A 126,992-nucleotide genomic window follows, 5' to 3' on the forward strand; every position below is an offset into this window, starting at 1 on the left:
GAGGAAACAGACTGAATGATTTGTCTAGATAAGGACCATGTATTGAAATCACTAATAAGTGTCAAAGCTACAGTAAAATTTTAATGTTATGCATTTAAATCCAACATTCCTTCCATAAAATCTTGGTGGATACATTAGTACCCTATAGAATAGCATGTTTCCTCTTCTGATTATTAAAGTAATGTTAAAATACCTAGAGTTGTATTTTTAAATCACCAATTTTATTAACAAAAGATAGAAGGAGGGACAAGTGGCAATAAACTTTTATTTTTTTTCAAGATTTTATTTAAATTCAAATTAGTTCACATATAGTGTAGTATTAATCTCAGGAAAGAATTTAGTGACTTGTCAGTTGCATGGAACACTCAGTGCTCAGTACATTAAGTATCCTTCTTGATGCCTATCACCCAATCACCCTACACCCCTAGCCCCCTCCCCTCCAGCAAGCTTCAGTTTGTTTCCAAGAGTTAAGAATCTCTTATGGTTTGTTTTTCTCTGTTTTCATCTTATTTTCTTTTCCTTCCCGTCCCTATGTTCATCTGTTTTATTTCTTAAATTCCAAGTGACAATAAACTTTTAACAAGCTATATTTCTGTATGGTACAAGTTGGAAATACAGCATGCATTTTTTTTTTTGCACATAAACATTTTTTTTCTTTGTCTAAGGAATTTCATGGCTTACCCTTGGCCCTTTCACACTTGGTCCTCTTCATTTTTACATTCTTGATTTCATTAATTCTTTAATCTTTGGAAAACTTTTCAAATAAGTGTACCAAAAAGCGTATTTAAGAGACGGATGTCAGCAAAATGGTGGACTAGGAACCTCTAGGTCCTTGTTCTACTACAGAACACCAAGCAACAGATTGACCAAAATAGCTTTGTGGAAGTTTTAGAAACTGAGAAACTAAGTCAGGATCTATAGGAAACAGGTAAGTGCCCAACCAAGGAAATGCTACACTCAAAATTGCAGAAATTTTCATGGCATTTTTTCCCTCATTCTTGCCTCACTCTCTCCTTTGTGCAAGGTGGTACACACAGGAGGAATCCACCCAAGTCTTAGTTCCTCTCTTGAGATGTAAAGTAAAAAGTGTTTGTAAGGGCTTCTGACTGGAAAATCCCACCCTTTTGAGGTTGTCCGTCATTCCTGCCTTTTTTTTTTTTTAATTAAGATTGTATTTATTTATTTGAGGAAGAGAGAGAGCGAGCACACAACCAGGGGCAGTAGCAGAGGGGGCAGGAGAAGCAGGCTCCCCACTGAGCAGGGAACCCAATGCAGAGCTGGATCCCAGGACTCTGGAACCATGACCTGAGTGGAAGACATATGCTTAACCTACTGAGCCACCCAGGAGCCCACCCAGTTCTATTTTCTGATCATAGACCTTAGTCTTTATAAAAGTGAAGAGCTTGTGAGAGGGAGGTACTGGAAGTGAAGAATCGAATAAGGAAAGCCAGCCATGGAAGCCAAAGATAAGACACATACTAATCAAATTCAGAGATCAGGACAGAAATACTGGAATTTGGGACACACCCATCCCCTCACCTCTTGGAATGTAGATTATTGGTTGGTTTCCTTACCAATAGGATCTTTGAAAAGGTTCTCTCAGACAGGCACTGCTTTCTGTAGCTGCTTCAGCACTCCTGGCTTCAGCTGCCTGTATTCAGTCATTTGTTGTTCAGAACAGATCTGTAGCTTTGTTTGACGTCTCTGGAGTGGAGTTTTAGAATAAATTAGGTGCTGGGGATGCTCTGGTTTTGTGAGCAACTATATAAGCCCTCACCACTCTATTCTAAGCATTCTCCTGGGTCTAATGCTTTTTTTTTATTTTGAAATGGGAAGAGGGCTCCAGTGCCCTTAGGGGTTAGCTGAGTAATTTCAGCAAGTAGATCCATTCAACACTAATCTCAGAGCAGCCCACCAGATAGACAGCTTTCTATTCCAGACTCCCCAGAGCTTAACTCACTCTTCTCTGACGAATAATGCCCTTCAGATTAAAGGACATTTCTGAAGTATCCCCCCTTCAAATATATCTTTCCTTCATATTCCTTCTAGAGATTGCCCCATCTATTTTCCCCTTCATAAACTTTGTGAGTAACCTCTTTATTTTGTTAACTCTTCCTCATCTCCTTAATACTTATTTCACAGTTTAATTTTTATTTCAACATTGCACAGAAATTACTCTTGCTAATGCTTGCTCTCAAATAGCCAAAAAGAATGGATTTATAATGTCATCTTACCTGAACCCTTTCTAGTATTTGTCTGTGTTGATCGGTTCTTTCTAGGAACCTCTCTTGTCTTTCAAGATATGGTACTTTTAGCGTTAATTAAACTGAAATGAAAGAGTGATAGTGAACACGAAATCAGATCAGATGCTCCTTAATGAGAAAGGTATTTGTTGATAATTATGTCTAAAATGGCAGTCCCATTCTTTCCTTTATCTTTCTGCAAGGTGGTACACACAGGAGGAATCCACCCAACTTCCCTTTATCTCGAGGGCAACTATCACAACATGCCAAAGTATGGAGTTATTTCTTTGTCACTTTGATTTATAAAATTATTACCTTATTCTTTGGGTTGTCTTCTTACTTTTTTGATAATATTCTTTGAAGTACAAACAGTTTTTTAATTTTGATGAAGTCCAATTTGTCTGTTTTTCCCCCTTATCCTTTGCTTTTGGTATCATAGCTAGGAAGTTTTGCCAAAACAAAGGTCATAAAGATTTGCTTGTACATTTTTTCTGAGAGGTTTGTAGTTTTAGTTTTCATATTTAGGTCTGTGACTCATCTTAAGTTAATTTTTGTATGTGGTGCCAGGAAGCATTCAACTTCTTTCTTTCCACATGGATGTTGAGTGCTTCTAGAATAATTTGTTGAAAAGACTATTCTATTATTGAATGATCTTGGCAACCTTGCTGAAAATTGGTGGACCATACATATACAAATTTACTTGTGGACTCTTTTTTTTTTCCCAAAGATTTAATTAATTTATTTATCTAGAGAGAGAGCATGAGCAAGGAGGAAGGGGAGAAGAAGGAGAAGCAGACTTCCTACTGAGCAGGGAGCCTGACATCGAACTTGATCCCAGGACTCTTGGATCATGACCTGAACTGAAGGCAGACACTTAACTGACTGAGCCACCCAGGCACCCTATTTGTGTACTCTTAATTCTCTTGCATTCAACTATTTGTCTATCTTTATGTCAATACCACGTTGTTTTGATTACTTTGCTTTGTAGTCAGTTTTGAAATTGGGACATGTGAGTCCTCCAACTTGATTTTTTCCAAGATTGTTTTGACTCAAGGTTCCTTGAAATTCCACATGAATTTTATGATCAGCTTGTCCATTTCTTCAAGAAAAAAAAAGCAATTAGTATTTTCCTAGGATTGTATTGTATCTGTGGATTAATTTGGGGAGTATTGCCATCTGAACCATATTGAGTCTTCCAATCATGAATACTGATATCTTTACATTCACTTAATTCTAATTTAATTTCATTTTTTAATTTATTTGCTGATTTATTTATTTAAATTCAATTTAGTTAACATATACTGTATTATTAATTTCAACGGTAGAATTTAGTGATTCATCAGTTGCATATAATGCCCAGTGCCCATTATATCAAGTGTCCTCCGTAATGCCCCTCACCCAATTACCTCATCCCCCCCACCTATATCCCCTCCAGCAACCTTTAGTTTGTTTCTTATAGTTAAGCTTCTCCTATGGTTTGCATCCTTCTCTGTTTTCATACTTTAATGTTTTTTAGAAATGTTTTGTAGTTTTAATTGTACAAGTCTTGTAACTTCTAGGTTAAATTCTTAGGTATTATATACTTTTTTTAAAAAAGTATTTTATGTTTTTTGATGGTATTGTAAATGGATTTAATTCCATTTTTGAATTTTTCTTTGCTAATGCATACAAATACATTGATTTTTATGCTAATGTATCCTGCAAAATTTCTGAATTTATTAGTGCTAGTGTTTTGTGTGTGTGTGTGTGTGTGTGTGTGTATTCTTTAGGATTTTCTCTGTATAATATCATATCATCTGTGATTAGAGATAGTGCTACTTCTTCCCTTTTTATTTGGATACTTTTTACTTTTATTTTTTCATTGCCTAATTGTCTTAGTCAGTCTAGCTAAAGGTTTGTCAATTTTGTTGATTGTTTCAAAGAGCTGAATCTTGGTTTGGTTGATTTTCATTATTCTTTTCTATTCTCTATTTCATTTATTGACACTGTAATACTGTAATCTTCAGTTTTTCCATCTTTCTTTTTGCTTTGTGTTTAGTTTGCTGTTCTTTTCCTAGTTACTTAAGTGGAAAAGTTAGGTTTTTGATTTAAGATCTATTTTATTTTTTTAATGTAGGTGTTGTAGGTATAAATTTTGAGCAATGCTTTTGCAATATCCCATAAGTTTTGGAAAAGTATATGTTCATTTTTATTCTTATCAAGTATTTTCTAATTTTCTTTTTGATTTTCTCTTTGACTCAACTTTTTAAAACTATGTGCTGTCTAATTATCACATTCTTTTAAATTTCCAGTTTTCCTTCTATTATTGAATTCTAATTTCATTCCATTATTATTAGAGAAGACACTTTGTATGATTTCAGTCTTTTTATATTTATTAACTCTTGTTTTGTGGCCTAATATATGGCCTATCCTGAAGAATGTTCCATGTGACCTTAAAAAGAATGTGCATTTTGCTCTTGTTGGGTTGAATGTTTTATGCATAACCATTAAGTCTAGTTGGTTTATAATGTTCAAATTTTCTATTTCCTTACCTTATGTGTGATTATTCCATCCATTGTTGAAAGTGGTTGTTGAAATCCTCAAGTATTATTGTTGAATTCTTTACTTTCCCCTTCAATTCTGTCAATTTTTCTTTTTATATTTTGAGGCTTTGTTATTTGGTGGGTATATATGCATTATTGTCACAGTTTCTTGATGGATTTTTACCTTTTGTCATTATATAATGTCTTTCTATATCTCGTGTAGCAATTTTTTACTACTAAAGTCTAATCTAATATTAAGTATACTAATATATATCATGGCTTTCTTTTGGTCACTGTTTTCATGGATTATCTTTTTCTTTTCTTTCACTTTCAATGAATTTCTGTTTTGGTTTTAAAGTGAGTCTCTTTGTAGGCACTATATGGTTAGATCATGTTTTAGTTAACCTATTCTGCCAATTTCTGCCTTATAATTGGAGAGCTAACCCAGTTAAATTTAAAGTCATTATTGGTAAGGGAGAACTTCTGCCATTTTACGAATTGTCTTCTACATGTCTTATATCTTTTGTATTCCTGAATTTCTCAATTCTATGTGTTATACAAATAGTATACTATTTTGATTCCCTTCTTTTTTTCCCTCATATATATATGAGGAAACAATATATACATTTGTTTTTGGAGATTATAATTAACATCTTAATTTATAATAATTTTGTTTGGGGATCCCTGGGTGGCGCAGCGGTTTGGTGCCTGCCTTTGGCCCAGGGCGCGATCCTGGAGATCCGGGATCGAATCCCACGTCGGGCTCCTGGTACATGGAGCCTGCTTCTCCCTCTGCCTGTGTCTCTGCCTCTCTCTCTCTCTCTCTGTGACTATCATAAATAAATAAAAAATGTAAAAAAAATAATTTTGTTTGAATTAATATCAATATAGTTTCAATAATATTCAAAATACTTTGCTTTTTATATAGTTCTATTCCCTTTATCTTGTTGTTGTCACAAATTACATTTTTATATGCCTACAACATAAATTTATAATTGTTTTATAGTTGTACTTTAAATAATAAAAAGTTGTTTACTAGTAAATTTATAATTGTATTTTTAAAAGGCTAAAAAAATTAATTTCACTGTAGTTAATGTGCAAAGTTATATTGATTTCAGGTATTCAATATAGGGATTCAACAATTCTGTGCACTACTCAGTGCTCATAACAATAGGTGTACTCTTAATTTCCTTCACTTATTTTACCCATCCTCCCTTCCACTTTTCCTTTCCTAACATCAGTTTGTTCTCATTGATAAGAGTCTGTTTTTTGGTTTCTTTTTCTTTTGATCATTTGTTTTGTTTCTTAAATTTCACATATGGGGACACTTTGGTGGCTCAGTCGGTCAATTATCATACTCTTGGTTTTGGCTTAGCTCATGATCTCAGGGTCATGGGATCTAGCCTCATGCCAGGCTCCATGCTCAGCAGGCAGTCTGACAGACAGTCTCTCTCTCTCTCTCTCTCTCCCTCTGTCCTTACCCCCATGACTCTCTCTGTCTCTCAAATAAGTAAACAAACAAACAAACAAATAAATCTTTAAAAAAATTCCACATAGGAGTGAAATCATATGGTGTTTGTCTTTCTCTGACTGGATTATTTCACTTAGCATTGTACTCTCTAGATCCATCTCTATTGTTGCAAATGGCAAGACTTCATTCTTTATATTATAAAGGGTGAGTAGAATTCCATTGTATGGATATATACAACATCTTCTTTATCCATTTATTTATACATGAGCACTTGACTGTGTTCATAATTTGGCTATTGTAAATAATACTAGAATAAATATTGGGGCACATATATTTTTTTTGAACTAGAATTTTCATATTCTTTGGGCTAATACCCAGCAGTGGAATTACTGGATCACATGGTAATTCTGTTTTTAAGATTTTTAGAAATATTCATACTGTTTTTCACAGGTGCTGTACCAGTTTGCACTCCCACCAACAGTGAATGAGTGTTCTTTTTTCTCCACATCTTCACCAACACTTATTTCTTGAGTTTTTGATTTTAGTCATTCTGATAGGTATGAGGTGATATCTCACTGTGGTTTGATTTGCATTTCTTTGATGATTAGTGATTAGATGATTAATTATATTTTATATCTACACATGTTGTAAACTACTTATGTACATTCAACTTTCTTTCGAAAAAGGAAAGTTTTATTCAACTAAAACATCCACTGTTAGCATTAACTACTTTCCCTAAATGATAAATTTCTCCAAATATTAAATAATACCATATATCAGCATTGTTAAAATTTATTCAAATTCTCCTATTACTTCTACTCAATTGGAGAATGTTCTCCTTTTTATCTTTTTTTTGCATATTTTTTATTGGAGTTCAATTTGCCAACATATAGCATAACACCCAGTACTCATCCTGCTAAGTGCCCCCCTCAGTGCCCATCACCAAGTCACCCCAACCCACCCACCCGCTTCTCTTTCCACCAACCCTTGTTTGTTTCCCAGAGTTAGGTGTCTCTCATGTTCTGTCACCCTCTCTGATATTTATCACTCATTTTCTCTCCTTTCCCCTTTATTCCCTTTCACTATTTTTTATATTCCCCCAATGAATGAGACCATACAATCTTTGTCCTTCTCCGATTACTTACTTCACTCAGCATAATACCCTCCAGTTCCATCCACGTTGAAGCAAATAGTGGGTATTTGTCTTTTCTAATGGCTGAGTAATATTCCATTGTATACACTGACCACATCTTCTTTATCCATTCATATTTCTTTTTATAAAATTTTTATTTATTTATTCATGATAGTCACAGAGAGAGAGAGAGAGAGAGAGAGAGAGAGAGGCAGAGACACAGGCAGAGGGAGAAGCAAGCTCCATGCAGGGAGCCCGATGTGGGACTCGATCCCGCGTCTCCAGGATCGCGCCCTGGGCCAAAGGCAGGCGCTAAACCGCTGCGCCACCCAGGGATCCCTTCATTCATCTTTCGATGGACACTGAGACTCCTTCCACAGTTTGGCTGTTGTGGACATTGCTGCTATAAACAATGGGGTGTGGGTGTCCTGCTGTTTCACTGCATCTGTATCTTTGGGGTAAATCCCCAGCAGTGCAATTGCTGGGTCTTAGAGCAGTTCTATTTTTAACTCTTTGAGGAACCTCCACACAGTTTTCTAGAGTGGCTGCACCAATTCACATTCCCACCAGCAGTGCAAGAGGGTTCCCCTTTCTCCACATCCTCTCCAACATTTGTTGTTTCCCATCTTGTTAATGTTCACCATTCTCACTGGTGTGAGGTGGCATCTCATTGTGGTTTGGATTTGTATTTCCCTGATGGCAAGTGATGCGGGGTGCGGAGCATTTCCTCATGTGCTTGTTGGCCATGTCTATGTCTTCCTCTGTGAAATTTCTGTTCACGTCATTTTCCCATTTCATGATTGGATTGTTTGTTTCTTGGCTAAGTTCTTATAATCTTGGATACTAGCTCTTTATCTGATATGTCATTTGCAAATATCTTCTCCCATTCTGTAGGTTGTCTTTTAGTTTTGTTGACTGCTTCTTTTGCTGTGCAGAAGCTTTTTATCTTGATGAAGTCCCAATAGTTCCTTTTTGCTTTTCTTTCCCTTGCCTTCATAGATGTATCTTGCAAGAAGTTGCTGTGGCCAAGTTCCAACACCCTGTGTTCTCCTCTAGGATTTTGATGGATTCTTGTCTCACATTTAGATCTTTCATCCATTTTGAGTTTATCTTTGTGTATGGTCTAAGAGAATGGTCTAGTTTCATTCTTCTGCATGTGGATGTCCAATTTTCCCAGCACCATTTATTGAAGAGACTGTCCTTTTTCCAGTGGATAGTCTTTCCTGCTTTGTTGAATATTAGTTGACCATAGAGTTGAGGGGCCATTTCTGGATTCTCTATTCTGTTCCATTGATCTATGTGTCTGTTTTTGTGCCAGTACCACACTGTCTTGATGACCACAGCTTTGTAGTACAACCTGAAATCTGGCATTGTGATGCCCCCAGCTATGGTTTTCTTTTTTAATATTCCCCTGGCTATTTGGGGTCTTTTCTGATTCCACACAAATCTTAAGATGATTTGTTCCAACTCTCTGAAAAAAGTCCATGGTATTTTGATAGGGAGTGGACTGAATGTGTAAATTGCCCTAGGTAGCATGGACATTTTCACAATATTAATTCTTCCAATCCATGAGCATGGAATATTTTTCCATCTCTTTGTGTCTTCCTCAATTTCTTTCAGAAGTGTTCTATAGTTTTTAGGGTATAGATCCTTTACCTCTTTAGTTAAGTTTATTCCTAGGTGTCTTATGCTTTTGGGTGCAATTGTAAATGGGATTGATTCCTTAATTTCTCTTTCTTCAGTCTCATTGTTAGTGTATAAAATGCCACTGATTTCTGGGCATTGATTTTGTATCCTGCCACGCTACCAAATTGCTGTATGAGTTCTAGCAATCTTGGGATGGAGTCTTTTGGGTTTTCTATTTTCTATGTACAGTATCATGTCATCTGCAAAGAGGGAGAGTTTGGCTTCTTCTTTGCCAATTTGAATGCCTTTTATTTCTTTTTGTTGTCTGATTGCTGAGGCTAGGACTTCTAGTACTATGTTGAATAGCAGTGGTGACAGTAGACATCCCTATAATGTTCCTGAGCTTAGGGGAAAGTCTCCCAGTGTTTCCCCATTGAGAATGATATTTGCTGTGGGCTTTTCGTAGATGGCTTTTAAGATCCTGAGGAATGTTCCCTCTATCCCTACACTCTGAGGAGTTTTGATCAGGAATGGATGCCGTATTTTGTCAAATGCTTTCTCTGCATCTATTGAGAGGATCATATGGTTCCTGTTTTGTTCTCTTGTTGATATGATCTAAAATGTTGATTGCTTTATGAGTGTTGAACCAGCCTTGCATCCGGGGATAAATCCCACTTGGTCATGGTGAATAATCTTCTTAATGTACTGTTGTATCCCATTAGCTAGTATCTTGGTGAGAATTTTAGCATCTGTGTTCATCAGGGATATTGGTCTATAATTCCCCTTTTTTGGTCAGACTTTGGTTTTGGAATTAAGGTGATGCAGGCATCATAGAACAAGTTTGGTAGTATTCCACCCCTTTCTATATTTCAGAACAGCTTTAGTAGAATAGGTATGGTTTCTTCTTTAAACGTGTGATAGAATTCCCCTGGGAAGCCATCTGGCCCTGGCCTTTGTGTCTTGGGAGGTATTTGATGACTGCCTCAATTTCCTCCACAGTATTGGCCTGGTCAGGTTTTCCATTTCTTCCTGTTCCAGTTTTGGTAGTTTGTGGTTTTCCAGAAATGCGTCCATTTCTTCTAGATTGCCTAATTTATTGGTGTATAGCTGCTCATAATAAGTTTTTTAAAATCGTTTGTATTTCCTTGGTATTGGTGGTGATCTCTCCTTTTCATTCATGATTTTATTAATTTGAGTCTTTTCTCTTTTGTTTTTAATAAGGGTGGCTAATGGTTTATCTATCTTATTTATTCTTTCAAAGAACATACTCCTGATTTTGTTCATCTGTTCTACAGTTCTTCTGGTCTCTATTTCAATGAGTTCTGCTCGAAACTTTATGAACTCTCTTTTTCTGCTGGGTGTAGGTTTTATTTGCTGTTCTTTCTCCAGCTCCTTTAGGTGCAAGGTTAGCTTGTGTATTTGAGTTTTTCTAATTTTTTGAGGGACGCTTGTATTGCAATGTATTTCTCTCTCAGGACTGCTTTTGCTGTATCCCAAAGATTTTGAATGGTTGTATCTTCATTTTCATTAGTTTCCATGAATCTTTGTATTTCTTCTCTAATTTCCTGGTTGAGTGTTTCATCTTTTAGCAAGATCCTCTTTAATCTCCACATGTTTGAATTTCTTCCAAATGTCTTCTTGTGATTGAGTTCATGTTTCAAAGCAATAAGGTCTGAAAATATGCAGGGGACAATCCCAATCTTTTGGTATTGATTGAGACCTGCTTTGTGACCCAGTATGTGGTCTATTCTGGAGAAAGTTCCATGTGCACTTGACAAGAATGTGTATTCAGTAGCTTTTGGGTGTAAAATTCTGTAAATATCTGTGAAATCTATTTAGTCCAGTATATCATTTAAGCTCTTGTTTCTTTGGAGCTGTTGTGCTTAGAAGAGATGTCATTTGCAGAAAGCATCGTGTTGAAGTCTCCCAGTATTAAAGTATTGTTATCTAAGTATGTCTTTACTTTGGTTATTAATTCATTGATATACTTGGAAGTTCCCACATTAGGGGTATAAATATTCATGATTGTTAGGTCCTCTTGTTGGATACATCCTTTAAATATGATAGAGTGTCCCTCTTCACCTCTTACTACAGTCTTTGGGATAATCTTTAATTTATCTGATATGACGACTGCTACCCCAGTTTTCCTTTAAGGATCATTTGAATGGTAAACGGTTCTCCAACCTTTTATTTTCAGGCTGTAGGTGTCCTTACATCTAAAATGAGTCTCTGGGGGATCCCTGGGTGGCTCAGCGGTTTAGCACCTGCCTATGGCCCAGGGCGTGATCCTGGAGTCCCACTTCAGGCTCCTGGCATGGAGCCTGCTTCTCCCTCCTCCTGTGTCTCTGCCTCTCTCTCTCTCTCTCTCTCTGTCCACCATGAATAAATAAATAAGTCTTTTTAAAAAAATAAAATGAGTCTCTCATAGACAGCAAATAGATGGGTCTTGCCTTTTATCCAGTCTGATACCCTGTGTTTTTGATGGGATAATTTAGCCCATTCACTTACAGAGTTACTATTGAAAGATATGGATTTAGTGTCATCATAATACCTACTCAGTCCCTGTTTTTGTAAATTATTTCTTTGGGCTTCCTCTTTCTTTTATAGGGTCCCCCTTAATATTTCTTCCAGACCTGGTTTGGTGGTCACATAGTTTTTCAGTTTCTGCCTATCTTGGAAACTCTTTATCTCTTCTTCTATTCTGAATGAGAGCCTTGCTGCATTGATTATTCTTGGCTTCATGTTCTTCTCATTTAGGACCCTGAATATAGCCTGCCAGCCCTTCCTCGCCTGCCAGGTCTCTGTGGAGAGGGTTTCTGTTAATCTAATATTTCTCCCCATATAAGTTAGGGATCTCTTGTCTCCTGATGCTTTAAGGATTTTCTCTTTATCTTTGGAATTTGCAAGTTACTATTAAATGTCGAGGTGTTGAGTGGTTTTTATTGATTTTAGGGGGGGATATCTCTATATCCTGGATCTGAATGCCTGTTTCCCTCCCCAAATTAGGGATGTTCTCAGTTATGATTTGTTCAAATACCCTTTCTGTTCCTCTGTCCCTTTCGGCACCCTCTGGGACCCGAATTAGACGTAGATTTTTCCTTCTGAGGCTGTCATTTATTTCCCTTACCTTTTCCTCATGATTGTTTTTCTTTTTTTTCTTCTGCTTCCTTCCTTGCCATCAACTTGTCTTCTATGTCACTCACTCGTTCTTCTATGTCATTAACCCTTGTCATTAGGGCCTCCAGTTTGGATTGCATCTCATTTAATTGATTTTTAATTTCGGTCTGATTAGATCTAAATTCTGCAGTCATGAAGTCTCTTGAAGCCTTTATGCTTTATCCAGAGCCACAAGCAGCTTTATAATTGTGCTTCTGAATTGCCTTTTTGACATCAAATTGTAATCCAAATTCTGTAACTCTGTGGCAGAGAGTACTGTTTCTGATTCTTTCTTTTGTTATGAGTTCTTCTTTCTAGTCATTTTGTTCCATGCGGAGTGGCTAAAAAGGAAATGTACTGGAAAAAGGAAGAAAAAGAAAAAACAGAAAACAAAACAAAACAAAAGAAAACAAGGAGGGGCATCCTCTGGTTCTGTATATTGTAAATCCTATAACTTGTGCTGGAGCTTTCCAGTGCTGCTTGACCAAGAACTTGCTCTTCCCCTGTCCTTCCAGCTGGTCTTCTGGGGGAGGGTCCTGCTGTGCTGATTCTCAGGTGTGTGCATCTGAGGGAGTTGCCCCACCTCCTGTCAGGTACGTGGCTTAGTGGGAGCTGTTTATCTTGTGAGGCCCCTGTTCCCTGGTGGCCCCGCTCTGTCCCTGGCACTGGGTGACACCAGGAGGGTGACCAACACTAGCGGTGGCCAGCTCTCCAGCCCTGGAGTCAGCACCTAAGGTAACTACCATGGTCTCCGAGGTCTGGAGGGGCCTGGATGCTGGGGGAGGTGGGGGGGGTACACTGATCTGCACAGCTCAGGGTGGGAGGAGCGTCCTCACTGTCCTGTGCTCTCCCCGTCTCTGCCTGTCCCAGGGGAGCACTGGATCCTGGGCTGTGTCCCCCAGGCCCTGGGTTTGGGGACCTGAGCTGCTCCCGAGGCCTGGCAGGGCTCGCCCTCCAGCCCTTTACCGAGATCATCCCCCGGCATGTGGCACGCTCTCCCCTGGGGCGCACTTCCTCAGTTAGTGACCCCAGGAACCTAGAGGCTCCACTGCCCCTCCTGCAGTTCTGCCCGAGTTCCCTGTGAGTGCCTTTCCATCTGGGAAGAATGCAGCGTGGATTTTTAAAGTTCCTGCCTCTCCGGGACTGGGCTTTCCTGTCCTGGAGGCTCTTGCTGTCTGGCCTTAGCCTGGCTCCTTGTGGGACCCCTCCCCCACTGGATTAAAAAAAATTTTTTTTTCTGACTTTCTACCTTCTTAGAAGCACAAACCCTTCTCTCTAGCATTTTAGCTGTTCTCTCTTTAAATCTCAGGTTGAATTCATAGGTTTTCAGGATGATTTGAAAGTTATCTAGGTAAGTTGGTGGGGACAGGTGACTTGGGAATCCTACTTCTCCACCATCTTGCCCTGCCTCTGAATGTCTCTTTCTTACAAAGAGATTCAAATGACAAAAAAATGTGATAATCTTTTGAAAGAAATTCAGGTGAGTATAATGAATGTAGCAGAATTTCTTAGCCCAATTCACTTAATTTTATTATGGTATTTTGTGATGTCTATAGTCAAATATTGTCATAGAAAAATGTAGGTGCATGTTTACTAACCAAAGCAGAGGGCTTATAAAACAATTTTTGGTATGTAATTTCAATTTCTTGACAATAAGAAGTTAGTTTAAGCTTGTTTAAAAAGCAGTAATGAAATGCCTTTTTTGCAGGCCACCATACATTTACTGGAAGTTTTTTTCATTCCAATGATGGCTTTAACACATATTTGGGAACTTTGTCAACATCCAACTATTGTCCAGATCACTTTCAATTTTATTTTTTTGTCAAAACTCATGATCCTCTCCAAAACAGTTCTCTCCTCTTTCAATTCTAAGAGATGAGCACATTTCTAATCATCTGTCTGTGATCATCCATCATGGTGTCATACCTGCCCACTTGTCCAATGTTTTCACGTTTCCTATTGCAGCCAGAAGCTGGATGTTGAGAAACTGTTGTAGCAGAAATTCTGAAGTCTGCTGGAAGGCCTTGATTTACTGTTTTGGAATTAGCTTCCACCATGGCTTTCAGCTGATCTTCATTTAAAACAGATTTGGAAAAAAAAAAAAAAAAACAGATTTGGGTCTTCCTACAGGGTAATTTTTCAGACTCAGCTCTCCAAAACAAAAATTTCATGCCACCACTCTATAGACCTTTTACTAACAGAGCCTTCTCAAAAGACAGACTTGATGTTTCTACTTACTATAGATGCATTGTATCCTTGTTTAAGATCATATTTAAAAAAAAGTATTCAGAAATCTTTCAAAGATACGATAATGTTCACATCAGTAAAAGGTGATGATTTATCTTAGATGTTTATTTTTAGAAGTTTCCTATTAATAAGTACATAACCACAGAGACAAGATTTAAATGCAACAGGAACCTGTTAGTTGTAATCGAGTCATGATTTGGTGGCCATCTTCGTTTTCCTGGCTCAAGTTGCACACTTGCTTCTTTCTGGCAGGAGCAGTGGTGGTGGCAGCAGTGGCTCAGGCTCAGGCTCCTCCCTTTGTATTTCAGTGCCTGGCCTCTGCCCATGCCATGCCTCTTGGCCAGACCAAGGCTATTCTTTGTTTCTTTATATGGATTTGAGTTACTGTTTAGAGTCCTTTTATGTCATCCTAAAGGACTCACACCTTTTGCATTTTTTGGTAGGGTAGCTCTACTAGCTATGAATTCTGTTTTTATTTTTTTGGGAATCGGCAGGGAATATTTTAACTCTCCTTTATTTTGAAGGATAATTTTACCAGATACAGAAATATTGGTTGAGATTTTTTTTCTTTTAGCACTTTTAATTTGCCATCCTACTGACTTCTAGTCTCCATGGGTTTTTTTTTTTTAAGATTTTATTTATTTATTTGAGAGAGAGAGAAAAAGAGAGAGGACACAAGTAGGGGAAGGGGCAGAAGGAGGGAGAGAGAGAATTTCAAGCAGACTCCACCCTGAGCATAGAGCCTGATACATGGCTTGATCCCACAACCCTGAGATTGTGACCTGAGCTGAAACCAAGAGTCAGATGCCCAACTGACTGAGCCACCCAGGTGCCCCTAGTCTCCATGGTTTCTGACAAGAAATCAGCTGTTAGTCTTATTGAGGCTCTCTTAAGACCTTTCTCTTGCTACCATCATGATTCTTTTTCTTTGTCTTTCTAAAGTTTGATTATAATATGTCTCATTGTAGATATCATTGAGTTTACACTAAAATAATTTATTGAGCTCTGAATGGATAGATTCAAATCTTTAACCAAATTTGGGAAGCTTTTTGTAACTATTTCTTCAAATATTCCTTTTTCTTTTTTCTCCTTCTGCCATTCTCATTATGTGTGTGTTGATGTGATTTATTAGTGTCCTACAGGTCTTTTAGGTTCTGTCCACTTTTCTTCATTCTATTTTTTCTGCTTCTCATTTTGGTTAATCCCAATGAATTCTTCAGTTTAATAAATTCTTTATTCTGCCTGCTTAAATCTTCTATTGCATCCATCTAGTGAAATTTAATTAAGTTATTGTGCTTTTCAAGTCCAGAATTTTTATATGGTCTCTTTATATAATTTCTTTCCTATTATTGACATTCTTGATTTGGTGAGATATTGTTATATTGGTTTGCTCTAGTTTTTTATTCATGACTTTCTTCTGCTCATTGAAAATGTTTAAGACAGTTTCTATTAATTCCTTTTCTTATGCCTGTGTATAAGACATATTTCTTATTTCTTTGCATACCTCATAATTTTTGGTTAAAAGTGAACATTTTGAATATTATAATGTAGCAACTGTGGAATTCAAATTCTCCCCTCTGGAATTTATGGGACCCTGGGATGAAAGGAGTCCTTTAAGATGAAATGAAAGGACACTAAACAGTGACTCCCTGTGGTGGTGCTCTTGCTTTTTAGTGATTCCACACAAATTTTGTAAAGGCTGTTGTTTTTGTTTTTGTTTTTGTTTTGTAGTTACTAAAGTCTCTATGGACTAGCTTAGTGGTCAGCTAGATTCAGTAGAAATTTCTTTAATTTCCTAGAATGAGAAACCTCCATTCTTTGCAGGTGGGCTCTGTGTGTGTTAAAGCATGCCTTCAACAGTCAGCTAGGCACTTTGCAATGCTACCTTGGTATTGATTTTCTGCTTGCACAGAGACCAAAGGTCAGCAGAGATGAGTTAAGGGCCTTCTCAGGTCTTTTCTGAGCATGTATTAAGTCCTGGACATGTATGAGGCTTTCTAGATTCCCAGGAATATAGGAGAATTTTTCAAATACCCCCTGTTCCAGTGAGACCTCTCACTCCCTAGCCTTCCTCCAACATTTTTGGTGTATCTATTGCTTCCCCAACTATCATTCCTTCTCTCAGGTGGCAGAGGCTAATCCATTTGTCTTTAAATGTTTTGACAAATATTCATAAGTAGCTACCACCTTATCCTGGGAAAGTTCTGAGTTATGTAAAATAAAAGCAACCTCCGTGCACCTATCCTCAGGAAACCACAAGATAGGTCAAAGCAAACAACTATAATTCTTTGAGAACAAGGTCTGCTCTGCTTCTTTCAGTTCTGTGGATCCACATGGGTAACATGGGCTACCATTTTCAAGAGTACTGCTGAACTAAAGAGGGAGGGATGAAGCCAGGGTGAGTTAAAATGTCACAGAGCTCTCCTACTTAGATTCAACCACCTTTTCCTTGACTAAGTGTTCACCTGTTTGCTGCAAATCTTTGACTAGTTTCCAAGGTTCTGATAAAGCTGATTCTAGTAGTTTGGGATAGATTATTTGCTGTTTTTGTGGGGGAACAGGCTCTGTAGTTCCTTAGTCTACTATTTCACTAAAGTCACCGGAAAGGGTTTTGGTTCCTAGTTGCTATATAATTGTCTGGCAGACTTTGCTGAAGTGTGCACAGCTTCTTGAGTGCCCAGGCCTTGCAGTGCACTCATCTTCCCAAGTACCCAGCTTCTGTAGTGCTTGGCAGCCAGCAGTGCCCAGTGGCCAGGTGCTTCATGCACCATCTCCCTGGAGTGGGTTTATGGCAGAGCATCTGGCAAGGTACTTTCTTGTGAACAACTGTCCTCAGCGTCCTAGAATGTGGATTCCAGCAATTTCAACTCCACTGACATACCATTACAACAACTTCTTTTCTATTCAGTGTACTGCCTTGTTCCCTCTCTGACAGGAAATGATTCTCAGCTCAGGATGGGTCTTCCTGGGCAATCTGTCTTATCTCTAGTGGTAAGGGCTGCTCTTTTCATCTGCTATTGATATATTCTTCGGAGTACTCTCTATTTACTAGCCAATCCCTTGATAATCCAATTCCTTGTTATAGTTGAAAATTATTTATATTTAACTTTCCATATTTAAATTATCATGTGGCAGGCAGCCCCAGTGGCATAGCAGTTTAGTGCCGCCTGCAGCCTGGGGTGTGATCCTGGAGACCTGGGATCGAGTCCCACGTCGGGCTCCTTGCATGGAGCCCGCTTCTCCCTCTGCCTGTGTCTCTGCCTCTCTCTCTCTCTCTCTGGCTCTATGAATAAATAAATAAAATCTTAAACAAACAAACAAATAAATAAATAATCATGTGGCTTGTCTCTTCTGATTGTATGCAGAATGATATATTAAAGGAACAAAACACAAAGGATTTAGTAAAGGTTCACAGCCAAATAAAAAAGAATTTTGCTAGTGTTGTTGTGAACTATATTAAAATTTTTTTAATCTATTTTTAATCTATTTTTAAAAAGATTTTATTTATTTATTTGAGAGAGAGAGAAAGATCACAAGTAGGGGGGGGAGGGGTAGAGGAAGAAGCAGACTTCCTGCTGAGCAGGGAGCTTAATGCCTGCCATCTCAGGATCTGGGATTATGACCTGAATGGAAAGCATACATTTAACCAATTGAGCTACCCAAGCACCTCCCAAATTTTTTAAATAGAAGCACATGCTTTAAAAAATCATCAATAGGGCAGCCCCGGTGGCTCAGTGGTTTAGCGCCGCCTGCAGCCCAGGGTGTGATCCTGGAGACCCTGGATCGAGTCCCATGTCAGGCTCTCTGCATGGTGCCTGCTTCTCCTTCTGCCTGTGTCTCTGTCTCTCTCTCTCTCTCTCTCTCTCTGACTCTATGAATAAATAAATAAAATCTTAAAAAAATCATCAATAATGACTCATAAGTAAAATCCCAAATTATTTAGTAAAATCCAGGGTTATGGTTATCTACTTTCTTTAACAAACCATCATAAACATAGTGGCATAAAATAACATCTGTTTTATCACTCTGACAGATTCTATGGGTCAGGAGTTTAAAAGGAGTACAATGGAGTGGAGTGCAGTGGCTTCCTTCTTCTCAAACAGGTAAAGGTAATCAAGGGGCTAGAGGCTGGAATCAGTGGATGGTGTCTTTGCTCACGTCTGCTCCTGGGCTGGCATTATTTTAAAACTGGTCTTAGTTAGGAGTGTTGACTAGAGGATCTACCCAAGGCCTCTTCATGTGGTTTAGATTTCTCATTGCATAGCAGGTGGATTCTAAGAGGGAGCTTACTGGAGGGAGCATCCAGGGAGGAAACATTCCAAGACATGCAAGCAGATGCTGTGTGGCCTTTACTAGTGCAGACTTCTGTCACATTCTATGGATTGTCAGTGGATCACCATGGCCAGCTCAGATTCAAGGGGAGGAATTATCAATGTTACATTGCAGTGGGGCATGTGGAATGCAGATGTGTCGTCCTCTTTGTAGTGTGTCATACTCAGTGAGATTTTTGTTTGCCCGAGAAAATCTTTATTTCTCCTTCATTTTTGAAGGATAATTTCACAGGGGAGAGAATTCTGGTTTGTTGTGTTCTGTCATTCAATTGTTTAAATATTTCACTCTTCTATTTTCTTTCTTGCATATTTTTTGAGGTAAAGTCAGATGTAATTCTTATCTTTGTTCTTCTATAGAAAGTGTGTTTTACCCCTCTGACTTCTTTCATTATTTTTTCTTTATATTTGATTTTTGGTAGTTTGAAAATGATATGCCTAGATGTGGTTTTTGGGGGCATTTATCCTATTTGGTATTTTCTGAGCTTCCTGGGTATGGTTTTGTGTCTGACATTCATTTGGGGGAAATTCTGTCATTATTGTGTCAAATATTTCTTCCTTTCTCTCTTTTTTCTCCTTGTAATCCCATTATTTATAAAATGTTATACCTTTTGTAGTTGTCCCAGTCATTAGATATTCTATTCTGTTTTTTTTTTTTCTGGTCTTTGTTCCCTTTGCTTTTCAGTTTTTGAGGATTCTATTGGTCTATTCTCAAACTCAGAGACTCTTTACTCTGCCATATCCAATCTATGAATAATCCCATCAAAGTCATTTTTCCTTTCTGTTACAGAAAAAAATAGAATGTTGTTGGTGTTGTTTTTAATTACTAGTGCTTCTTTTTGTTTTTTTCTTAGTATTTCTATTTCTCTGCCTATATTGCCTATCTGCTCTTGCATGATGTCCACTTTGTCTATTAGAGTCTTTAGCCTATTATTCATAATTATTTAAAATTCTTAGTCTGATAATTCCAACTATCCTGCCATGTCTGAGTCCCATGATTGCTTTGTCTCTTTAAATTGTGTGTTTTGCTTTTTAAGTGCCTTGTAATTTTTCGTTGATAGCTGGACATGATATATTAGGCAAAAAACAAAACAAAACAAAAACCTAACCATCCCCCCCAGCTGCTATATATAGACCCTCATAATGTGGTAGTAAAATGTAGAGGAAGGGGAAGTGTTCTATAGTACTGTATTTAGAACTCAGTGTTTTAGTACCACTGGACTGTGAACTTCACAAGTGTCTTTTAGAATGTGAACTTCACAAGTGTCTTTTAGTTTTTTTCTCTCCTCTTATATAGGACAGGATGGTTATTTCAGGGAAATAACCAACTCTCCTGCCCAATCAGCTATCCTGGGGGCAGTAGACTTAGTGCTGCGTGCCTCCAGCCAATGTGGAGGCTAACTTGGGTTCTGTCCAGGTATATTACAGTGTCCTCTGGGACCTGCCAATTGGTATAACATCTTGCTTGCCCAGTGCCTTGTTTACAGTCACCAACTTTGGAGAACTATCAAGAATGGACTTGCCTTTCAGAATGAAGATAACGGAACCTGCTAAAGGTCCATGCACAGGATTTCAGGTGTGGGAATTAAGGTCATATTTGAGGCTTACAGTTTTGGGGAAGCCTATTGACAGCTAGATTCTGCCTTTGTTATAGTCCTTGTGATAAGAGCTATTTCTTGGTTGGCTACTACGGCTCTGAGTCTTCCAATACATCTGTTCTGACACATTTTTAGTTGTTTTAAACTTATTTCCTTTTGCCTCAGATTAACTGTTCTCACCAGGTCTGACTTCTCAAAAGTAACCCTCTCTATTTGATTCCCCTTAGCACTTCAGGGGCACTTCAGATTCCCCTATGCACTTCAGACCACACACTGCTGTAAGGCAAGCTTTGAGCTTGACAATATTTACCAAAGTCATGGCTGAATATTCACAATCACTCACAGAGAATTTTAGTATCATATCTTGGCATCCTCATCATCATATATAATGCATGTAGGCCTAACTAATGTGCCCATTTTACCTCAATGTCACCAGAGCTATAAAGAGCTCACCCTGGAAATCTTTATCTTCAGGACTTGAGTGATGTGTTTGGTTTCCCTTTGGTATTCAGAGATTGCTGTATAGCCCTTCTTTTTTTATTTTATTGTTTTTATTATTATTATTATTTTTTTGTATAGCCCTTCTGAATATAAAGTCCCCTTCATCACTGTTATTCCCATGCTGGGCAGACAGTCAGCATGGAGGTTAAACTGGGGATTCAGGATATTTCTGCAGCTGAGCAGAGAGGATGACAATGGAATCTTTGAGTCTGGTAATTTTCTCCTTTTTCTCAGTTCTCTCCAAGTTGCTAAATTTCCCTCAACCCTGAATCAAAACTGTGAAGTATGCATCCTCAGAGATAGCCCAGAGATCAGGAGAATGGCACAGCTGCACTAGGCATATTTTACTGATTGTTTATGTGTCTTGTATTAAACACCTGAACTCTGGAGGGTTTGATTTCTGTGCCTCCCTTTCCTAGTAGGTCATAATTGTGAACACACTGGTTCTGTGCCCTCCCATAATCTGCGTCCCTGCATCTCCTTTTTGCCACTATCATCAAGTCCATGCCACTATAAAGGAGATTAAGGAAATAGGGACAAGCCACAGCCCACAGTGGGCTGCCTGCCCTCCCTGCCTGCAGTGACAGAGACAATGACAGAAGTGACCAGCAGTGACCCCGGGTGTCCCTCAATTCTGACATACAGCTAGGATTCTGCTATAGCCTTTCTGGGATAGAGATTCAACAGGGTTCCTTCTGCCATGAAACACCCACAATATCACTTGGGTGATATCACAATATCACTCAGTGAGGGGCACTGAGGCCCAATCCAGTTCATCCCTCAGATATCCACTATCTGCTAATGACTTATATCCCTTAAGTTTTTATCTTGTCAAGTTCCTGTAATTCTTGTTTTTTTTTTTTAAATATATTCATCTATTTATTTGTAATATAATCATGTGGATATTTATTTGTTAAGAAAACGAGTACCAATTAGATTCTGGCACTTCTGAAACTTGGCCCTGGACTGCTGCCCCAAGCAAGGCACAGCCCCTGGTCTTCAAGGACTAACACACTGACAGGTTTTCCAGTGCAAGGGAGTCAGTGCAATGACACAACAGGTAAAGTGGTTTGATAGGAAAGAAAAGGAGACATGACATGCTGCCTTACAGAATTTGGGGATGATTTTACAGAAGACAGGTTACTTGGGCAGGATTTATCTGAATAAATAAATAACAATGTACAACTTCAGTTCTTTGCTAATTGTCCTCTGCTCCCTGGTCAGAGAACTAAATATCTCTTCACTTAGGTTCTTGGGAGTAAGTCTGGTCTGCTTTTCCTCTAAGAATCATGGGGGGACCTCTTGTTGACTTTAATAATTACTTTTTAAGAAATAGTCCTAGGCTTTTGCTCTGGATTCACAAATCACACAGCATAAAGGGGCTGTTGTACTCAGGTACCTGTGTGTCTGCTGTTTCCCTTACCTACTGTTTTTGGCTACATCCTCTACAGCTCTGCTGACATTGCTCCTATCAAAGCAATGGGTTATCTTCCACAAATGCACAGCTGTTCTCTGACCCCCTCAGCTGAAAACTGAGACATGGGCTAAAACCTGCAGCAGAGAGGATGTAGTTAAGACAAAGACTTAACATTCTCACTGTGTAGAATGTTAAGCACTGAAATGCAAATTTTGGTAATTATGAGATTCTCCTGGAGTTCTGAATAAAAATATGTTCCTGTTACTTGCGGTTTTAAGTGGATTTGAATCTGGAAGGAAACCGACCAGGAGTTATGTGACCACTTGTCATTTCAGTTTTTGTAACTTCCGTGTTCAGAGATTTGGGACAATATTGTGGTCATCATTGATTCATAAAAAAGACACTTGTAGTGATCTATAGATGCACAGTCTGTAGGAACTGAGTCTTTCTTGACTCTTTTTATGTATAGACACATGAACCTCTCTCTACCTTACATAGAAAAATATGATTATTTTAGACCATGTCTGTCTCTTAGGATAAAACATATAGCTGAAGATACATCCCATGTCAAGTTTAATGCTCAAGAAGTGAATCACATGGAGAAGGTTAAACACAATACCTATTTAATTGGTACTTCTTGTTAATATGGGGGTTCCAGGAACACTGAATCATCCCGACTTCGTGGTGAGAGATAGACATAGCAAAAATTTGAGACAAAGAAACAGATTCGTGTGGACAAAGTAAAGAGACTATAATCTCATATTAAGTAATCTTTTTTATAAATATTAATGGTAATTATAACTACAATTGATTTAAGATGATGTATATGAGATAACCTTTGAAAATTTTGTACTCTAGTCTTTAAATGTGTGATTTTATTCCATGGATTAAATTGGCTAAAGGTTTTAACCTCATAAGTGATACTCAGCTGATGAGTTATTGAAAACTGTATCTGAAACTAATGTTGTACTATATGTTGGCTAATTGAATTTAAATAAATAAAAATTAAAAAAAGAAATGACAAGATGACTCCTGCATGTTAGGAAAAATCCTCTGACCACAGGGTGGAGATTGGTTTGAAGGTTATGAAATCAAACCCATACAGTTTTAAGGAAAGAATACAGGTGATAGGAGTTAGGAGTATGCAGTAGGCAGTGACAGTGGAGGCGGGGGACAAGAAGAACGAATGAATATTTAGAGATTAAAAATTTAGTCAAAGGGAACTAGTGAAAAGGTAAAAAGGATGAGAAAGAAAAATGCGTAAGCATTGTTTCAAGTTTCTACATTGGGTTGGATAGGTAGATATAGTGATTTAACTCACAAAAATATGAGCATGAAGGAGGTAGAGTGGATTTGTGAAGAATGCACAAGTTACTCCAGTCTCAAATTTGTTGAGCATGTGGTATAGATATTTAGGCATAGATAAATGGAAATAGATTTGGGTTTCAGAAAGGTATTTGACTCAGAAACCTAGATTTGGAAGAAATTAAAAAATATAAATGGTCATAATATGGTAAATGGATGAGCTCAATCAGAGATACTGTATAGAATAGGGGAAGGAGGAGAGGCTGAGACATTGGAATCAGCCACATATAAGGGAGAGGTGGATGGAGAAGGTGGTGAGATGGGAGATATAGGAGGAAGAACTGCAGGGTGCTGTGTTATGGAAACTGAGGGAGAATACTTTAAAAGATAACAAATTGATATGCAGTGTTTAGTAATGGCAAGAGGGGATACAGAAGATCCTTTCAAGTGGACATTCTAAATGAGGAGTAATTGAATGGTAGAGTCTAAGCATCTCTCTAGAAGCAGCATGTTTACTCTTATCTGTAAATGAAACTAGACCTATCATAGTTAAGACATGTGGATGTCTCACCTTAAAGACCTTGTCTCAAGAAAAGGGGATTCTCTTCTTTGTATCTCACTTAATTTTCTTGTGTTTCAGTTTCAGCTTGTTTCTTCTCATGAAGATGGTAGCCAGATCTAGACACTGGATGACCCACCAGGAATGGGGCAATCATGATTCTGGTTTCTTTTTTCTTTTCTGTCTTCCAAGCCATTGATGATGACCTTTAGTAATTCTAGCTGGAGGCTACTCCAGCCTTCGTTTTTTCTGATGGGCATCCCCGGTTTAGAGGAAAGCCAGCACTGGATAGCATTGCCACTGTGTGTCCTTTATGTCCTTGCTGTAATAGGCAATGTCACCATCATCTTCATCATCTGGACTGACTCATCCTTGCACCAGCCGATGTACCTCTTTCTGGCCATGCTATCTGGCATTGACCTGGTGCTGGCCTCCTCCACTGCACCCAAAGCCCTTGCGGTGCTCCTGGCTCATGCCCATGAGATTGGGTACACTTTCTGCCTGATCCAGATGTTCTTCATCCATGCATTCTCTTCCATGGAGTCAGGGGTACTTGTGGCCATGGCTCTGGATCGCTATGTAGCCATTTGTCACCCTCTGCATCATTCTACCATCTTGCATCCGGGGATCATCGGGCGCATTGGGATGGCAGTGCTGGTGCGGGGGTTAGTCCTCCTCCTCCCCTTCCCTATCCTGTTGCAGAGACTCCTCTTCTGCCGGGCCACCATCATAGGCCATGCCTATTGTGAACATATGGCTGTTGTAAAACTTGCCTGCTCAGAAACCACAGTGAACCGAGCTTATGGGTTGGCAGTGGCCCTGCTTGTGGTTGGGCTAGATGTCGTGGCCATTGGTATTTCCTATGCCCTCATCCTGCAGACAGTGCTGAAGGTACCAGGGGGTGAGGCCCGACTTAAGGCCTTTAGCACATGTGGGTCTCATATTTGTGTTATCCTGATCTTCTATGTTCCTGGAATGTTTTCCTTCCTCACACATCGCTTTGGCCACCATGTACCCCACCACGTCCATGCTCTTCTGGCCACACTCTACCTCCTTGTGCCACCTGCACTCAATCCTCTTGTCTATGGGGTGAAGACTCGACAGATCCGCCAGCGAGTACTTAGAGTTTTCTCCCTAAAAGGATTGATCTGAACAGTTCACATTTTCTTCTGAGGCTCCTGCCAAAGTTAATGCCAGAAGCCCCTGGCTGGTCTAGGCTATGTGGATAGGGACTATTCCAGAGTGAAGAGTCCTTCAAGTCCTGCTAGTCTTATGGCAGAGAATATCCTTAGGTACTTGGTTCCATCACTTATTTGATTATATGGATAGATGGAGTAGTGATTATTTTCCTATCCTTTCTTTTGACTTTGTTTCCAACATTGTTGAGGGCACTTGAGGACTAGAGACAAGATAAAGCTTTTGATATGCCATTTTTTTTCTGACTTCACCTAATGACTGTATAATATCATCTGGTAATGGAATGAGATGTCCCAATCTTTGCTTGGTTTTAGTTTTAGCGTGTCTTCACATGCTTGAAGTTAGTGCTATGAGCTCTAGGTCCCTTGGCTTCTGTGTAGCAACAGAGCCTCTCAAAGCATTTGATACTTCCAATATGTCAGAAAATACCTTTTGCTACAATATGCTTGTTAGTCATGTATTTAACTTAAGTGGGGGAGATACTGTAGTAGGTTGTTAGAAAAATAAAATATGAATGATATTTTTAAAGGAGAAATGTATATTGTAGAGTAGATTTCTTTTTTAAAAGGTCTGTTTGAATTATTAATTTATTTATATTTTTGATTAGGATAAAGAATAAATAAGACCAGTATTGAATATATGTATGTTTCATAAATCTTAATTTAACCAAGAAAAATACCCAAGTAATTATTATTATCTAATAACTATAAAATGTACTAGAGTCTGATATTGGTTAACACAACTTTATCAATTCATGTAGAAGTAGTTTTGGCACTTAAAAGAAGAATTTCTCTTTTTGAAATGTGGATATGAAATGATGTTGGTTAGACATTCCCCACCCTCCTTTCTAGTAATAGGAAATAGGTAAAGCTTACAAAAGGATTGTCATAATTAGTATATTTCATCCTGTTTGTTGGATGTTACCCTAAAGTCTGGCTTAACTATTTTGTGTTCCTAAGTGGTAACACATTTTGTTCAGTCCTGGAAGACACAAGTCTCCTGCATTGAGGTAAGTGGTTTTGAAAGGGTCCTATCCTGGGATTCCATAGTGGCTAAAAGGGGGGAGTGCATGGGTTAGTGTTCTAGTTTCTCCTTTCTTGTGTAAATTTTACTCCTAATAGTTTTAAGGTACAGAGATTAAGTATGAAGTCTTCAGTTTGGTTAGCATATATGGGTGAGTTAGGGAGGAGTCATATGAGTTCTTATTGCAGGAGTAATTACATGTTCTCATCACCTGGGTTGTAGGCCTAGAACTTGAACTCTGGTGGGTTGTCCTGGGGAAGCTCAGGCTGTGGTGTATGTTGTATCACATCCATGGGAAAACAGCTGTCTTGGCCCTACAGCTACTTAGTTTAGGTAGATTATTCGAAGTAGTAGTTTGTTCTCTCCTCCCATTTATATCACTTGCTGGGATGTGGGTATGTTGGTGGGATCTGAAAAGCATCTACTCCTTAGGCTATATGTTAGGCAGCTGCAAAAAGATGCCCCAAAATATAGTGGCTTAACCCAGACACTAGCTTTTGTCTCAGGCTTAAGTCAGGGTTGGTGGCCCAGATGGCATCAGGGACACAGCCTTTTCTACAGTGTTGCTTTGCCAGCTTCAGCACGTTTCCATCTTGTGATCCAAGGAAGCTCTTCAGATCCCACCAAGAGATAAAAAGTGTTGGTGAGGATGTTGAGAAAAACAAAGTCTTGTGGATTGTTAGTGGGAATGTAAATTGGTGTAGCTACTATTGAAAGCACCAAAGAGGTTCCTCAAAGCAGTAAAAGTAGGATTACCATATGATTAAGCAATCCCACTTCTAGGTATCTGTCTAAAGGAAATGAAATCAGTATCTCAGAGAGATATCTGCATCCCTAGGTTCATTGCAGCTAATTTAATTTACAATATCAATATATGGAAATAGCCTAAGTGTTCCATTATATTATAAACTGTGATATATATAGTATAATGGAATATATATATATGTATATATAATTATTATTATTACTCAGCCATAAAAAAGAATGAAGTCTTGGCATTTGCAATGATATGGATGGAGCTAGAGTGTAATATGCTAAGTGAAATATGTCAGTCAGAGAAAGACAAATACATATGATTTCACTCATATGTAGAATCTGAGTAATAAAACAGATGAATATAGGGGGAGGAGGGGAAAGAGAGTAAGGCAAACCATAAGAGATTCAATGATAGGGAACAAACTGAGGGTTGATAGATGGAGGTAAGTGAGAGATGGGCTAGATGGGTGTTGGGTATTAAAGAGGGCGTTTGTTGTATTGAGCCCTGGGTGTTATATATAAGTGATGCATCACTAAATTCTACTCCTGAAACCAATATTACACTATATGTTAACTAATTAGAATTTAAATAAAATTTTGAAAAAAATGCAAAAAGAATGTTTGGGTTTCAGTTTTCTTTCTATGAAAAAGATCATAGGCTCTTATCCAGGTAGAGTTTATGATACTTCGATACAAAGCAAAATACAAAAAACACACACACACACACACACACAAAAAAAAAAAACAAAGCAAAATACAGTTCACTACAATATTTACAGATCCTCCAGACAGGCAGTGAAACAAATAGAACATACTTCCTATGTTTGAGATGCATTAACCCCACCCAGTGCTTCCAACCATCTCTGCCCAATTGTATTAGTGATCCTTCTTCCTGTATGGAAAAGCATACAAGAGAGAGGAGAGGGGGAAACATAGAGCAGAAGTTTCACTCCTATTATTTCCCCCTGTGGTGAGAGGAAGAAAAGCCTTCCTCTATGGAAGTGGAGTGGAAGAAATAAAGTTCTTCCCTAATAGACTGCAGATGGCTCCTTTCCCATTCTTTGGGTGTGATTAATAATGTTGCGTGGGGGTTGAAAAATGTGGGAAGGGGCAGCCCCGGTGGCTCAGCGGTTTAGCGCCGCCTTCAGCCCAGGGCGTGATCCTGGAGACCTGGGATAGAGTCCTGCATTGGGCTCCCTGCATGGAGCCTGCTTCTCCCTCTGCCTGTGTCTCTGCCTCTCTCTCTCTCTCTCTCCCTTTCTCTCTCTCTCTCTCTTATGGATAAATAAAATCTTAAAAAAAAAAAGAAAAAAATGTGGGGAGGTGGAGGACACTGTTTTGTGTTGGGTCACAAAATGTGTCTCAAATTTTGAAAGAATAAAAACTTACAGAGTATATTCTCTAACCAACAAATAATTATATTGGGAACCAATAACAATAAAATTTCATGAAAAGCTCCAAATACTTGGAAATTAAGTAACATACATCTAAATAATTTGTGGTTCAAATAAGAAATTATGGAGAATGTTAGAAAATATTTCAAACTAATTAATAATGAATCGTAAGAGTTGTGGAATATAGGTAAAGAGAAATTAGAAGAAATTTATACTTTTAAATGCTTATATTGGAAAATAAGTATTTATTATCAATTATCTAAGTTGACAAGAATTTAGAAAAAGAAAAAAATTAAACCTAAGGTAAACAAGAGTAAGGAATTAATTAAGATAAAAGTAGGATCAATAAAATAGAAAACAAGAAATCTTGTTTCTTTAAGAAATCTTAAAGCCAGTTATTTGGAAAGATCAATAAAATCAACAAAGCCCTAATAACACTTATCAAGAACAAACAGAAAGAGGGGGTAATATAATCAAGATGGCAACAGAAGTTGCCTCATGGTAGTTCCTTTTGCACGAAGACCAACTAGCAGCTATCCGTAGACAAGACACCATTGTGAAAATCCCATAATCAAGGGGTGAGGCTGTAGCATCCTCTTGGACCACAGACACCCAGAAAGACTTCATCAGAAAGGTGAAGAGGAGAAGTTTCACTTTTACTGCTTTGCCTCTCTCACAGGATAGCACAGCACCGCGCTGATATTTCCTATCCAGTTTCTCCACTGAGAAAGGAGAACACAGTATGGACATCTCGCTCCACCTACATTGCACACTGCTTTCTGGGAGGCCCACTCGGGTCTTGCCTGATAAGAATCATGAGTTAATCTGTATGACTTGACTACTGGGCACCAGATAGAGATGGAAACAGAGTCAGGAGTTTACCACAACTAGTGCTCAGATGCTAGAGGACAGCCTTCCTGTTGCAGTAGAACCTGAGTAGAGATCTCAGCCAGTGGTTCAGCCCATCTGCAGAGCTGAGCTCATGGATCCATCTGGCCAGTAAGCTCAGTCATCAATTCGGCCTGATTTGAGTCCCCAAGGCATTACCAGCCGTGGAGTCTATTCTATGACCCCAGCCAGGCAGGAAAACAAATTCCCAGCCCCACTCACTGTTGAGCATAGGCTCCAGTTGTGCTTGACCAGGAAGCCTTGCCCCCGTCAAATGATAAAAAATTATTTTCAAAGAATGATAAAATGTTAAAGTGAGAAAAAAATGATAAAAATCACTCCACCTTAAACAAATAGAAAGCCGGCAGCCCTGTACAACTGTTGAGCATAGCCTCTGACCTGTATAACCCAACAGTGACCCTGGATCTAGTCTAGCCTTGGAGCCTAGCCTACAGTCTCACTCAGCCTATGGCCCTGCCTGATTGTTGAACACAGCCTGTGGCCTTGCACACAGAGAGCCCAACCAGTAACTCTGCCCAATTAAAGAGCACAGCCTGTGGGCCTACCCAACTGGAAGCTTGGACAGTGGCTCCACTTGACCACTAGAGCAAGCCTTGTGTCACTGTTGCTACCAGCTGACCTGTTCTGTACCCCAAGCTAACCGGACTGTGAAGGTCTTACCTTGCTGAAGCAAACCTGTAGAGTATGGAAAGGATACTTCCTACTCCATTATGCACAGATAGTGATGCAAGGAGGGGAGAATTCCAAAGATTCAGATAGACATAACACCACCAAAGGAATCTAATAAAGCTCCAATAACTGATCCTAAGAAAATGGTGATCTAGGAACTGTCTGGCAAAGAATTCAGAATAATCCTTTTAAAGAAGTTCAGTGAACTACAAGAATAGATAGACATATAGCCAAATAAGATTAGGTTAAGAATGCATGAACAAAATGAGAATATTAGCAAAGAAACAGAAATTATTAAAAACAATCTAAACAGAAGTCTTTTCTTCACTTCTTTTTTCTTCTTGTTTGGTAAAGGAGAAAAGAAATCTCAAAATCTGACTGGTTTCACCTTAATGTCATCATCACAAACCCCCAAAAGATATTCAACAATGTCTGTGACTGAAATGATCACTTTTTTAAAAAAGATTTTATTTATTTATTCATGAGAGAGAGAGAGAGAGAGAGAGAGGCAGAGACACAGGCAGAGGGAGAAGCAGGCTCCATGCAGGGAGCCTGACGTGGGACATCCCAGGTCTCCAGGATCTGGCCCTGGGCTGAAGGCGGCGCTAAACTGCTGAGCCACCCGGGCTGCCCCTGGAATGATTACTTAGTCAGAAAAGTTGTTCTAAATACACTTAAGAGGTAAGAAGGGGCAGATTATGTGTGACCTTGATTTCATTAATTAGGTAAAAATGTGTTGATCCTACCATATTGTACACACTGTGTGAAACACCACATTAATGGGGAACAAAACTGAAAGGGATCTGTCCACCCAGTTCATATGGAGTGTTGAGTATTTTTATTTATTTATTTATTTATTTATTTATTTATTTATTTATTTATTTATTAAAAGGACATCAATCTTTAAAAGAATAACAGTTACATGTATAGATGCTTTCTATATTCTTGCTTATTTACAAGAGATGAACAAACAAAAAATTTCTCATAACTCTAGCAGTGATTTATATTAAGAAAGCTAGTTTTATTTAATGAACAATGGGAAGCTACTAATATTATAATGTTATATGAAAACTATAAAGGGATCTTAGTAAGGGCAATGACCTTAACTACTTTATTCACCTTTTTATCTCTGTGACTATTCTAGTGTTGGCTATATGGTTGATAATAATAAGTAAATGTTTATTGAATGACTGAGACTTACATAGGGTAAATTAGTTGCCCACATCCATGCAGATATCAAATAGCAGAGTTGAATTCAGGATAATATAAAAAACAGGAAATAATATAGTTTCATTAAGAAATTCTAGAAAGGTTCAATATAACATTTCAGGATGTTGAAAGTGTTATGTTTAGAAGGATGATCTGTGGAGTCAAGCGGATAGATATAGATTTGAATTTGAAGTCAGTTTTATTTTTTATTATTATTTTTATGTATGCTTAATTTTTTAAATTTAAATTCAATTTGGCCACATGTAGTATAACACTCAGTGCTCATCCCATCAAGTGCCCTCCTCAGTGCCTATCACCCAGCTACTCCATCCCCCCACTCACCTCCCCTTCTGCAACCCTTTGTTTCCCAGACTTAGTCTCTCATGGTTTGTCTCCCTCTCTAATTTTTAAATCCTGTCCCTCACATAGCAACTACTGGCACCCAGTAGTACCATAAGATAAGGTGAGATGTAGGTTCCCAAGAGACCTAGTTCATCAGCCCCAGGGGCTCAGTAACCCAAACCAGGACTGTTCCCAGATGGCATGGGGAAGGAAGTAGGACAGTGTGAGGAATTTTCCACAGATCATAAAAACCTCTAGATTTTTTTTTTCATCAGAGCCAAGGAGGCAGCTCTGGTTCTGGTTACTGGATGCAGGCATCTGATTCCTTAAGCAAGACTCCATCTATTGCATCATTGGTGAGTTTCAGGGCTAAGGCAAGAAAGCCATGTTGTGCTGGGCCACAGCAGCTGAATTGCCAGAAGATTAAGAACAGAAAATGTTCTCCTCATTCTTATATTGGCTCCCATGCTACAAGAAGGCAGCTTTAGGTGACGGTACTGGATGCATGAACATTCAAAAGAGAATGGTCTAGAGTCTCAGCAATTCCCTATCATTGAATACAAGGGATCCTGTATTTTATATGGCTGGGAATTTCATGCAAGTACATGATTGAAATACTTCTGGCCTGCCCAAAAGAGTAGTCTAGGGGTTTGAGTGAGTGGAAGTATAGTTCTGGGACAGAGACTGTGTTGGGAGTTTTGATATGACATTGGGCACACAGGTCCATGAGTGTCAAGGAAAAAGCTGGTGAAGAAATTTGGTTATTGCCTTCCACCATCATGTTCGAGCAGAGTAGTGTTAACAAGAGAGCAAATTTCCTCTGATTATTATACAGGATTCATATTCAACATAAACAGATCTCTCTTGATTTCCTCCCAGTGGTCCTAGTTTTTATGTCTTCCTTTTGAAAGTCATATATTTGAGAGGCATCACTTAGGTAAAATATCTTCACGTTCTTAAATTGTTTCTCATTGCAAGTTCTTAAGGATCTTTTTATCCTGGATACCTTCTTCTAGGTAGTAAAATTTCAAAAATGTTCCTGAAATCAAGGTACACTGAACTGGACACTATTATTCTAAGCATGGTTGAACCAAAGCAAAGTGGAATAGAAGAATAATCACCTTCTGTCTGATCACTGTTACTTCCTTTTTTTTTTTTGTTACTTCCTTTAGTAGAGAGTCAGTTTCTTTAAATTTAAATTTAAATTAAATTAAATTAAATTAAATTAAATTAATTAACATATAATGGACTATTGGTTTCAGAGGTAGAGGTCAGTGATTCATCACTCTTATATAATACCCAGTGTTCATTCCATCATGTGCCCTTCTTAATGCCCATCACCTAGTTACCCCATCCCCCCATGTCCCTCCCCTCCAGCAACCCTCAATTTGATCCCTATGACTAAGAGTCTCTTTTTTTTTTTAATTTTTATTTATTTATGATAGTCACACAGAGAGAGAGAGAGAGAGAGAGAGGCAGAGACACAGGTAGAGGGAGAAGCAGGCTCCATGCACCGGGAGCCCGACGTGGGATTCGATCCCGGGTCTCCAGGATCGCGCCCTGGGCCAAAGGCAGGCGCCAAACCGCTGCGCCACCCAGGGATCCCCTGACTAAGAGTCTCTTATGGTTTGTCTCCCTCTCTGATTGTGTTTTGCTTTATTTGGACATATGGGCTCTTTCCATAGTTTGGCTATTATGGACACTGCTGCTGTGGACATTACTCTGGACACCCAATATCTACGGGTGTACTCCAGTGTTTATACTAGAGGGTCAATTTCTAGTAATTCTTATTAACTGAATATGTCAAAACTTCAGCTTATATTCATGTCTAAACTTCCACCTGGCGATATATCCGGGCATCTGGCCCTTTTGCTCTGTATCTATTCCTTTGTATTCCCACCCCCTTTTTTGATGGATAATGGACTGGAATTTGTGAAACTTATTTATACACAGGGGCTGCACATATGGGGCAGGAAAAAGAACAAAGAGCCGAGGAAGGGACCTTTCACGGATGGCAGAATAGGTAGGAAAAGATAAGGAGTACGGGGTGAGAAATAAACGTAATAGTGCTTTGAACTATATCCTATGTGCTGGTGATTTCCGTTTCTCTTCCTTTAACTCCAGGCTTTCAAGTGAATTCAAATTCTTTTCTGCAGAAGTCAGACTCAGGGACATCTTGATAGCTTACAGACTCTATAAATTCAACCTATCAAAATTGGATCCACTATCTCTGCCTCTACAACATAACATCGAATATTTTCACAGCCTGTCTTGTGAAATTCAGTCATTTAATCCAGAAGAGGTGGGAGAATTTAAGAATTCCTAACCTCTCCTCTTCTATAGAACTGTTCAGTCTAGAGATGCCTCGGTGGCTCAGTGGTTGAGCGCCTGCCTCTAGCTCAGAGCATGATCCTGGGGTCGCGGGATCGAGTCCCACATCTGGTTCTTTGCAGGGAACCTGCTTCTCCTTCAGCTTATGTCTCTGCCTCTCTCTCTCTCTGTCTCTCATGCATAAATAAATAAAATCTTTAAAAAAACAAACCAAAAAAAAAAAAAACAACCAAACAAAAAGAACTACTCAGTCTAATCTTTCCTTATGCCATTATATTTATACCTTTAAAAGATGCTCCTTTTTCTACATCTTTAGAGCCATTCCAGAGGCATTTATTTACACAGTGATCACTTCTCAGATAACTATTGAAGCCAGCAGTCACCTCTTTTTAAATGTCCTTTGTCTCTTCTGGTTCCTTAAGTTTGGTTGTTAAAGAAAGAGGAATAAGAGAGATTTGGAATCTTTGTCCAAAACTAAAATCATGGCCTTTACAACAAATGGGGATGTGGGATAGAAATAAAAATTTATTAACACATGAGAGACTTCAGCATTTTGAATTATCTGTGGATCTATGAAGAGATTACACAGGAAATGGAATAGATAATTAAAAAGTCAAAGTTCCTAAGACAATCAGGGTGGATAGACACTATGAAAGGAGGGAGGATTGTAATTAGGAAGAAGCATAGATCTTTGAGTTGGATAGATGGAAAAGAGAAGAGCAAGGTATAGGTATTGATGAGTTTATGAGTGTATCAGGGATATTGAGGAACTTGTGTCTGGTAGCCTCTGCTGTCTTTGTGATGCTGTAGGGGAGGTCATCTTCTGAGAGAGGAGAGGATGGATTTACCATTTAAAAAGAATTTAGAAAATGTAAAAAATTACTTGCAATGAGTGAAGGAGCAAATAAACCAGAGGTTATTTTAATGGACTTGCTTATTAAGCACTCATTTGAAGTTAGTGGTTATAAATATTAAACATTATTATGCTTTTGAGCATAACTTTCTATAGGAATATTGAACTATATTTATGCAGGCTTGAATTAAGCATGTCCAGGATAAGTTGTGTTTGTAGTAAGAATGATAAGGGTTAGTACAGTTAGAATGATAGGGGATTTTATGGGACCTTCTTTATGTTTAATCAATGTTTAATTATTTATAATTTATCATAGGGTTGGGTATATATCATATATTTTTCCATCTCAAATTGACTTTGATGTGTGATAAAAACAGGAAAACTAACTTACCACTAGCAAATCGTGCCAGCAATATTCACTGAAAAGATCCTACAGTTAAATATGACTTTTATGAATTATTTTTTAATGAATTCTCTGTAACTAGTAAACATTTTTATTTTATTTTTTTTTTTACTAGTAAACATTTTTGAACTGTGGGATCTATAATTGGTAAATTTGCTTTATCAGTATCACTTTTCTGTCACACTTGGAAAATTTTTTGTAGCTTTACAATATGTTTTAATGAAGTATTTTTCTCATTTTCCTGCTAAACTTTGTGAGTAGTCTGTCTTATTTGTTTTTCTGAATTAACTTCAGAAATAGTTTGCTAAGTCCCCTCCCTATTCATATACATTGAACTTTGGCTTCATTTGGGATTATTCTTCTATACTCAACAGTTTTCTGGATGAGTAAGTGTTAGCATTTTGACAGCTTTGTTTTCTATTGATCTAATTCCTGTGTTTCACTGTATATAAACCCAGGTGAGATCTCCTCAGATTAAGATTTATCTCATGACATCACCCAGCAACTACTCTACTGCTCCAGTCTCCGAATTCCTCCTCATCTGCTTTCCTAACTACCAGAGTTGGCAGCACTGGCTGTCTCTGCCCCTCAGCCTCCTCTTCCTCCTGGCCATGGGGGCCAACGCCACCCTCTTGATCACTATCTGGCTGGAGGCCTCTCTGCACGAGCCCATGTACTACCTGCTCAGCCTCCTCTCCCTGCTGGACATCGTGCTCTGCCTCACTGTCATCCCCAAGGTCCTGGCCATCTTCTGGTTTGATCTGAGGTCCATCAGCTTCTCTGCCTGCTTCCTCCAGATGTTCATCATGAACAGTTTCCTCCCCATGGAGTCCTGCACATTCATGGTCATGGCCTATGACCGCTATGTGGCCATCTGCCACCCACTGAGGTATCCATCCATCATCACTGACCAATTTGTGGCCAAAGCTAGTGTTTTCATTGTGATTCGGAATGCTTTGCTGCTTTCACCTGTACCCATTCTCACCGCCCAGCTCCATTATTGTGGGAAAAATGTCATTGAGAACTGCATCTGTGCCAACTTGTCTGTGTCCAGGCTATCCTGTGACAATTTCACCCTTAACAGAATCTACCAATTTGTGGTTGTTTGGACTTTACTGGGCTCAGATTTCATCCTCATCTTCCTCTCCTACACCTTTATCCTAAGAGCTGTGCTTAGGTTCAAGGATGAGGGGGCTGCTGCCAAAGCTCTGAGCACATGTGGCTCTCACTTCATCCTCATCCTGTTCTTCAGCACCATCCTGCTGGTTGTTGTGTTGACAAATGTGGCCAGAAAGAGTGTCCCCATGGACATCCCCATCTTGCTCAATGTCCTCCATCACCTCATACCTCCTGCCTTGAACCCTATTGTATATGGGTTTCGAACCAAAGAGTTAAAGCAGGGGTGTCAGAAGTTATTGCGATGGGGGCTTTAAATACATAGAAGGCACCTCTATTGAAACATCTGTTACAATTTCCTTTGTTTCTCATTCCCTGAGATCAGGGATTTTTTATTCCTGACAGTAAAATAATGCTTGGATAGTGAATATTTCCTATTTATGTTCTGTCCCTCTAGTATCAGGAATTATTGTGGATCTCTTAGTACCCAGCCAAAATTCATTTGCCTATTCAGGTAATTAACCTTCTTAATACCTAACTTTGTATGTAGACATTTATATTTTTAAATTATCGCATCTTCATAACAGTTCTCACTGTTATTGTCTCATTGTTATTGTCTATACATTAGAAAATAAAAATTTATGGAGAAATATTGACAAGGTCACACTTGGTGAGTGGTGAGGCATCAATTCAAGTACAGATTATCTGACTCCAGAGACGTTACAATTGAAGCTCTAGCTCTGCCATTTAGCCCATGATTTCTGTGTTGTTTCTTTTCTTTTCTTTTCTTTCTTTTTCTTTCTTTTTTTTTTTTTGAGAAGGAGAGGATGGGGCAGGTGGAGGGAGAGGGAAAGAGGGAAAGAGAATCTTAAGCAGGTTCCCTGCTCAGCATGGAGCCTGGTGTTGGATTTGATCTCACAACCCTAAGATCATGATCTGAGCCGAAAACAAGTCAGATGCTTAATGGACTAAATCACTCAGGCTCCCCTCTGTGTCATTTTCAGAAGCTGTTGCTGCCAATAGGCATCCTTCTGGACTGTCCCTCTTCAGAGTCAGGAAGAACTAAGCAGAGACTTGTAACTCAGAAAAGTCACAAGGTTTTTCTGATCACGACTGTTCAAAATTTCATTATAAAAGCATAATGTTCATAATAGTATCAATTTATGTCCAGCAGAATCCTCACATACCTTCAAACTGTTTATGGAAAGGCCAAGACACTGAGGACGGAAGTGGAGGTAGAAGTAGGAATGCGAAGACCAGAATGTGAGAAATGGTAAAACTGAAGTGGTAGTATAGAGGACATCCTGCTTACTCAAAACTATGCACCATGTGGTATAGAACTGTACCCAAGAACCTTAAATGAAAAGAATATAAGTATAGCATATTATTAAAATCCTGTAAGTTACAATCTGGTGAAAATGGGTTAGGAAACATATGTAATATATTATTGTAGTTGGTAGGGAGTGCTGTCATTATTTACATGAGTATAGGGAATTTAGGTTTCAGGCTCATCCAATAACATTACTCAAAGGTCAGACATAATTTTTATTTACAAAATTCCATAGGGTGAAAGCAAGAGCCACTCTGTTAAGAGATCCTTAAACACTGATTCTGGTGAGTAGATTCCAAAATTCTTAAAAGGTATTTTATTTTATTTTATTTATTTATTTTATTTTATTTTATTATTTTTTTATAAGATTTTAATTATTTATTCATGAGAGACACAGAAAGAGAGGCAGAGACACAGGCAGAGGGAGAAGCCGGATCCTCGCAAAGAGTCTGATGTGGGACTTGATCCTGGAGCCTGAGATCAGGCCCTGAGCTGAAGGCAGACACTCAACTGCTGAGCCACCCAGGTGTCCCTTAAAAGGCATTTTAAATGTAGAGAGTACTAATTTCTTGATTTCAACAAATACAATTTTGCTTGTTTTGCTGTATCTCTTGACTGGTAAATTGCAAATATTGGATATAAAGGAACGTACTATATGTCATTTAGAGTATTAAAAAAACTTGATGAAAGGTGGAGAGTTGGAGAGCTGCTTGATTCCTTTAAGTATAAAGGTTTGAAAAAGTGGTTAAAAGTATTTTAGAGAAGTTTCTTTAAAGGAATTTGATTAGAAGTTGGTTGCGTGAGAGGGAGAGAAAGATGACTATATTTTCATGCTGATACTTGTGTGGATTTTGTTATCTCCAGTCTTTGATTATTCAAGGAATGTTGGCATCAGGTTCTCTTCTTATGAGTAAAGATAACGGCTGGGTTCCCTAGAGCCAAACATAATTAACCTAGTGGCCTGGTCATGCAGCTGTCCTTGCTTAATTAAACCTATGAAAAAAAGATTCCTAGTTACATGGTTTTTCCTAAGATGCTCATATTAATTCTGAGTATACATCCTATTGTCTCCACACACAGGGAAGAACATTTTCATAGAATCTTCTGTTAAAAATAAATCTAAGTACCATTGTTAATCTTTAAGGTCCTGTATTAGTCACAGCTCATGTGATTTTCTGTTTCTGTACACTCCTTCCTCCAGTCCTAAAACCCATTTTCTCCAAATTCCTTAGGCAAATTTTGAAGTACCCAAATCACTGTGAACTCAGGTTCCCTCAGGGTGCATTTCATTTTAGTCCTCCTAATATACTAAGGCTTCAGCTTTAGTAAAACAGATATCTCCTGATTCGTGGGGAGGGTAGGGGGCTTATGTAGTCACATATCCAACCCTGAGCCCAGGAAGGAGTCAGAAGTTAGACGGTGCTTTCCTCTGCTTGTCCAGTATGATTATACACACTCAAGAGGAACTTGAGCTTGTCAAGATGAGCAGCAAGGACTAGATTTATCCTCTCAACAAAACAATAACAAAGCATTGGAAAAATACACAAAATAATCGTTCTGAGGATACTGGAGCTGAAACAATGGAGAACAATGATCCCCAAGAGATAGGAAAGAAAATAAATGAGTCACGTTTACTAGAGAAAGGTTGTTATAACCTATTGGAGAGAGATTCTTAGCCATGTTGAAGGAAGGGTGAATTTAGGTGTAGCCTGGCAGCCTTCCTGTACTGAGGAGGAGGACATGGGAATCAGGGAAGGCCAAGGTAGTCAGAGTTCACAGGGTAGAGTTTTAGAGGACAAAGAACTGCATAGAAAGAGAATTCCAAAGATCTACAGAGGGCCCTCTAAAGTATTCAGCAGATGGGTGCATGCATGTGTGGAAACTGCAAAAACAAAAACAAAAAACAAAAACAACATTCATATAATTATGTAGGGATCTCTGGATGGCTTTTCAGAATTGTCTAAGTTGAGACATGTGTGTCAGACAGACCCTTTCCTCTCTTATCAACTTCTTTGGACGAGATTGCCCCAGGAAGAGAGCAAAACCTTGGAGGAGATAGCTCCCTTTTGGTAAAGGCTATGCCTCTAGAAGAACACAGATGAATGCCCTGCCCTCATCATTGTTACTGTTCATTGTGAAAGAGGAAGTCCTGACCAACACAGTAAGTCAAGGAAGAAAGAAAAGTTTTAAGGATCAAAGTAGAAATGGTTAAATTATCGTTTTTTATGTGATATACTTAGTAAACATAATAAACAGGGTTTTAGAATTAGTTATATGTTCAATAAAATGTTCAGATAAAATAAACTTGAAAAAATCACTAGTTTTCTTTATACCAACAAAAATCATCTGAAAACAATAGAAATTAACATACTATTTATAGTAATATAAAACTCATTAGTATGTAGAAATTGGAATCATAATAAATACACAAAACCTTTAAGGATACTGTTTTAAATTACGCTTAAAGTATTTAAATGAAGACCTGATTAAATGTAGAGATAAACCATGTCCATGGAAAGGACACAAGAGCATTTTAAAGAGGTCTGTTTTCCTCATATTAATTCATACAGTCAATGCAATTTCAAGAAACATTACAGCAAAGGTTTTCAGAGGATTTTTGGTGCAGTTACTCTAAAATGTAAAGTGTATATGTAAGGTTATAGTCTCACCAAATAGAAGAGAGTTTTTAAAAAGATTTGTCACACCTTACCAGATAATAAAACATACTACAGACTCATTATATATCTAATGGCTGTGCCTAGTGCAAAGGTATAGGATATAATGGAGTTTATAACAGGCTCATGTATGTAAGTTAAACTGATATGGGATATTATATTTACATGTATATAATTTTAATATACTTAGAAGGACAGATGAAAAATATACAACAGATTGCTTATACAATTATTTCTAATGGGTGACATTTTGCTGCACTTTAAATGATTTTTTTTTTTTTACCATGCAACAAAACTTTTATTAACATTTTGAACAGCTATTGAGAAAACCAGTGATTCAGCTCTTACTGAAACTGGTAATTTCTAAACTTAAATTGGGGCAAATAGCTAGCTAGAGTGCAGAGCCATGCCGTCATTGGGCACTAAGAATTCAAGATTGAAGAATTAACAGCCACCCCTCAGATGGAGAACCAGGTAGAGAGTTGACTCTTTCTGGATGTTGTCATCAGAAAGAGTGTGGCCATCTTCCAGCTGCTTGCCTGCAAAGATGAGCCTCTGCTGGTCAGGGGGGATGCCCTCTCTATCCTGGATCTTGGCCTTCACATTTTCGATGGTGTCACTGGGCTCCACCTCCAGGATAATGGTCTTGCTGGTCAGGGTCTTCACGAAGATCTGCATACCATCCCTCAGGCGCAGGACCAGGTGCAGAGTTGATTCTTTCTGGATGTTGTAATAAGAAAGGGTACAGCCATCTTCCAGCTGCTTGCCTACAAAGATAAATGATATACAATATTATATAATTGGAATGTTTGAATGTCAGTGTATTATTTCATAATCAGAGGAAAAATTTTGAGCTGCCATTGGTTGTACTGTTCAGAGCGAGCATTCAAAGAATGAGTATTGGATTGGGGAGAAAAACAATCAGTTTATGTAAGTAGAAAACAAATGTAAGAAGTCAGTGAATTCAGGGATGCATTTAAAGGTCACCAGTTAGGAACTTATGGAGAAACAGTGAAAAATAAGTGTGGGAGAAGTGGGAACCACAAAGCAGATTTTTCACTTTTTATTGGCTTAATTGTAGCATCACTTTGGATTTCGGTTTTAGCCATCAGTCTGTTCTGGTCCTATCTTTGCATGGACTTCCCAGCACAAGTGAATAGAACTGTGTTGCTGGATTCCCACAGAAACAGCTCATGTATGCCTGCTTGCCAGCTGAGTGGTTATCTCTTTGTTTCCCTTATTGTATCTATTTCAGATGGACTCAATCCTCCTGTGCAATATAAAGCAGCAGGAAGCTCCAGATTGCTACAATTACATGGATCCCAAACAAATTTATAAAGGGCACAGGAGAGTAAGTTTCTGCTCCTTTTCTAATATATGGGTCCAGGTGAATTATGTTTACAGGTGTATTAGATGAGACAACAAGAAAATTAAATAAATTATTTATTACCTAACTAAATTGTCTAAAATCCATGGGAATACTATGGGCTAGAAATACATAGCTCAGACTATTTCTCTCTTGAACATATTCTTTGCCTGAAGTCTAAGTCTTTCCTAAGCTCCTCTAGATGTATCCTTAGGTAACTATACTGTGTATATCTTCTCTTATAATTGTTAATTATTTATGTATATACATTTATTTTTTGGTGGAGTCTTATTGCTGGGAAAATGAAATTTGAGTACTTAGTTTTGCCTGTACTCAAAACAACTTTTTTTTTTTGTTTAAATCTCCAATTTTGACTTATTTCATTTTTGTGTTGGTCCACCTCTAACAGATAGACTTGAAACATTTACTTTATACCTTCTGCCTTCAGGCTCAAATTTTCAACTGTCCTTGGACATCACCATTGTTGGATATCTTGTGTTATAGGCCATTGGCTGAATCCCCTTCATATCGTTCATCCTTCCTTGTCCTGACTTTATTTTTGTCTAGCCTTAGATTCTATAGCCCATCATTTAATTACATTTTGGGAAATAATCTAGCCTCCTTTCTTCTCTTCCCCATTGTAGTTGCTTGAAAAACCCCAAACTTTGTTTAAATCTAAATATTTGTCTCTTCTGTAAAAGATTGAAATTTACTAGGAAAAAAATCCTGTAAATAAACTTACTGATTTCACATTAAATTTATTATCAAAAATTTCAGATGTACACTCAATAATACCCAGAAATCCTAATGTGTGATGTCATGACAGTAAATGAGCCTATATTTGCCAAGTTGCCCAAGATAGACTCCTAAGATTCATATTTGATTTTTACATTGAATACTTCATTTCTCATTTCTAATTCATAATTATGTTGACTTGACTATTCTCCCAAAATTTGTTTATTCAAAGTCTTTTCCTCTGCCACCAATCTAGTCCATGCCACCACCATCTCTTGCCTGGATCAGATAATAGCCTTCTTGCCTGTCCTGTTTCTACCTTTGTCTTCCTATTTATACCTCTCTTTAAGACCTTTTTGATCTACCTTACCTAAACTGATACTCCCATAGTAATGCTCTATGATGGTATATGATAGGATTTTTATTTTTTTTAATTTTTATATGTTATTTTATTTTATTTTTTTGTATATTTTTTTATTGGAGTTCGATTTGCCAACATCTAGTATAATGTCCAGAGCTCATTCCATCAAGTGCTCCCCCTCAGTGCCTGTCACCCAGTCACCCCATCCCCCCACCCACCTCCCCTTCCACTATCCCTTGTTCATTTCCCAGAGTTAGGATTTTGTATATTTTCTTTTTTATAATTACCAAAACTTTCAGCATTTAGCTGTTTTATATTTTTACTGTTTTTACCAAAAGAATACTTTTTTTTAAATTAAAGATTTATTTATTAATGAGAGAGAGAGAGAGAGAGAGAGAGAGAGATAGGCAGAGGGAGAAGCAGGCTCCCTGCAAGGAGCCCAATGCAGGACTCAATCCCAGCTCCCAGAATCACACCCTGAGCTGAAGGCAGATGTTCAATCACTGAGTTACCTGGGAGTCCTCGAAAGAATATTAAAAAAATATATTTAATAAAAAATAATATAGGTACATGGTTCAAAATTTTGAAGATTAAAAAAGGTATTCAGTAAAAGTAATTCGTTCTCTGTTTATCTGACTGCATATAATAGAAACTCCAAATATGGTGACCAACAAATTAAAAAATTCTTTTCCTTTCACGTAGAAGCATTTCAGAAGTGGGCATCCAAGGCTGAAACCAGAGCTTCACTAGTTTCTCTCTTTCTTCTTTATCATATTTAGAAACTGACTTTTATCCTCAAAGTTGCTGATAGTTTAAACTAGAAATTCAGGTATCAATCCTCAATCCATAAGGAAGGAGTGTGGGCTAAAGGCCTTCATTTCTCAATTGAGTTAGTTCATGTTGAACAGTCTTCCTAAAAACCCCACCAAATGACATCTGCTAACATTCAGAATCTGAGAGGTATAGTATTTTGGCAGTATAGATGGTACCCCAATAAAATTGTTTTTTGTTAAGAATGGGGGCATTGGGTAAATAACCAGCAATCTCTAAGATACCATTCTATTCTATACTGCCAAGCACAGTTTTCTTTTCCAGAAGCAACTATTCTTCCAGGTTTCTTATATATTCTTTTAGAGGTAATTTAATTATATATAATAAAATATATGATAACATATGTATTTATATATACACTTTTTATATGTATTCTTTGCATAGCATTAAAATTATGTTATTCTGTGCACTGTTTTTGCTGCTTCTTTTTTTTTTTAATTTTTATTTATTTATGATAGTCACACACACACAGAGAGAGAGAGAGAGAGGCAGAGACATAGGCAGAGGGAAAAGCAGGCCCCATGCACCGGGAGCCTGACGTGGGATTCAATCCCGGGTCTCCAGGATCGAGCCCTGGGCTAAAGGCAGGTGCTAAACTGCTGCGCCACCCAGGGATCCCTGTTTTTGCTGCTTCTTTGCTAAACAATATATCTTAGAAATTATTCAAAGAAGTACATTTAGAGATGCCTATTTTCTTTTAACAACCACATAATTAGAATGAGCTCTTGGTGAGGATAGGAACTGTGTTTGCTTTATTCAGCATTGTATACAGTGCCCAATACAGTTTGTGGGGCATAAGTGGTAGTTAGTATTTGTTTAATGGATGAATGACACAAATAGAAAATGCCAGAGCTAGTATTTAAATCTTCTTATGATTTGAATGGTTTTATTTTCATGATCTTATCTGCAATCTTGATGTGTTGACAATTTCCTTGTATTGAACTCTGCATTCTTCAAAAGATAAATATATTTGTCAGTTAAAAAATGTTAACAGTTTGCTAAACTTGACTTGCTAGAATTTTGTTTAGGATATCAATACCTATGGTCACATTTGTTAGTATAGAGAAATGTCATTTAGAAAACAGACATTGGAATTGGATTGACGTGGCTATGAATGTAGGCTAGCTGTGGTGAGTTTGGGCAAGGCTTCATCTTTCTGTTTATTTCCTACATAGTGAGGATAATAGTTCCTACTTCAAAGAGTTGCTCATTCCTATCTAAGGGAGATGATTCAATGAGAAAAAATGTAAAAAAACTTAACTACCGTAGGTCACTCAGAAATTTCACTCAAAACTTTAAAATTATAACAAAAGGGATTGCTCTATATTCTCTTTTCCTACATATTTGACCATGTCAGGTTTGTGCACCAGATCATTGGCTCCTGGCTTCCGGCAAGTTTTAACCTTAGTTTTAAACCACTCCATTCTTCACATCCCAACTTCCTACTTGCAGAAGCATAATAAGACAGTTCCCAAAGGACTCAGATCATCATCTCCTAAGTCTATTTTCCAAGCCACTGTTTCCCATCTGGGTCCAAAAAAGGGAGGGTAGGAGAGGAATAGGAGTTCATAAAACTCTTCAGATTTATTTAGCAAAGTCCCAGCATGATTACCAATACAGCTGATATATCATTTAAAGACTCATCCTTTGACATCTTCTGTAAGTTCTGGGGCCAAGGGTGGGTAGATAGCACAGACTGAATTGGATCTAGATGGGAAGAGTGACAAGACAGGCAGGGACCTTTTCTAATAGGCAGCCTCCAATTAACAGGAAGAAAAGACAATGAGGAGGTGGGAGATATAGTGGCTCTGGATATATTAGCATTCCGAAATCCTAAGCACCTCTGTAAGAAACGTCTTAGTTTTTCTTTCTTCCCTCTGCCTTTCTAAAAGAGGATTCCATTTCCTAGCTTGGTTAGATTTAGTGCATGTAGAGAATTGGACTTCATCTTGTCTGATCAGGAAAGGAAGGAGATCTATAAATTCGACAATGGGATAGAGAGTGTAGGGATGCCGAGTTTAGTATGTCACTAGTTGCCTTGCATGGAGATTCAGAAAAAAATGATGATGAAGAAGCTGCCTCCCAACCTTGTCTCAGTAGAGCAGTTTAAACTGGAGAGATAGAACTTCCTTTAGATTTATAGAAAGCTCTCTCTCATATTCAATTGGGCTCAATTTTTCTGTGATATCTCTCTGATGGTCCTAGTCTTGCCCTTTTCCCCAAGACAGCCATTCCTATATTTTGAAGTTGTTTTTGGCAGGTCACACATCTATAATTTGTAATGATTATGCCCTTTGCTTTTTATCATCCTATAACTTATATGATTTAATACATAGTGTACTGAATTGGACAGGATACTCCAAGTGAAATAACCAGAATAGGGTTGAGAAAGATTTTCATCTACTTAGCTCTTGAGATTGTATGTGTACAAAATATATTTATAGTTAATTTACATTTTTATAATTTAATATTTATATCTAAATTATATATATATCACTTAAAAGAATGCCTGGTACATACTAGACATTTGGTATATTGCAGCTAATACTGTCAGTCTAGTTTTAAAGTCCTAAATCGATGTTTACTTCATATACCACATCACTGACTTATGTTCAATGTGTACTTCTACCTTTCAGGATATCTATGAATCTGTCCCTTTTTCCTTCTCTCCTATTCCAGATTTCTCACTTCCTCCCTCTGTCCCATTCTCCAATGTTAAGCAGTGAAGAATTGGGATTTAATAGACTCTGATCTGAAGTGGTAACACTGGGTGGCTGAAGACAAGTGTCCTGGACTTGATAAGTTTTGAGCAATAGAGATTTCACTTTTCCAAAAGTTAATGAGCAATATGTGAAGAACAGAAGCAGATACATAGGAGAATTGATCAGTGAGTAAACTTTGAGAAGAAGCATAAACAGATATGAAGATTATGTTAAACAATGCTAGAAGAGGACAAAGTGCTAATAATATTTGACCAGGATGAGAAAATAGGATATAGAGAGGATAAGGGTCAAGAAGGAGAGGAAAGACTGGTGCAGGGAGATAGATAGGTTTTGTATGGATAATGTGGTAATGACCAAACTGGAGGAAATTCAAGAAAATTCTAATGGATATGATAGGAGCAAAAAATAAGAATGTTTTGTGTTGTATTAATTAGGGCAAAAGCAAAAGATTTCTTAAGCCAGAGACTGAGCCCGGGGTTTTACCATTAACCGAGGAGTAGGTTCTTGAGGAGCACCTATAAGCAGTGGCATGAAGAAGCACCCAAGTTCCACCATGGATTTGTGGCCTGCCCCCTCAGTGACACCACCACAGGACTTTTTCTCTCCCTTTCTCAGTGTCCTCTCCAGCACACTGAAACTCTGGCTAACTCTCTTGTCTCCCTTTCCCTCCTTGGGATTTTCCAACAACATAAAACACCAAGGCCCAATAATTCAAAAATCTTTTCAATAGATTTTTATTAAGAATCTGTGGGATGTTAGAGAATATTGGTGTGTATGAGTGGAAAAGTGGACTTTGTCTGTCTTCAGATATTTCACAGGAGGGTGGAGTGAGACAAAGAAGTCCAAAATCTATGTGTTAAGTGTTAAAGAGTAAATAATAGTAATAATAATAAATTACTTTCTCAATGAACTTCATTTATCTTACTTTCCTTCATAAATGGAGGCCATCCATTTATGTCTCTTTTTTTCTTTTTTCACCCTTTGGTGTTGTTATTTTCTGGCATATCAGCTCTATGCTATTCCAAATACTTCAGCTATGTGCTAATGCTTTCTGAATTTATATCTTAAACCAGATTCCTTCAAATTTGTTCAAAACTCCTCATTTCCAACAGTCTAAGATAAATCTCTATGTAGAGTGTAAACACCTCAGTCTTGACATATACTCATACACACTAAACCTATTAATTCTCCTGTGATCACCTTGGTGATTCTATTTATTCAAGCCAGAAAATTCTGGGCTTCTCACCTCCTGTATCTTTCATAGCTGTCTACATTACCACCAGAATATGCTGCTTCTGTCCATCCTCAGTGCTCAGACTTTGTTTGGACAACACTTCTCATCTGGGCAATTGCAGTTTCCATTCTTTTGGCTTTTGCTGTCTCTCCTTACTCAAATCATCAGTGGCATTGTGTCCTCTTCCTATAACCCATACCTAGTCACCTCTCTCCCCTAATGAAAATATTTCTGTCTTCTCTTTATATATTAGATTAATTCTAAAATCCTTAGCATAGAAAACGTCCTTCATGATCTGGCTTTCTCTTTGTTTTTAACTTCTTTTTCTGCTCTTTCTTTCAACTCCCCACCCTCATGGCTCCAGTCAAATTGAATATATCATAGAGTTTCCTTATGAACTTTTTCTCCAACTTATTTCCATGCTTTTACATAACCCATTTTATATATCTGAAATATGCTACCTACAATTTTGTGCATGTATGTCTTCCACCTCCATCAAAACTCAGCTAAGGTGTTGATAACTTTAGAAAGGCTTCCTTTTCTCCTCAGGCTGATTTAGAAAATTTTATTTTGTCCCTCTCTATCACTCTGCTCATAAAGCAGTTAATTTATTCTATAAATATTGTTGGGTACCTCTTAATGCCAGCACTGTACCAGTTAGTGAGCATAGTTCCTCCTATCATGGCATGAAATGTCTAACTGGACATGAGGGAAGGAGTATAACCAAATTATTACTCACATATAAACTGTGAGGGTGTGATAAAATGCTATGAGAACATAAAATAGGATATCTGTATCTTGTCTGGAGAGGATTAGAGAAAACCATGCAGAGAAGGGAATATTTGAACTGAGATGTAAAGGATGAATAGAAAGTAAGTGGATGTAGACATGTAAATAAAAGTATGGGATGCATAGTTTTCTAAGAGAAGAGGGAGGAGAAAGTGCATATTGTATTTGAAGATCTGAAAAAGGACAGTGTGACTGGAGCTCTGGGAGTGAGAGAACGAAAGGTATCAGATGAGGCTGGAAAATGGAGAAGGATGCAAATGATATATGACTTAGTATTCATTCATTCATTCATTCATTCATTCATTTATTAAATAATTTGTTCAATTAACTATGAGCACCTATAAAGGAATCTACCTATACACTGTACTTATAATGATGAAAAACACCAACAAACATGGTTTCTTCTCTCATAAACTTGTGATCTAATAAAGTTAAAGTTCAGAATTTTGTTTTATGTCTATTAAGAATGAGAAGCCAATGGCATATTTTAATCAGATGAGTGGCAAGATCATGTTTTAATATTTTAAAAAATTTCTCTAATTTCAAAGTAGAGAATGGTTTTATTTTTATTTTTATTTTTTTTAAAGTTTTAAAAAAATTTTATTTATTTATGATAGTCACAGAGAGAGAGAGAGAGAGAGAGGCAGAGACAGAAGCAGGCTCCATGCACTGGGAGCCCGACGTGGGACTCGATCTTGGGTCTCCAGGATCACACCCTGGGCCAAAGGCAGGTGCTAAACCGCTGCGCCACCCAGGGATCCCAAGAATGGTTTTATAATGAAACCTAGAATGCAGTAAGAGGCAATTTCAGTAAATTTCACCCAAGAGATAATAGTACTGTAGTCTTGGCTGGTGATAGTGGTGATGGAGAAGTAAGTGGACTCAAGAGCTAATTAAAAGGAAAATTTGACAGGTTTTGGTTGTGGGTTTTAAATAGGTGGTACAGGTGAAGGATATGTTCAAGATGGTCTCTAGCCCTTGACTTGTGGAATAGTCCAGATATACATGCTATTCACTGAGATAGGAGATGCTAGAAAACCAGGCGTGGCAGACAAATAGTAGGTTAATTTTAAACCTGGTGTGTTTGGATATCTTTGAAAAATCCAAGTTGATATGTCAAGTAGGCATTTAAGGAGGTTTAGACAAAAGATATAATTTAGTAATCATCAACATGGAGATGGTAATTGAGCATATGGATGAAGGAAGTAGGAGACAGAGTAGAGCAGAATAGCACAGAGGGATGAAGAAAATCAGAGAGGGATCCCGGGTGGCTCAGCAGTTTAGCACCTGCCTTCCACCCAGGGCATGATCCTGGAGTCCCGGGATCGAGTCCCACATGAGGCACTCTGCATGGAGCCTGCTTCTCCCGCTGTCTGGGTCTCTGCCTCTCTCTCTCTCTCTCTCTCTGTCTCTTGTCTCTCATGAATAAATAAATAAGATCTCAAAAAAAAAAAAAAAAAAAAAAAGAAAATCAAAGAGAACCCAGGACCGAAACTTGAAACTGATGCTAAGATGATGAATGAAAAAAAAAAGAAAAAAAGAAAAAGAAAAAGCATAAGAGAAAATGAGGAGACTAGGATGTGTGAAATAAACTAGGAGATTGTGATGCAAACCAAAACAAAGAGGGTGTGTCAGGAAGAGGAATTGATCAATTGCTTTAGCAAGATTTTCTTTTTTTTTTCTTTCTTTCTTTCTTTCTTTCTTTCTTTCTTTCTTTCTTTCTTTCTTCTTCATTTCTTTCTTTCTTTCTCTCTTTCTCTCTTTCTCTCTTTCTTTCTTTCTTTCTTTCTTCTTTCTTCTTTTGGCATTTCATGACCCTATTAGAAGGAGGCCATGCCAGGAGCTGTGGAACAGATGTGAGGTGAGGACTGGAGACAGTGAGTGTGGCAGTGCTTGTGAGAAGTTTATGTGTGAAGGGAGGGAGAAGGAGAAATAACTGGAAGGAAACCAAGAGGCTTTTTTATTTTTATTTTTAAAGATGAAAGATACTGGAGAATATTTGAAAAATAAGGCAGATCTAGTGAAGAAGGAAATATGACTCCAAATTAGAGAAGTAGAACAAACCATTGATCATGTAACTGCAAGGCTAGGAGCTTTGCAAATCACCGGAGGAGGTAGAAGGTTTGACAGTTTGAGGATGGGCAGATTCTGTTTCAGTGGGAGGAAACAAAGAAAGGATGGGAGAATGTGTAAGTAGGTTGATAGGTTTTATCTTGGGAAGTTGAAGAAAATATCACTGGGCATCTCTTTTCTCTGTGAGGTAGTGGTTGATGCCATTTCTTCAAGAGAAGAAGTGGAGTTAAAGGTTTGAAAAGAATGAAGAAGGCTTGAAAACAGCTTTGAAAGAAGGAAAAGTCGATCGGGCAAGCTTTGTAGGATGGACAGGCAGCATTGAGGACTCATTTAAAGTTGGTAACTATAAATTTATAGTAAAAGCAGCCATTTCTGTAGTTTTAGACTTATTCTAAGAACATTTGGGATGATCAGGTACAGGCCCTCGAGAACAAATGGTTGTATTCAAATAGGATTGGAGTCTTAGCAAAGGACCGATTTAATCAATTTTGTGTTCTATTTTCTTCTAGTATATCATGAGTGGAGGGAAAGGATATAACACAATTTTCCATCTAAAATTATATTGGCTATGGTAGTAGGTGAGTATCTAATTAAAGGTTTTTCATTCCACATCAATGTCAATAATTATCTCAAAAAACACCTATTTAAAAATAGGTGTTCTTCTTCTCATGCTTCCTTCATCTTAGTACTGGTTAATTGTAAAAACTAGTTGTGTTTTAGGCCTATCTTTTTATACTATTAACATTTTATTTTTATTACACTGGTACCAGACTGACATGATTTGTTGCATATTTTTAATGTGAGATTATTCCCTAGCATTATTTCCCTTTCAAATCTTAGTTTTTTCACTGACTCATTTCCCTTCATAGATCATAGCATTATTTGTCAAATCTCACCAGTCTGTCTTTATGATATTGACTGGGATCTGCCTTTTGGGAAGAGTCTCCTATATATCATGATCTTCCTAAAGAGTAAGTGAGCAACACACTTTTGAAGTGAATTAAAAAAAAAAATGCCTCTTGTATCTGCCCATACAAATAGTCAAGAGAAGCCTCAAGATTCATTCCATGGCTTCACCCAGCAACTACTCCACTGCTCCAGTCTCCGAATTCCTCCTCATCTGCTTTCCTAACTACCAGAGTTGGCAGCACTGGCTGTCTCTGCCCCTCAGCCTCCTCTTCCTCCTGGCCATGGGGGCCAACGCCACCCTCTTGATCACTATCCGGCTGGAGGCCTCTCTGCATGAGCCCATGTACTACCTGCTCAGCCTCCTCTCCCTGCTGGACATCGTGCTCTGCCTCACTGTCATCCCCAAGGTCCTGGCCATCTTCTGGTTTGATCTGAGGTCCATCAGCTTCTCAGCCTGCTTCCTCCAGATGTTCATCATGAACAGTTTCCTCCCCATGGAGTCCTGCACATTCATGGTCATGGCCTATGACCGCTATGTGGCCATCTGCCACCCACTGAGGTATCCATCCATCATCACTAACCAATTTGTGGCCAAAGCTAGTGCTTTCATTGTCACCCGGAATGCCCTTCTCACTGCACCTATTCCTATTCTCACTGCCCAGCTCCATTATTGTGGGAAAAATGTCATTGAGAACTGCATCTGTGCCAACTTGTCTGTGTCCAGGCTATCCTGTGACAATTTCACCCTTAACAGAATCTACCAATTTGTGGCTGGTTGGACTTTACTGGGCTCAGATTTCATCCTCATCTTCCTCTCCTACACCTTTATCCTAAGAGCTGTGCTTAGGTTCAAGGCTGAGGGGGCTGCTGTCAAAGCTCTGAGCACATGTGGCTCTCACTTCATCCTCATCCTGTTCTTCAGCACCATCCTGCTGGTTGTTGTGTTAACAAATGTGGCCAGAAAGAGTGTCCCTATGGACATCCTCATCTTGCTCAATGTCCTTCATCACCTCATACCTCCTGCCTTGAACCCTATTGTATATGGAGTTCGGACCAAAGAGATAAAACAAGGAATGAATAAATTGCTGTGGAAAAGGATGTGAATATGTAAAATACATTTCTAATTCATTTTCTTTCTTCTCCTCAGTAATTTTGTCTAGGCAATGAATTGGACAAAACTTGGTATTTATTTTACACTCTGAAGCTCACTTCATAACTGACCCAGATTTCTTCCTTTATTTTTCTCACTTGGTTCAGATAAATGTAGGTAAAAGAAGGAACTTGTATTTCTTGATTTGCTGCTTTGAGCCTTGGTAATTTTATTTAAGTAAATTTAATCTTTCACAACATTTCTGCAGGTGTTATTACTTCCATTTTACACAGTAGAAAAAAAATGCTTTTCAAGAGTAGTAACTGTCAAAGACCACATTATTTGGGAAATGGCAGAGATCAAAATCCAGACTCCAGAGCCTGGGCTTCTTCTGCAGAAATGCCCCCTCCAGTGCAATTGACCCTGGATACCAAGCCTCTATCTCCTTTGCTTCTGTTTTGTTCTTCTGGATATCTATTTCCTGCCCATACCTACTTCCTTGAGAACCAGTGGGTTTTCAGAAAAGGCAGAGTCCTGCCTGATAAAGCATCTGTAGGCCTGCAGGAGAAGAATGTTCATATTAATATACAACAATGCCAGCTTCCTGTTATATCCTATACAGTCTCGATACTTTCAACGAGTCTTAGAAATGAGCATTGGTTGACAGAGAGATGGGGAGAAAGGAAGCCATTTCCCAGAAAATAGGGAAACTGACTGGGACAGTGGATTGGCCACTTCTCCTAAATATTCCTACATACCTAGGAAGCTGAAAATCAGGTCTTATTTGATCTGTTGACTCTGCTCAAGAGCTCTCATTGAAGGTGAGAAGACATAGCAAAGGGTCAGGTTTCTGGATAATAGTAGGTCTAGTGAGGAGAAGAGGAAGGAAATTGCACTGTTTGTTTTCAGAGATTTAATATAAGCAAATGGTTAAATGGATGTTGGAAACTTGAAACTAAAACAGGGGCTGCTGAAGTAATGCCAGAGGTAACACCTGAAGGAAGAATCTTACACTTGGGAAGAATTTGATCATTGGACCTTAGAAAGTTGGCGATAAGCCCATGGGACTGGGTGTCAAATATCTAAGGAGGATGCTACCTTAAACTGGTACTGCTGTCACAGGAGCTCAGAGGAGGTGTCTTCAGAGCTGGGATTAATATCTCTGATGATGAGACTCTGTCCTGCTACTGCTGGTACCTGAGAGGAAATTCAATAAGGTTGATTGGACCCTGGGAGTTCCAAACCAAACCCAAACCCAAATCAAACTCAAGTCCAAAACCCAACCAACCAATAAATCCTGAAGTCTAGAATCAACTCTGCTGCCTTTGATGAGTCAGTCATTGCTCAGGGATACTGACACGACAGGAACAGACAGGAAGAAACAAGGATCCTCTGCTCTGCTTTAGCCTTCCAAGTCTTTTCCTGTTGTTCTCTGTGGGTGGAAAGTAAAAGGGAGCCAGCTGACAAAGAAGAGTCCCAGAGTTCAAATCCCAGCATCTCAAAGCATATCTGGATAGGTGGGTCTGGGGCTGAGAGACAAGAGTTAATGACTCTGCAGCTTCTGTTGGTTCTGAGTTTGAGGGCTTATGACCATATAGGGGACAACTGAGGCAGCACCCTACAGTGCACACTAGCTCTCAGGGACTGGACACTGGACATAGAATCAAGTCCTCCTATGCAGGTAGGCAAAGAGACATGGCATCATAATGTAATGTTACAGGGACAGCTTTCATAGCTGTGGAAGAGTTTGGAGTTAGCTGTCAAGAGGAATAGAGAGAGACTGCATGCATCACTCAGTGGAGATTCTACAGAGTAACTGTAGCTTAGGGCTGCTGTGGGCTCTAGGGCAGACTCTTCCAAAGCCACACTCAATAACAGCAGGAAAGGAAAATGACATCCATTTGCCTGTAAGAATGGGCTCTCAATACCCTCATGCTTGGCTCTCATTTCCTTAAGCCAGAGCCATAGGTGTGACTAAGCATTTGTCATTTTCTACAAGAGAATTCTCTCACAGGACTCCCCTCCATCTCACAGCTGCTGGAAGAGTTTATCTACCACCACCTTCCTCCTGTCCCTCAGAGGACAGAAGGGCCAGCTTCAACACTGATGACCTAAATAATAGCAATAATCTCAACATCCTTACATACTGGTAACAGTGATAGTAATGACAATGAAAACAAAAGCTCAAATGTTTTGAGCACTTTCAATATATTAGTATATATTGAACATCTAAAAAAAAGGATTCAATTCATAGGAATAGGACACATTGTTAGGTGATATGCCCAGCATTTGGTCTACTCCGTTGGTTTCTCAAGGAGTGCTTTCCCTACCTCTGCTATGCTTCTCCCAGGTGCAAATACAGAAGGGACTCAAAGAGGAATTCCTGAATTCGGATCTTATTCAGATCTTAATTCCTCCACTAGGTTTCTGTAGATCAGTGCAAACGGCCACTATAATTATAAGAAGCTTGACTCAAACTGCCTCTACATGGTTATAGAAACTACAGTTTGTATTAGGAATTTGTAAGGGATGTAGAGTCCAGCACACCTTTTGTCATTCTCCGTAGTGATGAGCACAGCTTCTGGCACATCAGGGGACTCAGCAAACATCTCCTTGTTTACGATATTGAAGTGGATAGAAGAGTAACCAATAGTGTTTATTTATTTTTTATTTTTTTGAAAAGACAAAGAATTTTATTTTTTTTTTTCATTCAATCTGCTGGGATATATTGTTTTTTTAATAATAAATTTATTTTTTATTGGTGTTAAATTTGCCAACATACATAATAACACCCAGTGCTCTTCCCATCAAGTGCCCCCCTCAGTGCCCGGCACCCATTCACCCCCAACCCCCACCCTCCTCCCCTTCCACCACCTCTAGTTCATTTCCCAGTGTTAGGAGTCTTCATAGTGTTTATAATGCATCTTTAGTTCCAGGTAGTAGAGCCCTAAGTATAAGAACAGACAAGACATACTTGAGGTTGGCTCTCCACTCTGGTCCTTGGGAGACAGATTAAGAGGACCACAGTTTCTCACAAAACTGTCAAACCTTGTGTAGATGGTTCAAGGAACTGGACACAGTGGTTCTAAGACAGATTTGGGGTGATTCCTTTTACAGATAAAGAAAATGGAGGAACAGGATTACCCAAAGAGCTAGATCTTGTACAGCAGACACAAGTTTGCCATGAAGCTCCCATAGCAAAAAATAAATAAATAAATAAAAATGTTCCTTTAGTATAGTCTTTGAACAGGTCCTGAATGGATAGAATGAAGCATCAGAAACTAACAGCATTTTAAGTTGACATTTTAAAGGTACACACTTCCAGTTTAAGACAGGTAAGTACTGGGGATATAATGAACAACGTGGCGACTATAGTTAACACTGCTGTATAGTATGTTTGAAAGTTGCTAAAAGACTAGATTCTATAAGTTCTCATCACATGGAAAACTTTTTTCTTCCTTATGATATTAACTAGATATTAATTAAATTTGTAATCATTTCACTACATATGTAATCAAGCCATTATTCAGTACACCTTAGACTTCTGTGATGCTGTCAATTATATCTCAATAAACTGGAAGAAAAAAAAGATGTTTTGTTAGTTTACTGAAAATCTGTGGAGTCACTATGGTCCAATTGTACTGGAAGGGGGTGTATTAAAATATGAGAAGGGAAAGGGGAGAGGCCAACCATTTGCCACTTATTCCACTCCCTGGTTTGAATGTAGTCACATTTGCAAGAGAAATACAGAGCCTTTTGGAATCGGATACCTGAAGCCATTGAACACTGCTGTTCAGGACCAAAGCAGATTTAAATAAAGGGGCAGTAGCAGGAAAGAACAACAAATCTCCTGGAATTAAATTATCTGGAGAAAAAAGGAAGTCAATGTTGGTGACCAGTGCTCAAAATGAAGACCTAAATATTGTTGAAGGAACAAAATTACATTTTCCACATACAATATAGTGGAGTTTGGGAGCCTTTTAGTATATGGTCATCCTGACACCAAACTGTGCAGCCAGAGTCTATAAAGCCTGGAGCTATAGCCAGGAGTAAAAAAAATACTCATAGCCTGCAAGTCAATACTGCTCTCTTGTGGCCACTAATGGGCATAGCAATACCAGGGTGCGTTCAACCTTTGCCCATAGTTTGATCATTCTTTCATTGATTTTTATTTTTTAAATTAATTTCGTTTTTATTAAATTCAATTTGCCAACATATAGTATAACATCCAGTGCTCATCACATCAAGTGCCCTCCTCAGTGCCCGTCACTCAGTCTCCCCATCCCCCCACCCACCTCCGCTTTTGCAACCCTTTGTTTGTTTCCTAGAGTTAGGAGTCTCTCATGGTTTGTCTCCCTCTCTATTTTTTCCCACTCAGTTCCCCACCTTTCTCTTATAATCCCTTCCACTATTTCTTATATTCCATGTATGAGTGAGCTGTAGTTTGAAGGGGAACTGACAACTCCTTGTTATGAAAACTCCTGGAGTAGGGGGACAAGCCTGGTGGCTCTGCAGTTAAGTGTCTGTCTTGGACTCAGGGCGTGATCCCGGGTTGGGGATCAAGTCCCACATCAGGTTTCCTGCAAAGAGCCTTCTTCTCTCTCTATGTCTCTGCCTTTCCCTCTATGTCTCTGCCTCTCTCAGTGTCTCTCATGAATAAATAAATAAAATCTTAGATTAAAAAAAAAGAAGAAAACTGGGATCTCCAACACTTAGGGAAGTGGTAGTGAGTGGCTTCAAGAAGATACTGTATTTCCTGCTCACACGGCACATGGGGATTTAATTATTAAAAGAATAAAAGGAATATAACAATTTATACTCTGATTTTCTTTTCTTCAGTGACATTCAAAATCAATATCAAATCAATGACACTAGTCTAGAATTCATGAGAGTAGACTGTATCTTGGTATTTAATAAGATGTTACATTAGTAGTATTGGCTAAGGACAATATATAACAATATTAATTCACTTCTTTATCCACTCAGCCAAAAACTAGTTGAGTGCTTTATGTGTGTTTAACACATTAGTGATTAGTATAGATAGTTACTAAGAGATAAACTACTTTTAGAGAAATTATAGTCAACATAGCTCATGAATTATCATTATTCCCAATTTTGCAGATTAAGCAATAGAACAAAAAGGTAAAATACCTTTTTGAATACCTAGCTGAATGGTCATTCAGCTAACAGACCAGAATCAAGAGAGAGGAATCAGGTATGTTTGCTAACTAAATCCATTTTTCCCAAAATATTGTCTAGGGATTGAGGTACATTTTTAGACTTCACCTAGACAGATTTGTAGTGTTCTGAGTTTTTTTGTGTTTCAGATTATAGATAGCAGAGGCAGTGCACAACAAAACCCATCATATATTGAATTCATCAAAACTTGTGAAGTTAGTTACTACAACAAAGATATCACAGTACCTTAACATACTAGTAACTGACAACTAAGTGAACATACTAGTTTACTTCTCATCCAAACCCATTCATGGGGGCTTTGTTCATGTCAACACTTAGAGATGCAAGCTTCTTCCATATATGGATCCTCCATGTATTAAGCCCTTATGGATCTCCACAGGTATTTCTGAATCTGGCTGTCATGAGATGGAGGGGAGACAATGTTCAGGATCTTGTAGGAGGTTTTAGTGGCTCAATTGGGGAGAGATTTACATCACTTTTTCTATCATTCCATTGGCCACACTGCTCACATAGATCCAGTTGCCTATAGGTGAAGCTGGGTCACTGAATATTCATTTCTTTTTTTTTTTTTAAAGATTTTATTTATTTATTTATTCAGGAGAGACACACAGAGAGAGGGAGGCAGAGACACAGGCAGAGGGAGAAGCAGGCTCCATGTAGGGAGCCCACATGATTGGGGTCTCCAGGATCACACCCTGGGCTGAAGGCAGGCCCTTAAACCGCTGAGCCACCCAGGGATCCCCTGAATATTCATTTCTTAAAGAGAAATGATACAAGAGAGATTCTCGCATGTAAAATATACTTACTCTTTTCCCAAGGGAGACTACCCAGGCTTTCATGCAGTCACTGTATGCAGCACGAAGTCCAAGATCTCGAGCAGTGAGGGTCTTCTCCATCAGGTTCTGATGTGATTCTTTGTGGACCAGTCATTTTTCTCCTCACTGCACTGATAATGGTGGAGAAGATACTGCTACCAGACATTAAGATTGGAAGTGAGCCATGGAATTCGTTTAGTAGGAACTTGTCCATGGTAAGGCTGGAATACTTTGGTGGCAGGTGCTGCAACATTTTTACCCACTGAAGTGGTGGAAAGTGACTAAACATTGACTAAACATTGGTTATGTTCTCTGGGAGGAACTTACCATTGTTTCTATGGCCATTTGTTCTGCCTTTGGGGGGTTGTGTCTTCTTCATTGTTCCCCATGGCATTATAACATGAAGGCACTGGAACATGTGACTTTTTTTCATTATTGCATTTGGAGCCTGCTTCCAGCTCATAAAATATTAAGATCAATTATTGTTTTAGTTCTTAATCAAAAAGTTTCTTTAAAAGCTAAGCTCAGGTGCCTTTATCAATAAACACCCTCAAAAACCAAACAGATTTTTGACCTGTTTTTATCAGGGCATTTCCAAGCACTAATAATCAAATGCACATATTTTCTTAAGCATAATTTAAATTTTTTCTTTCATTTTGTTATTGCCTTTTCTAGTTCACCATGTCAGTGTTTTTTTAGGTAATGGTGTCTATCTAAGGCCATTGGACTTGAGTAAGACAACTGTACACATAATCTACTCTTGGCAGTGCTGGTTGCTAATAGTCTGTTTTTCAAAGTTTTACAACGTAAAACTTTCTCTTAACCTTCGATCTCCCAAGCAGTAGGACAATTCTTCAAGTTTCCATATTTATGAACTTTATCTATTATAATTAATTTCTACTTGAAGACCAGTCAACTTTCTGCTAAGCTCATCTACTTATTGTAATAACTTGTCAATGGAATCAACAATTGCAAATACACACAACTATTTTAATTGTTCCAACATTTCCCCTAGATTTATTATTTAGTAGACATGTCAGCTTTCTTTGTTGTGTGATCTTTCTAGCTCTGGTTGTCAACTTTCTCAGTATTTCCAGCATTAATCAGGATAGTTTCTGGCTGATGAAACAAAGAATCTCAATATGTCAGTAGTTTAACACATACAACTTTATTTTTTAACGACATTCATTCAAAGTATGTGGGAGGGGAGGCTCTTCTCCATGCTGTCTTTCAGGGACCTAGCTTCTTCCATTGTGTGGTTCCATCATTTCTAGGGCTTCATGTCTCCAGTGGATTAAATGCAACTGGCCAGAATGGCAGGGAGAGAGTGTAGAGGACATCAAGTAGGCTGTAAGTATTATGCCTAGTAAATGCATGCCATTTCTTTGGCCAAACTCAATCTTATAGCCTCATTTAAATACAGGTGAGCCTGGAAAAAAGTAAATTTATCTGTGTGTTGAGGAGGAGGAAGAACTCTGTTCAGTGAACTTACCCTTATCTATGTCATTTGTACACAACGATTGTCAGTAGAACTTCAAGCTGTGTAGTGGGAAGGGTGAGAAGTGGTAGGAGACTTCTGGAGATTTTATGGTTCTCCTGGTCTCTCTGAGACACTGTCAGCCTTAGAGCCTCATTTGATAATATGCTGCATCTTAGTGCATGGGTACAGGGATTTGAATGTCCTCCCCTCCAGACCCAGTCTCTAGCCTCAGACTGTCCAGATATATTCCTGAAAGCTTTCTTGAGGTTTGCTAGGATGACATCAGGATCCTGGCATGGAAATCAAATGATTAATGCATTTTATGCTCAGTCCTTTAGTTTGTGCAGAGTTCTTCTGGTCTGTCAAGGGACATTGCTGTTAGGACATAGCAGGTAGGGGACCTGATGAGTTAATACTTTAGGGAAGGGCAGATTTTGGTGGATTTCCTCCACAGTCACTGAATTTATTGCCTTCGCTTGGATGTTTATAATAGAATTAAGAACTGTGTCCTGTTTGGGAAAGTAGCTGTGAGACTTATGCTTGCTCCTGAAAAAGTAAATATTGATTTGTCTGTAGATGGAGCCAAAAAGAGGTCTGTTTATAGGTCCATGTGCTGTGCTTCCTCAGAGTTGGGTGAGTTTCCTTAGCTTCCTGGGTCTGCTGATGCCTTTGGAGGAGTATAAAGAAGTCTGTACACTATGCTTATCCAGCCAACTACTCTCTGCTAGAACGTACTTCTGAGACTGTAAGATCATACTTCTCTACATGTCTTTTTCTTGCTGTGGGGCAAATACTGCCTTGGTTAGTATCACCACCTTCACTTTACTTTTGCACCACCATCTTTTTTCTCAACCAAATAGTTTACACTTATCCCCCTCCTCATCCTGCAGCCACTAGATTTTTTCGGCATATTTATGAGTCTGTTTCTCTTTTATTGTTGTTGTTTTTCATTCATTTTTTTCCATTTTGTAATAATAAATTTATTTTTTATTTTTTTATTAGTGTTCAATTTGCCAACATACAGAAAACACCCAGTGCTCATCCCGTCAAGTGCCCCCCCTCAGTGCCCGCCACCCATTCACCCCCACCACCCACCCTCCTCCCCTTCCACCACCCCTAGTTAGTTTCCCAGTGTTAGGAGTCTTCATGTTCTGTCTCTCTTTCTGGTATTTCCCACACACTTCTTCTCCCTTCCCTTATATTCCCTTTCACTATTATTTATATTCCCCAAATGAATTAGACCATATAATGTTTGTCCTTCTCCGACTCACTTATTTCACTCAGCATAATACCCTCCAGTTCCATCCACGTTGAAGCAAATGGTGAGTATTTGTTGTTTCTAATGGCTGAGTAATATTCCATTGTATACATAAACCACCTCTTCTTTATCCATTCATCTTTCGATGAACACCGAGACTCCTTCCACAGTTTGGCTATTGTGGACATTGCTGCTAGAAACCTCGGGGTGCAGGTGTCCCGGCGTTTCATTGCATCTGTATCTTTGGGGTAAATCCCCAGCAGTGCAATTGCTGGGTCGTAGGGCAGATCTATTTTTACCTCTTTGAGGAACCTCCACACAGTTTTCCAGAGTGGCTGCACCAGTTCACATTCCCACCAACAGTGTAATGAGGGTTCCCTTTCCTCCGCATCCTCTCCAACATTTGTGGTTTCCTGCCTTGTTAATGTTCCCTATTCTCACTGGTGTGAGGTGGTATCTCATTGTGGTTTTGGTTTGTATTTCCCTGATGGCAAGTGATGCAGAGCATTTTCTCATGTGCGTGTTGGCCATGTCTATGTCTTCCTCTGTGAGATTTCTCTTCATGTCTTTTACCCATTTCATGAATGGATTGTTTGTTTCTTTGGTGTTGAGTTTAATAAGTTCTTTATAGATCTTGGAAACTAACCCTTTATCTGATAGGTCATTTGCAAATATCTTCTCCCATTCTGTAGGTTGTCTTTTAGTTTTGTTGACTGTATCCTTTGCTGTGCAAAAGCTTCTTATCTTGATGAAGTCCCAATAGTTGATTTTTGCTTTTGCTTCTTTTGCCTTCGTGGATGTATCTTGCAAGAAGTTACTGTGGCCGAGTTCAAAAAGGGTGTTGCCTGTGTTCTCCTCTAGGATTTTGATGGAATCTTGTCTCACATTTAGATCTTTCATCCATTTTGAGTTTATCTTTGTGTATGGTGAAAGAGAGTGGTCTAGTTTCATTCTTCTGCACGTGGATGTCCAATTTTCCCAGCACCATTTATTGAAGAGACTGTCTTTCTTCCAGTGGATAGTCTTTCCTCCTTTATTGAATATTAGTTGACCATAAAGTTCAGGGTCCACTTCTAGATTCTCTATTCTCTTCCATTGATCTATGTGTCTGTTTTTGTGCCAGTACCACACTGTCTTGATGACCACAGCTTTGTAGTACAACCTGAAATCTGGCATTGTGATGCCCCCACCTATGGTTTTCTTTTTTAAAATTCCCCTGGCTATTCGGGGTCTTTTCTGATTCCACACAAATCTTAAAATAATTTGTTCTAACTCTCTGAAGAAAGTCCATGGTATTTTGATAGGGATTGCATTAAATGTGTAAATTGCCCTGGGTAACATTGACATTTTCACAATATTAATTCTTCCAATCCATGAGCATGGAATATTTTTCCATCTCTTTGTGTCTTCCTCAATTTCTTTCACAGTGTTCTGTAGTTTTTAGGGTATAGATCCTTTACCTCTTTGGTTAGGTTTATTCTTAGGTATTTTATGCTTTTGGGTGCAATTGTAAATGGGATTGACTCCTTAATTTCTCTTTCTTCAGTCTCATTGTTAGTGTATAAAATGCCACTGACTTCTGAGCATTGATTTTGTATCCTGTCATGCTGCCAAATTGCTGTATGAGTTCTAGCAATCTTGGGGTGGAGTCTTTTGTGTTTTCTATGTAGAGTATCATGTCATCGGCGAAGAGGGAGAGTTTGACTTCTTCTTTGCCAATTTGAGTGCCGTTAATGTCTTTTTGATGTCTGATTGCTGAGGCTAGGACTTCCAGTACTATGTTGAATAGCAGTAGTGAGAGTGGACATCCCTGTCTTGTTCCTGACCTTAGGGGAAAGGCTCCCAGTGCTTCCCCATTGAGAATGATATTTGCTGTGGGTTTTTCGTAGATGGCTTTTAAGATGTTGAGGAATGTTCCCTCTATCCCTACACTCTGAAGAGATTTGATCAGGAATGGATGCTGTATTTTATCAAATGCTTTCTCTGCATCTATTGACAGGATCATATGGTTCTTGGTTTTTCTCTTGGTGATATGATGAATCACATTGATTGTTTTACGAGTGTTGAACCAGCCTTGTGTCCCAGGGATAAATCCTACTTGGTCATGGTGAATAATTTTCTTAATGTATTGTTGGATCCTATTGGCTAGTATCTTGTTGAGAATTTTTGCATCCATGTTCATCAGGGATATTGGTCTGTAATTCTCCTTTTTGGTGGGGTCTTTGTCTGGTTTTGGAATTAAGGTGATGCTGGCCTCATAGAATGAATTTGGAAGTACTCCATCTCTTTCTATCTTTCCAAACAGCTTTAGTAGAATAGGTATGGTTTCTTCTTTAAACGTTTGATAGAATTCCCCAGGGAAGCCATCTGGCCCTGGACTTTTGTGTCTTGGGAGGTTTTTGATGACTGCTTCAATTTCCTCCCTGGTTATTGGTCTGTTCAGGTTTTCTATTTCTTCCTGTTCCAGTTTTGGTAGTTTGAGGCTTTCCAGAAATGTGTCCATTTCCCCTAGACTGCCTAATTTATTGGCGTAGAGCTGTTCATAATATGTTTTTAAAATCGTTTGTATTTCCTTGGTGTTGGTAGTGATCTCTCCTTTCTCATTCATGATTTTATTAATTTGAGTCTTCTCTCTCTTCTTTTTAATAAGGCTTGCTAATGGCTTATCTATCTTATTAATTCTTTCAAAGAACCAACTCCTGGTTTTGTTGATCTGTTCCACAGTTCTTCTGGTCTTGATTTCATTGAGTTCTGCTCGAATCTTTATTAACTTTCTTCTTCTGCTGGGTCTAGGATCTATTTGCTGTTTTTTCTGTAGCTTCTTTAGGTGTAAGATTAGCTTTTGTATTTGAGTTCTTTCCATTTGTTTGGATGGATGCTTATATTGCAATGTATTTCCCCCACAGGACTGCTTTTGCTGCATCCCAAAGATTTTGAATGGTTGTATCTTCATTCTCATTAGTTTCCATGAGTCTTTTTAATTCTTCCTTAATTTCCTGGTTGACCCTTTCATCTTTTAGCAAGATGGTCCTTAACCTCCACATGTTTGAGGTCCTTCCAAACTTCTTGTTGTGATTTAGTTCTAATTTCAAGGCATTATGGTCTGTGAATATGCAGGGGACCATCCCAATCTTTTGGTATGGGTTCAGACCTGATTTGTGACCCAGTATGTGGTCTATTCTGGAGAAAGTTCCATGTGCAGTCTAGAAGAATGTGTATTCAGTTGAGTTTGGATGTAAAGTTCTGTAGATATCTGTGAAATCCATCTGGTCCAGTGTATCATTTAAAGCTCTCGTTTCTTTGGAGATATTGTGTTTAGAAGACCTATTGAGTGTAGAAAAGGCTAGATTGAACTCACCAAGTATAAGTGTATTATTATCTAAGTATGTCTTAATTTTGGTTATTAATTGATTGATATATTTGGCAGTTTCCACATTCGGGGCATATATATTGAGGATTTTTAAGTCCTCTTGTTGGATAGATCCTTTAAGTATGGTATAGTGTCCCTCTTCATCTCTCACTACAGTCTTCGGGGTAAATTTTAGTTTATCTGATATAAGGATGGCTACCCCTGCTTTCTTTTGAGGACCATTTGATGGTAAATGGTTCTCCAACCTTTTATTTTCAGGCTGTAGGTGTCCTTCTGTCTAAAATGAGTCTTGTAGACAGCAAATAGATGGGTCCTGCTTTTTTATGCACTCTGACACCCAACGCCTTTTGATGGTGTCATTAAGCCCATTCACGTTCAGAGTTACTATTGAAAGATATGAGTTTAGTGTCATCATGATATCTATTCAGTCCCTGTTTTTGTGGATTGTTCCATTGGACTTCTTCTTAAAGGGGAATTTTGAGAGTCCCCCTTAAAATTTCTTGCAGAGCTGGTTTGGAGGTCACATATTCTTTTAGTTATGCCTGTCTTGGAAGCTCTTTATCTCTCCTTCCATTTTGAATGAGAGCCTTGCTGGATAAAGTATTCTTGGTTGCATGTTCTTCTCATTTAGGACCCTGAATATATCCTGCCAGCCCTTTCTGGCCTGCCAGGTCTCTGTGGAGAGGTCTGCTGTTACCCTAATACTCCTCTGCATAAAAGTCAGGGATTTCTTGTCTCTTGCTGCTTTAAGGATCTTCTCTTTATCTTTGGAATTTGCAAGCTTAACTATTAGATGTCGAGGTGTTGGTTTTTATTGATTTTAGGGGGGGATCTATTTCCTGGATCTGGATGCCTGTTTCCCTTCCCAGATTAGGAAAGTTTTCAGCTATGATGTGTTCAAATACATATTCTGGCCCTCTGTCCCTTTCGGCGCCCTCGGGAATCCCAATTAAACGTAGGTTTTTCTTCCTCAGGCTGTCGTTTATTTCCCTTAATCTATCCTCATGGTCTTTTAATTGTTTGTCTCTTTTTTCCTCAGTTTCCCTCTTTGCCATCAACTTGTCTTCTAGGTCACTCACTCGTTCTTCCACCTCGTTAACCCTCGTCGTTAGGACTTCTAGTTTGGATTGCATCTCATTCAATTGATTTTTTAATTTCTGCCTGATTAGATCTAAATTCTGCAGTCATGAAGTCTTTTGAATCCTTTATGCTTTTTTCTAGAGCCACCAGTAGCTGTATAATAATGCTTCTGAATTGGCTTTCTGACATTGAATTGTAATCCAGATTTTGTAACTCTGTGGGAGAGAGGACTGTTTCTGATTCTTTCTTTTGAGGTGAGATTTTCCTTCTAGTCATTTTGCTCAGTGCAGAGTGGCCAAAAACAAGTTGTATTAAAAGGAGAAAAAGAGAGAGAGAGATGGAAAGAAAAGAGAAAAAGAAAAAAAAAAGGAAGAAAAGAAAGGAAAAAAGAGAAGAAAAAGAGAAAGAAAAAGAAAGGTGAAAAAAAGGGTGGGGGAAGCAATCAGAAATCAAAATGAAAAAAGAAAAAAAGACAAAAAAACATGGGGGAGTATCTTCTGATTCTGTATACTTTAAGTTCCTGGAACTTGTCCGTCTAGCTGGTCTTCTGGTGGAGGGGCCTGTTGTGCTGATTTTCAGGTGTTAGCACTTGGGGGAGCTGCTGTGCCTCTGCCTGGTGCAGGGCTCAGTGGGGGTTGTTTACCCCGTGAGGCCCCAGGAGGAACAACCCCAGTGGCTGGACCAACTCAGGAGCCCTGGAGTCAGCTCCCGCAGTAACTCCGGAGCTCTCCGTCTGCAGGGCCTGGAGGCTCGGGGGTGGGGCCGCTGATCTGCTCAGCTCGAGGCAGGAGCGTCCTTGCTGTCCTGGGCCCTCCTGGCCTCTGCCTGTCCCGAGGGAGGTCGGATCCTGGGCTGTGTCCTGGCGCCCTGTGCTCCGGGGTCTGCGCTGTGGATTCGAGCTCCCGCCCCGCAGCCCCCTCCGCGGAGCCGCTGCCCGAGCCCCTCCGAGCTGCTCGGGGTCCAGCCGTGAGAGCTGCAGCCCTTTAGGGAGCTCGGCGCACTCTCCCCGGGGTGCTGGTGTCTGTTACTGTCCCCGGGAGCCCGACGGCATCCCCGCCCTCCTGGGTCCTGCTCCACCTCCCTGCGAGCCCCTTTCCGCCCGGGAAGGTCGGTGCAGCTCCTGCTCCTCCGGGACGGGGCTCTCCTGTCCTGGGGACACTCGCCCCGGCCTCAGCCCGGCTCCTCGCGGCCCCTCCCCCTTGGAGGCCTTTTGTTTCTTTATTTCTTTTTCCCCGTCTTCCTACCTTGATAGAAGCGCGAACTCTTCTCACTGTAGTGTTCCAGCTGGTCTCTTTAAATCTCAGGCCAAATTCATAGATTTTCAGGATAATTTGAAGGTTTTCTAGGTAATTTGGTGGAGACAGGTGACTTGGGGACCCTACTCTTCCGCCGTCTTGCCCCTGCCCCCGTTTTTTTTTTTTTTTTTGATTCCACATATAAATGAAATCATATCATATTTTTCTTTCCCTGCCTGTCTCATTTCACTTAGTATAATACTGTCTAGGTGTTCATCTATGTTGTCACAAATGGCAAGATTTCATTCTTTTTTATGACCAAATAATATTCCGTTGTGTATATATACCACATCCTCCTTATCCATTTGTCTATCAATGGACATTTGGGTAGCTTCCTATCTTACCTGTTGTAAGTAATGCTGCAATAAGCATAGGGGTGCATATACCTTTTTGAACTAGTGTTTTTGTTTTCCTTGAGTAAATACCCTGAAGGAGAATTATTGGATTAGATGGTATTTCTATTTTAAGTTTTTTGAGGATTTTCCATACTGTTTTTGTATAGTGGCTGTGCCAATTTGCATTCCCACCAACAGTGCATGAGGATTCCTTTTTCTTTATATTCCTGCTGGCACTTGTTTTTTCTTGCCTTGTTGATACTAGCCATTGTGGCTGGTGTGAGGTGATACCTCATTGTGATTCTGATTTGTATTTTCTTAATGATCAGTGATATCAAGCATCTTTTTACATGTCTGTTGGTTATCTGTGCGTCTCCTTTGGAAAAGTGTCTAGGCAGATCCTCTGCCCATTTTTAAATCAGTTTGCTTTATTGATGTTGAGTTCTATCAGTTATTCATGTATTTTGGGTATTAACCCCTTATCTGATATATCATTTACAAATAACTTCTCCCATTCAGTAGGTTGCCTTTTTGTTTTGTTGATGGTTTCCTTCACTGTGCAAAATAATTTAGTTTGATGTATTCCCAGTTGTTCATTTTTGCATTTGTTTCCCTGGTGTGGAGTGATATATCCAGAAAAATATTGCTAAGGTGGATGTGCAAAATATTGCTAAGATTACTACCTGTATTCTCTTGTAGTAGTTTTATGCTTTTAGGTCTTACATTTAGGTCTTTAATCTATTTTGATCATATTTTTGTATGTGATGTAAGAAAGTGGTTCGCTTTCATTTTTTGCTAGTTGTCTTAAAACCATTTATTGAAGAGACTCTTTCCCTGTTGTGTATTTTCACTTCTTTTGTTGAAGATCATTGATCTTATAAACACGAATTTATTTCTGGGCTCTCAAATCTATTTTTCTAAAAAAACTACACATATCCTAACATTCCAGAACCCTAAAGATGAAGTGTTTTTAATAGAGCAAGAGAGATAATTCATTACCTACAAAGGAATAGCAATTGACTGGTAGTATACTTATCAATAGCAACAACAAATATCAGAAGGCTGTGTAAATGTATATATATATTTACAATATATAAAGTAATATATAACATATAACATGTTATGCATATATTATACATGTTATATAAACATATATATAAAATATTATTCGATTTGTATATCTATAAAATGCTTATTCATATTCAATTTTTTACCCAGCAAAATTGTCACTAAAAAATTCCCTATTTGAATTAATGAAATAGAGATATATTTTTGAAAGTACTGAAAAGTTAAGAAAAGGTCAAAATCTAGGAGAAGATAAAATCTGAGAGATAAAACCAGAACTTAAAGCTACTTCTGCTCTGAGGACTTCTGCCATTCCTGAAGAAATCAGTGTGAAATGGAGCAAAATTTGGCAATTTTCTGGTTTGAGGAGACAAAACTCAAAGTCTGGGACTCACTAAAACAGGATCTGATAACTATCCTCCCACACACACATTCTAACCTGGACGTTGGGATGTATTTTCAGGGGGTGGTTGGACTGAAGTTCATCAGTCTTTGTGTTAAAATGGTAGCTCTTAATTTGATTGTACCTACAAAGACCCCATTTCTATAAAAGATCACACAGGTACTTGGGGATTAGGACTTCAAACTATCATTTTAGGGGACACATTTAAATCCAAAACATATATTTTTTGGTTTCTTATCAGGAATTGTAACTATAGTTGTTATTTTAACAATATGTATCTCATCAGGTTGTTATGAGGATTAAATGAAATATCAAGTAATATTCAGAATAATATGACACATTAAGAACTCTGAAGATTTATTATTCTTATTACTAGTGTTATCATTGGTATGACTTTATGTAAAGTTTTGTTCTCCCTCTGTAAGGTGGCAGAAACCATTTTTTGATGTGTGTATTTCAAATATGTAGTGCTTTGCCAAGGTAGGGTAAAAATATTTGTTCAATGAAAAAGTAAAAGTAATTTTATCCTTACAACAAATCTGTGTTGGAAAACTTGTTATGCCTATATTTCAGAGGAGGGAATTGTGGTTCTGAGAGCTGATGAACATTCTACAAGGAAAAGCAATGAGAGAGTAGTACAAGAAGGGTTTGAATGTAAGCCTCCAATGATCTCTTCCCCATATCCATATGATCTGACAATGAATAGGGATTATTCATTTATAAGAAACACAAGGACCAGGGTGTCTTTCCCAGAGTAAACTGTGTGCTCAGCAACATTCTTTGAATGATCATTCACTCATGAAGTAGTTTTCTTCATTTAGTGTGTCTATCAATCTTATTGTATGCTGACAAGGCTCTTGGCATTTCAACCAGGACCTCCAGGTATCAAGGCAAAGGTGGGGCAGGAAAGTAGTTAGTGAAGGCAGGGAACAAGATTATACTCCACCTACATTCCTGCTCTGATGTCTTCTTCAGCAGTTATGTGTAGGAAAGTGTGAGACCTAGAACCAGACTCCACTTGCTCTCCTTTCTCCAAAATTCCTATACCCTAAGCCCAAAAGATCTTATATTTCGCCTAAGATTCCCTATTGTAAGATGCATCTGGGAAGGTCCACAGGAGAGGTGATTATCTAAGTCCTACTGTGCATCAATTCAGAGGGGTGGCTGTACTGGTGGCAGTCCCACTTGTTCCCAAGGTAACAATGCCAAATGTTGCTATATGGAAGGTGAAGATTGTTAACAGTTGAACTTTCTGCAACTACACTTATATAACAGAGTCTAGACTAAGAAGAGCCATGAAGGTAAAATCTTGGACATGAGACACATGTGTCTCTAAACAGAGCCTCTCCAAGGGATTTGTTTGGGTCCAGACCACTGATGCCTACACTACAGGAGAGGAGCTCACAGGGTAAGTGCTCCCTGGCCCCCTGGTTGCCCATGGTCTATGCTTCTCTGAGATCCATGCTCCTTTGATGGCTGGAGGTGTTCCTCTGTGATCTCTACCACAGAATTATAGGGTTGAGGATAGTTTAGTCTGTTCTTCTACAGATGCATCCATACAAATTTTCCCAAAGAAAATTCTCACACAGTTTTCTTAGCCTTCTTTCTCTAGAGTTTATTTAGATTCCCCAAGAGCCTTTGATCGCTCCTGCCCTTACATTATTGACAATGATGAATTAAGCATTTTACAATATATTCTCTTGGGAAATAGACCAGAGGGCCTCCAGGGCCCAAGTACTTAACAAGGGCACCAGGTCTTGTGAGCAATGGGGAGAAGGGACAATAGTGGAGTCAGAGTTCATAAAACCAGCCTCTAGAGCCCTTGGAGATGCCAGTTCATTGCTTTCTCCAGAAGCCAGAAACAGCAGCAGTGTAGCCTTCTGTAACTGGTGAGTTTCAAGCTGGATCCAGCAGGATGATTGTGAGGAAGGTGATAATAGAGTCTAGGAGCCTAATATGTAAAGGAAATGGAACTCTTTCAATAAGGCCTGGTGTACATGCTGATGCTGCCAAGATGCTTAGACCAAGTAAAAGGCTGAGTGGCAGGGACCAACCTAATGCTCTTATTTCATCAGAGATGGGGCTGAGTCATTTTGTGTTCATCTAGAGTTTGCAAACTTCTGTAGACTTAAAAACCCCCACCCATATCATGGCTGGGAGACCAAGGCGCTGTGACTGGGTGGATCAGATTCTTCCTTTCTGCGCTAGTCTAAATTCATCTATAAGCCAAGGTGATTGGTCTGTTTTCTTACCTGGGTTTGGGTCTTCTGTCATAATTTTGTTTATTCAAGGCTTGTTTGACCTTACCAGACTGTCAACCATAGCCAGAGACCATGTTTGTTCAATAGCACTTAGAACAAGTTCAGAGCTTTGTAAACGTCAGTTCCAAGCCAGTACAAATGAATGGAACTGGATACTAAATATCAGAGCAATGCTCCAGATGGCCAATGAGTCCTCATTTCTTAGATTATGCCTCAGTTTCCCTAAGGAGAATACAGAAAGAGAGGAAGAATAGTCCCAGCTGCTGAGGACTTTACTAAAACAAAGCTGAAAATATATTACCACCTGGGAGAAAATACCAGTGTTATAGGAAGTCTGAAAAGGACACTTCTTCCCTGTGTCACTTAAAAGGTCCTTGGTAACATTCCAGACTTCAGTCTCTCTGCCCACTTATGTTTTCTTAAACTAAATCCTGTAGGTCTCCCCACACCTCAGATACATCCTTCTTCTCTACCTGCATGGCCTTCCTTCAGATCTTCATCACTTTTCCTTTGGACTCTTCAGGACTCTCTAGAAGCCTCCCTCTGTTCTGTGTGATCCCCTGTGTCCCATCTACAGCACATCACTTCCTGATTTCAAATACTCTGTGCTTTACAGTGTACATGATCATGCCTACTCTCAGGTGGACCTCACATGGCTGCCTCTGAACACCTCAACCATGTCTCAGGATACTTCCTGATTCCCCAAAGAACTTAGGATGTACCAGCCCCTAGCACCTCATTACCAATCATACTGAACATCCACATAGATATTTGTTCTCTTACCATTGCCTACAGGGAGAGTCCTCCTTCCCCAAGGAATGTTGCCTCATTTTTGTATCCTTCTCTGATGCTCTCAGCTTATCGTGTCTCTGGGCTTAACAGTATCTCAGGAAATCATAGCCCTTTTTTCTCCCCATAACAATACTTGATGTTAAATATTATTTTTCTATTTCTTAAATGAGAAATATGTGTATCATGGAGTTTATATCAGGGTCCTTTAATGAGTGTAAGATCCAGGTTTCATTTCTGTTTGAAGCTAACTTTTCAACCACACCAGATCGCTTCTTTAATCTGTGCATTATTTCTTTCCTACTGTTTTAAGATCATCTTTATTACTACAACAATACTATCTTATATGTGTTTGTAAGTCAATTTTCCTCTATTAGTTAGGATACCAGTCTTTGTTTAACACATCATATATATTTGTATGCCTAACATTAAGACCAGGTACAGGGAAGGTACTGACTCTTTTATTGCTTATTCAAGTAGATCAGGTCACTTTGAGGATACAGAACTTGAGTTTTATGAAATGGACAAGTCTTTTCTGAAAAGGGCTATGTTTTCTATGCTTTTTATATCTCTAATTCACATTGAGGGTCATTTTCCTAATCACGTATGAAAATATAGGACAAAGCTGATACATAGTTATCCCTACTTTAGTTTGTTTTTAAAGCCCCATAATGAGTAGAAAGTGTGTGTGTGTGTGTGTGTGTGTGTGTGTGTATTGTTAATCTATATTTGGAAAGTCTCAGTTATTCAGAATGAAAAATCTTAAATCTTATGTTCTCTGGCAGCTAGTCTGATACTTTCTTTTAAGCAATTTATTCTTTTTGAAAATATTTATCAGAAGAACAGGTGAGCAGTATCAGTAGTCCCACCTCTACTGATTATTGCTCCCTGGGCTCCCTATCTTAGTCTGCCCTGACTCCCTGGCTCTTTTCTGCTTCTTTGACTGGGATAGCCCTTACTGTCACTCTTCTTAGGACTTGGCCACTCTGTTCTTTGTTTAGTAGTGAGGGAAATAAGATGGTACCCCCCAAAAGAAATAACTAAATAAAACAGATGAGTTTATAAAGCATAGATTCCATATGGGTAGAATAATTGGATTTTGTCCACAAGGAACCACACATAATGTTGCTTACCAGATAAATGGATCCTGTATAGGTTTGTATACCTGAAATATACTTATTAGCTAGCTCCTAATCTACCTTTGGTGAACCTCCTGGTGTACCTCTCAGTGTTGACAGTTTCTGTCACAAGAATATGAAATTTATAGGCTTTTCTAAAGAATCTAAACCAAAGAAACACTGTAGAACCTCACAAAGAGAAAACACAGCAAATAACCCAGTAAGAATGACAAACACTATGCTTTTAAAAGTGAAATCCTGTTTGGGACTAGAAGATATTACTGCTCTTGGGTGGGGTCAAGGGATGCTCTACCTTTAATCCTATATTTTTAGAGAATGAAAATTAGGAATCCTGATGTCACTTCCTATTTATGTCAATGGAGGAGGGGGTTGGGCTTTTTTAGGACCTTCATGTATTCTGCTAAAACGGAACGCTATTCTTTCCAAATTCTGATAGAAGGTAGGGTTAAGCAATTGCGCTTGTTGATGCTAAATTAATGTATAGTGGCTGAAAGCAGGGACTTTAGAGTCAGACTCTTTTGTCATAGTTCTGGCTTCACCACTTCTTGGTCTAATTTTGATAAAACTAGTTTGCCCTTCTTTGCCCATTCCTTTCAATTATCTGGAAAATTAGGATAATAATATTATTTACTGTTAAGTGTTTTTAAAAAGGAAATGTGATAATGAATATAAACTTTCAGCATATTGTGTAGCAAATGGTAACTGCTGAGTTAAAGGTTAGCAAAGATTGATGTGATGATGATGATGATGATGATGATTTGAAACTTCATTGTGACAGAATAAAAGCCCCAATGAAAGCCTGAGTTTTACTATATATAGAACACATACTTTCTATGTTGACATACTTTGTCCTGCATTTTAAGGAACTCTGGACTTTTAGCTTGTTCAGGATACTTTACATGGCACCACCCAGCAACTACTCCACTGCTCCAGTCTCTGAATTCCTCCTCATCTGCTTCCCTAACTACCAGAGTTGGCAGCACTGGCTGTCCCTGCCCCTCAGCCTCCTCTTCCTCCTGGCCATGGGGGCCAACGCCACCCTCTTAATCACTATCCGGCTGGAGGCCTCTCTGCACGAGCCCATGTACTACCTGCTCAGCCTCCTCTCCCTGCTGGACATCGTGCTCTGCCTCACTGTCATCCCCAAGGTCCTGGCCATCTTCTGGTTTGATCTGAGGTCCATCAGCTTCTCTGCCTGCTTCCTCCAGATGTTCATCATGAATTGCTTCCTTGCCATGGAGTCCTGCACATTCATGGTCATGGCCTATGACCGCTATGTGGCCATCTGCCACCCACTGAAGTACCCATCCATCATCACTGACCAATTTGTGGTTAGAGCTACCATATTTATTGTGGTCAGGAATGGCCTCTTTTTTCTTCCTGTTCCAGTACTTTCTTCACGGCTCAGATACTGTGCAGAGAACATCATCAAGAACTGTATATGCACCAACCTGTCTGTGTCCAAACTCTCCTGTGATGACATCACCTTCAATCGGCTCTACCAGTTTGTGGCAGGCTGGACCCTATTGGGCTCTGACCTCATCCTAATTATTCTGTCCTACTCCTTCATCCTGAAAGCTGTGCTAAGGATCAAGGCTGAGGGTGCTACAGCCAAGGCCCTGAGCACGTGTGGTTCCCACTTCATCCTCATTCTCTTCTTCAGCACAGTGTTGTTGGTTCTGGTCATCACTAACCTGGCCAGGAAGAGAATTCCCCCAGATGTCCCCATCCTACTCAACATCCTGCACCACCTCATCCCCCCAGCTCTGAACCCCATTGTTTATGGTGTGAGAACCAAGGAGATCAAGCAAGGAATGCAGAAGCTGCTGAGAAGGTTGTAAGAGGTAAAAGGATCATATCCACCTTTGGAATTATTAGTAAAAGTTGGGAATTATTTTTATGCTGGAAAGGAAATTTTACTATTTAATCCCAGAATGAGTTCTGATTCTTTTTGTCTCAGACAATAATGAAAACATTGTTCTGTGAATCCTTGTTTCCTATTGCTTCAAAGGAAACCTTTCTTTCTTGTATCTGTAGTCACTTGGGAATTTGCCCTGACTGACTCCTTATATGAGGATCTTGCCAAGTCTTAGCCAAATGGAGCTCGATTGGAGTGGGAGTGTTTGCCCTAAAGAAACAAATTTTATACTTAAAGAGATCTGCCTGTCTCCTGATTTGCAAAGAACATAGATGAATCTCCTGCCTCTTCTTTTAGACATGGCTTTTGTGGAGTGAGGGGTTGATTGGGCTGAAGTAAGGAATTCACCCCAGAATTTTGGTTTTGGGGGTTGAATGCTTCATTCTGAACATACTTGACCATTGTTATGAAGAGTTAATAAACTAAGTATGAAAATTTTTGTTCAGTATCTTGTATGCACACACCTTAATTACATAGACATTAAATGAATAATGATAATACCATTATTATTCCTATATTATTTTAAGCACACTACTTTCCCTGCTGCCCTCTGAGTATGAGGTGGATCATTGTTTCACTCCTCATTTAAGGTATCCACTTCATTTTGTCTTCCTCTAACCCTACAGTCATTTTATTTATTTATTTATTTATTTATTTATTTATTTATTGTAAATTTACTTTTTATTGGTGTTCAATTTGCCAACATATAGAATAACACCCAGTGCTCATCCCATCAAGTGCCCCCCTCAGTGCCCACCACCCAGTCCCCCCCGCCCCCCACCCCCCTCCCCTTCCACCACCCCTAGTTCGTTTCCTAGAGTTAGGAGTTTCTCGTGTTCTGGCTCCCTTTCTGATATTTCCCACTCATTTTTCTCCTTTCCCCTTTATTCCCTTTCACTATTTTTTATATTCCCCAAATGAATGAGACCATATAATGTTTGTCCTTCTCCGATTGACTTATTTCACCAGCAGAATACCCTCTAGTTCCATCCACGTCGAAGCAAATGGTGGGTATTTGTCATTTCTAGTGGCTGAGTAATATTCCATTGTATATATAGACCACATCTTCTTTATCCATTCATCTTTCGATGGACACCGAGGCTCCTTCCACAGTTTGGCTACTGTGGACATTGCTGCTAGAAACATCGGGATGCAGGTGTCCCGGTGTTTCACTGCATCTGTATCTTTGGGGTAAATCCCCAGCAGTGCAATTGCTGGTGCAGCCACTCTGGAAAACTGTGTGGAGGTTCCTCAAAGAGTTAAAAATAGATCTGCCCTACAGTCATTTTATTGTACCTTTCTAGTACCTTTCCTTGAGAAATGTTTATCTATGTCAGGGTTACTTTTGAAACTCCAAAGTGGTGCTCCATAAATCTGTCAGTTGAACTTACTCTATTCATACCTATGCAAGCTGGGTATGCCATGAGGCTATCTACAGGCATACCTTCTGGAACTGCAAAGGATGGCCATGGATGATATGTGGCTATGATACCATCCAGTGCTCACATTTTTGAGGCTCTCTGGCTTCCAATGCACTTGTTCCCCCAAAGTTGCCTCCACATTTCCATCTGGGATAGTCAAAGGAGAAAGACAGGCTCTTATACACCAGGCATGAAACAGCAGACTGCTTTTACCACACCCAGACAACTGTGTAGTACATTATCTTACTGATTTGTGGCTGCATGATATGCAGATGCTTGATTGGTTTGCAGCTTCTGCCCAGGGCAGGAGAAAGGAATATCACCCTAAGTTTACCTGTAAAATAACCAAAGAAATAAACAGAGCTTATAATTCTATATCACATATTTTTTACAGATCTCATGGAGTCCTCACTTTATTTTTTTTGTAATTTATTTTTTATTTTTTATTGGAGTTTAATTTGTCAACATGTACCATAACACCCAGTGCTCATCCCGCCAAGAGCCCCATTCAGTGCCTGTCACCCAGTCACCCCCACCCCCGCCCACTTCCCTTTCCACCACCCCTTGTTTGTTTCCCAGACTTAGGAGACTTTCATGTTCTATCTCCCTTTCTGATATTTCCCACTCATTTTTCTCCCTTTCCCTTTATTCCCTTTCACTATTTTTTATATTCCCCAAATGAATGAGACCATATAATGTTCGTCCTTCTCCGATTAACTTATTTCAGAGTCCTCACTCTAGTTCAATTTCCCTTTTTAGGGTAGAAAGCTTCTGTAATTTCTCTCAGAACAAACTATGACTTGGCACTTCATCTGAGAAAAGCTGTAAAGCTATGATTCTCTACTTTGGAAGTGTTCTCAGTAGAAAAGAGCGATGGAGTCATTCTTTGGTGTCATCACTTTTGTTTGTACTTATCTTTTCTATCATGATTTCATCTTTATGTATTATATTTCCTAATTTAGACTTTCTGAGTGAGGGCTTCTGGTTCTGGCATGTGGATGCTACATAAACCAGACAGTAGCAGGAGCCTGCCTGGGATCTTCTCTTCTGTTCAGGAAGAGGTGCAGGGTTAGAAGAATAAAGTATAGCAGGATTATCTTTCCTGCACGATCCATTTTTGTACAATGGCCATAAAGAAGTGACCCTAGTTTAAGGGTAATATTGAATTCTCATTTAATGATAATTTTTCCAAAAGTACGCTTAAGACCTGAAATCAATTTCTCTCTGTTCTAAGTGAAATACTTATTTTTCAAACATATATGCTTTTTATTTAGAAGTACCCTTCTTTGAAGAAAAGTTTTCCTTAATTCTCTCCTTGTTCACTGCTATTCCCATATTAGATTTTGTCTTCTGTGTTTTCTCTGCTTTGTTCTCCACCTCCCCTCCTGAGAATATGTGCTTTAGGCTCTAGGTTCAGGTGGCTAAATAGCCTTAGCCTCTGTGAGCTGTGGGAAGGCAAGAGACAGGATAGAGCTTAGGGTCATAAAAATAGCCTCTGGAGCCTCTGAAGGTCTGGGGTAGGTGGTGCAGTAAATAGTCATAAATAGCAGCAGTGGAGTACAGCCTCCTCAAACTGGTCAGTCTGCTTAGGAGGCAAGAAAATTATGAAGATGGGAATGATGAAGCATGTAGGCCTTCAGATATTCAATATTCAATAAGAGCAGGGAGAAAGAATTCTCCTGGTAGGACTATAGCAGGCCTGATGCTACAGATACAGATTCTACTAATTTCTCCAACTCTGATGCATCACTGCTTTCTTTTCTTTTCTTTTTTTTTAAAGTAAGCTCTGTGCTCAGTGTGGAGCCTACCACTGGGCTTGAACTTACAACCCTGAGATCAATATCTGAGCTGAGATCAAGAGTTGGATGCTTAACCAACTGAGCCATTCCAGGTGCCTCTGTATCACTACTTTTATGTAGAAGCAAAGTTTTTCTAGTATAAGCTATACCCTTCCCATTTAGAAAAGCTGAGATCTGGGTGACTGTTCTTGAGTAAATCTGTATCTTCATTATTGCTTATGGCAGCTAGAGACCAGGAGTTGATATTCTCAGCTGCAATCAGGCACCCTACAGAAAATTGCTGGAGAAGCACCAGATGGGATAGAACCAGCAATCCCAGTTGCCTTAATTACTTCTTCTAGGCCTCTCCCTCTCATCCTGCCTTGTCTCCCAATGCTCTTTCTTGCTTCTCTGGCTAGAATAGGTTTTCTATTATTCATGTTAGCATGCTCCCTGGAAGACTGAGTATAGAGTCGATACCTTATTTTTGGTTCATTGATCCAGGAAAAAGAACATAATGACCAATTGAAAATGAAGCAGATGGGCTTGTAGGAATAGATTTATTTCTTTAAGGTAACTGGAATCTGGCTGTAGGTAAGTTTATGTGGTTTGACTAACAGGATAAATTGTTTTTGTCTGGATTTATGTCTGAAGCTATAGCTATTACCTAATTCTGATTCTACTCTCTGAACTCTACTTTTTTTTGCCACACTTTCTTAATAAAACCTAATTACAGGCCCCAAATCTTATGTGGAAGTATTCCTATAGACCACATTTAGAGATATCTGGACATTCTGATGTTCTTTGCTGAATAATGACATCGACTCCAAAATAATTAAATCACATTTCTGGTTTAAGGTAGGGCAAGAGTGATGATCTAACCTGAGTCAAGGAAGTAGGGGTTACTGGAAAGTCCTAGTCTCTGATAGAGGCATCTGTGTTACCTAGGTTGGGAGCTCTGAATGTGTTGATTATCTCTGTCCTTAATGATTCTTATCCTGAAATTTGAAAGATCAATTTACTAAAGAACCTCTAAAGGAAATTTGATGGGGAGTGTTGAAAAGGAAAATAAAAACTGTAAATTTGAGATGACCCAGAGCTAAGTGAATGGAATTTCCATAAATAACCCAAATTATAGATGCCATTTGCAATACAAAAGTGAACTCATGTTAAGCAAAATAGAAAGAGGAATGTTTAGTTTTGCAGAACTCTAGACCTTTGCTGTCCAATACAATACACATCCAGTTCACATGTGGCTACTGAACATTTGAAATGTGGCTAGTCATAATTAAGATGTGCTGCATGTATAAAATGTACCTGATTTTGAAGACATAATGCAAAAACAAGAACAGAATGTAAAATAGCTCTTTAATACTTTTTCATATTGATATATGTTGAAGTGATAATATTGTGGACTTTTGAGGAAAATAACATATTATTAAAATTAATTTCATGTGTTTCCTTTGAATTTTTTAAGGTGGCTACTAGAAATGTAAAATTATGTATATGTCTTGCGGTATCTTTCTGTTGGAATTGCTGCTATAGATTAAATAGCAAATATGGAAACTGATAATGTATTAGGCAAAATAGAGGAACAAATTTATTTCTTCCATTTTCAAAATATGCCTTCAAATATTTACACTTAAATTACCTTCTTACCTCTCAGAAAAGGCAGGAAAGTTGGCTCTAGGCGAGTCTAACCGTCATTAGGATCACCGCCATCGTTGAGAAAAATTAGCTTGTTTTGGGCATCCTTAGAGTGTGGAAAACAAAGTGTCACTGAACATGTCACTCAATATTCTGAGATAAGCCTTAGTATGGCAGCCATATAAAAGGTTACCTCAGAAGTGTCTTAAATACTCGAAACTGGTTAGGGTGTATCAGTCCAGGAACCCATGTGAACCTGCTCATTCTGGGTTTGTGACTGCCAGAGAATCCACGTGGAGTCAGATAAAGACAGCAGTTGTTGCTGTACGTCACTCTTGAGTAGTATTGTTGGACCAAAATTGCTAACTCCTGCAATTTCTTGTTCTTACTCAAACCGCCTGCCCAAGACATTAGAAGACCTTGTTATCTCAAAGTCTATTCTTTTTTAGACTTCTCTAAGATGCTATTTCTTATATAAATGGTAGGAACTCTATTGAAGTCTTTAGGTATTTCATGGTGATGCATCTAGTCTTGATTTCTCCTTTGTCTGTGATGTCCTCTCTTGGAAGAAGAACAGGGCCATGAATTTGTGTAGGACCTATGGTTGATATTCTCTAACAGCAGAGCCTACATAGGTGTTTTGGTACAGAAGGAGTACCAGACACTTATTATAATTTTTGAATGGTTCTTTGAAAAATAAGTTACTTCCCCATAGATATTCACATTGTTTGGATGGATTTTTTTCCTGTCTCCTCCTTCAGGGTTTTCTGAAGTGTTAGTCACTGAAGTAATGATCAGAACACTTTACATGGCACCACCCAGCAACTACTCCACTGCTCCAGTTTCTGAATTCTTCCTCATCTGCTTCCCTAACTACCAGAGTTGGCAGCACTGGCTGTCCCTGCCCCTCAGCCTCCTCTTCCTCCTGGCCATGGGGGCCAACGCCACCCTCTTGATTACTATCCGGCTGGAGGCCTCTCTGCATGAGCCCATGTACTACCTGCTTGGCCTCCTCTCCCTGCTGGACATCGTGCTCTCCCTCACTGTCATCCCCAAGGTCCTGGCCATCTTCTGGTTTGATCTGAGGTCTATCAGCTTCTCTGCCTGCTTCCTCCAGATGTTCATCATGAACAGTTTCCTCCCCATGGAGTCCTGCACATTCATGATCATGGCCTATGACCGCTATGTGGCCATCTGCCACCCATTACGATACTCATCTATCATTACTGACCAATTTGTAGTTAGGGCTGCCATCTTTGTTGTGGCCCGGAATGGCCTTCTTACTATGCCTATCCCCATACTTTCTTCCCGGCTCAGATACTGTGCAGAGAACATCATCAAGAACTGTATCTGTACTAACTTGTCTGTATCCAAACTTTCCTGTGATGACATCACCTTCAATCAACTCTACCAGTTCGTGGCAGGCTGGACTCTGCTGGGCTCTGAACTCATCCTAATTATTCTGTCCTACTCCTTCATCCTGAAAGCTGTGCTAAGGATCAAGGCTGAGGGTGCTATGGCCAAAGCTCTAGGCACTTGTGGTTCTCACTTCATCCTCATCCTCTTCTTTAGCACAGTCCTGTTGGTTCTAGTCATCACTAACCTGGCCAGGAAGAGAATTCCCCCAGATGTCCCCATCTTGCTCAACATCTTGCACCACCTCATCCCCCCAGCTCTGAACCCCATTGTTTATGGTGTGAGAACCAAGGATATCAAGCAAGGAATCCAGAAGCTACTTAGAAGATTGTAAGAAGTAAAATGAGTAAGAACTCACCTGTGGAATTGAAATTGATAATGGGGAATAGTTTTCATAATACATAGGAAATTTAAATAGTTACTATAGGAATAAGTTTGGAATTTACATTCTCCAAATTTTCATTGATTATGGAGATATTCATATCCTGACTCTTTTTTTTTTCTTTTTAACCTGCACTGACTGGAACCTTAGTTTTTTGCATTCTAGAGTTACCTGAAGTTTCCCTTAAGCTCATCTGTGTGAGGGAGAATTGTCAAATCATAATTACAGGAACTTAATTAGAATGATACTGCTTTTCAAATGAAGAAAAATGGTATTCTAGTCACTTTCAGTGCCTCTCAGTTTCCTCAATTGCTTAATACTTAGATATGTATTAGGTCTTTTGGTTCTATCTGCCACAGTTCAAACTGGTTTTGTGTCATGAATGAGTCTCCTCTGGAAATACAGAAGTTGTCTCTAGGACTTTGAATTTTTTTTTTTGAAGACTTTGATTCTCATAGTGAGGGAATGACATGTGTCACCCACTGCCTCCACTAAGCTCTGCCAGATATTGTTAATGTATTTATCTAATGCCACTTCTCTGGAGTATGAATTTCCTGTAGTTCCTTACTTATTTTTAATGAATTAAACAATTTTCACAAGATGACTCATTTTTGTATGTGTGCACTTTGCTTTAAGCAGAAGTGTGTGTCCTGTTTTCAGATGTGCTTTACTAACTCGCGTTTTCATCCTCTCCTATCTGACTTTTTCCATCAGATGTCAGGCACTATCTGCATCCCCACTTCTTCCTGCTTATCTTAGATATACAATTAAATTGACTTATTCATTCTACTTTCATCTCTGCTGTGTCAATATCCTGTGCTGTTGCCAACACAGTGTCCTATGGGATCCAGGCACCTGTATTAGTGGGTTATTTGAACAAGGAAGGTGTGTTTAATTCTTTGCAATTCTCTTCCTGATCATGCTCTGAAAATGGTGGGGACTCAGACAATATTTCCTGGAATTATTTTACATTGGCAACATCCTCTTTTGGATACTGAGAGCTTCCTCCTCACACATAAGAGCCATTTGAGAATGTCTTCTAACATAGCTGATCTATGATAAAGCTAGTCATACTTGGAGGATTTATAAACTAATTTATCATTACTATAGTATTGTCTTTCACCAAAGTGATAGCTTTAATCCATTCTCTCTTATTTGTTCACAGCTCCAAAGACTGATCCTAACCAAAATATAAACTTCTCAAACAGTATCCTATTCACACATCTTTCCAGTTGTTCCTAGCTCATTATTTTCAAATTATACCCATTGATTTTCTTCTTAAGGACAATGCTCAAGAATCTTCTTCCACAAAGAAAACCATTACCAGTGTCTTCATTTGATAAACTGCAAGTTTACAATGCTTCCCTTTATTCACCCCAGTGGAAGTAATCTGATAATCTTGAGCAACATGCTTATCTTCTGCTGATACTAGATTATGAATTCCTAAGTCTGTTGAGAGTTTTGTTCATCTTCTTGACTTTATATACTTAGGGCTGCCAACACAATTATTTACATATTTTAGTTATTTTTGTTGAACTAAAGTGAATAATTCATACATGCACATTTTGTTTCCTATTTCCTCTGAAAACTTCTTAGAAGAAGGATCAAGTTGTTAATATAATGTATTCTCCAAAGCACTTTGCAAAAAAAAGCCTTACATAACTCACAGTTCAATGTGATTTTATATAGCACAGAACATAAGACTGCTTCTTTTGGAGGAGATACAAATGAGTCTTTATTTGAATCCCAGGTATTCCAATCTGGTCACTGACTAGATGTGTAACTTCTGACCCACTGATCTGAGCTCTCATTTTCTCATTTAAGAAGAGTGGTAACTGACCTTTAATTATATAATTATCTGATTACTGGGTGGCCTACTCTATGGAAAGTTTTTCAACCAGAGACTAAAACATGCTAATAACTTGTAAATGGGAACCCATTTTACTATCTCCTATAAACATTGATTTCTCTCATTCAAAGGAAGATGCTCTTCATTATTTTATACATCACGATGTATTTCAGAAATGTCTGTCCTGCCCTGTGTGTCATTCCTGGTCCCCAGTGCAATTTCTTGATTATTGTGTATCACTGTCTTATAAAATCCTTTTCTTACTTGAAGTTCATGGTGTGCCATGGCATCCTGAGTCATTCCTTGTTCTAAGTCATCTTTTAAAACCTTGGTCCTGCTGCCTCATTTCAGATGTTGGTAGTTGCCTAACAGTCTGGAATGGATCCAGACTAAAGCACTTCTCTTCACGATGAATGATTGTAGGCTTCTCAAGTGAGCCATGAGGAACATGTAATCACAGATTCACCACATGTATTTCTATGATTTTTCATGTTACTATTTCATTTTTTTAATTTAGAAATTGTATTTCCACAATTTTTCATGTTACTGATTCATTTAAAAAGATTTATTAAAGTAAATAAAATTTAATTTTTTTAAAATAACATCTTAAAAAATAAAATAAAATAACATCTTATTTTAATTGTAATTTCATGTTTAAATTTCATTTTTAAAATTTCAAATTTCATTCAAAAATGAAATATGAATTTACAGAAAAAATCAAATTTTCTATAATTTACCTCTTGAAGCACACAATAATATTTGGTAGATTCTCCATATTGGCTGTCATTTCTTTTTTTTTTTTTTTAATCTTTGGATATCTAGGATTTCATATCTAGAGTGATTTTAGAGTCATCAAATCTAGAATCCTCTTGGAATTTCCACTAAAGATTATTTGATAACTAAACATTCAAGATTTGCTTAATTTAATATGTTTAATATTTGCTTAATTTAAAATAATATGTTTAATACAAGAAACTATCTTGTAGCACTTTGGATAGAAAACTTTTTGTTTGGGATTTTAAAAATCCTCTCACTTGTCTGCAATTTTTTTTCCTTGGGCCCATATGGAAACTTTCTGGTAAGTTAAATTTCTAGAATTAGCTTCAGTCATTTTAACAGCATTCCATTTAGGAGCTTGTAGGCTTGATACCTCTCAAAGAGGTATATTGCTCACTGTCTTTCTAAATAATTTCTCATTTCCCTCTAATGTGCTTTCTCCTTTATAAGTTCTATTAAGTTAGTATTTGTTACTCTCTTTGCTTTTCTTACCAAGTCAAGCAGAATAACAAACTTGTAAAAGGTGTTTAGCAAATGCATATGTGATAGATTAACAAAATGTGGAATGAAGCATATAATAAAATAGAATGTGGGAGGTAAATTTTATATTGAGGAATATGGTCCTAAATGTCTGGTATCTCTTACAGAGAAATACTCCAATGCATGGGATTTTAAGATGCTTTGGGTGAAGTGGTATAAACCTCTAGTTTTCTCTTTCTTTTCGTATTTAAATGCATACATCTTTCCTTCATCTTTGGAAGTGTGTGGATCTGTATAAGTATGTGTGTAGGCTTAGGAGGATTCTAGATTTGATGACTCTAAAATCACTATAAATATGAAATCCTAGGTATCCAAAGATTAAGAAAAAAGAAATGACAGCCAATGTGGAGAATCTACCAAAAACTATGTTTGTGTAGGATGTAATGTATGTTTGTGTAGGATGTAATACTTCAGGGAATGGTGACCATGAGGACAGGAAACTCAAGGCATCTCTATTATCTTTTGATCTACAGGAAAGGCAACATTGCCACTTTAGCAATTTCATGGAGCCCAGCCAAGAACATAAAGCAACAAGAAGTTGAAGAGTCACATGCTGGAAGCAGACTACTAGCTGAATAAGTTATCTACTTAGAGGAAAGTTACACATTACCTTCAAAATATCCATTTAAAGGCTTGGCACAAGATAAGTCAGAGAAAAACAAGCACTGAATGTATCACTTATTTGTGGAATCTAAAAAAAAAAATCAAACCTGTATAAAACAGAAAGTAGAATGGTAGTTACCAGGGGATGGAGAGTGAGGGAATAAGATTGATAGTGTTTAAGGGTATAAATTTATAATGAATCATAAATAGCCCATAGAGATCTAGTGTACAGTATAATCAATACAAATAATAATAATATTGTACCATAATTATGTAACATGATAAATATTGCTCCAACAGCATAATGCAATATATAAATGTAGCAAAGTAATACTTTCTATATACCTTAAATTTATGCAATGTTATATGTCAAATTTATTCAATTTAAAAAACGTCTTAGCAGAAGTAATACTCTGTGTTAGGGTTTCCATTCCACCCTGAATATAAAAGAATGAGAATGCACCTCTTAGATATTGGTGTTTGATAACCCAAAGATACAGAGATTATTATGCACCAGACATACACTATTCCATCAGACACATCATTCCACTACACACAATTTTGGTGGAATGTCTTTAAGTTAGCCCAAAATATGTAAAGTGTAGCTCAGATCTGCATCTAGAAGTGATGCTGAATGGAGAAACCAAGAAAGGAAAATTATTATCCAATTTTGAGATGTGTCAGGGTTTTTTTTTCTGCACCAGATGATGAGTGTTCAAAATGTCTAAGATTTTGTCATTTTTTCCTCATGAACTTTGGTATTATCAAGGAAGATGTCAGTTACATTAAGAACTACAGCTCCAAGTTGAAAGGTAAAGTTGGAAAAGAGATAGCTGTAGAGCTTTAAACATTGATTGGAGAAGAGTTTGTCAACTTGAAGGCATAGGGACAGGGAGATACTGGTGTTCAAGTAATGAGAACAGTGGCCATTCTGATGTCTAACACTGAGTAAAATTGTGTCCAGAGCTGGACTAGCTAAGGCAAGAATAAGATTAGGTTAACCTAAAACCAGAGCCCACATGGAGACATTTGAGGAAAGGGAGAATTTACTTTCCTGAGAGATAATTTGCCATGAGTTAAGACTCCAGTTCTCTCTCCCAAAGCTGTGGTGGAATGGAACAGTGTATAGAAACACCCCTCCATAAGAGGTTATCACTTGGCTTATTATGTTTTTGGAGAAAACATGGCAAAATTAGTAACTCAGGATGATGATGGATGGTCTAGGAATCATCCAAAGAGAACTGAAGTACCAATTTGAGATTTTCTAGGCTCTTCAACATTTCACTTGTTAACCTACAAAATAAAACAGCCAGTTATTTTACCAGCAAAGTGAGTTTATAGCACAGAATTGCAATACATGACATGCAAGCTACCCCCAAACCATAGGCAAGCCCAACAAGCAAAGAAGAGGAACATTATTTTACAGAGAAGAAGGAAGAAGTTGGAAGGGGTTGAAAAGTCGATTGGAGAAAAGCAAGAATTCGGGGTTATGACAATTTCTCATTGACTGAGTTGCAGGAGTAGCCAGTTTCTTATCGGAGATTCAATGTACATCTTTCCCTGTTGGGTTCTGTAATCGGCAAGTCTTCCGGTAATCAGTGCTGAATCGTATGGCGCCCCCTTCTGGTCTCTGGTCTCTATTTCTGTGATGTTTCCCTTTATTAATTTTCACATACCAAACTGTCCTTTTATGGACAACTGGCCACATCTCTCCCTGCCTCAGAAAGCTTAATACTATATTCTGCAGCTCCTACCCTGAAAGGGCCAAGCATTTGCGATATCAGCTCCCAAATGAACAAAATGAGAGATTGAATACAGTTGAAATGAGTTTGGATTCTGCCTCAATACCACTTAGTTTTATCCTGTTGCTCTAGGATTTAGTCTTCCATCAGAGAATTTTCAGAAGGGCACAGGGATGAGGCAAAGCATAAAATTATACTGGTGTAGCTGAACTACTAAATTTGTAGAAACACGCAGAATTTGATTTTAAGAGTTATTTTTTTTTAGCCAAAACTCATGGGAGCCACAGAAGGATGTTTAAAGGGGGAAATGGCATGATCTAAATTACATTTTATTCAGATTGTTCTGAAAGAAGCATTGCAGAGGTATTTGAGGAGTTACACTAGTAACTACACTACACTAATTTTAACATTCAGAAGGGATGAATATAAGTCCATCTGGACTTATATTGATATATAGTGGATATCCTATTGATTCATCTAACATTTGTTAAAATGACCGTTTTTCCCAGGGCCCTGAAATTGTTAGTTTGCTTTTCTTATCAGGCAATCAGGCAGGTGGCTATCTATCTATCTATCTATTTATCTATCTATCTATCTATCATCTATGTATCTATCATCTATCTATCATCTATCATGTATCATCTATCTATCTATCTATCATCTATCTATCTATCTATTATCTATCTATCTATCTATCTATCTATCTATCTATCTATCTATCTATCATCTATCATCATCATCTATCTATCTATCATCTATCTATCATCTACCTATTTCTGGGCTGTTTAATTAGTTTTTTTGTCTATCTTTGTGCCAATATCACACTGTCTTACTTCTGATAGCTCTGTAATATGTTTTGAAATCTGGCAGCCAATATAAGCCATCCAGGTCATTTTTAAGATTGCTTTATTCAATTCCCACATGAAGCTTTACAGGTTTTACATGTTTTACATTGACTTCTCTCTCTCTCTATTTTAAAGATTTATTTAAAGATTTTATTTATTTATTCATGAGACACACACACACACACACACACACACACACAGAGGCAGAGACACAGAGGGAGAAGCAGGCTTCATGCGGGGAATCCAATATGGGACTCAATCCCGGGACTCCAGGATTACACCCTGAGCCTAAGGCAGACGCTCAACTACTGAGCCACCCAGGAATCCCTACAAATGACTTCTTAAAAAAAAAAAGAGGGAGAAACTGCTGGGAATTTGACTGGGATTGCTTTAACTTTGGGGTAGGGTTGACATCCTTACAGTATTAAATTTTCCAGTCAATAACTACATTTGTATATTTTATTTAGGTTCCAATTTTGTATCTTTCAGTGTAAAGAGTATATAATCTTTGTTAGATTTATTCTTAGATACTATTTTTGTCTGATACTGTTGTGAATGTGTCCTTTTTGTTTTGTTTTCTGTTTGTTGTCATAGCTAATTTGTGTATTGGCTATGTTTTGGGTCATAACGCTAAATTCATGTATTAATTCTAGTATTTTACTTTTGGGTTTTCTAAATCCTCATATGTTTGCAAAATGACAGTTTTACTTTTTTTCTTTGCAATCCTCCTGCTTGCTATTTTTTCCCAGATTTACTGTACTGAAATGAGCCTCCGGTGTTGTGTTGAAGAGAAATGGTGATAGTAGAAATTTTTGCCTTTTATTTTGTCTTTTATTAAAGGAACAGTCTTTATTATTTAACCATTGATTACCATGACTGCTGTAGGTCTTTTGGAAATATGCTTTATCAGATGAAGGAATTCCCTCCTATTTTAACTTGCTGAGATTTTAAAAGGGGTGTTTACTTCGGTCAAATGCTTTTTCTGTTTCCTTTGAGATGATCACATGGATTCATTGTTATTCTGTAAATGTAGCAAGTCACATTAGTTTTCAAATATTATAGTCCACTTGTTTGTGATCACTTTCCATTTTTATATATTCATTGCATTTGATGTGCTGATGACTTTAAAATAATTCTTCTAAAAAAGATTTATTTTAGAAAGAGAAAGAGAGTGTGTGAGCAGGGGAAGGGGCCGAGGGAGAGAGAGCCTGAGATCATGACCTGAGCCAAAATCAAGAGTTGGCTGCTTAAGGAACTGAGCCACTCACATACTCTGTTAAGAACTTTTATATCCATGTTCATGACAGAAATTGTTTTATTTTCTTTTCTGGTAATGGAATTTATTCCCTCATTCTTTTATTTTAATCTGTGTATTGTCTGTATAATTGAAGTGGGGTTTTCATAGGTATCATATAATTGGTCAGGACTTTTTATTCAAACTCACAATTTTGGCCTTTTAATTGGGTTGTTTAACTTATTTGCACTTAGTTTTATCATTGCTTTGGTTGGATTTAAATCTACCATCTTGCTATTTGTTTTCTATACAATTTATCTGTTCTTTGTTCAATGTTTTCTTGTTCTAATGCTTTATATTGGATTATTTCTTACTGTTTCTTCTCTTCTTTTGATTATTAATTATAGCTTTTTGTTTTTTTATTTTAGTTGTTGCTTTAAGTTTTAAGTATACATCAAGTTATCACAGAGTGCCTTAAAGTGATATGCCATTTCATATATTCTATAACAATCTTGTAAGAGCTTGCTTATTTATTTACCTGTGTAATTATCATTTCTGGAACTATTTATTTCTTTGTGTGGAACCAGATTTTCATCTACTGTCATTTTCTTTCTGCTGAAAAAGAATTCCTCTAATATTTTTTGTAGTTCAGGGTTCCTGGTAATGAATAATTTCAGCTTTTGTAGGTCTGAAAACATGTTTTTTTCTCTTTAGTTTTTGAAAGGTATTTTCACTAAATATAGAATTCTAAGTTGACAAAATTTTTTTGGTACTTTAAACACATTGCTGTATCCTCACTTGAATAACTTTTGACAAAAAAATCTGCTGTTATACTTAGCATTTTTCCTTTGTGGGTAATTTGTCTGTTTTCCTATATCTGCTTTTAAGATTTTCTTTTTATCATTGATTTTGAGCCGTTTGATCATGATGTGCCTTCGTGTAGTTTTCTTCAGGTTTCTTGTGTTTGGGAGATCTTTCTGATTTTACCTTAATTATTGCTTTCCTTTTACTTTTTTGATTAGTCCTTTTTTCAGATGTCATTTATTCATTACTTTTTATTCTTTCTTCTTTTCATTCATATGTAATATATTTTATTACATGTAATACATTAAATATGTTAAATGTAATATATAATATACATATATGTATATATATTTGACTATAAATTTCTTTTTATGTACTCTTACTATTCTATAGGGTTGCTTATGTTTTATATTATATCAGTTCAAAATATTTGCCGGGGCAGCCTGGGTGGCTCAGTGGTTTAGCACTGCCTTCAGCCCAGGGCGTGATCCTGGAGACCTGGGATTGAGTCCCATGTCAGACTCCCTGCATGCAGCCTGCTTCTCCCTCTGCCTGTGTCTCTCTCTCTCTTTCTCTCTCTCTCTCTCACTGTCTCTGTGTCTCTCATGAATAAATAAAATCTTAAAAAAAAAACCAAAATATTTGCCAATTTACATTTTGATTTTTTCTGTTACTTATAGTTATTTAGATATATATTATTTAATATGTGTGATGTGCATATTTTCAGATACATTATTATTATTCTTCATGGTTTAATTCCACTGTGGTCAGAGCACATATTCTGAATAATTTCAATATTTTGAAATTTGTTAAGACTTTTTTATGTTTCAGCATTTGGTTGGTTTTGATCATGTTTTATATACACTTAAAAAGAATATTCATACTATTGTTATTGGGTATAATGTTCTGTACATGTCATTTGAGCAAGATTTGTTAATTGCATCGTTCTAATGTTTCATATCAGTGTGGGTCTTATTTTTATCAGATGTTCTGTCATGTTTTAGGAAAGGCATGTTGAAATCTAACTTTGTGGATTTATTTCTTGTTTTGTGTTGATTTTTTTGCATTTTTTAATAGAAGTTACAATATTGGTATATTTTCTAATTCATCATTTTAATAACTTCATCATTATAAAATGTCCTTCATTACTTCTGGTAATGCTTCTAGCTTTAATTAGAATAGCTACTGACAATCTCCTGGTTAGTATTTTCATGATATATTTTTCCATTGTTTTGTTTTCAATCAGAGTGTTTATACTTAAAATGTGTCTTTTTGATAAGCAACATGAATATATTTAATCTGATAGTCTTAGTCTTTTACTTGGAATACTCGGTCTATTTACATAAATGCAACTGCATATTGCTTTATAGCTACCATCTTATTATTTGTATATTACTTCACACATTTTAATTTCCTTCTTTAACTTTTTTGTCTTATTTTGGATTAATGAAATTTTTATGCAGTCTTTTTTAGTGTTATTTCAGTGATAATCCCAGAATAAAAACTGATATTCTTGACTTACTACAGTCTATTTAAATATACTGTTTGGAGTGTTCAGGATTCCTTATAGTTGTTTTCCTATAAGTGACATATTTTTCCCTTTGTGAAGATATTTCTAAAAATTAATATAAATTAATGATGAAATAAATCATCATAAAGTACTCATTTTAAAACTATTTTTCTAGAATGCAGCTAATTTGTAAGATGAAGTCATTCCATAAGCCTGTTAATGTTTGTCTTTCTATAGAGTCTCTCAGTTACATCTTACAAGTCCCTGAGTGATATTCTTTTTTGTTAGAAGTGATACATCTCAGTTTAGGTAACTCTTGGACACCTCAAAAGAAACTATGAGCTAATGACTACTCTATCACTTCCTTTGAGTATAAATGCAAAAATCTCTCTTTTTATATTAGGAAAGTGTGTGTGAATCTGCAGGGAGGCAGGAACCCATGGGAGCAGGATGCCCCAAGCAACTCTTCATGTTTCCAGCCACAGGAGAGTGGTGGCTGTTATAGGGACAACATCTTCATAAAGCTGTCCAGGGCCAAAGTCACAACACTCTTTCCTGTTCCACCAAAGCCATAAGGAGAGGGCTAGTGAGAGTTGGAGAAGCCACACATTACCTGACAGCAGCTGGATGGTCAAATTGCCATCTGGAGCAGACTTTCTCTGTAAGTATTTTTGAGAACAGTACATTAGAAAGCCAAGCATAAATGATACTTTGAGTTTGGTCTTCAATTTAGTTCACTGTTTATTTAGAAGAATGGTATCATATCCTCCGATGTTAGTATGTGAAGACCCTGCCACACAAAAAAGTGATACATACCTTGCTCTTGACCTTAATGAGCTTTGGTCCTCCTAGGATAAGTGGCTAAGAACTATAGATCCAGGCAGAGAGATAAAACCATGAAAAGGGAACCTATAGAATTCCTCTGTAGGAGGAAGATAACTGTCAAATTAGGAGACCAGAGATTGGTCAGAATTGTGCTCATATAATATAAATAAAGATAATGGGAGAAGCAGCCAATGTGATGTTGAGGCTGAACAGAGCTGAGGCTATGGCTAGCTGAACTGAGGTAGCAGTCTTGGATTAGGGTTCATCTAAGTTAGTGGTTAAGTCAGCTATGACAAGTGAGTGTAGCTTTGTCATTCTCAAAATATTGTTCCTGAAAAAGAAGTATTGGCATTGCCTGGAAACTTGTTAGAAAGGGAAATTCTTGGCTCCTTATCCCCCCAAACTATAAGATTAGTAACTCTGGAGGTTGGTATCAGCAATCTGCATTTCAACTGGCTCTCTAGGTGATCTCATACACACCTACATTTGAGATCCACTGGTCCAGATAAAGAAAAATCCTGATGAGAAGCCCACATTATATATTCAAGAAAAACAAATAAACAGCTCTAATCCTTGATTGGGAGATTTGTGTGTATGTGTGTATGAATGCTTGGGGGCATCCTAACAACATGCCCCCAAATCCATCTGTGAGAGATGGCTTTTCCCCAGAGGAGGGAGAATACAGCAGAGGAGCATGCCTCAGAGGAGAATACAGCAGAACGTGGCAACTTCTTCCCATCAGGGCCTGAGATGATTAAGAAGATACTTGAAGAGAACTGAAGCTCCAGTGTGTGCAGCATCCTGTCCTGGGGCATATTTCAATATTCCTTTAGTTATTCTTATTCTAGAAGCTTCATTTCCTTATTTTTTCTCAACCCAGGAAATAGAGTGGTTTTTATTTCATTATTTTAAGTTATTTTCCAAACCTAGATGCAAGTAACATGCAGGACAGGTATCTTTTGTCTTTATTATTTTCATCCCTAGGTTTTATCACTAATTTTTTTCCCCATTCTGCTTTGTTCAACTTTATACTGAGTGTTAAACAAGACTGCTGGTGGTTCACAGTACAGCAAGATATGGAGATGCGAAATTAAAAAAGTCAAGGGTATTTTAATGCATTCAATAATCTGTTAATCTCATATATCTGATTTGTACTTATTGAGTGCCTATGATGTCAGCAGGTGCATGAAGTGCTTTCCTCTGTGCTATAATAAAAAAGATGAAATTCCATTGCTGACAGATGGAGCACTGACTTTTTTGGAATACAAGTAGGAAATGTCATTTGTATAGGAGAGTTTTATTAATGTTTTAACAGCAGCCTGCTCAGGATATTTAAGGATCATAAAGAAACAATGGAAAGAAGAGGCATGTAACTATGGATACAGGAAAAATAACAAGAAAAAATATTCCTAAGAACTGTAACTTCTTGTCCAGATAGAATGGGAGAGGCAGAAGTTAGTTATCTGAAGGCAAGAGAGTTGATTCTAGGAGTAGGATATCACATATAAAAACAAGAAGTGAGACAAAGTGCAAAGAATGTTCTATTGGTGGCTGAGTCTATGTGTAGAGTTGGAATATATTTGTGAATGGAATTATTCTTTATTCATAGTTATGAATGCTAAGGGCATTGTTTTAACAAAGAATAACTTGTATAATTTAAGTTGTAGACAGATTTTATGTCATTCGAACTGTGGAGAACCTTGATGGCCTAGAACAGAGGCAGTACATCAGTTAGAAGTTACTAAGGAAACAGTCAGTCAAACCGTGAATTCATGTCTTTTCTTTCAGCCAGTTTCAGGCCCATCTGCCAGTCATGGTATTATTTCTCAACAACACAGGCACCCAAGTGACTGAATTCCTGATGATCTGCTTCCCAGGATTGCAGGACACACAGCATTGGCTCTCTGTAGTCCTGGCTCCCCTTCTGGTTTTGGCCCTTGGGGCTAACTTTGTGTTGTTACTCACCATCCAGCAGGAGACATCTCTGCATGAACCCATGTACTACCTGCTTGCCATCCTTTCCATGCTGGACATCATCCTTTGCCTCACTGTCATTCCTAAGGTTAGACCCCCCTCTAGATTCACTTCCAGGTACTCAGTCATCTATCTCTGAATAGTATTGTTTTGTTGCTATAAATCCTCCTACCTCTGAAGGCAAATTCTTAATGAGTTGCCCACACTATCACACTGGGTCCATCACAGCTCCCACATATGTCCCTTTCATTCTCAGTGTCCACTTCTTTAAAAGTTTCATTCTTGGGATCCCTGGGTGGCACAGTGGTTTGGCGCCTGCCTTTGGCCCAGGGCGCAATCCTGGAGACCCGGGATCAAATCCCATGTCGGGATCCCGGTGCATGGAGCCTGCTTCTCCCTCTGCCTGTGTCTCTGCCTCTCTCTCTCTCTGTGTGTGTGACTATCATAAATAAATTTAAAAAAAATTAAAAGTTTCATTCTTCCAAACTGACAGGCCCTCTTTCAATGTCTCAGTCAATGAAATGCCAAGTTTGGACTTTGTTTTTACTTCTAGGGAGAGATTCTTCTTGACTCAGAATGATCCCACCTTTACATCCAAGAAGACTAGAATTTACTTACTAAAATGTAACTGGATGTATATTTACATCATATGCTGAGATAGGAATCATATTTGGAAGAGGTTTCTTTTGTGTATAAAGAGATTGGAGGGTATCCAAATATAAGTATTATACTTACTGAGTTCTGATATTCTTGTGATACATTCAGGTGGGCAGATGTGTTCAGCTGGAATTTGGGTAAGAAATCTGCGGTTGATCAAGAGAAGACAGGCTAGAAATAAGCGTTTTTAAACAAAAGACATTATCTATAGATAGAGAGAAAAGTGTATAAATCTGGCTTTAATTGGGATACACATAGAAGGTACTTGAAATTAAGATACTGTGCCAGCTGGGATTATGGGGCTATGGTTTGGGGATATAGATGGTTGAAAAAAACATTGGGAGTTTCCCCAAAGTTAGGTACTCTAGAGTGGAAATGGATGCAGTTTTTGAGAATAATGATTCTGGCAGGTCCTGCTCATCTTCTGGTTCAACATGAAGACCATCAGCTTTGCAGGCTGCTTTCTGCAGATGTTCATCATGAATACATTCCTTCCCATGGAGTCCTCCACCTTCCTGGTCATGGCCTATGACCGCTATGTGGCCATTTGTTATCCTCTCCGCTACCCATCCATCATCACTGAAAAATTTGTCACTTATGCAGCTGTCTTCATTGTCTTCCGCAATTTGCTGGCCACACTACCCACACCAGTTCTGGCTGCCAGGCTCAACTACTGTGCCAGCAATGTGGTGGAAAACTGTATCTGTGCCAACATTTCTGTAGCAAAGCTCTCCTGTGGGAATATCCACCTAAACAAGCTCTACCAGTTTGTGAGTGTTTGGTGTCTACTGGGTTCTGACCTGGTGCTCATCTTGCTATCCTACTGCTTCATCTTGAGGGCTGTTATGCGTCTGCAGTCAGGAGGTGCAGCCACCAAAGCCCTGAGTACTTGTGGTTCCCATCTCATTCTTATACTTTTCTTCTATACATTGCTACTAGTCTTCATCTTTACAAACAAGGCAAGAAAGAAGGTGCCCTTAGAGGTACCCATTCTTCTTAATGTCTTACACCACCTCATTCCACCAGCTCTGAATCCCATTGTTTATGGAGTACGAACCCAGGAAATCAAACAAGGGATTATCAAGCTACTCAAGTACCAGTTCTGAGAGATATGAGTCAAAGACCAGGGATTATGGAAGTTTGTTTTAGTGTTGGTTTCATTTGAATGCCACAAGGAACATATTTGACATCCATGATGCTATCCTCATCTTGAACTTAAACCTTCTCTAGCCACTATCACAATATTTACCCTTACTAACTCCTTCTCAAATCTTCATTAAACACACATTTGGTAATCCATTGCTTTTTAATTTTAACCCCTTGCCATCATGATCCTTCAATTACTCATTAAATGATTACTTAATACCTTCCACATCCTTCTCAGTCTTTAAATTCTGAGTGCCTATCACATTTAATTCATAGGGCAAAGATGAGACAGTTTATATAGAACATGGGAAATATGGGTATGGTTAGGGGAACCAATGAAAGGAGTAATGGCTTGGATTAAGATGTTGAGTAAAAATTAAAGTTATGGGTCACAATATTTGCTGAGAGTCCACATGTAGTGTATAAAAGATGGAGAGGAGTAAAGGATGACTCCAAGGCTTTTTAAAAGAAGTTAAAAAATTTTTAACTTAAATTCAATTTAGGTAACATATGGTGTATTATTAGTTTTAGGGGTAGTACTTAGTGATTCATCAGTTGCATATAACACCCAGTGCTCATTACATCAAATGCCCTCTTTAATGCACATCACTCAGTTACCCTATTCCCCTACCCATCGCCCTCTAGCAACCCTCAGTTTGTTTCCTACAGTTAAGAGTTTCTTATGGTTTTCCTCCCTCTCTGTTCTTACTTTATTTTTCCTTCACCTCCCCTATGTTCATCAGTTTTGTTTCTTGAATTCCACATATGAGTGAAATCATATAGTATTTGTCTTTCTCTGTCTAATTACTTCATTTAGCCTAATGCCCTCTGCTCCCATCCACATCACGGCAAATGGCAAGATTTCATTCTTTTTGATGGCTGAGTAATAGTCCATTGTATATCTATACCACATCTTCTTTATCCATTTATATGTCAGTGGATATCTGGGCTCTTTCCATATTTTTTGAAGTTTTAATTTAAATCCCAGTTAGTTAACATCAGTGGCATATTAGTTTCAGGTGTACAATATACTGGTTCAACACTTCCACTCAACACCTAGGGATCATCACAAGTATACTCCTTAATTTCCATCACCTATTTAACCCATACTCCCACCCATCTCCATTCTGATAACTTCAGTTTATTCTCCATAGTTAAGAGTCTATTTCTCCAACTTTTTGTAAGAGTAGTTGGAAAGTCAGAGTTGCCATTAATCGAGGAACCTGTTTAATGTGTGGTATCAGAAGTTTGGCTTTGGACACTTAACTCTATTTTGATACCAAACTCCTACAAATGACTATACTTTTAAAATAACTATTAAATATCTAAATGGGGAAGTAGAAGTAAGCAATTGAACATATGGCACTGCTCAAGGGCAAGATCTAAGCTAGAGACAAATTTTTTTAGTCATAAGAGTGAATAGGTGGTATTTAAATCCAATTTAGATGTGTGATATGAATTATGTCTATGAATTATCCACTTATTTCTATTTTTTTCTTTGAGAAATTTGTTCAAATGCTGGGTACTCTGGATCCATACTTGTTTGCCACTTTCCAGAGACTATAGTCTCATTAAAGTCAGAAACTGTGTTTAATTCTTCTGTGTATCTGGCACATAGTAGGTGCTTTTTAAATTAATAAATAATTTTGACTGTCTCAAAACTTTTGGTCTTAGTGTGTGGCATCTGGATTATGGAGTCTTAATCAAAAAATAATACTATTTGTTGATGAAATTTCATGTGCTGGTTTTAGCAGATAGATATTAAAAGTTTTATCATTTTTATAAGAGTAAAAACATTCATTAACATAATTTAGCAGAGTAATGGACTTCTTATATTCAAAATAGACAATGTTTTAAGGACATAGCAGTAAGCTCCTTGACATCAGTCTTGGCACTGATTTTTTTGGATGATACCAAAAGCAAAAGCACCAAAGCAAAAATAAACTATTCAAACTACATCAAACTAAAAAGCTTCTGCACAGCAAAGGAAGTCATCTACAAAATGAAAAAGCAATCTATCAAATGGGAAAAAATACTTGCAAATCATATATCTGATAAGGGGTTAATATTCAAAATATATAATGAAGGGGAAGTCATCAGAGAGGAAGAGTTTTAACTATAGGAAAAAAACTGAGTGTTGCTGGGGAGGAAGTGAGTAGGGGGATGGAATAATTGAGTGATGGGCCATTAAGAAGGTATGTGATGTGATGAGCACTGGGTGCTATATGCAACTGATGAATTATTGAACATTACATTAGAAACTAAGAATGTACTAAATATTAGCTAATTGAATGTAAATTAAAAAATAAAAAAAAACCCCAAATTTGTAATGAACTCATACAACTCAAAAGCAAAAAGAAAATCTGATTAAATAATGGACAGAGGATCTAATGGACATTTTTCCAAAGAAGACATACAGATGACCAACAGGTACATGAAAAGATGCTCAACATCATTTATCATCAGGGAAATGCAAATTAAAATCCAATAAGATATTACATCACACCCATTAGAATGAATATTATCAAAAATATAAGAAATAAGAAGTATTAGCAAGAATATGAAGAAGAAACACTTATGCATTGTTAGTAGCAATGTAAATTTGTGCAACTCCTATAGAAAACAATATGGAGGTTCCTAAAAAAATTAAAAATAGAACTACCCAATGATCCATCAATTCCACTTCTGGGCAGCATTTGTCTGAAGAAACTGAAAATACTAATTGGAAAAGATACATGTACTACCACGTTCATTGCAGCTTTATTTATTTATTTATTTATCTATTTATTTACTTGTTTACTTATTTTTTAATAAGCTCTATGCCCAATATGGGGCTTGAACTCATGACCCTGAGATCATGGGTCCCATGTTCTACTGATTGAGCCAGCCAGGCACCCCTGCAGCATTATTTATAATATTCAAGATATGGAAACAACCTAAATATCCATTGATGGATGAATGGATAAAGAAAATGTGACACACACACACACACACACACACACTGGAATATTAGTCTGCCATAAAAAGGAATGAAATCTTGCCATCTGTGACAATAGGGATGGACCTTGAGGGTATTATGCTAAGTTAAATAAGTCAGATAAAGGCAAGTACTGTATAATCTCACTTACATATAAAATCTAAAATAACAAACAAAGAATCCTGAGCTTGTAGAAACAGACAACAGATTGATAGTGGCCAGAAGTGGGGGGCGGGGGTTGGGTGAAATTGGTGAATGGGGTCAAAAGGCATAAAGTTTCAGTTATATAACAAATCATGGGGATGTATAGGTAATAAAACTGTACTGCATATTTGAAAGTTGCTATGAGTGTAGATCTTAAAGTTCTCATCATAAAAAATTTTGTAACTATGTATGGTGATGGATGTTAGGTAGACTGTAGTGACCACTTCACAGTATATGCAAATATCAAATCATTATGTTGTACACCTGAAACTAACATAACGTTATGTCAATTATACCTCAATTAAAACATAAATGAAGACATTCATACAGTAGGATGTTATGAAACATATAGTCAATAGAAAGAAAACTTGAAACCTCTCATTGGACAAGCAGAATATGTCCCTGCCCCTGCCACTACAACTGAGATCCCCCAGAATCCCTGGTAAAGTATACAGGGAAAGGAGATTCTTTTAGATTTCTTTTATTTACAGCTATCCCAGTCAGATTTAGTAATCTACTCTTCAGCTCAGATCTGCCTCCTCCAGTCTAAGAGTAATGAGAATGAAATTATGCAATTAATCAATATTTGAAGAAAATGCTTAATGTTGAGCACCATTCCAATAACCTTGCCCAAGATAAAATGTTCTCCCTGTAGTAGCATTCTGTCTGTAGTATCATTATAATAATAGGGTCTAGCCTTTAAATTCCAGCCTCTTTCCTGTATGTCTCTGGTTTGTAGGATTGAGTGCCTGCTTTGGTACTGATGTGAGTTCCCATTTACTAGTTCTGGATTGACCTCTAGTCCTTTGCCAGGTCTTAACTGATAGTCACCTTTTAATATCCATTTGTTCTTTGTCACAGGTCCTGCTACTTGCAGATCTTTCCATTGGCCATTGCCCTGGGTTTCTGCCTTAGCCTCCCTTTGGCTGTATCCCCCCTCCGTGCTAGGATGTCCACTACCTCTTAGACTTCTACCTGTTCTCAGCTTTGCCCTCTTTGCTTACTGTTCCATCTGATTGGAACAGTCTTATAGGTTCAAATGATTAATTTATCAACATTCATAATCTCAGTTCAAAAATGACCAACCTACACAGAGAGTACCTTCTAATTTTTTTTATTAAAAACATTTTTTTTATTGGAGTTCAATTTACCAACATAGCGTAAAACCCAGTGCTCATCCTGCCAAGTGTCCCCCTCAGTACCCATCACCCAGTCACCCCATCCCCCTGCCCACTTCCCTTTCCACTACCTCTTTTTCATTTCCCAGAGTTGGGAGTCTCTCATGTTTTGTCACCCTCACTGATATTTTCACTCATTTTCTCTCCTTTCCCCTTTATTCCCTTTCACTAATTTTTATATTCCCCAAATGAATGAGACCATACAATGTTTGTCCTTCTCTGATTGACTTATTTCACTCAGCATAATACCCTCCAGTTCCATCCACGTTGAAGCAAATGGTGGGTATTTTTCATTTCTAATGGCTGAGTAATATTCCATCGTATACATAGACTACAGCTCCTTTATCCATTCATCTTTCAATGGACACCGAGAGTACCTCCTTAATAGTTACACCCAAAGTGGCCTCCTGCTCCTGCTTCAGGTCACTCTAACACATCATGCCATCTTTTTTTCTTTATAGTGCTTACTGCTTTCTGGAATGATTTATCTATTTAGAATCCTACATCATGATATGCCTGGCATATCAGGTATTGAATACATATTAAGTAAATTAATAACTCATCACAAAATTTGTCTTGCAGGGCCACTGTCATACCCCATGAACATTCTGAAATATTTTCTTAGATCATCTCCAGTGTAAGTTACAAACAATGTCCTGAGATATTTGTCTGATACATCTCCCAGTGACAGGGAAAGAATCTGTGATTCCAAGTAATGTTAAAGTTTCCAACAAATCCTTCATTTATCATTATCTGGATTTGCTCCATGGTTCAGAAAGGTAGATTTCCCAGTGTTTCATTTTGAATGGTAGATTATAAGGCTTTCTACATTTTATGTCTCCTCTAAAAACCTTAAAAAAAATTAAAACTAGTCAATATTAAATACTGATTGTATAAAATTGTGAAATCTCTTCAAGGCAAGATTTCAGCTCAGATAAATAAATATGATGTAATTATTTCCTTTCTGATAAACTCCACTTGAGCAACCATTGCTTATTATCAGGTTAATATTTCTTATTATTCACTAATAAAACTAATTACTAATAACATTTTCCTGGATTTATTTAGGACTCATCTTTAACCTTAGTCCTGTTATTGGATTTTGGGACTGTTTGACATGCAGAGAGCTAAAAATAAGCCTTCCACCATTTTAATCTTTTACCCTACATTCTGAGATTCTATATTCTCTCATTATTTTTAGCACAAAGAAGTCATCATTTGCCCTGATTCCCTGGCCTCCTTTTCTCTTCATGGTAAAGCAGAAATGAATGAGAGACATTTCATTTATTACTATGGCCATTTAAAAATCATTTTATTTATTTATTCATGAGAGACACACAGAGAGAGACAGAGATGGAGGAGGGAGAAACAGGCTCCCTACCGGCAGCCTGATGGAGGACTTGATTCTGGGACCCCAGCATCATGCCCTGAGCCAAAGGCAGATGCTCAAACACTGAGCCACCCAGGGGCCCCTCAACAGTAAAATTTTAGTTGGATATCTAGTCTATATAATAAAGGTGCATTGTGTGAAGGAAATTTTGACCTAATATTCCCTGCAATTATTGTTTATTACTAGGATGAAGTACATGTATTTTCATTTTCAAGCAGGTGCTAATAGGAGTCCATCAGTAGTGAAACCAAAGACCATTAGAAGAAAGATTATTTTCATTACTGAATGGAGGATTAAAGAAACAGACAACATGTGGAGGACCCAACCTTAAATAAATCAGTGATTTGTTAAGTAGTTTATTTCAAGACAAAGGGCCTAGACTTGGGGAACTGTACTGATAGTGGACTGTGAGGCATTTTCATTTTAGGGTCAGAAAGCAGGAACCTATAATTTGGGGTCTATTAGGACTTTCCCGAATTGATATTTCCCCCATCAGTAATTCTAGGAGCATGTGAATCCTAAAGACAAGATGAAGACTCAAATAGTATGACAGATTTTTAAGACTCAGATAGTATGGTTCAAATCTTATGACAGCTTTTTCAGTATGCTTTGTTTATGAGGGGGCATCAAGGTTATAGGATCATGAAGTAAACATACAAAGAGTCCTCCCATTAGGAAAGACCACCAACTTCCTCTGGGCAGGTGAATGCAGGCTGGACCTATACATGTGCATATATAAATGATCTTTCAGGAAGGCTTGGATTTCCACCTGTGAACAAAATTATAAATTATAGTATTTGGAAGTTATTCCTGATACAATGTTTAAATTTCCCATTTAGTTTCAGCTGTCATGAGAGAGTGGGAGGAAGTGTTCATGTCCATGCTTGGAAACAAGACTCAATAGCATGAGTGATGCTTATCTTAAGGCAGATCATGGTTTCATAGACTCTGAGAAGGAGAAATGTATTTTAAAATAACTAGTTCACTGTTTTCATGTAGTAGATGAAGATGCTATAGGGATGCTACTAATTTGTTCCCGGTCACAAATCTTGTATGTGGTTGTGCAAGAACTAGAGTACATAACTTCTAACTCACCATCTCAGGATTTTTCTTTTTTTCAAGTTGCTTACTGTACTTATTCATATATCATTTATTTCCATCTCCTTCTAAGTAGAAGAAAACATTCCTTCAAAGTTATAGGGTCTAGATTGCTTTATATTCTGTCTAAAGAGCTTGTGCATTTCTCAATGACTATAAATTTGTTCTGTGCGTTTTTGTACCCTCGAACTCCAACAAAGTTCCTATACCAGAGCAGATGCCTAGAAAATCTTTGTTCAATTCATAGTAGGTCTTAGTATATTAAAGTTTCATTACTGGAACATCTTCTGATGCTGTGACATATTAGTACACCAAAGCAGAACTCTATAAACATATCACAAAGTGAATCTTTGACCCCCGAAGATGAAGCTTCAAGCACAGATAGTAGTGTAAAGACATGGAAGAAAGGCTTTGTGAGATAACTTCTCTGAAACCCAGCAAATGCCATTTTTCCACATATGAGCACTTCTTGCAAAAACTCTAACCATTTGAGGGTTGCACCAGAAAAGGAAGTTTTTGCTTGGTTAAGGAGAAGAAAGTTATTGGCTCAGTTGGAGGTAACTAAAAGAGATTTACTTATGGACACTAGTTATTTTTCATCATTCAGAGCTGATATTTAAAGACTGTGGTCTTTTTCAACTGAATTATACAACTAGGTTGAAAACAATAATAAATTAATAATATTATAAACAAAGACATTAATATCCACAGTTTATATATATATATACACACACATTTTTAAGATTTATTTATTTATTTTGGACAGAATGAGAGAGAGAGAGAGCATGAGTGCAAGGGAGAGAGCCTGAGGGAGAGGAAGAGAGAGAGAGAATTTTTCAAGTGGACTCCTTGCTGAGCGCAGAGCCTGATGCAGGGCTTGATCTCATGACTGTGAGATTATGACCTGGGCTGATATCAAGAGTCAGATGCTTAACTGACTGAGCCACCAGGTGCCCACACAGTTATATATTTTTTAAAAATGACCTGTATAAAATAGTAAATACAATATTAACTGGGATTCATTTCTTATCTGTAGAATTCATCCTCCTGAGTTCTCACATTGTAGATAAGATAGAACTACAAAGATTGGGGAAAATTTTTAAAAAGTCACAGAGATGCCAGATTTTTCTTAGGGGATTATTAGGGTTCGAAGCAGAGGGATAGAGTCAAGAAATTCTTTCACATTTTAACTTACTTTCCTTAATCTTATGTCTTGACCTATATGGAGCTATGAGTTTCAACCCAAGTTTTCATTAACTGATTTATAACTCATCCCTATATTAGGAATGCAGAGATCCAATTGTCCTCACTACCACCCCTTCTTCAGTAATCTCTGGATTCCTTGCTTGATCTCCTGGGTTCGCACTCCATAAACAATGGGGTTGAGGGCTGCGGGGATGACATTGTGGAGGACATTGAGCAAGACTGGCACATCAGGGGAGACTTTCTTCTTCATCATATGAGTGAGCACGAAGACCAGAAGGACGGTGCTGAAGAAGAGGATAAGGATGAAGTGAGAACCACATGTGCTCAGGGCCTTGGCCATGGCACCCTCTGCCTTGAGTCTCAGCACAGCTCGGAGTATAAGGCCGTAGGAGAGGAAGATGAGGATGAGGTCAGATCCTAGCAGTGTCCAGCCTCCAGCAAATTGGAGAATGCGATTGATGGTGACATCATCACAGGAGAGCTTGGAGACAGACAAATTGGCGCAAATGCAATTCTCAATAATATTTCTCCCACAATAATTGAGTCGAGATGATAGAATGGGGAGAGTCACTGTTACAATCCCATTTCTGGCCAAAATAAAGGCAGCAGCCTTAGCTACAAATCGTTCAGTGATGATTGATGGGTACCTCAGTGGGTGGCAGATGGCCACATAGCGGTCATAGGCCATGACCATAAATGTGCAGGACTCCATGGCATAGAAACAATTAATGATGTACATCTGTAGGAAGCAGGCATCAAAGCTGATGGACTTGAGGTCAAACCAGAAGATGACCAGGACCTTGGGGATGACAGTGAGGCAGAGAACAATGTCCAGGAGGGAGAGGAGGCTGAGCAGGTAGTACATGGGCTGGTGTAGAGAGGCCTCCAGCCAGATGGTGATCAGGAGAACAGCATTGGCCCCCATGGCCACAAGGAACAAGATGCTGAGGGGCAGGGATAACCAGAGCTGCCAAGTGGGGGACCTGACAAAACAATTCAGGAGGAACTCTGAAACCCCAGTGGAGCCATTTCTGTGAGGTGTCATCTTGTGGATTTTGTTTCTATAGATTTTCTTTCGCGATCTAAAAAGTTAGGATCAAAATTAACCTCTGACTGTAATTAAAATGGAAGAGAAAGTCACTTCATTGGAATCAACTTATGGCTCTATTTTGCTTTAACTGGAGATTTTGCATATTACATATAGGAGAAGAAATTAATTTCAATCCTTAACAAATTTTTTCTCACTTCTGGAATATTTCTAATTTCTTAATGAATCAACCTTATAAAATAGAATTAGTAATTTCAGTTAGCTGTGAGGCAGCATCCTTACTCTTGAAAAAATAGGTCCTTTAATTTAAGCAGTGTGAAGGTGGTGAGATTGGCCTTTAGTAATTCCTCTTTGAATCCCTTTACCCAGTTGTCCATATAATGTCCCTAACCTCCACAGCAGGTACTGCTCAGTGTTGTCACTCCTTTCTTCCCATGTACCTTTTATTTATCCTTTATATACAAGAGACACAAAGATTAAGTATTATCCTTGTTCTCAAGGAAATGACAATCTGTTGGGTGTGATAAGAATAGATAAATATAACAACAATACTAAGAATAATAACAGAGCATTATGCAGAATATGAGAGTATAGGTAAATATTAACTTCAGTCACAGGGAAGTCAAGTGTTCCCAGGACTCCCCTCCTGTTGAATTTTAAAGACAAGTCCAAAAAACTCTTGTGAAAAAGAGTTATCTATTGCAACGAGAGATGCCTTCAAAATGTTTAACATCAGCATGTCTAGAGTCTTTAAAATCATGCTGTGTAGGGTCCCTAGATTTGTCCATCTAGTACTGATGTTCTGCCAGGTGTCATCCCATGATTGGAAATTACTCTGCTTCATCAGCGTTTAAATTTCACCATTTTGCATTTGTTTAGCTAGCAGGAAAATACAAACCTCTGCAGTGTATTGAATGGATTTCCAACACTTACCAGGAACTGTGTTAAAATATATTAGCAGCATTATCTCACTTTACTATTAAAAAAACTGTGTGAGGTATGCCTTAATATGAATTTACAAATGAGGAAAATGAGGTGAAGAAAGCTTGAGAAAATCAGAAGATCATAGGTAGTAAAACTTTCAATCTAGATGCAAAATTCTATTTCATTTTAAACCCAACTTTTAGTCACCTATACTGTACTACATCTCACCAGCAAAGGATCATTAGTTGGATAGTCTCTCAGAATTCTTCTGAGACCTGGCATGCCATGATAATGTCTTTGGTTCCTCAGTCTCTGTCAAAGGAAAAAAATCTGTCCTTCTAAGGTAGCAAAAATTTTTGAAAATTGATTACAACAGTAGAGAGGTAGTTTTGGAACGGGGGCTGAGGAGGTAAGAGGATTTTTAACAGAATTATGAATGGAGAACTGAAAATAGTTTTTAGTCATCACAATCCATGTGATGTAGCTGTTAAAATGACACTCTTGTTTCCATCTGTGTATGTCCTTGCTCCTATAGGTCCAGTCCTGATCACCTTGTTGTTTCTTAGACCTGAACCTTCTTACCAATAGCCTCGGGAACTGCTGGGTCAGAGAACGGTAGTGGGAATTACCCTCCTCTTCCCCAACTCCTCTTTTCATTCCATTTGATGTTCTGCTTTAAAATCAAGGGAATGCTCTCCTTTAAGTGTCTGCCAGGAACCGTGTGTCTCTTCCTGGAGGCAAAAATAATTTTAAGACACATGGAGAGTTTACCTTATCTCCCACTTCTTTTCCTGTTATTAAGGATAGCATATGCTAACAATGTCTACATAAATTTCAGAGTGGTTTTAAAGTTTAAAGTTGTCTCATTTGTGCCAATGAGACACAGTACAAGGAAGATTTGCTGTTATACCAGCCAGTTTTATCACAGCACATGCAAATTTCAGTGTCAAATTCTGACACTACTTCCTCCTGTCAGGACTTGTCTTTTGCACTTCATTTTTTTTTATTCCAGCTTCTCCTCTGCTCACATCTTATACAGTAACATTATAGCACTTTCATTCTTAGCACAGCTTCCAATCTCACCTTAGTTAAGCTGGATGAAGGATCCCTGCCTGATTTCTAGAGAGTCCAGCCATATGGAAGCACCCCTGCTGCAGGAAAAGAGGATCCATAAGGAAACCTAGAAGAAGGAGAATTTTTAAAAAATTTTCTAAGTAGTCTTGGAAAGATTATTTCTAGCACTAGGATAGAATTTCTAGAGAGCACAAAGGAAGGATTTTCCATCTTATGGTTCTATTCTCTTTTTTTTCTTTTTTTTTCTTCCTGTCTCTTTTTTTTCAACCAACAATTTATTCAACAATGAGTATCTACTCACCTCTAGGCTAAACTATTTGGATGTACATAGATACTTTTTGTTTCCTTTTTCAATCATCCTCTGCGATCAGAGACCATCTATGGTGAATAGGACAGAAGCCCCAAAGCTAGTTTTTCTTGCCTCCATGAGGTTCAGACTGAAGAAAGCCAGTTGAAGTTGGAAACTAATGCAGGGAATTAATTTAAGCCCTTTCCCTAGGCTCCAGGATGGAACTGTGTTATGGGATGCTAGAAACACAGCTTTGAAGTTTGGAGGGGATGAAAAGTTTGCCTAGCCCCATGGTATTTGGATAAACTTGTGAAATATTCCCACCAGTCTATCCTTTGAATTATGGACTGGATCCAGAGACAGAAAGGAAATTACTTTTTTTTTTCCTGGCAGCTTTTTCTAGTATTAGTATTCCAGCTTTTAGAAATTCTTTATCTTGAACTGAGGTAAGTTATCTCCCTCTCCTTGCACTTATACGTATCTTTGTTTTTTGACCTTTGTCATGACATAGGATGAGTTTACTTCTCTCCCTAATGAATCAAGTATATATACACAGATTTCCTCCTGTATGGCTTCTAGATTTACAGACTTCAGATTAAAAACATCAGATTATTTTATTGAAAAAAAGTCCTACTTTTCAGCTATCCCAAGATTGGTTGATATTCCATGGGCAAATTCCAGCTTAAGTATATATCCCTGGTACATGAGGCCCCAGTTGTGGTCAAGGCAGCTAAGAAGGGTCCTTTTGTCACACAGGCTATAATCTCTATTACCTCTGACTACTTAAGCACCCTTGACTCAGGAAAGGACAGGGATACACATCTTGATTGAAAAGATAAGGCCCTGTCTTCTGGCAAATCTTGATGTCTGTGCCCTACGGGTACCTCTCCAGACTTTCTTTCACAGACTCACCTTCAGAGGGTATTGTAGCATGGGTTCTGCCTCCACTGATAATGGAGCTCTGACTAGTAAAGCTGAGACTCTAATAATCCCAGTGGCTTTAGGGATCCACTCTGGGGGAAACTGTCCATCCCTCTTCCCTATAGAGGGAGATGAAAATCAAGATTAGCAATCTCATAAGGCCCGTCTAGAACAAATAGCCATGTAGTTAAGGAAGAGAATGATTGTTTCTACCTGGGAAAAAGAGCCTTTGGGAGCCCAGCCCTAGGGGGTGCTATGTTGTATATATCACCTACAGTGGATTATTTCTTTGGATGTCAAAGGCTTACATTTGCACGTGAGCATTCATTTGTGTATGTGTATGCTATCATCTTCCTCCAAGGATGCTCTAAGTTCATCTACACATTTTTGTGCATTTCAGGCACATGCTCAGTGAAGGATTGATATTGTCTGTCTGTATTGTTGAATGGATAATCACGTATAGTGACTTTAACCATGCCATTATAATGATAAAATGGAAATGAAACAAAAATTTTACCTATTGAGAAATGAAATGCATTTTCCAGAGAGGATACCCATGTAAGAGTATTTTTGTTACAATGAAAATGTAATTTGATTTTAACTGAATAATTGTTATGGAACATGAAGTCTTCCTTAATTTTACTTTGGGGCCACTGGTGCCCTGAATTGAGGTACTCACATTCTTTACATTATTGTACATTAGTATTATGACCTTAATTTGGCTTTATGCTAATGTTTTTGTTTATTAATATTAATAATAAAATCTTATTTAATTTTACTTCATCACTTAACTTCCATCTGAATCTCTGCCCCCTCCAAAAGGCACAAACCTTATTTATTTAATATATATTCTTTCTAATTCACTTTTAATATGTTTATTTCTCTACGGGTTATCCAAAAGAAAGTTTTTCTCAGTGTTGATGAGTGTTCAATTTTTACATATTTATTATAAATCTCATCTTGGCTCTTAATTTTTCACTTAATACTTTTTTTTAAAAAAACTTGTCCAAGATACAACATGCAAATATAGTTCATTTCTTTTAATTTTGATAGTATTCTATTGTATGTATGTAACTTTTTATTAATATAGACAACATTTAGGTTGGGACCTTGTTATTAATACATTAGGAGGGACATTGTCTTTTACCATTTTCTTAACGGACATATGAAAGTTTACCTTTGTTATATACCTAAGAGTAGGATTACGGAATCAGGAGGTTCAAACTTACTTTTCTTTACCTATACCAGATTTCTCTCTAGGATACCTATATGCAATCCTACCAGAATTAGTTTAAGTGTCTTGATTTCTTATATCCATAGCACTGTTAGATATTATCCAATTTTTTCTTTACAGACATGATAGTTGAGGGTAGCCCTCATTGTTTTGATTGATTGATTTATTGATTGATTTATTGATTGATTTATTGATTGATTTATTGATTTATTTATTTATTTATGATAGTCACAGAGAGAGAAAGAGAGAGAGAGAGGCAGAGACACAGGCAGAGGGAGAAGCAGGCTCCATGCACCGGGAGCCGGACGTGGGATTCGATCCCGCGTCTCCAGGATCGCGCCCTGGGCCAAAGGCAGGCGCTAAACCGCTGCGCCACCCAGGGATCCCTTGATTTAGTTTTTATGTTTGCTTAGTGTTTTTATTTGTTATTATTTTTTATTGGTGTTTTTAAAATAAACTTCTTAGTCATTCTGGTTTTCCTCTCTTTGAATTATATACTTTTACTCTTTACTCATTCTTGCTCTCCTTTTTTTGTGATGACTTACAGAACGTTTTATTTAAAAAATTAGGGTTTAGAACATTTAATTCTAGCTTTAGACTTTGCTAATATTCTCTCCTAATCTCTCATATATTTGTCTATTTTTGAACATGATATCTTTTGTTGAGTAGAAATCTTTAGTATTGATATAGGCAACCCTGTCTAGATCTCTCCTGATAGTTTCTACTGTTGGACCCTTGTTTAGGAACTCTTTCTCCATCTCAAGGTCACAAAGTTGTTATCTTTTCCATAAGTTCTTAAGTATTTTATTTTTGTATCCTTATTTATGCTTTATGTTGTCTATCTTGGAGCTGATATTCTGTTGGTTGCTTTGGTATAGTCATTTGGTCATCAAGATACTTGGTTGATAAAATCTGCTATTCTGATTATCTCTGGGCAACTATCCCCACCACTGCCCTGGTGTCTGTCATCTATTTAGGATCAAACAATTAAGGGTTAAATATTTGGCAAACTGATGGTCTTTGGTTATGTTTCATGATGCTAATTCACTCTGATCACTTAGTGTCCAAGCTATACTAGTTATTAAATACTTTTAATTTTTCCTATGTAGATATTCTAAAGTACATAATCACCTTTGCTTTTTGCAAATGGGAAACCCAGTTAACCAACACAATTTACAAAATAATGGATATTTAGTATTGATTAGTAATAGATATTTAACAATACTGATTTGTGTGGTTAACTATGATGTTTGTTACATTCTCATATACAAGAGACTATTGTTCACATCTAAGTTGGAGTATTTGACTATTTTTGAATCAGTTCTACAATGTTTTTGTTACAACTGTTTGTGAAATATATTAATATCAACAGGATGAATTGGACTTTAATGTTTCCCTAAATTGTTTTAGTCAATGTGAAAAATTAGAATGCATGATTTTTAAAAAGATTTATTTATTTATATTAGAGAGAGAGAGAAAGAGAGAATGCTCTATGGAAGCCATATGTGACCAATTTTTTGGAAGGGTTGTAAAATAAATTTAAATAAATAGATATAATTTTATTCAAATTTTATTCTTGTATGAGTGAATTAATCAGAGTCATTTACTTATTTGTTTGTTTGTTTATTAAGAAATTGGCTCCTATGAGTAAGGAGAGGCTGGCAAATCCAAAATTGGCAGGGTGAGTGGGCAGGCTTGAGACTCAGGAGGGCTAATCTTTCAGTTTGAGTCTGAAGGCCATCTTCTATAGAATCAGAAAAAGCCAGGGTAGATAAGGCAGTCTGCTAGCTAATTCACTCATGTTCAGCACCACACCAGTCTTTTTGTTTTACTTGAGACTTCAACTGATTGGATGAGCCTCACCCATGTTATGAAGAATAATCTGTTTTATTCAAATTCCACTAATTTAAATGTTAATTTCATCCAAAAACACTCTCACAGAAATATCCAGAATAATATGGGACCAAATATCTAGGCATTTCATGACCCAGCCACGCTGACAAAACTAGCCATCATAATCAGTTTTGATAATTTGTGCCACTGAAGAATTTGTCCATTTTGTATAGTTGTCAAATTTATTGTTACAATGTTCACAATTTTCATTTATTATCTTTTTAAAGTCTATTCCATATAACGATGTTCTTTTCCCCTTCCACATATTGGAAATTTGTACCTTTTTTCCCATTTTTCTTTTTTTAAGTGTATACTTAAAATTTTTTTTTTAATTTGAATTCAATTTAGCTAACATATATTTTATTATTAGTTTCAGGGGTAGAATTTAGTGATTTACCAGTTGCATATAACTTTCAGTGCTCATTACATAAAGTGCCCGCCTTAAAACACATCACCCAGTTACCCAATCCCCTTACCCATCACCCTTGGTTTGTTTCCTATAGTTCAGCATCAAGAGATGGGTTTGTCTCCCTCTCTGTTTTTGTCTTATTTTATTTTTTCTTTGCTTCCCCTACACTCATCTGTTTTGTTTCTTAAATTCCATATATAAGTAAAATCATATGGTGTTTGTCTTTTTCTGAGTGATTTATTTTGCTTAGCCTAATACCCTCTTAGTTCAGGCCATGTTGTTGCAAATGGCAAAGTTTCATTTTTTTGATGGCTGAATAATATTCCATTGTATTTATATACCACATCTTCTTCATTCATTCATTAGTCAATGGACATCTGGGTTATTTTGATATTTTGGCTATTGTGGACATTGCTGCTGTAAACATTGGGGTAAATGTATCATTTCAAATCACTTTGTATCCTTTGAATACATTCCTAGTAGTGCAATTGCTGGGAACCTCTATACCGTTTTACAGAATGACTGCACCAGTTTGCATTCCCACTCACAGTGTAAGAGGGTTCCCCTTTCTCCACATCCTTCACCAACATCTGTTGTTAATAGTTTTTAATAAACTCAGAGTTGTGCAATTATCATCATCATTAATTTAGTAATATTTTATCATTCCAAAAAGAAACCTCATACCCATTACGAGTCATTCTCTATTTTTCCCAAGCCCCCCTTCCCAATCAGCACCTAGGAAACTACTAATATACTCTCTGTTTCTAACGATTTTCTTATTATGGACATATATAAGTGAAATCCTGAAACGTGTGGTTCTTTAACATTGGCTTCTTTCAGCCAGCATCTCTTTAAGGTTTTTCCATGTTGTAGTGTGTATCAGTACTTCCATTTATTTTTATTGCTGAATAATATCCTATTGCATGGATATACCACATTTTATTGATCCATTCATTCATCAATTAATGGATATTTGGATTGATTCCATTTTTATCTATTATGTATAATGTTGCTATGAGCATTTGTGTAGCACTTTTGTATAGACATATATACATATATACATACATAGAAATATATGTATATACATATAATATATATTATATATGTACAAAAATATATGTATATTATATATTATATATGTATGTATATAACATATAATATATATATAATATGTATGTGTGTGTGTGTATATATATGTGTATATATATATATATACATACACATATATATATATTGTTTACCTAGGAATAGAATTGCTGGGTCATATAGTAAATCCATAAAAACTTTTGAGAAATTGACTCTATTCCAAAGTGGCTGCATCATTTTATAACCCCACTGGTACTGTGTGAGGATTCTTATTTCTTCACATCCTCATTAACCTGCCTTTTTGATTATAGAAATCTTAGAATAAAATAGTATGTCATTATGGTTTTGATTTTCATTTTCAAGATATTGAACATCTTTTCATACTTATTGGTCATTTGTATATCTCCTTTGGAAAAATGCATCTTTTCCCCCATTTATTATTTATTTATTCTCCCATTTATTTATTTATTTATTTATTTATTTTTTAGTTGATGCTCTGTTGAATAATCTTTTTTTTTTAATTTATTTTTTATTTGTGTTCAATTTACTAACATACAGAATAACACCCAGTGCCCGTCACCCATTCACTCCCACCCCCCGCCCTCCTCCCCTTCTACCACCCCTAGTTCGTTTCCCAGAGTTAGCAGTCTTTACGTTCTGTCTCCCTTTCTGATATTTCCCACACATTTCTTCTCCCTTCCCTTATATTCCCTTTCACTATTATTTATATTCCCCAAATGAATGAGAACATATAATGTTTGTCCTTCTCCGACTGACTTACTTCACTCAGCATAATACCCTCCAGTTCCATCCACGTTGAAGCAAATGGTGGGTATTTGTCATTTCTAATAGCTGAGTAATATTCCATTGTATACATAAACCACATCTTCTTTATCCATTCATCTTTCGTTGGACACCGAGGCTCCTTCCACAGTTTGGCTATCGTGGCCATTGCTGCTATAAACATCGGGGGCAGGTGTCCCGGCATTTCATTGCATTTGTATCTTTGGGGTAAATCCCCAACAGTGCAATTGCTGGGTCGTAGGGCAGGTATATTTTTAACTGTTTGAGGAACCTCCACACAGTTTTCCAGAGTGGCTGCACCAGTTCACATTCCCACCAACAGTGTAAGAGGGTTCCCTTTTCTCCGCATCCTCTCCAACATTTGTTGTTTCCTGCCTTGTTAATTTTCCCCATTCTCACTGGTGTGAGGTGGTATCTCATTGTAGTTTTGATTTGTATTTCCCTGATGGCAAGTGATGCAGAACATTTTCTCATATGCATGTTGGCCATGTCTATGTCTTCCTCTGTGAGATTTCTGTTCATGTCTTTTGCCCATTTCATGATTGGATTGTTTGTTTCTTTGGTGTTGAGTTTAATAAGTTCTTTATAGATCTTGGAAACTAGCCCTTTATCTGATATGTCATTTGCAAATATCTTCTCCCATTCTGTAGGTTGTCTTTGAGTTTTGTTGACTGTATCCTTTGCTGTGCAAAAGCTTCTTATCTTGATGAAGTCCCAATAGTTCATTTTTGCTTTTGTTTCTTTTGTCTTCGTGGATGTATCTTGCAAGAAGTTACTATGGCCGAGTTCAAAAAGGGTGTTGCCTGTGTTCTTCTCTAGGATTTTGATGGAATCTTGTCTGACATTTAGATCTTTCATCCATTTTGAGTTTATCTTTGTGTATGGTGAAAGAGAGTGGTCTAGTTTCATTCTTCTGCATGTGGATGTCCAATTTTCCCAGCACCATTTATTGAAGAGACTGTCTTTCTTCCAATGGATAGTCTTTCCTCCTTTATCGAATATTAGTTGCCCATAAAGTTCAGGGTCCACTTCTGGATTCTCTATTCTGTTCCACTGATCTATGTGTCTGTTTTTGTGCCAGTACCACACTGTCTTGATGACCACAGCTTTGTAGTACAACCTGAAATCTGGCATTGTGATGCCCCCAGATATGGTTTTCTTTTTTAAAATTCCCCTGGCTATTCGGGGTCTTTTCTGATTCCACACAAATCTTAAAATAATTTGTTCTAACTCTCTGAAGAAAGTCCATGGTATTTTGATAGGGATTGCATTAAACGTGTATATTGCCCTGGGTAACATTGACATTTTCACAATATTAATTCTGCCAATCCATGAGCATGGAATATTTTTCCATCTCTTTGTGTCTTCCTCAATTTCTTTCAGAAGTGTTCTATAGTTTTGAGGGTATAGATCCTTTACATCTTTGGTGAGGTTTATTCCTAGGTATCTTATGCTTTTGGGTGCAATTGTAAATGGGATTGACTCCTTAATTTCTCTTTCTTCAGTCTCATTGTTAGTGTATAGAAATGCCACTGACTTCTGGGCATTGATTTTGTATCCTGCCACTCTACCGAATTGCTGTATGAGTTCTAGCAATCTTGGGGTGGAGACTTTTGTGTTTTCTATGTAGAGTATCATGTCATCGGCGAAGAGGGAGAGTTTGACTTCTTCTTTGCCAATTTGAATGCCTTTAATGTCTTTTTGTTGTCTGATTGCTGAGGCTAGGACTTCCAGTACTATGTTGAACAGCAGTGGTGAGAGTGGACATCCCTGTCTTGTTCCTGATCTTAGGGGAAAGGCTCCTAGTGCTTCCCCATTGAGAATGATATTTGCTGTGGGCTTTTCATAGATGGCTTTTAAGATGTCGAGGAATGTTCCCTCTATCCCTACACTCTGAAGAGTTTTGATCAGGAATGGCTGCTGTATTTTGTCAAATGCTTTCTCTGCATCCAATGAGAGGATCATATGGTTCTTGGTTTTTCTCTTGCTGATATGATGAATCACATTGATTGTTTTACGGGTGTTGAACCAGCCTTGTGTCCCAGGGATAAATCCTACTTGGTCATGGTGAATAATTTTCTTAATGTACTGTTGGATCCTATTGGCCAGTATCTTGTTGAGAATTTTTGCATCCATGTTCATCAGGGATATTGGTCTGTAATTCTCCTTTTTGGTGGGGTCTTTGTCTGGTTTTGGAATTAAGGTGATGCTGGCTTCATAGAATGAATTTGGAAGTACTCCATCTCTTTCTATCTTTCCAAACAGCTTTAGGAGAATAGGTATGATTTCTTCTTTAAACGTTTGATAAAATTCCCCTGGGAAGCCATCTGGCCCTGGACTCTTGTGTCTTGGGAGGTTTTTGATGACTGCTTCAATTTCCTCCCTGGTTATTGGCCTGTTCAGGTTTTCTATTTCTTCCTGTTCCAGTTTTGGTAGTTTGTGGCTTTCCAGGAATGCGTCCATTTCTTCTAGATTGCCTAATTTATTGGCGTATAGCTGTTCATAATATGTTTTTAAAATTGTTTGTATTTCCTTGGTGTTGGTAGTGATCTCTCCTTTCTCATTCATGATTTTATTAATTTGAGTCTTCTCTCTCTTCTTTTTAATAAGGCTGGCTAATGGTTTATCTATCTTATTAATTCTTTCAAAGAACCAACTCCTGGTTCTGTTGATCTGTTCCACAGTTCTTCTGGTCTCGATTTCGTTGAGTTCTGCTCGAATCTTTATTAACTCCCTTCTTCTCTTGGGTGTAGGATCTATTTGCTGTTTTTTCTCTAGCTCCTTTATGTGTAAGGTTAGCTTTTGTATTTGAGTTCTTTCCAGTTTTTGAATGGATGCTTGTATTGCGATGTATTTCCCCCTTAGGACTGCTTTTGCTGCATCCCAAAGATTTTGAACGGTTGTATCTTCATTCTCATTAGTTTCCATGAATCTTTTTAATTCTTCCTTAATTTCCTGGTTGACCCTTTTATCTTTTAGCAGGATGGTCCTTAACCTCCACGTGTTTGAGGTCCTTCCAAACTTCTTGTTGTGATTTAGTTCTAATTTCAAGGAATTATGGTCCGAGAATATGCAGGGGACAATCCCAATCTTTTGGTATCGGTTCAGACCCGATTTGTGTCCCAATATGTGGTCTATTCTGGAGAAAGTTCCATGTGCGCTTGAGAAGAATGTGTATTCAGTTGAGTTTGGATGTAAAGTTCTGTAGATATCTGTGAAATCCATCTGGTCCAGTGTATCATTTAAAGCTCTCGTTTCTTTGGAGATGTTGTGCTTAGAAGACCTATCGAGTATAGAAAGAGCTAGATTGAAGTCACCAAGTATAAGTGTATTATTATCTAAGTATTTCTTCACTTTGGTTAATAATTGATTTATATATTTGGCAGCTCCCACATTCGGAGCATATATATTGAGGATTGTTAAGTCCTCTTGTTGAATAGATCCTTTAAGTATGATATAGTGTCCCTCTTCATCTCTCACTACAGTCTTTGGGGTAAATTTTAGTTTATCTGATATAAGGATGGCTACCCCTGCTTTCTTTTGAGGACCATTCGAATGGTAAATGGTTCTCCAACCTTTTATTTTCAGGCTGTAGGTGTCCTTCTGTCTAAAATGAGTCTCTTGTAGACAGCAAATAGATGGGTCCTGCTTTTTTATCCAGTCTGAAACCCTGCGCCTTTTGATGGGGTCATTAAGCCCGTTCACATTCAGAGTTACTATTGAGAGATATGAGTTTAGCGTCATCATGATATCTATTCAGTCTTTGTTTTTGTGGACTGTTCCACTGAACTTCTTCTTAAAGGGGAATTTTAAGGAGTCCCCCTTAAAATTTCTTGCAGAGCTGGTTTGGAGGTCACATATTCTTTTAGTTGCTGCCTGTCTTGGAAGCTCTTTATCTCTCCTTCCATTTTGAATGAGAGCCTTGCTGGATAAAGTATTCTTGGTTGCATGTTCTTCTCATTTAGGACCCTGAATATATCCTGCCAGCCCTTTCTGGCCTGCCAGGTCTCTGTGGAGAGGTCTGCTGTTACCCTAATACTCCTCCCCATAAAAGTCAGGGATTTCTTGTCTCTTGCTGCTTTAAGGATCTTCTCCTTATCTTTGGAATTTGCAAGCTTCACAATTAAATGTCGAGGTGTTGAACGGTTTTTATTGATTTTAGGGGGGGATCTCTCTATTTCCTGGATCTGAATGCCTGTTTCTCTTCCCAGATTAGGAAAGTTTTCAGCTAGAATTTGTTCAAATACATATTCTGGCCCTCTGTCCCTTTCGGCGCCCTCGGGAACCCCAATTAAACGTAGGTTTTTCTTCCTCAGGCTGTCGTTTATTTCCCTTAATCTATCTTCATGGTCTTTTAATTGTTTGTCTCTTTTTTCCTCAGTTTCCCTCTTTGCTATCAACTTGTCTTCTAGGTCACTCACTCGTTCTTCCACCTCGTTAACCCTCGTCGTTAGGACTTCTAGTTTGGATTGCATCTCATTCAATTGATTTTTAATTTCTGCCTGATTAGCTCTAAATTCTGCAGTCATGAAGTCTCTTGAGTCCTTTATACTTTTTTCTAGAGCCACCAGTAGCTGTATAATAGTGCTTCTGAATTGGCTTTCTGACATTGAATTGTAATCCAGATTTTGTAACTCTGTGGGAGAGAGGACTGTTTCTGATTCTTTCTTTTGAGGGGAGGTTTTCCTTCTAGTCATTTTGCTCAGTGCAGAGTGGCCAAAAGCAAGTTGTATTGGGAAAAAGAGAAAAAGAGAGGAGAGAAAGAAGGAAAGAAAAGAGAAAGAGAAAAAAAGGGGGAAGAGAAAAAAAAAACGAAAGAAAAAAAAAGAAGAAAAAGAGAAAGAAAAAGAAAGGAGAAAAAGAAAGGGGGGGTGGGGGAAGGAAACAAATCAAAAAGCAAAACAAAAGAAAACAAACAAAAAAAAAACAAAACAAAACAAAAGAAAAACCAAAAAAAAAAAAAAAAGAACCACAGGGGAGTATCTTCTGATTCTGTGTTCTTTAAGTCCCTTGGCTTCTCCTGGAAGTTGTCAGTCTAGCTGGTGTTCTGGGGGAGGGGCCTGTTGTGCTGGTTTTCAGGTGTTAGCAGTTGGGGGAGCTGCTGTGCCCCTGCCTGGTGCAGGGCTCGGTGGGGGTTGTTTACCCCGTGAGGCCGCAGGAGGAACAGCCCCAGTGGCGGGGCAGCTCTGGAAACCTGGATTCAGCTCCGGCAGGAACTCCGTCTGCAGGGCCTGGAGGCTCCGGGGCGGGGCCGCTGATCTGCTCAGCTCGGGGCAGGAGCGTCCTTGCTGTCCTGGGCCCTCCCGGCCTCTGCCTGTCCCGGGGGAGGCGGGATCCTGGGCTGTGTCCCGGCGCCCTGTGCTCCGGAGCCTGCGCTGTTGGATTCGCGCTCCCGGGCCGCAGCCCCCTCCGCGGAGCCGCCGCCCGAGCCCCTCCGAGCTGCTCCTGGAACCGCGCAGCCCCCTCCGCACGGAGCCTCTTCCACTGCCCGAGCCCGGCCGAGCTGCTCCCGGGGCCGCGCAGCCCCCTCCGCGGAGCCGCCGCCCGAGCCCCCCGAGCTGCTCCGGGACCCCACGGGTCCCGCCGTGCGCGCTGCAGCCCTTAGGGAGCTCGGCGCACTCTCCTGGGCGCGCAGTTGCTGTTACTGTCCCGGGGAGCCCGAGGGCATCCCCGCCCTCCTGGGTCCTGCTCCACCTCCCCGCGAGCCCCTTTCCGCCCGGGAAGGTCGGTGCAGCTCCTGCTTCTCCGGGACGGGGCTCTCCTGTCCTGGGGACACTCGCCCCGGCCTCAGCCCGGCTCCTCGCGGGGCCCCTCCCCCTTGGAGGCCTTTGTTCCTTTATTTCTTTTCCCCGTCTTCCTACCTTGATAGATGCGCGAACTCTTCTCACTGTAGCATTCCAGTTGGTCTCTCTTTAAATCTCAGGCCGAATTCATAGATTTTCAGGATACTTTGAAGGTTTTCTAGGTAGTTTGGTGGAGACAGGTGATTTGGAGACTCTACTCTTCCGCCATCTTGCTCGTCCCCCCTCTCCCATTTATTTAAACCCATTTATTAATTGGGTTGTTTCTTTGTGTTGAGTTGGAAAAATTCTTTTTATTTCCTGGATACAATTCCCTTATCAGATACATAATTTGCAAGTATTTCTCTTATTATGTGGGTTGTGTGTGTGTGTGTGTGTATATATATATAATGTACAAATAAATAAATATATAAATAAATATTTATATATACAAATAAATATATTTTTATATATATACAAATAAATATTTATTTATTTATTTGTTTAACAGACAATGTTACATTAGTTTTTGGTATACAACATGGTGATTCAATAATTCTATAGGTTATGCTATACTCACCCCAAGTGTAGCTGCCATCTGTTACCATGCGATGCTATTGTAGTTATCATTGACTATATTCCCTGTTCTGTACCTTTTATTCCCATGATGTATTCATTCCACAACTGGAAGCCTGTATCTCCTATTCCCCTTCACCTATTTTGTCCACCTTCCCAGCTCTCTCCTTTCATGGCAACCATCAGGTTATTTTCCATATTTATAGATCTGATTCTGCTTTTTGTTTGTTTATTCATTTGTATTGTTTTCTTAGATTTCATGTATAATTGAAATCATATGGTATTTGTCTATATCTGTCTGACTTATTGTATCCTCTGGGTCCATTCATGTCACAAATGGCAAGATCTCATTCTTTTAATGGCTGAGTAATATTCTATTCTCTCTCTATATACATAAATATATAAATACATAAATATTTATATATATAAAATCACATCTTATTTATCCATTCATTTGTCAATAGACTTTTGGGCTGCTTCCATAGCTTGGCTGTTGTAAATATTGTTGCAGTAAACATAGAAGTACATATATAATTTTCAATTAGTGTCTCATTTTCTTTGGGTAAATACCCAGTAGTGGATTTATTGGATCTATTGGATCATATATTTCTATTTTTAATTTCTTGAGGAATGTCCACACTGTTTTTGATAGTGGTTCTACCAATTTACAATCCCACCACAGAGCATGAAGTTTCCTTTTTCTCCATATTCTTACCAACATTTGTTATTTATTCTTTTTTAAATTAGAACTATTCTGACAGGTGCAAGGTAATCTCTCGCTAGTTTTGATTTGCATTTCCTTTATAATTAGTGATGTTGAGCATCTTTTCATGTGTCTGTTGGCCATCTGTATGCCTTCTTTGGAAAAATGTCTATTCAGGTCCTCTGCTCATGTTTAATTAGATTAATTGTGGGTTTGTTTGTTCATTTGTTTGTTTTTTTGGTATTGAATTGTGTAAGTTCTTTATATATTTTGGAAATTAACCCCTTATTGAATCATTTGCAAATGTCTTCTCTCATTCAGTTGGTTGCTTTTTGTTTTGGTGATGGCATCTTTCACTGTGTGGAAATCTTTTATTTTTCCTTTTGCTCCCTTCCCTAGGATGACGTGTCTAGAAAAATGTTGTTATAGTGAATGTCAAAGAAATTGCTGCCTACATTCTCTTCTAGAAATTTTATGGTTTCAGGTCTCACATTTAGGTCTTTAATCCATTTTGGGTTTATTTTTGTGTATAGTGTTAGTAAGTTGTCTGGTTTCATTCTTTTGCATTTGGCTGTCCAGTTTTCCCAGCATCATTTGTTGAAGAAACGGTCTTTTCCTCATTGTATATTTTTGCCTCTTTCGTTATAGGTTAATTGACATATAAGCATGGTTTATTTCTGGGCCCTCTATTTTGTTTATTGATCTATATGTTTGTTTTTGTACCAAAATCATACTATTGGTAGTGTATCTTGAAATTTGTAATTTTGATACCTCTAGCTTTTTTTACCCTCAAAATTGCTTTGACTATTTAGGGTCTTTTTTGTTTCATACAAATTTTAGGATTATTTTTTCTAGTTCTGTGAAAAACATTGTGGATATTTTAATAGGCATTGCATTGAATCTGTAGATCAAGTTGGGTAGTATGCACATTTACACAATATTAATTCTTCTAATCCCTGAGCATGGAATATCTTTCCATTGGTGTGTAGTGTCCTCAATTTTTTTCATCAGTGTTTCATAGTTTTTAGGATATATGTCTTTCACTTCCTTGGTTAAGTTTATTCCTAGGTATTTAATTCTTTTTGGTACAATTATAAATGCTATTGTTTTAAAACTTTCACTTTTTCTTACTTTGTTATTAGTGTACCAATTTCTGTGTATTAATTTTGTATTCTGTGACTTTACTGAATTCATTTATTATTTCTAATAGTTTTTTGGTCTTAGAGTCTTTAGGGTTTTCTGTGTATATATATTATGTCATCTGCAAATGATGACAGTTTAAATTTTTCCTTACCAATGTAGATGCTTTTAATTTTTTTCTTGTCTGGTTAAGACTTCCAGTACTATGTTGAACAAAAGTGGCAAGATGAACACCCTTCTCTTGTTCCTGGTCTTAGAGGAAAAGCTCTCAGCTTTTTCCTATTAAATATGATGTTAGCTGTGGAGTTTTCACATATGGTCTTTATTATGTTGAAGTATATTCCCTCTAAACACACTTTGTTGAGAGAACAAATGTTGAATTTTGTCAAATGCTTTTTCTGAATCTATTGAGATGATCATACTATTTTTATCCTTCATTTTGTTAATGTGAAGACTCCTAACTCAGAAAGAACAAGGGGTGGTGGAAGGGGAGGAGGGCGGGGGTTGGGGGTGAATGGGTGACAGGCACTGAGGGGGGCACTTGACGGGATGAACACTGGGTGTTATTCTGTATGTTGGCAAATTGAACACCAATAAAAAATAAATAAATTTATTATTAAAAAAATAATGTGGTGTATCAAATTGATTTGTGAATGTTGAACTATTTTTGCATTCCCAGAATAAATCCCACTTTATTGTGGTGAAAGATCTTTTTAATGTATTGTTGGATTTAGTTTGCTAATAGTTTGTAGAGAATTGTTGAATTTATGTTTATCAGGGATATTGGCCTATAGTTTTCTTTGTTTTGGTATCAGGCTAACGCTGGCCTTATAGGCTATACATAGGCACTTTCCTTCTTCTACTACAATTTGGAATAGTTTGAGAAGAGTAGGTATTAAATCTCCTATAAATGTGTAGTAGGATTCACCTGTGAATCCATCTGGTCTTGAATTTTCATTTTTTGGTAGTTTTTTGAAACCAATTCAATCTTGTTTCTAGCGATTGGTCTGTTCAGATTTTCTGTATCTTCTTTATTCAGTTTTATTTTTTACTTTATTTTTTTAAGGATTTTCTTTATTTATTTATTCATAGAGACACATAGAGAGAGGCAGAGACACAGTCAGAGTGAGAAGCAGGCTCCATGCAGGCAGCCCGACGTGGCTCTCCAGGATCACACCCCCGGCTGCAGGCGGCTCCAAGCCGCTGCGACACCGGGGCTGCCCTTGATTTAGTTTTAGAAGATTGTATGTTTCCAGTAATTTATCCATTTCTTATAGGTTGTCCATTTTGTTGGCATGTAATTTTTTATAGTCTTACAATCCTTTGTATTTCTGTGGTGTAAATTGTTACTCTCTTTGATTTGTGATTTTATTTGGGTCCTTCTATTTTTCTTGATGAGTCTGGCTAAAGATTTATTAATTTTATCTTTCCGAAGAATGAGTTCTTGGTTTCTTATTGTTATTTTAATTTGAATGTCATGGATTTCTACTCTGATCTTTATTGTTTCCTTTTTCCTATTGATCTCAGGCTTTCTTCTTTTTTTTTTTTTTTTTTCAGTGACTCTAGGTGAAAGGTTAGATTGTTTATTTGACCTTTATCTTGTTTCCTGAGGTAGGCTTTTATCACAATATAGTTCACATTTATTTATTTACTTTTAAATTAAAATAAAAACTTTATTTTTTAAAATTTTTATTTTTAATTACAGCTGATCCTTTCTTCTGAATCCTCTACTGTTGATTCTCTCTAGTGTATTTATCACTTCAGTTACTGAATTCTTCAACTCTGATTGTTTTTAAAAAATATTTTCTCTTTCTTTGTTGAAAATCTCACTGAGTTCTTCTACTCTTCTCTCCAGCCCTGTGAGCATCTTTACAATCATTACTTTATACTCTTTATCAGGCATATTGCTTAACTTTGTTTCAATTATTCTATTCCTAAGGTTTTATCTTGTTCTTTCTTTTGGAGCATTTTTTTCTGTCTCTGAAATCTGTTTGACTTTCTGTGTTTGTTCCTATGAACTAGATGGAATCACTACTACTCCTCAACTTGAAGAAATGGTTCTGTATATGATCATCCTCTGTTTAGTGCATATGTGTTTAGTGATTTTCACTGGCTGACTGGAGCTGTGGCTGGTGTGGCCTAGGGGTTAGGGGGCACTCTCTGCTGGGGCTGCACTGGGGGATGGCCAGGATAAATGGGCATGGATTGGGGTGGTCCTAAACCTCACTGTGCAGAGGGTGCCCTGGCAGGGTAGATGAAGCTGGTGTGGGTGAGAGCTGGGGTGCCCCTTGGGCAGAATGCACAGAAGGCTCCTTATCAGAATGGCTAAAGTTGAAATGGATGTAAACTGGAGTTTTCCAGTACTTTCTGCTCAGAGGGTACCCTCAGGGTACCCTGGGCAGGGTGGCTGGGGCCGGCCAAGGAAAGGTGTGAGCTGGGGTGTCCTTGGGTGTTCTATGCATTGGATGACCTGGCAGGATGATTGTAGTTGAAGTGGACATGGCTTGGTATAGTCTGTGGATTCTTTGTGCACAGGTTGCCCTGGAGTGGGTACAAACATAGGTGTCCTGGGGCTTTCAACACTGAAGTCACTCAAGGAGGACAACTGAAGCTGATGAAAGCTGAGATTTCCCAGTGTGCTCAGCACAGAGGTGCCTTTGTGGGGTGGCTGGTGCTGAGGATGGTATGAGTGGGAGTGTCCTAGTGCACTCTACATGAGGATGCCCTGGCAAAGTGGCTGGAGCCAAATCAAGCATCATCCAGGAGGTCCTGGAGCACTCTGCCATGTGGCTGCACCAACAAGCTATCTGAAGCTGAAGCAGTGTGGGCCTAAAGTGTTCCAGGGTACTATGTACACATGTAACCTTGGCATGAAGGCTGGGGCTATGTCTTGGTGTGTACTGCCTTGGGGATAGCTTGGTGGAATGGCAGGGGCTGAGGTAGGCTTGGGGCCCTGGGCTCATTGGGCAAGTTGGTTAGGGTGCCTGGACCCTTCTACCATTAAGGCTATCAAGGTGGAGGGATAATGTAAACTGAGGCTCTTACCAGCCCCTTTAAATTTGAGACAGTTCCAGCAGCTCCTCCACCATTTGGTGGAGTTTTAAAGACTGACTTCTTTATATGCTACTTGCTCTTTTAAACTGTAGCTCTCTTTCTGTGCCCTAGTGTTTCTAGGGCTGATGTGGGCTAGAAACTCAATACTAGCTTAGGTAGCAGGCTGGCTATGGCTTCCAGAACCTGCCTAAGTCTGCCCTTCAAGGTGGAAGGGGATAATAAACTAGTGCTCACAAGTCCCTTCCACTCTCACAACACTTAGAAGCTTTCTAGGGATGGATCTTTTATAAACGAGCTGCTTATTGGACCTCAGGTTTTTTTCCCTGTAACTTAGGGCAGATGAATCTGCTCCCAGTCCCTCAGTACTGTCCTTCCCCACTGCAGTTCTCAGCATTGGGGATGGAGGTTCTCTTCATTACTGTCTCCATTTCTCTTGTAGTTCTTTGTATCTTTTGCTGTGTAGAAGCTGTTCAGTTAGCCGTCAGTTCTTCAGGATGGTTTGTTCTATAAATAGCTGTAGATTTGGGGTGTTCTTGGAAGAGATGAGTTTGGGGTTGCCATCTCATACTAGAATCCTTTTTTTCCTGATCAGCTTGTTTAGTCATATATTAATTTCTATCTATATTAATATCAGTTTTTGGTTTCATTGATTTTTCTCTATTTTTTTTTTTGTCTTTTTACCATTTCAGAGATTTTCAGTCTTATCCCTGTTATGCTGAATATTGTGGATAGCATGTTATGGAGGCTCTGGAGTCTGTTACAGTCTTTCAAAGGGGGTTGAAGCTTTTGTTTAAGCAGATAGTTAACATGGTTTGGTCCTGAAACAGAAAGTTCTGTGGGAAAACAACTTAGATATTACTTCAGCTCTTTATCTTAACTGCTTTGTATTTGCTGTATGCATGCTTGTTTCAGGAATTAGCCAGAGACTCGAGAGAGTCCATATACAGAACTTAGGTTTTCCACACTCTGGCACTCTCCTTTTCTTTACTTAAACAAATTTTTTTTTTATTGGAGTTCAATTTGTCAACATATAGCATAACACCCAGTGCTCATCCCACCAAGTGCTCCCTTCAGTGCCCATCACCCAGTCATCCCAACCCCTCCCCCTCCTCCCTTTCCAAAGAAGTCAAACTCTCCCTCTTCATAGATGACATGATACTCTACATAGAAAACCCAAAAGCCTCCACCTCAAGATTGCTAGAACTCATACAGCAATTTGGCAGCATGACAGGATACAAAATCAATGCCCAGAAATCAGTGGCATTTCTATACACTAACAATGGAACTGAAGAAAGAGAAATTAAGGAGTTAATCCCATTTACAATTGCACCCAAAAGCATAAGATACCTAGGAATAAACCTAACCAAAGAGGTAAAGGTCTCTACCCTAAAAACTACAGAACACTTCTGAAAGAAATTGAGGAAGACACAAAGAGATGGAAAAATATTCCATGCTCATGGATTGGTAGAATTAATATTGTGAAAATGTCAATGTTACCCAGGGCAATTTACATGTTTAATGCAATCCCTATCAAAATACCATGGGCTTTCTTCAAGGAGTTGGAACAAATCATCTTAAGATTTGTGTGGAATCAGAAAAGACCCCAAATAGCTAGGGGAATATTAAAAAAGAAAACCATAGCTGGGGGCATCACAATGCCAGATTTCAGGTGTGATCATCAAGACAGTGTGGTACTGGCACAAAAACAGACACATAGATCAATGGAACAGAATAGAGAATCCAGAAGTGGACCCTCAACTTTATGGTCAACTAATGTTCGACAAAGCAGGAAAGACTATCCACTGGAAAAAACACAGTTTCTTCAATAAACGGTGCTGGGAAAATTGGACAGCCACATGCAGATGAAACTAGACCATTCTCTTGCACAATACACAAAGATAAATTCAAAATGGATGAAAGATCTGAATGTGAGACAAGATTCCATCAAAATCCTAGAGAAGAACACAGGCAACACCCTTTTTGAACTTGGCCACAGCAACTTCTTGCAAGATACATCTTTGAAG

General features: G+C 38.1%; 7 protein-coding genes across 9 annotated transcripts; 6 read left to right on the forward strand and 1 right to left on the reverse strand.

Moving 5' to 3' along the window:
• The first annotated feature begins 18,428 nt into the window (after positions 1-18,428).
• On the forward strand, positions 18,429-85,533 carry LOC144294775 (olfactory receptor 56A4-like). Of its 3 annotated transcripts, XR_013362135.1 has the most exons (4): positions 18,429-18,500; positions 41,568-41,663; positions 50,934-51,002; positions 85,114-85,533. XR_013362135.1 is itself a non-coding variant. In XM_077866725.1 (2 exons), the coding sequence occupies exon 1, from the start codon at positions 73,746-73,748 to the stop codon at positions 74,751-74,753; it is 1,008 nt and encodes a 335-aa protein (XP_077722851.1). In that variant the 5' UTR covers positions 73,572-73,745; the 3' UTR covers positions 74,754-74,756; positions 85,114-85,533. The 3 variants fall into 3 exon arrangements, 1 of the variants encoding a protein (XP_077722851.1); XR_013362136.1 differs by lacking the exon at positions 50,934-51,002; XM_077866725.1 differs by lacking the exons at positions 18,429-18,500; positions 41,568-41,663; positions 50,934-51,002 and adding an exon at positions 73,572-74,756.
• On the forward strand, positions 24,304-25,257 carry LOC144295316 (olfactory receptor 52L1-like). Its single transcript, XM_077867700.1, has one exon. It carries the CDS (start codon positions 24,304-24,306, stop codon positions 25,255-25,257), a length of 954 nt encoding a protein of 317 aa, XP_077723826.1.
• On the forward strand, positions 35,677-36,624 carry LOC144295318 (olfactory receptor 56A1-like). The gene has a single exon (XM_077867701.1). It carries the CDS (start codon positions 35,680-35,682, stop codon positions 36,622-36,624), a length of 945 nt encoding a protein of 314 aa, XP_077723827.1. The 5' UTR covers positions 35,677-35,679.
• LOC144295319 (olfactory receptor 56A1) lies at positions 51,408-52,531 on the forward strand. Its single transcript, XM_077867702.1, has one exon. The coding sequence runs from the start codon at positions 51,492-51,494 to the stop codon at positions 52,434-52,436; it is 945 nt and encodes a 314-aa protein (XP_077723828.1). The 5' UTR covers positions 51,408-51,491; the 3' UTR covers positions 52,437-52,531.
• LOC144295320 (olfactory receptor 56A4-like) lies at positions 80,467-81,426 on the forward strand. The gene has a single exon (XM_077867703.1). It carries the CDS (start codon positions 80,467-80,469, stop codon positions 81,424-81,426), a length of 960 nt encoding a protein of 319 aa, XP_077723829.1.
• An 8,483-nt stretch (positions 85,534-94,016) lies between the features above and the next one.
• Positions 94,017-95,940, forward strand: LOC144295321 (olfactory receptor 56A4-like). The gene is made up of 2 exons (XM_077867704.1): positions 94,017-94,265; positions 95,245-95,940. Exons 1-2 carry the CDS (start codon positions 94,017-94,019, stop codon positions 95,938-95,940), a joined length of 945 nt encoding a protein of 314 aa, XP_077723830.1.
• An 8,196-nt stretch (positions 95,941-104,136) lies between these two features.
• Positions 104,137-105,078, reverse strand: LOC144295322 (olfactory receptor 56A3-like). Its single transcript, XM_077867705.1, has one exon. It carries the CDS (start codon positions 105,076-105,078, stop codon positions 104,137-104,139), a length of 942 nt encoding a protein of 313 aa, XP_077723831.1.
• Positions 105,079-126,992: the final 21,914 nt, after the last annotated feature.

This window comes from Canis aureus, chromosome 23 (genome assembly GCF_053574225.1).
Source record: "Canis aureus isolate CA01 chromosome 23, VMU_Caureus_v.1.0, whole genome shotgun sequence".
Classification (NCBI taxonomy): Eukaryota; Metazoa; Chordata; class Mammalia; order Carnivora; family Canidae; genus Canis; species Canis aureus.

Excerpts from the sequence above, each read along its gene's own strand:
- LOC144295322 (XM_077867705.1), bottom strand. The coding sequence starts at position 105,078 with ATGACACCTCACAGAAATGGCTCCACTGGGGTTTCAGAGTTCCTCCTG.
- LOC144295318 (XM_077867701.1), top strand. The coding sequence starts at position 35,680 with ATGACATCACCCAGCAACTACTCTACTGCTCCAGTCTCCGAATTCCTC.
- LOC144295321 (XM_077867704.1), top strand. The coding sequence starts at position 94,017 with ATGGTATTATTTCTCAACAACACAGGCACCCAAGTGACTGAATTCCTG. Across the intron at positions 94,266-95,244 it reads GCCTCACTGTCATTCCTAAG|GTCCTGCTCATCTTCTGGTT; the intron begins GTTAGACCCCCC and ends TGATTCTGGCAG.
- LOC144295319 (XM_077867702.1), top strand. The coding sequence starts at position 51,492 with ATGGCTTCACCCAGCAACTACTCCACTGCTCCAGTCTCCGAATTCCTC.
- LOC144294775 (XM_077866725.1), top strand. The coding sequence starts at position 73,746 with ATGTTGACATACTTTGTCCTGCATTTTAAGGAACTCTGGACTTTTAGC.
- LOC144295316 (XM_077867700.1), top strand. The coding sequence starts at position 24,304 with ATGATGACCTTTAGTAATTCTAGCTGGAGGCTACTCCAGCCTTCGTTT.
- LOC144295320 (XM_077867703.1), top strand. The coding sequence starts at position 80,467 with ATGATCAGAACACTTTACATGGCACCACCCAGCAACTACTCCACTGCT.